Genomic DNA, 137809 nt, shown 5'->3' on the forward strand with positions numbered 1-137809 from the left:
GTGTGAGGGAGCCTGGTAGGGTTTGGAGCACAACCGGGGGTCCTCCTCACAACTAAGGATCACTTGTTGCCTGAGGGCAAGGTTTCTCAACTTCAGCACTGTGGACCTTTGGGGCTGGATAACCGTTTGTCCTGTGTGTGGCAGGTGTCGAGCAGCATCCCTGATGTCCACCACTGGATGCCAGTAGCAGCCCCCCAACTTGTAACCACCAAAATGTCTCCAGTTATCACAAATGTTCCTTGGGGGGGGGGGTGCAGAATCTTCCTGGTTGAGAACCACTGCCTCAGGGCCCAGATGTGGGCCCATGTGTCACCACATCTTCTGGCTTTTTAAGAGAAACCAGAAGTTTTCATGTAAAATCTCTGCTTTGGAAAATGCTGCCTTTTGTTTGAAGCCCTGAGAGAGGCAACATAACCCAGCTGTTAAGTTCGCTCTGACTTACAGCTGCCAGCCTATGGCCTTTCACTTCAGGGGGCCCCAGGCCCCAGCTCCTCTCCACAGAAGCGGGGAGGCTGGGGTGCAGGCAGAGCCAGCCCCTGACAGCTCCCCCCTCCCCTTGCAGCACCGTGGACGACAACCCTGACTTCGACAACCTGGACATCGTGGCCCGGGATGAAGAGGAGAGGTACTTCGACGAGGAGGAGCCCGAGGACGCACCCAGCCCAGAGCTGGACGGGGACTGATGGCTGCGGCGCCCGCCCCGTCCCCCGCCCCAACGAGGCTGCTGGTTACAGGCCAGGCCGGCTCAGTGACTTTCTCTAGGCGACAGCAGGGTGGCTGCCCTATACCACCAAGCCTCGCTAGGTCTGGTCCCATCTCCACGGCCCCCTCCCCCTTGCTCTCCATTTCCTTCTCCCCCTGAACCCTGGTGCCTCTCCCTCCTCTCTCCTCTCTCTCAGTCTTTTTCTCACCACCTTTCTGTCTCCTGCTTTCTGTGTCTCTCGCTCTTTCTCCACCTCCCTCTTTTTCCTTTCTGTCTTTCTCTTTCTCCCCCTCTCTCTGTGCCTCGGCCTCTGTCCCCACAACAGGGCCCAGGATGAACATCCTCCCCTTGACCTAGGCCAGTGGGGCCCTTTGTCGCTGGAGCTGGCCAGGTTGAACCCAGAGCGGAGCTCCGCCTCTCCCTCCCCAGCCCCGCCTCTGCTCTCCTGCCCCTCTGTGCTTGAGACTCAGTCTCACACTCGCACCTCCTTGCCTCTGTTATGTTCCATCTCCTTCGGCCTCCCTCCATCTTTTGCAGCCTCTGTGCTGGCTCTGACCCTCTCTGTCTCTCAGCCTTTATCTCTGGGTTTTAGTACCCCCCCGCAAGGCCCTGAGCATCCCCCATCCTGGCTGCTGTGGGCCACAGAGCCTGACTGCGGAGTAATCAGGCCTCGCTGTGGGCAGTGGGGAGACCTTGGGGGTGGCCACCAGCTCTCACCTCTCCCTCAGGACCCAGGTTTGGGAGAGGTGTGCAGGGGCAGCGTGGGATCGTGGGCCTGCCAGGTCGGGTATAGAGGGAGAGGAGGGACTTTCCCCTCCCAGCCCCACCAGCCCCCCTCTGCCCAGCCACAATTTTCCCTTCCTTCACTTCCTCCACCTCCCTCTCCTGTTTACACTTCCAAAATATGCACAGGCTGTTATCATGGGTCCTGAGTCATCACACACACACACACACAGCCGGCCCCAGCATCCCTGCCCCAAGCCGGCCCCACCGAGCCCCCTGCCGCCCTGGGCTAATGGGAGCCAGATGGCCGCCTGGTGACTCAGCCACTGGCCTGTGGGAACCCAGGCATCCCGCCTTCCCATGCCCCCATACCCAGCTCACGCTCCCCCAGTAGACATACGCAGGGAAGGGGCCAGCTGCTAGCGGGGGAGGACACAGGCCATGTGTTAGAGAGGTGGGGCCCGGGGACCCCTCACTCCTGTGAGCCAGGCCTGAAGGACCCTCAAAACTGCCTTCTCCAGCATGGGGCCCAGAGTGCCAGGGAGACCCCACGGACTCCTGGGGCCACAGCTTTTGACCCCCAGGCCTCGCCTCTGCCCTCTGGCTTAACTGGAATTAGAGCCAGACACAGAAAGTGAGAGCTAGACAAGAGGCCAAGGGATGTTCAGACAGACTATTAAATAAGGAAACTTCCGGTTACTGAGCAGTTCTGTCCTGTGCCAGGCCCCAGCAAGGTGCCCGATGCTGCACTGAATCCTCCACACAGCCCCGCGAACGAGGGGCTCAGCTCCATCCCGTATGTGGGTCACAGGAGGCCCAGAAAGGAGATGTCACGTACTCAAGGCCACGTGGCCATCAGAGATGGAAACTCGGGTGTAGAATCGTAAGTCCTGGAGACCACCTCCTGGCCTGCCTGTCCGCTCTCAGGGCCACACAGAGTAGACAGACGCAGACTTCTTCAGGGGTAACGACTGAAGGAGAGTTAGCTGTTGAGGATAACAGCAGCTAACACCTTTGGGGCCCTCCTGGCGCGCTAGGCACTGTCCTTCCTGTGCACAGATGGACAGCATCATCTAGTGTTTAGTACCTGAGTCACTGAACCATCACAGAGGTCCCATGCAGTATAAACTGTCAGTACTGATAGGGTGTCTCCCAGAGGAGGCCCAAGGCGAGCCAGCCAGCTAGACTCACAGTTGGGAGAGACGTTTGTCTCGGGTGCTTGTATTGCTGCCCTCAAGTTGTGAGAGGTCTTTCATAATACAGGCATCAGCCCTGGGTGATGGGCGCATTTTTCAGCGGTCTGTCATTTGATCATTAAATTTGTGATACACTGTGCCATACCTAAATTCGTTACATACATTTTCTAAGTGATGAGAGACGGCAATTGAGTCAGAATTAGGGTTAGTCAGATGGCAGAGAAGGAGCGTCTGTCTCAGAGACCGAGGTGGAGCCCAGAGGCACTCCCCCATCACAGCCTCAGACCCGCTGAGACCTGGAGGTGCCCAGAGAGGCGCCTGCCCCTCCACTCCTGGTTTTGGGGTTGGGGTGGGCGGAGAGGCTGAGTCAGGGAAGGGAGAGCCCCTCCGAGGGCATCCGGCCCCCCCCCCCGTGTCTCCTGTCTGTCCTGGCCAGGCTCTGCTGGCTGCCACCCCACCCCCCATGTCTGACACCTCTTTGCGTCCTGCCCCTCTCTCCTCATCCCCTCCAACCGCCTGCCTCGCTGTCCCTTCTCCCTGCTGCTGCTGTCTCCTTCCTCTGCCTCTCCCCTAGCTCCGTCTTCCCTTTCGGTCTGTCTCTGCAGCTCTGACTGTCATCGTCTCCCCATCACTTCTCATCTCCCCTCTCTCAGCCCCTTCTCTTCCCCCTCGTTGTGCCCGGGCCTCTGCCTCCTCTTCTGTCCTCTCCCTCCTTGTCATTCCCTCCCTCTCTGTCTCCGCGTCCCCGTGCCTTTCTGTCAGAGCCCCCCCCGCCCCCCGCCGCCTCGTCTTCACCCTCATTTTTTCCTACCCCTCTCTCCGCTGTCTCCTGGCCCACCGCCCTTGTCCCGTCTCTGCTGGTCTCTCTCCCAGATCCTGGGAAGCCCAGCGGGGGTGTCGGGGTCAGGGCTTCACTGGTGGCCCCTGGGAGCCCAGAATGAGGGGTCACCACCTCGCCCCCACCCAGAAAGGGGGCAGGGAGGCTGCGGCCTGTCTGGCCAGAAGGAAGTGACTGTGCTGTGGCCTGGTCACCCCCACCCCCAAGACCTGCCCGGCTGCTGCCGCCCCCGGGCTGGGGCCAAGTAAACACAGTCGCCGGCAGCCCAAGATATTTATACTGAGGTCCGGGCGTGGGTCCAGTGCCCACCACAGCCCCTGCCCTGCCCTGCCCGCCACGGCCAGCCCCGAGCCAACGTGGCACCAGCCGGCAAGGGGACGTGCCGCAGGCACAGCCTGCACTCAGCATGGAGGCCGCATCGCTCGGGATGCCAGCGGCTTCACTAGGGACACAGGATGCCCCCCATCCCTGGAAACACCAGCACAAATGCAGCCCCACACGTGCAGCTGCTTGTGAACATGAACACACCCCACTGAAAACTCGAGAGTGATAGAGCAAAATAGAGACCCACACGACTGCTCACACACTGAAGTCATCAGCCCACATGTGGGGACACAAAATGCAGACGCCACCTGCTCACAGACACCCCTAGAGGCTGCGAGCACCAGTCCCGGAGACGGACACACTGGGAGGAGGACAGCAAGCATGTGGGAGACACACAAACATGCTCGGAATACCAGCGACGCACACACTGATCACAAAACGTAACCCAGAAGCTACTCACCCACAGACACAAACACTGGGGACCGCCACACACAGGCAGTGAGACCATCCTGAGTAGGAAACACAGTGCACGCGCGCACACACAATACCTCCTGGAAACACACTTCTCAGACCCGTAAACATACACGGAAAACACCCACACTTCTCATCAAGCTTATGCTAATAATGTGCAAATTTACACCCAGAAAAGAAGAGCAAGTGTGCTGAGAAAAAATCCAGACACGTAACACACCCCAGGGATACAACCAACTCATACACGCAGACTAGCCGAGTCACACAGTGTCCGGACACGGAACCCAGAGTGCACACTGGCTTGTGCAGCAGAAACACAAAACACAGGTGCAGGCACAGCAAATGCAGCACGGTCTCACACACACACAGTTGAACCCGTGCTGGAGAGACACCAGATGAAAATCCCCCTTGGTCCATACCCAACACAGCCGTCAGGCACCCAGCCGTGTGTTAGAGACCCCTATGCTGGACACACAAAATTCACACCACAAAGCTTGCTGGGACACACACATACAAATTCGCATTAGAAACACGAAAGACACCAACGCGCTGGATGTCCAGAGATCTAGGGGGAAGGGGGCTTTCTCTCCCTCCCCCCACCTCACCCCTCCCTTTCTCCCTCTCACGCTGACCCCGTCCCAGGTCCCAGGCCTGTCTGAGGGAGGGGGCAGGAAGGCCTGAGCTGGCCTCCCCCGGCCCTGCTTCCTGCCCCTTGGGGGCAGGACGGGAAGCCGAGGCTCCAGCCGGAACCCAGGCTCCCCCCAACGACTTCCCTCGCCGCCCGGCCTGCCTGCAGAGGCGGGGGAGGGGAGCGGGGCGCCCCGAACCCCCGGGCCTGCCCCTGCGGCTGGCTGGGGGCCGGGCCCGCCCGGCCTTCCCGCGGGGCCAGGTGCCGGGAGGGGCGGGGCAGGAGCCGCCCCCGCGGCCGGGAAGGTGCTGAGCCCGCGGCTTTCCCCGTCCCCGCCGCCCGGGGCGTGGCCAGGGCTCGGCGACCGCGGGAGCGCGCGGCCCGGTGTGCGGCCCGGACTTGTCCTGGGCCGAGGCGCGAGCTGGGCGTGTGAGGGCCACGGCCCCGGGGGTGTGTCTGGGTGTGCGGGACTCTCCGTCTGGGACCTGGGGTGTGACAGTGCGTCTAAGTATGACGGGTCGGCTACCGTCCGTAGGGCCGTGTGGGACTCCCCAGGCCTGAGCGTGTGGGGCCAGCCGATGTCAGGCCGACTGGGCACGACCGCCTGGCGGTCTGCGAGATACTGACGTGTCAGATCTCCGTGTGTGGTATGTGTCTGGGTGGGACTGTGACGTGTCAGGCCCTGTGCGTGCACACGGTGCCTGTTTGTGACCGTGACCCCATGGAGGATGTTTGTATAACTGTCGGTGGGTCGGGGCCGGAGTCTCTGTTTCATTTCCTGACGGGGCTCTGATGCTGTGAGGAGTGTGTCTGTGCATGGCACGGCCTCTGCATCTGTGTCCGCAGTGTGGTGGTTGTGCCTAGGATCCTACAGGATGTATTTGTGTGATTCCATCTTGCTGCGTCCCTATGGAAGTCTCTGCTTATGTTGTGTCCCAGCCAAGTTCCAAGGCTGGGCTGTGTGCACGTGATGGGGCGGCTGGTGACAATGGAAGCACATCCTTGGATAGGGAACTCCTCCGGCCCCCACCTCACCCCCAGCCCTCTATGGCTCCCAGACCTGGGCCAGGAGGAGTGACCACATTTCTACCGCTGGGCTGGGCTGGGCAGGCCCCGGGGCCCACTCATCCAGACCTGGTGCCACTGACCCACCTGCAAAGGAAGCTCAGCACTCACACCATCCTCCCCCAGGGCAGTCACTGAGCAAAGCAGGTCAAGGCCCCGGACCTGAGAAGGGCCGGGGAGAGAGAGGGGGGAACTGAAACCAGGGAGGAAGAGGGGAAACTGAGAAGCCAGAGAAAGAGGAAGCGGGAGAGAGTTCATCAGCAAGACCCCAGCAGATGGGAAGAAACACAGCAGAGGGAGACCCACCCCAGCTCAGGGTGCTGTCATTTCTCTCCTGGACAACTGGTCTCCCTGCAGTCACCCTCACACCCATTCAGTCTACTCTCAACCATCAACCAGAGGGACCCTCTGAGCACTTAAGTCAAAGTGCTTCTGTTCCAAACCCTGTCATGGTGCCTTCCTCTCTCAGAGTACAAGTTCTCACAGGTCCCCACAGGCCTGATGTGGTCTGGAAGGCAGGACCAGTGCAGAAGTTGTGGGCATAAGCCCTCAACTCTAGCTGCCTGGGTTTGAATCCCAGCTGTGCCGTTTGCTAACTATGTGACCATAACAAATAAGTTAACCTCTCTGTGCCTCAGTATTCCCATCTGTGGAGTGGGGAGCAAATGATCTCCAAAGCAGGAGTTGGCAGACATTTTCTGTCAAGGGTCAGATAGTAAATATTTTTGACTTTGCACAGTTTCTACTCAACTCTGCCCCAGTAGCACTAAAACAGCCACAGACAGTACTGTACCAAGTGAGCATGGCTGTGCTCCAATAAAACTTTATTGACAGGGCTTCCCTGGTGGCGCGGTGGTTGAGAGTCCGCCTGCCGATGCAGGGGACACGGGTTCGTGCCCCGGTCTGGGAGGATCCCGCATGCCGTGGAGCGGCTGGGCCCATTAGCCACAGTCGCTGGGCCTGCGTGTCCGGAGCCTGTGCTCCACAACGGGAGAGGCCACAACGGTGAGAGGCCCGCTTACCGCAAAGGAAAAAAAAAAAAAAATTTATTTACAGAAACAGGCAGCAAGTCAGAATTTGCCTGCAGGCAATAGTTTGCCAACCCATGCTCTCTTGGGCTGTGGGGAGAATGCCGTGAGCTAGTAGCGCCATACCTGGAGTGGAGAATTGTTATTATTCTCTGGCCTGTGAGTGTTACTTTCTGACTCAGATCTTAACACCCTTCCTCTTGCCCCTCCCTTCCAAACGCACTGGCCTCTTTCCTGCCTGTGTAGCTCACCCCAAGTTCATCTTTACTTCCAGGCCTTTGCTTTTGTCTTCCTACCAAGAACACCCTCCCCCAGGCTGCCTTCTTGGCTTCCTTCAAGTCCCAAATGCCACCTCGTCCAAGAAGCCCTCCCTCCTCCCCAAAGCCATCTCTTACCCATCCTGCTTTCCTGTTTTCGCACAACTTTACTATGTCTGTCTCCTCCCCAGAAAGTAGGTTCCTGGTAGGCAGGAACTATTCCCTTAACCTCTCTGGGCTTCCATTTCCTTACATTTAAAGTGGGTGTTATCAGAGTCTATCTCAGAGCTTTGTTATGGTGGTTAAATGAGTTAATTAACATAAGGGTCCAAGGTGCTCAATAAATAAATCTAACCCTTGTTCACCAGGAGTAAGAAACATAACAAGCGCTAAGAAGTGTTTGTGTGAGGAGGGGCAAATGAATGATGGGCAGAGACAGGAGGAGGCAGATGTAAGTGTCAATGTAAGGAGATGCGGGGGGCATTGGGGGGGGAGGTCGGGGAACGTCGGAAGAGAAACCCTAGTTAGGCACCCAATGACACAGAGACCCAGTCCTCTCTCCACCTTTAATGGACCCCAGGTGGGCTTGGGCGCGGTGTCCTTAAATACAACCCTGATGAGGCGGGCGGGGGGCGGGGCCGGGCCTGCCGGGGTGGGCGGGACCTGCCGGGAGGGGCGGGGCCTCAGCTGCACTTGCAGGAGCGCACGATCATGTTGGACAGCTGCTCCACCTTGGGCTTGCGGCCCACGTAGTACACGATGGGCAGCGGCTCCAGCGCCTGCGGCACGCAGCACGGCGCCGCCGACGCGCCCGGGTTGTGCTGGTTGTACAGGGCCAGGACCTGCGGGGCGGGTGGGCGGGGTCAGGGTCGGGGGTCATGGGGAGGGTACCCCCACCCCGCCAGCCTCTCCCCATCTCCCTCTGTCTTATCTCATTCCGTTTCTTTCTGTTTCTCTGCCTCTCCCCAGTTTCCACTCTTGGCTTGTGTCTCATTGTCTTTCTCCTTCCATCTTCCTAATTCTCTATCCTCCTGCCTTTTTCTCTCTCATTGTGTCCCTCCGTTCCTCTCTTTCTCCTTCCATCTCCCGACCTCTTCCCAAGCCCAAGTTATGCATCTCCATGGGTCTCCCCGTATCTCTGTCTCCCTCTGCCTCGTGTCTCTAACTGCTCAGACCCTGCCTCTAGTTTCTCTCCCATCCCTTTGCCACCTCCCCGCCAATCTCCCTGTCTCCTCTCTTTCTGACTACTATCTCGCCAATTCATCTGGTTTTACCTCTTTTTCTCCCTCTCCTCCCTCGGTTCCTGCTACCCTCATCCCACCCCCAGCCAGGGCTCCAGACACACCTTGCTGTACTGCGTGTCCAGGCTCCAGATGTAGGGGCAGGGCCCCAGGCAGAAATTGGCGTGGTAGCCCTTGGGTTCGTGAATCCACTTCCAGCCCAGGTCCTTGCGGAAGTCAATGTAGAGCTGCCGAACGCAGCAGTTCTTTTCCGTAGAGCTGCAGGCCGGAGGGAGGGAGGAACCCGAGTCAGGAGAGCGGAGGGATGCCCCTCCTCCCCCGGCTGTGCATGTGTTTCACCCTGGTTGCCCGCCAGCACGGTCTCCATCCTGGTCTCCCTTGCAACCCCTGTGATGATAACAGCATTAACAGTAATAGTAATGATCATCACTAACACTGATAAAGCACTTCCTCTAGTCCAGCACTGCGCTAAGGGCATCCTCATAAACATCATCTCAGGCAATGCTCAAGCCTGTAAGAAGCCAAATGAACGTCCAGAGGGGGCTACACCAACCACAGCACATCCACACACTGGAACATAAAAAACACAATGCAGCTCCACGTGTACTGATATGTTCTACGTGTGCAACAAATGTTCACTGAGCTACTACCATGTGCTGGGCTGCGGTCTACTGGGGACGCAGTACAAACAAAACAGACAGAAATCCCTGCCTTATGGGGCCACATACTAGAGACTGTCTGTCGCTCCTCTGCTCTGAACAAGGCAAATGCCCAAGCCCTCGTCATGGACCACAAGGCGCTACCAGATCTGGCTGATCTCAACTCCCTCCCCACTCCCACTCTCACTCTCCTTCGGCCACATTACCATCCTCGCTGTTCCTGAGTCCCAGCTCAGGACATTTGCACTTGCTGTTCCCTCTGCCTGGCTTGCTATTCCCACAGATACCCACTCTGGCTCTGTTTCTTCACTCCGTTTGTATGTACGCTCAAATATCCCTCACTCAGGGACCCTTAACTCCTAGAACACTGCCTGGCATGCAGTAGGTGCTCAATAAGTATCAGTCAAACAAATGAATGTCGTCACCTCAGAGTCCTTCCTGGACCATCCTACCCAAAATACCAATCCAAATGTTTGTTAATTCCATACAGTGTAATAACAGCATTCAGTTATGTGAGAAAACATGAAAATGACTGCAGCTGAAATGGGGCAAATCTTAATACTTGTTGATACTGGATGAGAGTTCATGGGGGTTCCTTGTACCATCTTGGTTGCTTATGAATACCTTTAAAGTTTCCCCTAATAAAAAAAATTTCAATCAGAAGAGGAAAAATAAATCATCACAATGACTTCTTTCTTTCCCCTTCCTCAGATTTGTTTTCCTTCTTGCCACCTACTCTTTTATTAGATACTGATTTATTTATCTGTTCGTTTTCTGTCTTCCTCTGAGGACAGGACTTTTTGTCTATTTTGTCCCTAAATGTGTCCCTGCAACAGTGCCTGGCATATAGCAGGTGCTTAGCAAGTACTGGCTGTATAAAATAATTGATCAATATGTTAGGTCTTTTAAAAGCACATTGGAGGGACTTCCGTGGTGGTCCAGTGGTTAAGAATCCTCCTCCCAGTGCAGGGGACGTGGGTCCGATCCCTGGTCGGGGAAATAAGATCCCACATCCTGCGGGGCAACTAAGCCTGCACCCCGCAGCTACGGAGGCCACACACTCTAGAGCCTACTGAGGCGCCACAACTAGAGAGAAGCCAGCCCACGCGCCACAACGAAGAGCCCGCTCACTGCAACAAAGAGCCCGTGTGCCGCAACTAAAATCCAATGCAGCCAAAAAAAATAAATACTTTTTAAAAAACAAAACAAAATAAAAAATAAAAGCACATTGGAGAGTGGTGGTATGTAAGACTCTACTGCCCTGGACTCATGACCTCTGTCCCAGGCTCGGATGCAAAAGTCAGTCCTCCCCAGTCTGCGGCCCTGGCTCCTTCATGTCTGGAAGGAAATGGGGCATTTTCTGTGCTGGCCCCTGGGGCCATGGTTGGGATGGGCTGGGAACTTAACTAAAAAGCTTGACTCATGGGCAGCTGAGAACACTTTAAATTCCATGTTCATAACATATGAAAGAAACACTATGCAAAGTTACAGGTACAGCATGGTCCAAATTCTGTTTTGAATAGAAGGACTGGAGGGCAATATATTAAAATGCTGACAGTGACATTTCATAGGTGGCAATGTGATGGGGGATATCGTTCTGTATTTTCCAAATTCTCGATAGTGGGTATGTGTTACTTTTAGAATCAGAAAATAAAATTTAAAGAAAGAAAATGCAGTACCCCCCCAAAAAAAAGACTATACCATTTGGACAAAATAAAAAACATATACATGGCTATGTGTAAGTGTCTCATACAGAGACTCTCTGGGAGGAGACAGAAATACAATAAAAGCCTCCTCATAGAGGGGCTGGGGGCCGGAGCTGGAGGGTCTCTGAGTATCCTTTCTGGGTTTGATCCAAGTGCATGCATTTTCCTACTCAAGAATCAATAGAGGGAAAAAAAAAAAAAAATCAATAGCGGGAATTCCCTGGCAGTCCACTGGTTAAGACTCCATGATTCCACTGCAGGGGGCACAGGTTCGATCCCTGGTCAGGGAACTAAGATTCCGCATGTGTGTGGTGCGGCCAAAAAAAAATATCAATAGAGAATTCCCTACAAGGCAGGTCTTATTATTATTCCCATTTGCAGGATGAAGAAAAATTGAGCCTCAGAGAAAGGGGGATGTTGTCTGTTCACTTGTAGCCTACATGTGGTGGAGTTTGGGGCCAGGTTCACAGCTAACTCTGTGCAGCCCTGGAGTCTGTGGCCTCACCTGCCCAGTGCAACCATGTCAGCTTAAGCAGAGGGGGAAGAGGCAATGTGACAGGATCTCCCAGGGCAAGACAGGCCTCTCCCAAGAGCCACAGGACGTTGAGAAGGAAGTTAGGAAACTTAGATTCCTGTGAGTTCAGCCTGGCGCCTCCCCAGTCTGGCTGGGCCGCAGTTCCCTCATCTGTACAAAGATGCAAGGGATGTTGGATCAAATAAGACGTTGTTAAGGGCCCAGGAGGCGTCAGGAAATCCATGGATGGGCTGAGGGAGGGGCCTGAGCCCCCCAAACCATATGCACCTACGTGTGTATGTATAGGCATATTCTGGGGAAAAAAGGTTCCTGGCTTTCGACTTCTCAAGGGGTTCCCGGACTCACAAAAGGGGAAGAACCACTGTCCAGAATAATCTTTCATTTCTGGTCCAACTGTGCCAGGGTGCTGAGGTCCTAAGACTTGAAGTGTGTGATTCTATTATCCAACTCAACTGTTCTCCCTGTAGGGTCCCTGGAGCAGCAGCACCGCCTGGGAAATTGTGGGAAATGCAAATTCTCAGGCCCCACCCCAGACCCACTGAATCAGAAACTGGGGGTGGGGATGGGTGGGAGACAGCAGGCCACATTTAACAAGTCCTCCAGGTGACCCTGAGGTGCATGCCTGGGGCCTGCTGCTTTCCAGGTCCTGTGATACACGCAGTCCAGGCCCTTGCAACTCTGCCCTCCAGTCTACCAGGACCCAACAGGGCCTGACGAGTAAAAGAAACCCACTTGGGGGACTTGCCTGGCAGTCCAGTGGTTAAGACTCTGCACTTCCACTGCAGGGGGCAACAGTTTGATTCCCCAGTCACGGAACAACTCAGATCCCACATGCTGCGTGGCTCGGGCCAAAAAAGAAAAAAAAAAAAAAAAGACCCAAATATGGTCTATACGTGGCAATTATTTGATACATATTTTAATATTCTATTTTAAAGTCTACAGAACCATCTCTCTGTTTCCCCACTTTGTATTGTATTTGTTGAAGAAACTGGGTCAGGTTTCCCACGATCTAGATGTTGCTGACTGCACGACCACGGTGTTGTTTAACGTGTTTCTCTGTTCTCATATTTCTGGAAAACTGGATCTACCGCACTGATCAGCTTCAGGTTTGATGTTCTGGGAAGACTTCCTAAGTGACGTTGTGTCCCTCATGTGGCTGGCACTCTCTCACTGTGATAGTATAAGCTGCCGGCACTCAAGACCTCAATCCATTCATTCATCCACAGGATTGCTGGGCAGAGGGTGGGATCTGGTGGTGAAGGAGTTTGGGAGCAGAGCTGACTTTCCAGCAGGAGAACTGCATGTAACAAAGCCCAAAGGCACCATCAAAATATCAAGCAGGGGAGGGCCAAGGTCACATTATCACTCTAAACTCGCAACCTTCTAACTCTGAACTTCAACATTCTAGGACTACAGCTTTTCAGTTTTCTTAGACTGCAATACACCAGCCTCTCAAGATTCTAACACACCAACAGCTTTCCAGCTTTCTAGGATTCCCACATTCCAGCTCTCCAAGATCTTGGCATTCTTGAATTCCAATATTTCAAAACTGCATTCCAGGGCTTCCCTGGTGGCACAGTGGTTGGGAGTCCGCCTGCCGATGCAGGGGACACGGGTTCGTGCCCCGGTCCGGGAAGATCCCACATGCCGCGGAGCGGCTGGGCCCGTGAGCCATGGCCGCTGAGCCTGCGCGAACGGAGCCTGTGCTCCGCAACGGGAGAGGCCACAGCAGTGAGAGGCCCGCGTACGGCAAAACAAACAAACAAACAAACAAAAAAAACTGCATTCCAACATCCACAATTCTGAGCCCATCACTCAAGAGGTCCAAGCTGCCACTTTCTAAGATCACAGCCTTCCAAGATTCTCACAAGATTCCAGCCCTGAGTCCCAACATTCTAGGTTACCGAGACTCTGGCTTTCTCCAACTCCAACATTTGTGGATGCAAATATTTTAACACAGGATTCCACTATTCTGGGCCCAATAGTCAAGGACTCCAATCTGCCGATACGGGAGACTCTAGTCTGTCAATAGTATAGGAATCCAACATGGGCAATCTTCCAGTTCTGAATTCCCAAGTTCTAGGATCCCAACATCCCTTGAGTCCAACATTCTCAGATTTCAGTAATGAATACCGATTCTCACATCCTAGAATCCCCACATGCTCGAACCCCAACCTGCCAGCAGGACAGGAATCTAACGTGGCGACCTTCCAATAGTGAATTCTCACATTCTCCGTGTTCAACATTCTAATAGTCTCTGATTGCAACCCACCAGCAAGAGAGCCACCTGATCTCAGCATTCGAGGACTCCCAGTTCCCACATCCCAGCATCCTAGGCCTCGGACCTCATCCCCTGAACGCTCCAGGCTGAAGGAGGTGCCAGCCCAAGCATAGCACCAGCCAGGTGCCCAATTTGCGGTGCCTGCTCAGCAGACGGCAAGGAGGCCCCCAGCCCAGAAGGCGTCAGGGAAAGGCTGCAAGGTTCACCTGAAGCAGTAGTTGGTGTCCAGGGCTCGGCGGTGCCGGGGGCTGTGCAGGTGCTGGGCCCTCTCCAGCGGGGTGGCCATGAGGAGCAGGAAGGGCCGGTTCATGCCATGAATGGTGGCGAGGTCACCCCGGCGGCCGGAACTGAACCCTGCTTTGGTTTGGGAGTCAGGAGGTAGGGAGGGTGGGGGAGACATACACACACTCTCAGATGGATGAATGGGAGATGGTCAAGGGGAAGAAACACACACACACGCACACACACACACACACACACACACACACACACATCACTGGTGGGCATGGGGCCGGGCCGGGGAGGTGGGCCTCACCGTTAATGTCCACTTGGAGTGTGTTATCTTTGCTGTCACAGGAACAGTGGGCACTGAGGCGAAAGCCCTCTATTTCCTCTGTGGGAGTGGAGAGAGGGAAGCCAGTGTGAGGGGGCGGCTCACCCAGCCCCTGGGGGAGGAGAAAGGAAGTAGCAAACCCCCGGAGTGGGGGTGGGGGGACCTCCTTCCTGCCCCTTCCCCTGCCTGGCCTCTCACTGCACCCTCGTGCTCCAGTCCTTTGCCTTGCAGCCTCCTCCTCCTCCAGGTCTCAGCTCAAAGGCCACCTCCTCCTGGAAGCCCTCCAGGACACAGCCCCTCCCCCACTATGACAGCACTTCATTTTCTCCATAGCACTTACCCTGACGTTTGTATCTGGCTATTTATTCCCCTCTTTGTTCTCAGTGGCAAAGCAGGATACGTGGGGGCAGGGATCCTTGTTTTCTTGTTCCCCACTGGGCCTGGCCCACAGTCGTAAAAACAAACATCTCCTGAGTTCGCACTGGGTGCCAGACCCTGTTCTAAACACTTTTTGTGCGTTATTTCCTTTAATCCTCACCAAAGCTCCCCATTTTACAGATGAAGAAGCCAAGGCCCACGGAGAGGGGGTGACTTGCCCAAAGTGGGAAAAGGCAGGGCTGGGATGCAAGTGCCTGGGCTCTTGTCCCAGGGTCGGTGTGGAAGAAAGTTTTCTTGAATGAATGAGTGAATGCCTTTCTAAGCTCCCACTATGTGTTGGACCCTGTGCTGGGGGCTCTGGACTCAGCAATCAGCCCAGGACACTTGTCCCAGCGCTCACCTGCTCCCTAACCCCCATCTTTTCCTCTAGCCAAACCATCACTTATCTCATGGGTCTCAACACCATCATCCTCATCCAGGAAGCCCTCCTGGACCCCTCCAGATGGGTTTGGATGCCCACTCTCGGCTCCCACAGCACTTATGGCCTCCCCCATCCCGGCCCTGGTCATTGTGGCCATCACAATGGGAGTCAGGCGGGCTCCCTGCTAGGGCTTTGGCAAGATTTCCTAGGTGTCTAGAAGTGACTGTGGGCCCCATGAGGGCAGGCCTAGAAGTTGTCATGGTTACCACTGTGTCCCCCACACCACCCGCACAGGGCCAGGCACATAGCAGGAACCTACTGGCATCTACTGAGTGAAGGAATGAATGAGAGGGAGACTAGGAAGGGAGATGTGGGTACTGTGGACTCAGATCGGACAGGACAGACAGTCCTCTTCTGGACAGATCAGGTGTGTCAGGCTCTCCCTGGACTCGAGGGCTCTGCACAGCCTATCCCTCCGCCTTGAACACTCTTGCCCCTCCGTCTTTCCCAGGCTGGCTCCACTGATCCCTCAGACAACCGCTCTAATGTCCCCTCTTCCAGGAAGCCCTCCCTGATTTCCCAGGCTGGGTCAGGCACCTCCTCTGGGCTCCCCCTCCCAACCCTGCCCACTCTGGGACATTACTACCTGGTTTTCAGGTCTTTCCCCCAAATCCCTTAACCCGAGCAATGGATGATAAGCTTCATGAGGGCAAGTATGGTGCTGTTTTGGTTACTGTTGTGTCCCCAGCATCACCCAGCACAGGGCAGGTGCTCAGGAAATGGATTTACCATTAATCACTCAGGTTTGAGTGCCTGGAAGGAGGCCCAGGTCTGGGCTCTTTGGCACCAACATGGGGTGGGCGGTGCTAGGCAGGGGAGCCCCAGGACAAACAATGGGGTCAACCCCATTACAAAATAGGGGTTGGGGGGGACTTCCCTGGTGGTCCAATGGTTAACAGTCCGCGCTTCCACTGCAGGTTCGACCCCTGGTCGGGGAGCTAAGGTCCAACATGCCACGCAGTGCGGCCAGAAAACACAAAAAAAATAGGGGTGGGGCAGACAAGCAATCCTCACCTCCGTGGGTCAGCCACTGCCGCACAACTCCAGTGACGTCAAAGGACAGCCACTCCGGCGAGTCGCTGGGGGCCAGCAGCCGGTTGCTGAGGTAGCGCCAGGAATCATTGCTGTATTTCTGGGGGATAATGAATTGGGGGGAGAGACAGTGGGTAGATGCTGCCACACACCCCTCATGTACACTGCACCCCTGAGTCCATCTCCCCGAAAAGGGCTTCCACACAGTCCTGCAGACTGTCCCCTCCCAGACACCCAAACCGAGGGGCCCACAGGAGCCACCCACCCCACAGCAGCCCAGAGGGGAGAGAGAACCCCAGGCTGGGGGGGTCAAGGCACCTGGGCAGCTCATCCTCTATGCCTGACCCCGGCGTGGCCATGGAAAATTCCTCTCCCCTTTTGTCCTTGGTTTCCTCACTGATGAAATGCCAGGCGGCCCCTTTCAGCTTGGACAGTCCACGATGCCACGATTCTCCTACTGACATCGTAGGGGTCACTGACTATAGGCAGTTCTGCAAATTTGGCCCCCCAAATTCTGAGAGTCTATCACGTTCCTTCTTTTTTGAAAAAAATGTATTTATTTTTTATTTATTTATTTTTGGCTGCTTTGGGTCTTCGTTGCTACGCGCGGGCTTTCTCTAGTTGCGGCGAGCGGGGGCTACTCTTTGTTGCGGTGCATGGGCTTCTCATTGCGGTGGCCTCTCCTGTTGCGGAGCACGGGCTCTAGGCGCACGGGCTTCAGTAGTTGTGGCACATGGGCTCAGTAGTTGTGGCTCGCGGGCTCCAGAGTGCAGGTTCAGTAGTTGTGGCACGTGGGCTTAGTTGCTCCGCGGCATGTGGGATCTTCCCGGACCAGGGCTCGAACCCGTGTCCCCTGCGTTGGCAGGCAGATTCTTAACCACTGCGCCACCAGGGAAGTCCCGAGTTATCACTTTCTAGAAGTTATGTTAGAAGCCATTCCATAACGCCAGTGCTCAGTGGCACCCCAAGAATTACACATTCAATGAGCCTGAGACATTCCAGAGGACTCATGTTCTACAAACCCACGAGTCTGACATGCCACAAACCTAGACCTTGCAGACGCCTGACATCCATGTGGAATGATCCCCTGGGAGCTGGCAGGATAAAAACGAATTCTCTAGACTCCAAGAAGTTAACATCAGACAAAGTTCCCTTGTTTTGGTTTTTTTTTTTTTGCTGTACGCGGGCCTCTCACTGCTGTGGCCTGTCCCGCTGTGGAGCAGAGGCTCCGGACGCGCAGGCTCAGCGGCCATGGCTCACGGGCCCAGCCGCTCCGCGGCACACGGGATCCCCCCGGACCGGGGCACGAACCCGTGTCCCCCGCATCGGCAGGCAGACTCTCAACCACTGCACCACCAGGGAAGCCCAAAGTTCCCTTGTTGTAAGAGTCTAACACCTACTACTGAATCTAACGTTCCACATGACAGGGATTCTGGGTCACATAACCTTCAAGAGAATCCAGAACTCCTTGAGGCTCCAATCTTCCTGGAGACTCTTCTAGAAAAGAGCTAACCAAGAGAACTTTCTGTGATGATGGAAAAGTTCTTTATCTGTGGTGTCCAAAATAGTGGCTGCTAACCCCATGTGACTACAGGCCTCTTGAACTATGGTCAGTGAGACTGAGGAACTGAATTTTTTCTTTTATTTAATTTTGATCAACTTAAATGGCCATATGTGGCTAGTGGCTACTGTGTGGGGACAGAGCACTTTGAAAGTCTGCAACCTTTACAGAGATTCAAACTTTCAAAAGTCCTGAGTTCTTAGAATCCAACTCCTAAGATTCCGGCCTTCTAAACGTTTAACCTTCTAGGGCTCTAGGAGTCTGAAAGCTTCAGAGCCCTGTGATTCCACAGTCTGTGCCTTCAGGATCGGTCACTATGGACCCTGAAGCCACCAGCCTTCCAGCCGCCCCAGCCCAGGCCACCTCTGGGGCCCTCGCCCCCACCTGGTACAGCTCCACGTGCTGCTCCACTTTTAACTTGAGCCTCAGCAGGCGTAGCTCTGCCCGAGAGAGCAACACAGGTTCGGGCACCGCTTCCCGGAGCTCCGACGTGTTGAAGAGCATATACATGCTGTGTGGGCTACGCTTGATTTTCCCATAGATTTCTAGGCAGAAGGAGCCGAGAGGGGGGATGTCAGGGTTTGACAGGGGCAGGGGAGCTGGCGCACCCCAAGTCAAAGAGCCCTGGGTTGGAGTCTAACCCTGACACATTTTAGCTGTGTGACCTTAGGTGACTGGCTTCTCCTCTCTGGGTTTGTTTCCACCTCTTTAAACGGGATCTTATCCACCCTTCCCTCCCATCAACTGGGAAGTGCCCCCTCAGTACAAAGCTGGCACAGGGCTGGGCACTGCTCTACCTGCTTAGGCCTCCCCAGCACTTGGAGCCTCAAATGCAAGTTATGTCGCAGCACAGGGATCAAGGGCATTTGAACCGGACTGTGCCTCTACTGCCTTCTTTCTTGGGCAAGTCACAAGCCCTCTCGGAGCCTCAGTTTCCTATTCTTTGGGGAAAGATCAACCTGACATCAAGTTCTCTGCCTCCCAACCCAGGCTCTCCTAACTGAAGCGCGGGAACTTTGGGCAAGTGAATTCCTCTCTGTGTGCCAGATTCTCACCTGTAAGACAAGGACTGATTACAGGTTGTTAGTGTGAAATAAGCGAGATGATGCAGATAAAGTATGTCGCACAGAGTCTGCATACAATGCTTACTCTAATGTGTGTGTTCAACAACCCCATGAGGAAGATACTATTAGTATACCCGTTTTATAGATGGGAAAACTGAGGCAAAGAGATGAAACAATTTGCCCCAAGATCACGCAGCCAGGAAGCTGCAGAGTGGGGATTCAAACTCAGCCAGTCTGATTCCAGAGGCTGTGCTCTGAAGCCCTAGGTTATGCTGCCTCCCTGCTAATGTGACATTACTCTTGTTGTTGTTGTTATTATTATTATTGTTTCCTTCCCCAGCTGGTTAGAAAAGGCAAAGTTCATTCTAGGTAAGAATGGCTTCGGGGGCGGGGGAAGGGGAACAGAGAAAATTAGGAAGTTTTCTAGCCTAGGAAAAGGTGGGGGTTGGGAAAGAGCGGGGCAAGCCATGAACTCCTGGATCAACTGGGACAGCTGCTTTAGGCCTCTGCAGTGGGGGCATGGAAATGGTGGAGACATCCGATGAGAAAGGACAGAGGAAGCCCCTTCTGTGGGTCTCCTTCCCCTACTCCTCCCCTCTCTAGCCGGGCCAGCCCCTGCCCCGCACAAAAAAAGCCCTATCTTGGCCCAGGAGTTACTCAGCAGACCCCAAAGGAAGGGTAGAGTCCAGGCCTGGGAGACAGATAGGGAAGAAGAGAGATAGAAGGGGCAGGAACGGTCAGAGGGAGAGATGGAGAGTAGGGTATGGAGGAGAAAAAGCGAGAGAGAGGGAAGAGATGGGAGACAGACACACGGGGAAGAGAGACATAGGGTTTGGGAGCGAGATGGAGGCAGAAGAGGAATGAAGAGAGATTGAAGGTATCAATGTTGGAAAAATCTCTACAACCAAGCGCCGAGTTATCACTTTCTAGAAGTTAGGTATGAAGCTACGACGGAAAAGGTGAGACGGAGATGTGGGAGGGTAGGGGTGTCATTCGGCTGAAGCGGCAACTGGATACACAAATGGGCCAGAGACCCACAAGTCTAATGCCCAAGAGGGAAAGTGAAAGCAGGGGGGTCGCCCCCAAGCCTCTGGGCCACGCGGGACGCCTGGGTCTCCGCGGGCGCCGATGGGACGGGCCCAGCGTTAGTGCCGCCCTGAGCTGGGGGTGAAGGGGGCGGGAGGCGCCGCTGCCACCGCGAGGGTGGGGACCGGACCTGCCTCGTCTCGCCCCAGGCTCCGCGCGCGATCCCCGCCCCCCGAGGCACGGGAAGGAAAGGAAGGGAGGGAGGGCTAGGTGGCCGGACGCTGGGGTTTCCCCAGCCTCCTAGAGAGGAACTAGGAGTTTGGGGTCCAGGCTCTCAGCATTCAGCTCTGCTGGGGTTCTCCAGTCCCCTTCCGGAAGCGCAGGCTCCTCCCCCCGCGCGTGGCACACACGTGGGGCTTCCTCACCCCTACCAGCTCGGTTTTCTCACCCGGGTCTTGTAGAGTCGCACCCACCCACCTCTCCCTCTACGGCTCGACTCCTCACTCAGCCCTCTCCCTTCCATCCCGCGGCGTGGCGGAGGCTCGCTGCTCCCAGCATGGCACCGTCCATCTCTCCTCTGCCCGCTCCCAGGTCCATCTTTCCCACGCTTGTCTCTCCGCTCTGTATACCCCTTCCCACGACCCAGTATTCTAGGTTTCCTGGGGGCTCGCTTCCTCCGCTGGACTTCCTCCTCTCACGTCCGTCTGCGAAATAGAGCACCTCCCGGCGCATCCCCGGCATCGCCCTGGGGTCTCCGCTTCTCTCCCGCCAGTTTTCCCCACCCTATGACCTCGCGCCCCCTTTTGACCTCGCATTGATCACCCCCTCCCCGCCTCTCTCTCTAAGCCCTTCCCCAATCCCGCGTGTTCTTCGTGCCGTGTGCAAATGCGTCCACTCTCCACTTTCTGGAACCTCTGGGGTTCGCTTCACCTAGTTTTTCTGTCCTTCTTGAATCTTCCTGCCTCATGACCCCTGAGCTCTGGGTCAACTTTCCCCACTACCTCTCCTCTCCCCAATGCCGGGGTCCTCACTTCTCCCAAAGCGAGCTCCCTCTCTGCGGGACCCACCCACGACCCCCGCACTCTAGTGCTCCCTGCAAGGGGAAGTCTTTTTCTACACCCCCACCCCGTAACTGCTTCGCTTCTCTCCCTCTAAGGGACTCCCCCCGCCCACGATCTCGCATGTTCCTGTAGCCCTCCAAAAGCGGTCCACTCCGCTCACTATCTCCTCTTCAAGACCAGATACCTGGGGGGTAGGGAGCTCAGCCCTATCCTCTCTGAGACTCCCCCTCCCAAGTTCCCGGCGCCCCCGGGGGTCCTCTTCCCCCAGCCAGTTTCCTCTACCGGTAATTTCCTCCCCGTGACCCCTGCACTCCGGCGCCCCCTGGGGGCTCCCCTCCAGGGTTCCCCTGCCCCTCCGAGCTCACCGTTGCTGTTTTCCACCATTAGCACGCGGGTGACCTCCTTGGCGTAGTAGTCCGCCTCTGGCTCAGGCTCAGGTTCGGCACTTTCCCCGGCCACCCGGTCACGGGTACTGTTGTAAAGGGCCAGTACGGCCTCGGGCAGCGGACCGGGCGGCACCTCCCCCTGGCTCGGGGGGCTGGCGAGCCGAAGCTTGGACAGAATCTGGCCGCGGATGGCCTCGATGCGCTTTCGCTTCACCAGCTCCATGTCGATGGTCTTGCAGGTGGACAGTCCGGCGGCCGGCCGGCCAGGCGGCAGCACTAGTAGCCACAGCAGCGGCAGCAGCAGCGGCAGCAGCCGCAGCCCCGAGGGCGGCATGGGGGAGGCGGCGCCCCCGGCACAGCCGAGAGCGCGAGCCGGGCTGGGGTGGGAAGAGGGAGGCCCCGCCCCTACAGGGGCTGGGGGGGGTCTCCCGAGGAAAGGTAGGAGGGTCTGGGGAGGGAGGGAGTTGAGGCCCTCAGGGAGGACGGAGCGGAGCTGGAGGGGCGGCTCTGATGGGTGTGTTCTCGGTATCCCACGGCAAAAACCGAGATGAGCGAGATCTGGTACCAAAGGTGGGTGGTCTTGAATAGGAAAGCTGGGGCAGGTCTGAGATTAATCCCGTCTCCTGGATCCCGGAGGAGAAGGGTCCTTGGATGCGCGGGGCTCAAGAGAGAGGCTAGGAGTTGGGGGCCGTGCGGGAGGGTGCGACCGATGTCTGGGGTCGAGTCCTCGCGGGAGTCGGGTATGAGGCTCCTGAGGGCTGGTCCGGAATGGGGGCGCCCGGGGAACGCCGTGTGGGGGGAAGGAAGGGAGCAAGCGTCCGAGGCGGTGCAGGGCGGAGGTGCGGTCTGGGGTCCCCCAGTCCTGCCTCGCGGAGCAGCGCTGCGCGAAGGTCCCCGCGCCTTTGGCTCCCAGCAGCAGCGGAAAAGTCTCAAAACTTTTTTCCTCTTCTCCCAACCAGCTCGTCCCTCCTCCCGCTCCTCCTCCCCCTCCTCCCCGCAGTGGCGGCGGCGGCGGCGGCGGCGGCGGGGGCGGCGGCGGCGGCTCGTCTCAGACTCTGGGGCCTTGGGCTGCTCCTCGGCGGCTCCTTCCTCCGTTCCCGGCTGAGGCCGGCCCCGCGGGCGGCTTCGAGCCGGGGGGTGCCCCGGAGGGGGCGTCCCCCCTGCCCCCGGCCGGGGGCCTCGCTGTCTGGCGGATCCGCGGCGGGAGGAAGGGAGTGGGACGGCCTGGGGCGCGAAGGGCGGCGGCGGCGGCGAGCGGCTGGGGCGGCGGGGGGTTTTTGAAGCCGCCCCGGCCCCACCCAGGAAGCGCGCGGGGCGGGGGCGGCCCTCAGGGGGAGGGCATGGGGGGGCCGGTCCACAGTCCTCATCTCGCGTGGGCGGGCTCCGAGGGGGGTCCCTTAAGCCCTGGGGGGAGGGGGCGGGCACCCGGCTCCGCCCCACCAACAGGGTGCTGCCTCCTGGCGGCTGAGCGCTACCAAAGCGGGCGGCTGTGCTGCGTGTGGCTTTGAGGACTGTGCGAGGGTCACCGAGGGAATAAAGACCCGGCGGGGAGGGCTCAATCAGAGGATGGGGACGCAGGGTACAGGGAATCCGAGGACGACCACCCCGAGTGGAGAGTGGGAAGCTGGGGCAGTGGGGGAGAGGGTCAGCCAGAAGACAGGGAGCCAGTGGGGAGAGGGGCACAGAGAAGGGGGACCCCCAAGGAGTGGGGGCCATAAGAGCATCACCCAGAGTGTGGAGGGGGTCAGAGGTTGAGGCAGAGGACAGGGGAAGGGGGCCTGAGGAAGGAGGGTGACAGTGAGAGGATGGGGCACTGGACATCCAACAGATGGTCAGAAAAGCACTCACATCTGAAAGAACTGCTCTCCTTTACTGAGCCCTTCCATGTGCCAACAGCTTCTCTGCACCCAACCCCTGTGAGCCCACACATTTACTGCCCGCATTTTACAGATGGGGAAACTGGACCTGGGAGGGGCAGTCACTGGGCTTGAGATGCTAGTCAGGATAGAAGCCACACCAGTCTTGGCTGGGGTCAGGTCTGACAGTCTCCAGAGCCCATGCTTGACCCCTGTGCCATCCTGTCCCTCACCGGGTGTCCAGAGATATGGCTGGGGGCCAGCGGTCCATACAGGGTCCTTCAGCATTCGACGCCATAACGATCGAAGTGGCGCAGCAGCAGGCCCAGCTCAAGGTGCACGGTGCCACCGGCAGCAGTGTGCAGGCGATAGCGGTCAGCCCCACTGTAGATGGCATCTCCATGCAGCAGCTGAGGCCCGCCACCCACGAAGGCCCTTGCCAGCTGCTCCCGCCAGCTGCCTAGGGGCCGCCATGTGGGGCAGTCCAGCTGGTGGGTGCCTGGACTGCTGGGCACATGGCAAAAGCCGTAGCCTGCAAGCTGGCAGCGGCCGAAGCTGTCCTGGGACCATACCTGGAGATGGAGTCGGGGCCAACCTGCAGCATAGGAGGGAGGGATGCAAAGTGGGATGGGTACAGCCCAGCAGGAGCTCCTGAAAATCCCAGGCCCGTCCTTCCCCGCCAGGTTTCTGCCCCAGCCTCCTCTCTGGACTCCTACCCCCACAGAGCAGCCAAAGGGATCCTTCTGAATCCGTATTCCTCCCCTGCTCAAAACCCTTCAATGATTCCCCAGTACAATCAGTATAAAGTCCGACCTGAACATTCAAGGCCCTTTAGGTCTAGCATCTGTTGACTTCCCTCTCCGTGGCCTCTTCCTCTGTGTCCCCATCTCAGAGGAGCCCAGTCCCCAGGTGAGTATGTTGGGCCTTGTCCTCGATGCCTCCCTCCTTCCCTCCCCGTGGCCACACCCTGTCCTCTTTTCTGGCCTCAGGGCCTTCTTTCCTGCTCCCTCCAATCCAACTTTCACCTGGCAGCTGGAAGCATCTTTCTCTCCCTTCCATAGGTTTCCCAGTGTCCTCACTCAGAATATAATTCAGCTCCTCAGCCTGTAGGCAAAGCCCTTGGAGACCCAGCTCCATTTCACCCTCCTTTCTGAGTCCCTCCGTGCTAGGCCCTGTTCTAGAAGCTGGAGACACAGCAATGAACAGAGCAGACAAAAATTCCTGCCCTTGTGCAGCTGACGTCTTAAACAACGAACACAGTAAATACACAAATTATAGGGTACGTCAGATGGTGATAACTGCTCTGAAGAAAAACAAGCTGGGTACGGTGGGGGTAGGCATGCAGTTTTTGTTTTTGTTTTTTTAATATTTATTTATTTGGTTGCACTGGGTCTTAGTTGCAGCAGGCAGGCTCCTTAGTTGTGGCATGCGAACTCTTAGTTGCGGCATGCATGTGGGATCTAGTTCCCTGACCAGGGATCAAACCCGGGCCCCCTGCAGTGGGAGCGTGGAGTCTTAACCACTGGGCCACCAGGGAAGTCCTGGCATGCAGTTTTAGAAAGGGGGTGATCAAGCAAAACTTTCCTGAGAAGGTGACATCTGGGTGAATGCTTAAAGGAGGAGAGGGAGTGGGGGCTATGTGGATATCTAGGGAAGAACGCTCCCAGCAGAGGGAATAGCTAGTGCAAAAGCCCTGAGGTAGGAGCTGCCTGGTGGGGCTGATGTGGCTGGAGCAGAGTGAGATGGCGGAGAGGGGGAGGAGGTGACAGAATCAGATTAAGCAGGGCCTTGTGATCCATGGTAAGGTTTTGCCTTTTACCCTGAGATGGGGACCACAGAGGGTTCTGAGCATAGGAGGAATGTTACCTAACTTAGGTGTTCACAGGGGGACAGACTTACGGGGCTGAGGTGGGAATATCAGTAAAGAGGCTACTGTAATAGCCCAGTGAGAGGTGAGGGTGGACAGATCGAGGTGCTGGGAAGAGGGTAGGGGGAGTGGTGGGATTTAGGATTCATTTCAACGGTGGGGCTAATGGGATTTCCTGATGGACAAAATTGGGGCGGGTAGGAGAAAAGAGGAGGCAAGGATGATGCCCACATTCAGAGACTCGGGATCCTTAAGAGCTGAAAGGACTGTTGCCTGCCTCACTTTCCAATCCATCACCCACAGGCAGCCAGAGGGATCTCTTAAAAGCAAAACCTGACTTGTCAATCGCCTGCTCTGGCTCCCCAGTGCCTTCAGGATATGGCCTCAACTCTGCGGCCTGGCATTCAAGGCCTTGCAATGGCCTGTCCCCTGTCCACTGTCCCCTGCCACCTCACCCCCCGCAGTCCTCCTGCTCTCCGCGGGTCCTCCAAACGCCCCTGGCTCACTTTCCCCCTTGAGGCTTCCACACATGGTTTTCCGCCCAGAACCCTCTTTCACGTTTCTGTTTTAATAGCTCCTACTGTCCTTTCACAGCAAAGCTCAAACATCCCCCTCCTCCAGGAAGCCCTCCCTGAACCCCCCAGCAGGGTCAGGCACCTCCGCTGGCCTCCCATAGCCCTTCAAGATCCCCCATCCCAGTCCTGCCCACTCTGGGTTACCACTGTCTGAGGGCAGCTCTGTCTCTCCCAAGGGATGATGAACTGTGTGGGGACAGGGCTGGGGAGCTGTCTCAATCACTGATATCTCCCTGGCATCACCTGACACAGGGCAGGCACTCAGTAACTATTATTTATATGGTAGAAATATATGGCATATTTACCTAGGCTATTTCCTGGAATCCACCCCTCTTTTTTTTTTTTTTTTTTTTTGCGGTACGCGGGCCTCTCACTGTTGTGGCCTCTCCCGTTGCGGAGCACAGGCTCCGGACGCGCAGGCTCAGCGGCCATGGCTCACGGGCCCAGCCGCTCCGCAGCATGTGGGGTCTTCCCGGACCGGGGCACGAACCCGTGTCCCCCGCATCGGCAGGCGGACTCTCAACCACTGCGCCACCAGGGAAGCCCCACCCCTCTTTAATGACCCAAATGTTCTGCCAGAAGAGGTTTTCTGATACCCCTCCTCCCCCACGTATTCATCTCCCTTCTGAGCAGCTGAGGAGCCCTACCTGCAGAATAGCCACCAGCCCTCACCTCTCTCTCTCATAACCCCTCCCAGCTTCCTGCTGATTGAAGACTCTCTTGCTTTGTCTCTGTGAAAGCCACCTCCCTCTCCCCCTGGCTCTCCCCTTGACCTTGCCCCGTCCACCCCTGCCTCTGCCCCACTCCTAATGCACTCTAGAGCCGGCCTGGGGAGGCCTCAGCTCACCCTCTCCAGGGCCAAGCCTGGTCAGGAAAGGGACCCAAAGGGCATGGGGGCAGGAACAGCACTTGATGTTTCCAGTCCCCACAGCACTGAGTGCCTCTAACCCACCTCCCCTTAGTCTAGCCTGGGGCCCAGGCCGGGAACTCACCTTGTAGGCCTTTGGTGGCAAAGTGCAGGTCGATGGGATGGGACCAGTAGGCCATGTCCCCTATCTGGGGGGTGTCCACCTGTGTTTGGCCCTCCCGCACGCCTGACAGGAGCTTCCATGCTGCCCCTGCAGTGAGAGCCAGGACACGGATGAGGCAGGGCGGGGTGGGAGGCAGCCATCAGGAAGGGGATCCCACTGTGGCTATAGGACCCCATTTCTCCCTGGCATTGGGGAGTGGAGGGTTGCAAAGCATGGACCCTGGAGCCAAATGTCTGGGTACAAATCCTGGCACTATTTCTTCCTGCCCATGCAACCTTGGGCCAGTTACCTTTCTCTGCCTCCGTCTTCCCATCTGTAAGGTGGGTGTAATAATAATGCATTCCTCCCAGGCTTGTGAGAAGATTAAATGAGTTAATACACAGGAGGCACTGAGAACAGTGTCTGGGGCATAGTGAGTGCCGGATGAGTGCTGGGGATCATTTTACTAATATTCTCACCCCACGTTTAGAGGCCTAGTCCAAGGACTAAGATGGAGCTGAGGCGGTCCTTCACGTGCAGAAGCACAGAGCAAATCGTGAACGGTGTGTCGTAACAGCAATCCTACTGAGGGTGATAATAATAGCAAAAATGCACCGACTGCTTACTAAATGCCAGACGCTGCGCTAAGCGCTTTAGTAATGAATTCATTTAATCTACCCTCTGGGACTCTTAATCCCCACCCCACCCCCAGTTTACAGACTCTCCTCCACAGGAGGAGAGTCTACAAGGCCTTACATGGCCTGGCCTGTGCCCCCCCCACAACCCCTTCCTGAACTCATCTCCCATCACTTTCCCCATTCCTCACCACCCTCTAGCCTCAATGGTCCTATTTCTTTCCCCTCCTCAGGGCCTTTGCACTGGCTGTTCCCTCTGCCCAGAAAACTCTGCTCCTGGATGTCCCTATGCCTGGCTTTTTTTCATCCTTCAGGGATCAGCTCAAGTGCCACTTTCACAGAGGGGTTCTCCCTCACCCTCCTATCCCAAAACTAACCAGTCCCTCTCACATCATCTCTCATCTCATTTCTTCCTAGTACCTAGTACACTACCTGTAATCATTGCACTCACGTCTTTACCTGCTTATTTCTTTTCTGTCTCCTCTGCTGTGAGCCCCAAGAGAGCAGGGATGTTGTAAACTACTGGATCCCTAGAACCTCAAACCCAGATCTTGGTACACAGAAGGTGTTCAATAAATGTTTGTTTTGGACAAATAAATGATCCTAGGAGGTGGGGGCTAATACAATCCCCATTTTGCAGGTAAAGAAACCTTTACCTTTCATTCCATAAACCTTTACTGAACACCTACTCTGTGCCAAGCACTGTTCTCCATGCTGGGGCTATAGCAGGACCGCAGCAGACCAAGGTCCCATGGTGGAGCTGATTCAAATGGAGCTCTGCTTTCGTTTTTAGGTTTTCGTTTTTTTTTTTTTTTTTTGGCTGTGCCACGCCACATGTGGGATCTTGGTTCCCCGACCAGGGCTTGAACCCGTGTCCCCTGCAGGGGAAGCTCGGAGTCTTAACCACTGGACCGCCAGGGAAATCCCTCAAATGGAGCTCTGACTGACGGCAGAGACCAAGCCCTTTATCTGACCGCGCCTTGGCTCTCTATTGGATTAACTGCCCCCTACCCCGCTTCTCCCTGACCAAGAGCCCCCTGAAATAATAAAAATCATGTTGGTTACTGCTCCCTTGCGGGCCAGGTGAGGAAAGCACCAAGCCTTCAGTCAGGATCCTCACATACAAGACTTCCTAACACCCCCATGAAGGACAAATAGTCACACTTTACAGATAAGAAAACTGAGGCTGCGAGAGGGAACAGCACTTGCCAGGGTCACAGAGCAAGTGAGTGGAGGAGGGTACTGGAAACCAAGTCTGATTCCAGGCCTTGCTTCTTATTTGCTCAGCTGGAGGATCCCAATTTCCCAGGGAATCTCAACCACCAACCTACCCACCAGTGAAATCGCAAAGAACCCCAGGCCTGAAAAGATGATGATGGCAATGGCCACACTCATTTCTTGGGCATTTACCTGTGCTAGGCAACATACCTAGGGCTTTAGGAACAAGAGCCCATCCAATTTTTACACAAGCCAGGCAAACACTTACTGAGGACTTACAAGTCTAGGCCCTCTTCTAAGTGCTACTGATATTCATTTAGTCCTCACAGCAACCCCATGAGGTAGTGTTATTATTCCCATTTCATAGACAGGGAAATCGAGGCAAAGACAAGTGGCCAGGGTCACATAATTAATAAGCAAGAGCTGGTTTTGAAACCCAGGCAGTCTGTGCTCTTAACCTCAGCACTCTGCTGCCTCGGCTGCCATTAGCTTCATTTTCAGACAAGGAAACTGAGGCTCAGAGAGGCCAAGTCCAAAGGCTTCCAATCAATAGGCAAGGGAGTTCGTATTTGAGCCCAGACCTGGTGGCCACCTGGTGGCCTGTGGCCCTAGCCATCACACCACCCACCACACTATACTGCCTCTGATGGAGAGGCATGAAAATTGAGACCTCCAAGGTCCCTCCTGGGCCTGTGTGGATGGACTTGGATAACTGTCAGAACAGGGTTCCTACATTCTCACAGAGAAATATGAATACAGGAGGGTGGCCTCTCCTCTTCATTTCAAGATGGAAACTTCCATTTTACATTAAGAGCTCAATAAATGGAGATGGTTAAGCAAAGATGGGGGAGGCACCAGAGCAGCCCTAAGACAGTGAATGAAGTCCAAGCAGTGTCGTTACCGCTGTCAAGTGTTTTGAGGACAGGGAGTGTGTGCTGGGGTAGCTGGGTGGGTCCAGCCTATAGTCTCATATCCTTAGGGAATGTGTGTTGAGAGAGTGGGAGTCTGAGTCCCCAGAGATGGGATGGGAAGGGATAATAAGAAGGGAGCCTGAGACTCACATGAACAAAGCGTTGTCAGGGTTAGGAGTCCTGAGAGCCCGTGGAAGCTGAGGATCAGGGACTGAGGTCAGGGGATCAAGGAAAGTAGGTGGAGGCGTCTAGGCTGCGGGGTCTTGGTGGGGAAATGAACCATGCCCGGGAATACCTGTGTGGATGCCCCACTTGCAGAAGAGGCTACTTTCCGAGAAACCGGTGGCCCCCATGATCTGCCCAATCACGTGCACCTCAGCCATGGCCCTGGGGAAAATATAATCACAGCCTTATGAGAAAAGTGTACAATTATCTCCACCTAATAGATGGGAAAACTGAGGCCCACCAAGTAAGGAGCAGTACTTGGGATTCCAAGCTAGTTTCGTCAAACCACTGAGGCTGCGGTCTTAACCATGATACTAACTGCCTCTCCAGGAGAGCCGCAGAAAAATGAGGGGCGAGAAACGGACGCTCCAAGGAGCTGGCATCTAACTCTGCCTGCCTCTAAAGTAACCTTTTCATCCCGCTCATTGCAGCAGAAAGTCCCGCCCCAGGGGCACATGGCTCCGCCCACAACACAAAGCACCGCCTCCTCGGGTCAGATTTCCGCCCCCCCACCGCCATGAGGCGCATGCGTTCTAAGTGCAGGGCACCTTAGCTCCACCTCTGAGCCCGCGCATGCGTTATTCCTACCTCAGAGCGTCTAACGGTTAGGAGAGGCGAAAGCGGGGATTGGAGTTCATGGACCTGACCTGTCCCTCTCTCCGCAGGTGCTGACTTACCAGGCCTGGCTCGCGCCTCTCGCAGGACCTTCCCGGCAGCAAGATTGCTGAGACTCCAATCCCTCCGAAGCCGCGCCCGCCTCCCGGCTCCCTGGTTGTTGCTGGGGCAACGGCAGCCTCCTCCCCTGGCCTTGTCCCCGCCCTGCGGGTCGCTAATTGGCCCTAGCAATCTGTGGGGGCGGGGCTAACCTGTGATGGACACTTTCTCTCCCCCCTCTCCATTTTGGGAAAGGCGTCTCTCCAACCGCGAACCACGGTTCAGCCATTTGCGGCGTGGCCTTATGTGGCCGTCTTGAGCGTGGCTGAGGAAGTTTGTGCACCAGCTGTTTGTCCCAGATACTCTCATAACAGAATAAGCAAATCCATCGATGTTCCGTGCCCCCTAAAACTCTCTCTCAATCGGGGCCACAAGTCAGAGACTTGAGCCAGAGCCAGGGGGGAAATTTCCCTCACGTCCTTGTGTGCATCCCCCTGCCTCATAACTGGAAAAAAAAAACCCTCATTCAGAGAAGTTGGGGAGGGGGTTCCTTTTTAGAATTCCTCCAAGCTCCTCAAGAACTGATAAATTCAACTTCCTTCACTGTTAGTGCTGATTCTGAGCAAGCAGGGGGTGGGTTGGGGGAAGGGGTATGAGAAATGAGGAACTGAGACCTCTTTATCTGCAAAAAATCCTGTTTTTGAAGACTGGACTCTGTCAGTAACTTGTGACCTTGCACAGCTCTAGGTCTCAGTTATCGCATCCATGTAATGGACACAAGGGGAATGACTGAGTCAGAGGCACTCACACGTTGTGATTTTCTGAGCCGGTGCCTTCCGCACCGTAGTTCGTGCCTTATTCCTCCAGCCCAGACCGGGAGTCCAAAAGGAACTTATTCCTCTACTTTTTGCAAAATGGGGACTGCAAAAGTTAGAGTCATCAGCTGAAAATTATAGGGAGAGGGCAACGTTTCAGTAGGATGGTATTTATATAGATAAAATAATTCAATAGGTATACAATTCAATAATATTTCACTAATAGATATATTTGAAAGCTACCATTTATCGAGTGATTTCTCCGTGCCAGCAGCTGTAAACTGATTGTTTTGCATCCATGGTCTCCTTTAATCCTCACAAATATCCCACAGGGTGGGTAATTATCAGCCTTACTTAAGATGAAGAAATTAGGGCAAAATCGTTTGCCTTAAACCAAATTGATGGGCTTCCCTGGTGGCGCAGTGGTTAAGAATCCCCCTGCAGGGGACACGGGTTCAAGCCCTGGTCCAGGAATATCCCACATGCCGCGGAGCAGCTAAGCTCCTGCACCACAACTACTGAGCCTGCGCTCTAGAGCCCTTGAGCCACAACTACTGAAGCCCGCACGTGCCTAGAGCCTGAGCTCGGCAGCAAGAGAAGCCACCGGCGATGAGAAGCCGGCACGCCACAACGAAGAGTAGCCCCCGCTCGCCGCAATTAGAGAAAGCCCACGCGCAGCAACGAAGACCCAACGCAGCCAAAATTAAAATAAATAAAAAATAAATTTATTTTTAAAAAACCCAAATTGATTATAGCTCTGTCTCACTCCGTCCCCACACCTTATGTTCTTAACTTCCTGCTGTCCTGCCTCTCTTGGATACACATCTCCCAGTATCAAAGGAATATGGAGGTTATGGGTGTCATCCTCAACTCCATCACTTACCACGTCCAACCAGTCATCAAAGTCCCGTACATGGGACTTCCCTGGTGGTCTAGTGGATAAGACTCCGCGCTTCCACTTCAGCGGGCATGGAGTTTGATCCCTGGTTGGGGAACGAAGATCCTGCATACCACGTGGCATGGCCAAAAAACAAACAAAAGTCTCTCACAATGCTCCTTCTTAAATATTTTTTTCTTCAGTTGGTTTCTTTCCCACTGGTTGACATTAGTGATTAAGAAAATGCTTCCCAGTTCAACTACCTGGATTTAAGTCTTAGCTCTAGCTCTTCTGTGTGACCTTTAGCCTCTCTGTACCTTAGTTTCCTCATCTGTAACGTGAGAATGAGTGATGGTACCCACCTTGTTAGATTATTGTCAGGATTTAATGAATGTATGAAGCTGTTTTAAAATATGTCCACAGATTCTTTGACACTCCTTCTTTCACTAGGTGGAGCCTAATTTCCCTCCTCTTGAGTATAGGCTGCACTTTGTAACTTGCTTCTAACCAGCAGAATATGGTAGAAGTGTTGCTGTGTGACTTCTTAGACTAAGCCATAAAAGGCATTGAGGCTTCTTCATCCACCTCTCTATTGAATGGCTCACTTTGAGAGAGACCAGCCACCATTTGTGACAGCAGTGAAGCAGCCAGCGGAGAGACCCAAATGGAGAACAACCGAGGCCCCGTGCCAACAAATCAGCACCATGTGAGTGACCCATCTTGGAAGGACACCTTTCAGCCACATCAAATCTTCCAGTGACTGTTGCACCTGGCCAACATGCTGACTGTAGCTTCACGACACCCTAAGCGAGAACCAGCCAGGTAAGCCATCAACAGATTCCTAACCAACAGAAACTGTCTGATGGTAAATGTTTGTTTATTTATTTATTTATTTATTTAGGCTGTGTTGGGTCTTCTTTGCTGCGCGCGGGCTTTCTCTAGTTGCGGCGAGGGGTGGCTTCTCCTGTTGCGGAGCACGGGCTCTAGGGCGTGCAGGCTTCAGTAGCTGTGGCTCGCGGGCTCTACAGCACAGGCCTAGAGCGCAGGCTCAGTAGTTGTGGCACACAGGCTTAGTCACTCCGCGGCATGTGGGATCTTCCTGGACCAGGGATCGAACCCCTGTCCCCTGCATTGGTAGGAGGATTCTTAACCACTGCGCCACCCGGGAAGTCCCTGTTTGTTGTTTTAAGCCACTTAGTTTTGGGGGATAATTTGTTATGCAGAAATAATAACGAATACAAATGCCTAATGAAATTAGAGCAGGGCTTGGCACATAAGAGGCACTATAAATGTTTGTTATTATTGATGGTTTTTATTGTTTATGTTGTTGTTACTGAAATGGCATATTTTACATTTTTTTTACGAGAAGCACACTGAATATGTACTTTTTATTCTTTTTTTAAAAATTTATTGATCTTAATTATTTATTTTTGTCTGTGTTGGGTCTTCGTTGCTGCGCGCGGGCATTCTCTAGTTGCGGTGAGCGGGGACTACTCTTAGTTGCAGTGCGCGGGCCTCTCATTGTGGTGGCTTCTCTTGTTGCCAAGCACGGGCTCTAGACGCGCGGGCTTCAGTAGTTGTGGCTCACAGGCTCTAGAGCACAGGCTCAGTAGTTGTGGCGCACAGGATTAGTTGTTCCGCGGCATGTGGCATCTTCCCAGACCAGGGCTGGAAACCATGTCCCCTGCATTGGCAGGCGGATTCTTAACCACTGCGCCACCAGGGAAGTCCCTGTACTTTTTATTCTTAAAGTTTTTAAAATTGTGATAAAATACACATAACATAAAATTTACCATTTTCACCATCTTTACATGTACAATTCAGTGGCATTAAGTACGTTCACATAATTGTGCGACCAATCTCTAGAACTCCTTTCATCTTGCAAAACTGAAACTCTGTACCCATTAAACAAAAACTCCCCATCCCTCCCTTCCTCTAGCCCCTGGAAACCACCTATTTACTTTCTATTTCTATGAATTTGACTACTCTAGGTGCCCCATCTGAGTAGAATCATTATTTGTCCTTTTATTACCGGCTTATTTCGTTTAGAATAATTTAGCATAATGTCCTCAAGGATCATCCATGCTGTAGTGCATGTCAGAATTTCCTTTTTGGTTGTTTTTAAGTATATGACAATTATTTATTTATTTTGAAGTATGATTGACCTACAACACCATGTTAGTTCCAGGTGCACAGCATAATGATTCAGTATTTCTATACACTACAAAATGGTCATCAAAGAATTTCCTTCCTTTTTAAGGCTAAATAATATCCCATTTTATATATACACCCCATTTGCTTTATCCATTCATCTGTTGATGTACAGTTGGGTTGCTTCCACCTTTTGGCTATGGTGAATAACGCTGCTATGAACACGGGTGTACACATGTCTCTTCAAGACCATGCTTTCAGGACTTCCCTGGTGGCACAGTGGTTAAGAATCGCCCTGCCAATGCAGGGTACATGGGTTTGATCCCTGGTCTGGGAAGATCCCACATGCCGCAGAGTAACTAAGCCCATGCACCACAACTACTGAGCCTGCATTCTAGAGCCCGCATGCCACAACTACTGAAGCCCGCGTGCCACAACTACTGAAGCTGCATGCCACAACTACTGAAGCCTGCGCGCCTAGAGCCCATCTCAGCAACAAGAGAAGCCACCACAGTGAGAAGCACGCACACTGCAATGAAGAGTAACACCCCCTTCACCACAACTAGAGAAAGCCCACACACAGCAACGAAGACCCAACACAGCCAAAAATAAATAAATTTATTTTAAAATTTTATTAAATTTATTTTTTTTAAAAAAGACCCTGATTTCAGTTCTTTTGGGTATACACCCAGAAGTGGAATTGCTGAGTCATATGATAATTCTATTTTTAATTTTTTGAGGAAGTGCTGTACTGGTTAACAGAGTGACTGTTCATATTCTTTTACATCTTGCTTTTTTTTTTTTGGCGGCGCTGCACAGCTTGTGGGATCTTAGTTGCCTGACAGGGATTGAACCCAGGCCCTCGGCAGTGAAAGCGCTGAGTCCTAACCACTGGACCACCAGGGAATTCCCACATCTTGCATTTTTCACTCAGTGATACATCTTGGAAAGTTATCCATATCTTTAGATCTAACTCACTCTTTTTCAAAAATAAATGTTTTGAAGTGTACAGAAAAGTGCACAAATCATAAGTGAACAGCTGAATTAAATTTCATAAACTGAACACACCTGGTAACCAGAACTCAGTTCATGAAAACAACATGACCAGTCGCTCCAGGATGCCCTTCATGCCTGTTCCAGGATGCCCCCAAAGGAAACCACTAACTGGACTTCTAACAATATGGATTAATTTTGCCTGTTTTCGTACTTTATGTAAATGAAATCTCGCAATATGCATTGTTTTGTGTCTGCTGTCTTTTGCTCGGTGCTTTTTTTTTTTTTTTTTTTTTTTTTTTTGCGGTACGCGGGCCTCTCACTGTTGTGGCCTCTCCCGTTGCGGAGCACAGGCTCCGGACGCGCAGGCTCAGCGGCCATGGCTCACGGGCCCAGCCGCTCCGCGGCATGTGAGATCTTCCCGGACCGGGGCACGAACCTGTGTCCCCTGCATCGGCAGGCGGACTCTCAACCAGTGCGCCACCAGGGAATCCCTGCTCAGTGTTTTGTTTGTGAAATTCATCCCATGCTATTGCATGTGGCTGTAGCTCTTTCATTCTCATTGCTATATAGTTTCCTCTGTGTGAAGATGCTACACTTTATCCATCTGTTGATGGGAATTTGTTTTTTGGTGGACATATGTTCATATCTGATTGGACTGCAATTGCTGGGTCATAGGATACGTTCAGCTATAGTAGAAACTGCCCAACAGTTTGCCTAGTGGTTGGACCAATTTGGATGCCCACCAGCAGTGTATGAGAGTTTCCCCACTCTATATCCTCACCAACACTTCCTGGTGGTGTCTTCTTTCATTTAGCCATTCTGGTGGGTGTATACTGGTATCGCACTGTGATTTTAATTTGCATTTCCCTAATGATTAGTTGAGTAAATTTTTAAATGTTCCTCTCTCCCTTGGATTTCCTCTTTCTGTGAAATTTTGTTCAATTCTTTTGCTTGCTTTTCTGCATACATACACACACACACACACACATATATTATATTCGTAAATATAATTCATAATATTATATTAGTAAAATTCTCCTAAGAACAAGGGGATTCTCCTATATAACCATAATACCAATTTAACGTTTCCCCAAGTATCAGTTTGAGATTGATAGAAAATTATCATCTAATTTATAGTTTATGTTCAAATTTCTCCCATTGTCCCAATAACATACCTTGTCACCATCTGCTTTCCATCCGGGATCACACTTTGTTTAGTTGTCATGTTTCTTTCTTTTTTTTTTTTTTTTTTTTTGCGGTACGCGGGCCTCTCCCGTTGCGGAGCACAGGTTCCGGACGCGCAGGCTCAGCGGCCATGGCTCACGGGCCCAGCCGCTCCGCGGCATGTGAGATCTTCCCGGACCGGGGCACGAACCCGCGTCCCCTGCATCGGCAGGCCGACTCTCCACCACTGCGCCACCAGGGCAGCCCTGTCATGTTTCTTTAGTCACCTTTAATCTAGAACTGGCTGCCAGCTTTTAAATTTTTGTTATTGTTTTGGTTTTCATGACACTGACATTTTTAAAGTGTACAGACCAAGTACTTTATAGAGTGTCCCTCAGTTGGGCTTTGACCCATGTTTTCTCATGATTCAATTCGGATGATGCATTTTTGGCAGAAAAACATCACAGAAATGGTGTTGTGTCCTTTTCGGTGCATATCAGGAGGCACACGATGTTCATTTGTCCCGATACTGGTGATGTTAACTTCTATCACCTGGTTTTAGGTGGTGTCCGTTAATACTATTTTTTTTCCTTTGTAATTAATAATTAATCTGTGGGAGGATATACTTTGAGACTAAATAAATATCCTGTTTCTCATCAAACTTTCACTCAGTGGTTTAGGCTTCTGTTGATGATCCTGGCTGGAATTTTGTGTTTAATATTCCAGGACCATCACAAACCCCAAGAGGCCTGGGCCTCTAGTGACATCCTGGAAGGGGTGGGGAGACTGTACGAGGCTGATGGTGGCCAGAGAGATCTGTTGGAAGTGAATAAATCTCTACGGTGGACTAGGGGGTCGAAGGGACCCACATTGCTCAGGGATTTGGTAAAAAACTGAGGCTGGTGAGAATTCATGCCCTCACCCTACAAATATGTATCAAAGTCCTGCTTGGGGCCAGGCACTGTTCTAGGCCCTGAGGCACAGCAGTAAACAAAAGGGATCAAATCCCAGCCAAGCTGGAGCTGGCACTGGTGGGAGGATTCAAACCAGCAGAAATATGTAATATGTTTCATAGTGATAAGAGCGAGGTTAAGGAGATACAGAGTAACAAGTGTGTCTCTCCCCATTAAACAGTTCTGCCCCCTCTCCTTCTCATCTATGCTCCTGTGGGTCTCCCTGCCTGTTGTCTGCCAGAAACTCTGGCTGAGCCAAGGTCACTTCCAGACACCGTCTGTTCTCCCCAGGAGTGGGGCCTGTACCAGCTTCAGCGTCTGGACTCTTGGCACGGAGCCCCAGAGCACTGGAGCGAGGGAACGCTGGCCTGCCCCACATCAGGAAGGGAATCCTCCAGTTTGGCTGTCTGGGACTGGTGAGATGGAGGGCTTCCGAGAAAGAGAAGCCACTGCAAACTGGGTGGCCTCCCTGAAGGAGGTGGAGGACTGCTGGGCGAGAAGAGTTCCTTAATTAGACTGATGAAGACGGATGTAAACAATTATATTCCTAAACACCATCAAACACGTTCAGAGTGCCTAGTTTGGGGCAAATGTTGGACATCTGTTATGGCACCTAATCTAAGTGCTTTATATATGTTATCACAGCTAAGAGGCAGGGGGTATTTACGCTATTTCACAGATGAAGAAATTGGGGTTCAGAGAGGTGATGCCATTTTCCAGAGGTCACACAGCGAGTGCTTTGAAGAGCCTGTAAAGGAACTCAGGTCTGTGTGGGTCCAAACACTAACTCGTAACCACCGCCTGTACCACCTGCTAAGCAGCATGCCATCCCTGGCCCACTCCCAGCACCGCCCCTTTCCCTGGAAGCCCCCGCCGCACCTTCTGCCTCTGCTTTCTCCCCTCCACTTGGGCCGGCAAGAAATACAGCCCTGGGTTACAATCTGCGGGTCGGTCCTAGTACCAGTTGTTTACCTTGGCCAAGTGAGCACACATCTCTGAGCCTCAGTTTCCTTAACTGCCTAATAGGGATAGAAATAGAGCTACTGAGAGGAGTCCGTGCGTTGATGAACTTAGGGTATCTAACCCCCGCGCCGGGCGTAGTCTGCACTCAGTGACCCGGCGGCACGCTTTTAGGCAAGTTCTAACTCTCTGCGCCCGTTTCGTCCTGGCACGACAAGACAATCAATGATAGTGCCTCTTAGGTCGTTCTCGGGAATAAACGTGTACGTGTACATGTAAAGCACTAAGAACCGTGCCCACAGTTAGCCGGGGTTGCTGTTTTTACTGTTGGGGACGGGGGAGGGCAGTGGGGTGGAAGCAGGGCCAAGCCAGGAAGGCTCTGGAGAATCGGGGCGCCCCGTCCTCCGTCCTGCAGCGTTTGGGTCTGGGTTCGGGATGTCAGGGCCCGCTGACCTCGGAGACCTCCGCCTGCTCCTCCGCACCCGGGATGGCAAGGGCCAGCGCCGGGCGCTGACGTCGGCCTTCAAGGCCCCATTTCCCCCCCCACCCCCACCGCCCACCGCGGCCTCCTCTGAGGGCGGAGCCCGGGAGCCCACCGCCCCGCCCCTGCGCGCCGCGGGCCCGGGGCGCTGAGAGGGGCGCGCAGCGGAGCTCTCAGACCCCGTACCCCGAGGCCCAGACCCCTAGGAGCGCGGGGCTCACTGAGTTCCCCCACCCTGAGCGGCAGGATCGGGGAGGGTGTCGGTGCGGAGAGCCCAGGAGGTCCCGGCCTATAGCCGTGGGCTGTGAGAGGCGCAGCTGGGGGAGGGCACCGCTCTTCTCCCGGGTCCTGGCGCTGGGGACAGGGAGGCAAAACCTTGGCCAGGAAATCGGCTCAAGCCAGGTTTGGACTGAGGGCGGGAGACTTGGGGACCCCCGCAGGGGGATTGTGAGGGCGAGAATAGTCTCCGTGGTTGAGTTGTGTGGTGGGTTGGTGGTGTTATGGGGGAAGTGTGCAAAGGTGGATTCTGGTAAAACAGGAGGTTGTAGCGGAGCGGGTGAGTGTGGGCCATGGATGTGGGTGGAGAAAGAGAGGGGTGTGTGGCCCTGGGTGTTTGGGCAGATGTGCAAGGGAAGTGATGGGGACGGGGGAGAGTGTCCAGGCTGCATGTGTGGGAAGCCTGTACATATATGTGCATCTGGGGAGAATCTGATGCTGGGGGGATTAGTATGAATGTGCAAGGAGTTATTTGGGGTGAGTGAGTAAGACCTTTGGGAGCTCGTGTTGTTTGGGGCAAGTATGCAAACAGTCCCTTGGGATGTGAATGTGCACAGGTGGAGGTGGGGATTGGGCTTGCCCGGATGGGTATGTGTGGCAGGTATTGAGAGTGTGCAGGCTTGGGGGCACAGGCGGTGTGTGAACTAAGCATCATTGGGGATGGGTGTGGGGGAGAGGGATGAGAGTGTCAACCCAGGATGGGTGTGTAGTTCATGGGCCAAGTAAGTGTGTAAGGCATGGTTTGGAATAAATGTGCAACAGGTGTGTGGTTTTTGCCTGAGGAGAGAGAAGCCCTGGAACTGAATGTCCAGAGTCCTGAGTTCTCTTCACAACTTGGACCAACCTCTGTTACTCTCTGGGCCTCGGTTTTACTATCAGTAAAATGGGTCTGAGGATGGTTCAGCTACCTAGTCTCTGCCTGGAGTCTCTCCAAAGCCAGGAGTCAGGGGAAGGATAAAAGTGAGACTTTTACAACTTGTCTTTTTCTTTCCCCTACTCCCAGGAGGCCCCTCTGGGAGCCTCTCCCGAGCCATGGACAACCCCAGTCTTCCAGATCTCCAACAGCCTCTGCTGGTGGGTGTAGGCGGTGAGCCCCCTGTCCAGAAGCCTGGCGAGCCTGAGCCAGGGCCTCCCTTTCAAGAGACAGCCTTTGCAGAATCACTGAGGGATTGGCAGTTCCTGCCACCATCTCTTCCTTCTGTGAGTGCTGTACTGGGGGAGCCAGGGCTCCCCGACCTTGAGGTAGGAGCAGGACCACTAAGGTAGGCTCCTTAGTGGGAGCTGGGGGAGGGGGCTGGAGGTGAATCCAGCTGTGGCCAACATCCGGCAGGCTGCTGGCCAACTCCAGCTGCCAGCTGCTGGCCGGGAGTCTCACTTCGCAACTGCGTTTGGCCTTCCTGGGTTTCCAGGTGTGGTTTTTCCTGTTCTCCATCCCCCCTGGCTTCTTTACCTTTTTCTCTCCAGATTCATCTCTCATCTTTGTTCCCTTTGTGTCTGTTTGTCTTCCCTCTGATTTCTGACCCCCCTGTTCTCTATCAGTCCATGTCTTTCCAAAGCCGATGCATCTCTGTGCCTCTGTTTGCCCTGGTCTCTCTCTCTCTCTCTCTCTCTTCCAATTAATGTCATTTTTTATAATTTCTTATTCCTTGTGCATATTGTCAAGCTTGTCTTTTATCTGCTAAACATGGTTTTCCAGTTGCTATTGCCACATAAGAAATCACCCCAAAGCTTAGTAGCTTAAAACAACAACAATCATTATCATGGCTCATGGTTTCCATGGGTTGGGAACTTGGGAAGGACTTGGCTGGTTCTGCCTCAGGGTCTTTCATGAGGTTGCGGTCAGCCAGTGGCTAGAGCTGGAACAGTCGGTCTGAAGCAGCTGGGGTCTGGTTGACTAAACTCTCTCTTAACGTAGTCTCGGGGCTTCTGCAGGAGTCTCCCCATGTGGGCTGGTTTGGGCTTACAGCATGGCGCCTTCAGGGCAGCCAAGACTCATGTGCCTCCAGCCTCCGGCAGGAGTGTTTCAGCAAAGCAGAAGCTGCCTCACCTTTTCTGACTTACGCTTGCAAGTCGCGTTGCATTACTTCCACCACATTCTATCAATTACAAATGAATCATAGCCTTCCCAGACTCAAGGAAAGTGGACACAGACCTCACCCCTATTGAGATTATCAGTCACACAGTAAGAAGAGCATGTGGGAGGGGAGAGATGGATGTGGCCATTTTGGGAAACACGGTCTGCCCCACTGTGGCAGTAAGCTTCACTTTGACATGGTTTGTGTCAAAGAATCCCATTATTTGAAGACCTTGAGGGCCTTATTACCTCGCTCTCCTCCGTGGTTCCTGTCTGCCTGGTTATCTTTGCATGCTGGTCACTGTATTTGAAAAATTGTTTTGAGGCCTAGAATGAAAGTACCTTCCTCAGGAGAGGATTTGGTTTGCTTTTGTCAGCTGTCTGGGGGTACTACCAGTGAAAGATCATTTTTAATCTAGTTCAAGGTCTGAATGAAAGGTTAATTTTTCATTCAGGGATTGGTAAATGGGATTGGTAAATGCCTGCAGGGCGGAAGGGGCCTTCTCTGTTCATTTGACCTCTCTGTTAAATTAACCTTGATTTTCACTTCAGTTTTGGCTTTACAGTAACTCCTTAAAGTCTTGTGAGCTATTTGATGCAAGATTTAAAAATATATATTTTTAATCTAGAACCTGTAGTTTCAGCAGGCAGGTTTGTCCTAGTAATTTAGGCCACCAGAGCTGGCTCCCCTAATCACCATCTTTTTGCAGGTTCCAGTCTCCATTGGTTTCTGTCTCCACTTCAGCGGTTTTTAACTCAGAGCTTATAAGCAGCTGTAGTATCCATGAGTGGACCTGTGAGCTTGAAAGTGAACTCAAAGCTTTTGAGTGTGGGTGAGGCTTTTCTCTGGAGACAGGGTCCAGAGCTTCCCGTCAGAGGGATCCAGGATGTGGGCAAGTGAAGGGCCTACCTCTTGGAACATTTTTCTCTCTTGGTGTCTTTGGGGGCATGGGGAGTGGAGCAGTGGGGCAAGGAGGATGGGTGGAGATGACCACTTAGGCTGTCTCCTGCCCATAGGATGTGTCATCCAGTGACAGTGACTCGGACTGGGATGGGGGCGGCCTTCTCTCCCCACTCCTGCCCCACGACCACCTTGGCTTGGCTGTCTTTTCCATGCTGTGCTTTTTCTGGCCCGTGGGCATTGCCGCCTTCTGCCTGGCCCAGAAGGTCAGTCTGTGGGTGGAGCTGGGAGGGGGTTGGATAGAGAAGAGAAAAATGCATTCGAAAGAAAAGAAAAAAAGAGGAGGCATACTTGGGGGGAAAAAAAAAGTGATGGAGAAAGGATTTACATAGAAACATTCAGGGGTAAAATGAGGCATTTTTCACAGACGGCAGCCCAGAGTGGTGGTTAAGAACCTGAGCTCCAATCCTAGGCCTGCCACCCTCTGGTAAGGTTGTGGGCAAGCCACTTAAACTCCTGGTGCCTCATTTTCCTCAACTGTAAAATGGGAACGAATAATTCCTGCCTCAGGGTCATTGTGAGGCTCAGCGAGTTAGAACTGTGGCATATAGTAATATATGCATATTTTTATTAATCACCCAGTATCCCCAGTGCCCAACTGTGCCTGACCCACAGTAGCTGCTCCCTGTGTTTTTGGAACATATGAATGAATACATGGGTGTGTTGGGTGGGGGAGGGTCGGGCTGTGGGAAGCAGGGTGGGATGAGGGGATACCTGAGTCACCGCTGCCCAACGCCTCCACAGACCAACGAGGCTTGGGCCAAGGGGGACGGCCAGGGGGCAGGGGCCGCCTCCCGCCGCGCCTTCCTGCTGGGGGTCCTGGCCGTCGGGCTGGGCGTGTGCATGTACGCGGCCGCCCTGGTGACCCTGGCCGCCTACCTCGCCTCCCGGGACGCGCCCTAGTTGCCCCTGCGGTCCCCACTGTGAACCCAGGGGCCGGCCTCCCAGCGCGTCCGCGGTCGGAGTGGAGAATCCAGGTGGATGAGGCGGCGGCGGCAGCAGCGTCCAAAAATGGGGAGTGAGTCGGTTCTCCCCCTCCCCCGCACCACCCTTCCTGGAGGCCGCAAACAGCGATTAAACACCAGACACTCCTGCCGCCAAACCTGTGTCTGTCTGTGTGGGAAGGCGTAAGGGACGGGCCGCAGTGACAGGGTGCCCCCCGGGGTGCTTCCGGACACCTCGGAGCCAGAGAAGAGGGAATCCGAGGAAGCTCGGCGGGCTTCCAAATTGCAGAATATTCTCTTCACAACGTGGGTGATAGGTAGAGAATTAGAGAAAGCCAGGTTCCAAGGCCTTCCTCCTCCAAGTTCACTGTGTAACCTCTGCCCACGTACCTTCTGAGCCTCACGTTTCATCTGCAAAATGGGACTAATCTCTCCCACACCTGGAGCAGTTCTGAAGACTAAATGAGTCATACTGTGTAAACAGCAGCCCCCCCCAGAGCTCCTTCGCCAGCAAATGGCAGAATCCAACTCAGACTGCCTTACACAACAAAAGGGAAGCTGAGGGAGAACTGAAGGCCTCAGATAAAATAGTCTGCTCTCCCCATCTCTTGGCTTCACTGCACAGGCTCCGCCTCGTGGGGGAGGAGAATGGAGCAGGCAGCTCTGGTACCCCAAAGGTCCTCTTCCCCAGGCACCCTCTCAGTGGCCCACCCGGGCTAGGAGGCAGCCCCATCACATAGCCTGAGATTGGGAGGGATGGGGCCTTCAGGCCTCAAAGGGCTGGCACTCTGGCAGGCAAAACAGCCCTGTTCTGAGCTTATCAGAGGTACATTAAATGGAGCCTGATATTACCAAGTAATAAACTGAGAGTGGTTTAGTTTTTTCATTCCACTTAATGCCATTTAATCGTGCTTCTTAGAAGAAAACACTATTCCGTTTGTGCTCTCCTGCACGTCTTCACGGAGTGTAATTTCAAGGTAAAGATATTTATGCATTTCCTTCTTGTTTACTGGGGATGAAAATGACACCTGCTCAAAGGGGCAATTGTGGGCACCGTGTGGGCCAGTTTAAGCATGTGAAGTGTGCAGCACAGGGCCCCCAGATGTGTCATAAAACCCTACACGTCAGTGGCAGACAGGACCTGGCAGCCACGTGGCCCACCTGTGGGGACGTTATGCCTTGCTGGATGCTAGCGTGATCTTGGCTCCTGACCCCTGAATGGGAGGGTGGGGATCAGTCAAATCAGAACTGAAAATACACCCATTTCCAAAAGCCCCTCAGGGGGTGCCATCACCCCCGAGAGAGAACCAAGAGGCCTTGGCCATTTCCTTTCACAGACAGGGACCCGAGGTCCAGAATGCGCTGGCACCTCCAGTGTTTGTCTGCACAGTGAGGGCTCTGGGTCTGGACCTTTTTTTTTTGCCCGCACCAAGTGGCACGCGGGATCCCCAACTAGGGATCGAAGCCGTGTGCCCTGCAGTGGACGCGTGGAGTCTTAACTGCTGGACGGCCAGGGAAGTCCCTGGGTCTGGACTCTTGAGTGGGGCCCGTGCTCCACCACTTAACTAGCTGGTGACCTCTGGCAGTTAACTGGCTTCTGAGCTTGTTCCCTTATTTTTTTCTTTCTTTTTTTTGTGGTACACGGGCCTCTCACTGCCGTGGCCTCCCCCGCCGCAGAGCACAGGCTCCGGATATGCAGGCTCAGCGGCCGTGCCTCACGGGCCTAGTTGCTCCGCGGCATGTGGGATCTTCCCGGACCGGGGCACGAACCCGCGCCCCCTGCATCGTCAGGCAGACCCCCAACCACTGCGCCACCAGGGAAGCCCTCTTTCTTGAATTTTATTTTTATTTTTGGCTGCGTTGGGTCTTCGTTACTACACGCAGGCTCTCTCTGGTTGCGGCGAGCGGGGGCTACTCTTGTGGAGCACGGGCTCTAGGTACGTGGGCTCAGTAGTTGTGGCTCGAGGGCTCTAGAGCACAGGTTCAGTAGTTGTGGTGCACGGGCTTAAGTGCTCCTTGGCATGTGGGATCTTCCCGGACCAGGGCTCGAATCCGTGTCCCCTGCACTGGCAGGCAGATCCATAACCACTGCGCCACCAGGGAAGTCCCTTGTTTCCTTACCTTAAAACAGACTGTAACAACAGCCGCACCTCACAGGGTTGTCGTGTGGGTAAAGGCAGCATTCAGAGCCAGATTCCCCTCCGAGGCCCACGAAGGCCACTGCCTCCCTGACCATCTCCTTACTCTCCTTAGTCCTCTGCTCCAGCCACCCTGGCCACCTCGCTGGTCCTTGAACCTCTGCCCGTCTCTGCCAGGGGGTCCTCCCCCAACATGTCCACGAGTCCCTGAGTTCGTCCCTGGCCTCTTCCTGGGCTTCCCTCAGATGTTCCCCTCTCCATGGAGGTGTCCTCGACTGATGTATTAAATCTGCCCTCCCCCGACTCACCTAAACCCATCTCCCCTGTTTTTAAATAGCATCCATCATCCAAAAAACACCAATTTTATTTGTCCATCACATCACTGCTCCTCGAACCTGGGACGTGGGCCTCATTCACTGCTGAGGCCTCAACACCCAGCAGTCCCACTTCACCGGGCTGTTAGAATGAGTAGAGTCAGTCCATAAATGCACCATCCTACTAGTGTTTTCCTGGGGTGGGGTGGAGTCTGTGCCCCCCGGGCCCAGGGGCTGGCTATAGCCACTTTCTCAGCAGGGCCGGGCTACCAGTTTATTTGATGCTGGAGGTGGTGGGAGGGGCAGCTTGCCCCAGCGTGCCTCAGCTCTTGGAGTAACGCCTCTGCAGAGATTCCCGGTAGAAGCGGAAGACGTGCTGGGAGGCAGCCTGGGCTGCAGCCAGGCACTGCTGGAGCTGGGAAGGGAGAGGGGCTTAGTGCTGCGGGCCCAGGCCTGCACCCACACGGCCTGTCAGGCCGCACCTCCCAGTTCACCGGGAGCCCCGCCCCCCAAGGGGAGGCAGGTGGAGCGGGATGGAGCGGGATTTACTCTCAGTGCATTTCCTTCTTCCCCACTTCATGGGCTCCTTCAAGGGGAAGAGGGCTCAGGGGTCAGGTTCCAGCAGCTCCAGGCCCTCAGACCAAAGGCATCAGGCATCCTGACCCCTGGACGTGACCCCAACCTTGTTGAGCTCCGGGGCCAGATTGGAATTTTAGAGCCACAGGCCCTGTGACTCCAAATAGTCTTAAAAGCCATGGAACCTGAGACCCCAAATCTTTATGGCCTTGTATACCTGGGTTCACAGGAGGGCCAGGTGGGAAATATTCTTGGAGACCATTTGGCCCAACAGGTGCCAAACTCTGTTTTTCAGACACCCCGAGTTCCGGGGTGCACAGCTCTGAGCTGGAAGCTGGGAGGCCTCAAGGCGCCCCCATCTCTTGATTTCAACCTGTGCCCCTCTTCTCATAAATTGGTCCTCCCTTTAAAATTCCCACAAAGGTTTCTGTGGCTACAAAGTTTGAAAACTCCTATTTACAGAAGGGATGCAAGGACGAGGCCCTCCTTAAGCTTCCTAGGATTGGGACAGGACCTCATGTCAGGTGGGTGGGAAGGATCTGGCATTCACCCCCAATTGCACACTGGTACCTCAGCATCAGAGTAGAGCCCCTTAGTGGTGGACATCAGCAGCTTCCGTTCCACGCTGTCAAGTGCAAAGGTCAGGACTGCCCGGGCCTCCTAGGGATGAGGGGTACAAGGTGGGGGACCTGGGACTCTCTCCTCAGACACAATCTTAGCTGGTCCCAAAGAGGGGGCTTGCTTTTCAGTCAAGTATCAAGTGTATTTTTTTTCTTTTTGGGCTACCTACCACCCCTTCCCTGCTTCCTTGAGTAATCGCGACCCATGCCAAATTCCACCACATGGTTCTGACAGGGGCTTCAGAGCACAGTATCCTGCGCCTCAAGGGCAGCAGCCACAGTGCTGGTCATTCCCTGGTGCCTCCCATCTCCCTGCAGTGCTCTGTACCCCTGGGGCTGGAAGCCAGCAAACTGTATTTCCCAGATTCCCCTGCCAGTTAGGTTCTACCAGGAATCTGGTGGGAGACTGGGAGGGAGGAGAGAGCATCTTGGTCCTCATTGCAGCAGGAGTTTGGGGTATATCACCTGCCACAGGAGGCATGGAGATGGGGTGGGTTCTGGACTTCAGCAGCCAGGGCAAAGCCAGCCCATCTCTGTGCATCTAGATCTGACCGCATCAGTGTCTCCACCAGTACAGAGCAGGAGCGGGCTTCCGGCTTCTAATCTCTGGGTGTCCTCTCTTCTTCCCTTTTCCTCCTTCAGCTCTTCCAATATGGTTATAACTAGTTCCTTGCATTAAATTCCGTCTGAAATCCCCCCAGGGGTTTCTGCTTTCCCGACTGGATGTGACTGTTACAGTCCTGAGCAGATAACTGGGAATAACCAGAACCCTAGCACACTGTGACCTTGAGCCAATGAAGAAAAAACTCTTTCCTCCTTTGCTTTTGTTTTTGAACCTCTTAAAATCAGTTCCCTTTTTGCTTCAGCAGGTTAGAGTCGGGTTTCTAGCACTTGCCCAGATGAACAGGGCAGAGCTTACCAGCTGAAACTGAGGTGGTACAAGCCAACTGTTTTGGAGAAGTGAGGCCTAGAGGAGGAGAGGAAGAGTGTCTGTCCAAGGCCTTTTACCACCCTGCCCTTCATACCTACCTTTTCTTGCTTGGCTGTGGGGTCCAGCAGGAGGGTCCCATCAGAGTCCAGAGCACAGGTGACCCCACAGAAGAGGGCCCGCATGGGCACACCTGCGTCCACCAGTGCCATGCAGGCGGCATTCAGGCAACAGGCCAGGAGCTGAGTGCCACAGGCAGTGGTTAAGAGTTTCTTTTTTTTCTTCCTTTTTTTTGGCCGCACTGTGAAGCTTGTGGGATCTTAGTTCCCCAATCAGGGATTAAACCCAGGCCCTCAGCAGTGAGAGAGCAGAGTCCTAACCACTGGACCGCCAGGAAATTCCCAGTTTAAGAGTTCCTACTGGAGGGCTGGTCAGCAGAACATATCCATGCCTCCATTCACCCTGCCAGTGCCTGTAGCAGACATCACTAATTGATCACAGAAAGGCAGAGTAGTTCTGGGATCACGTATCCTTGGGTTCCAGATCTGAATTTGCCACCTCTAAGCTGTGTGACCTTGAGCAAGTTATGTATTCCCTCTGAGCCTCAATCAGGGATCATAATGATATTCAACAGATATGCACCTTCAGGGAAACGGAGGACAGAAGCCTTCCAAGATCACACAAGTAGGCAGTGGCAGAGCCAGGCCTGGAGCTGGGGTATCTAGAGCATGCAGTGCTACCAGGCGATAGATGGGCAGGGTGACAGAGGGAGGGGTCGGTGTCCTCAGGGAGCCCACAGTCCAGGGGAGAGGTGTGGCCCTGGCATAGTGCAAGGTGAGCACAGGCCTGAGTCAGACAGGTGGCCCCACCTCAGTTTCCTCAAGTCTTTCCTCCCCAGGGCCCAGTTTCACAATCAATCAGTCCCACCTCTGCCACTGACCCTCCATTGCCTCCCCTCTGTGAAATGGGTTCGCAACAGTCCTCCTTTTCCCTCATCTGTGAAGTGTCTGCCCAACGCAGGGCCATGCACCTGCAAAGCCATCTAGAAATGCCTGTTTCTGGTCCTTGGCCTCTACCTTTCTCTACCTCTACCCAAACCACAGCGATCTTTCAAGGCTGAGCTGCTGAACCTAAGGTTCTACCTGCTCAGGGCTCCCCCGGTGTTGAGCCTCAAATCCAAGCTCAGGGTCAGAGTTGAGGTCACTGGCACAGGCTTTGGATTCTGGAGGACTTCCTGGAGGAGGTGGCCTAGGGGAAAGGATACAGAGCCAGCATCGCTGACGACCTGCAGCACCACGGTTATGGAGGTGCGGGGGTGCAGAGCTCCCAGCACCACTGCTTCACACGTGTTTCTGATCAGCCGCTCCCGGCTCTTCTCCGCTACGCCTGGGGAAATCAGGGGTGGGGTGGGGTTGTCAGGCTCTTCCCTTCCATCTGGCTCACCTTCCTCCATATGCCCCACCCAAGCCCTCTGGAAAAGGGCCTGCAGTCCCAGTCTGGGCTGCTGGAAGACCCTGAATGGATAACAGAGGAGTCCCAGTGGGAAGGAGGCAGGGCCTGACTGCCACCCACCAGACCCCTGCCACTTCCAGCACCCACCAAAGGAGCCTCCCGGGGAAGAGAACCTCTGAGCTCCCATGTCCAGTGCTGCTGTCCACTCCCATCCCAGTGGGCCCAGCCCTGGGGAGTGAGGGGGACAGAGTAAAAGAGTGGAAAAACAGGTTAATGGAAAGGAGGAGAGATGGAGCCAGGAAAGAGGAGGGGAAAGTGAAGATGGAGAGAGACAGGGAGAAAGAGAGAAAAGTGACAGAAACAGGGACTCAGAAGCAGAGAGTTGGAGAAAGAGACAGAAATAGCTGAGGGCAGGGGACTTCCCTGGTGGTCCGGTGGGTAAGATTCCGCACACCCAAAGCAGGGGGCCCAGGTTCGATCCCTGGTTGGGGAACTAGATCCTGCATGCATGCCGCAACTAAGAGCCCGTATGACGCAACTAAGACCCGGCACAGCCAAAATAAATAAATATCAAAAAAAAAAAAAAAAAAAAAAAAAAGGAAAGAAATAGCTGAGGGGTGATGAGAGGGAGGGGGGGAGTGGAGACCAGGAAAAGCAGTGAGGGAGACACCGGGTGAGAGGCCCAATTACCAGGCAGACCGATCTTCGGCCTCAGGTTCACCTCCAGTGTGGCCTTGTTGAAGATCTCTTTGCTGACTTTCACCTCTGCTGGCCCGTACACGCCTGCCAGGACGGAGGTATCTCCTGGGGAGACAGCATGGGAGGCCTCACCCAAATCTTCCCTGCCTCTGGGGCCCAACGCCTGGCACTTAACATTGTGGGCCCTGAGCCAGGTGGCCAGGGTTGCCCACATCACCCTCACTGTGGCTCACCATTTGTTGGCAGTGATTCTTTGAGCACTTGCTTCATTTCTCTGCCTCCACTTCCTCATCTGTAAAATGGGGATAACCACAGTACCTCCCTCACAGCTGTGAGGATTACATGAGATAAAAAGAAAACCACTTACGACTGTGCCTATAAGTGCTGAGTGCCCAAAAGACTTTAGCTATTACTATAAACTTTAATGGGAAGTTCTTCCTGAGAGCTAAACTTTCTCCCTCTTACTGCTGCTGGTCCCAACTTCTCCATCCAAAGCTTCCCTTAGCCCAGCTCTCTTCCCTCAGGCTCACATCCCCAAACTGTGCAGCAGTCAGGACACCTGAGAAAGAGATAAATATCTGGGGGTGGGGCCTGACGCCTGCTTATTTCCTCCAGGCTCTGTAACCTCAGCCGATTTTGCTCACTTCTCTGGGCCTTAGTTTCACCATCTGCAGAATGAGGACACTGGACGTCAGCAGCAGCTTGCAAACTTTCCTGACCCTAACTCCCAATAAGAAATACGTTTTAGAGCAGGACCTAAAACTCACCCAAATCTGTGTGCATGTAAATGGAACAAAAGCCTCACAAAAAAACTCTTACCGTTATTGCTTTGATATACTCTGATATCTTCTACTCTATTCCAGTTAAAAATAACCACGAATGACGCAGTGGTTCTCAACCCTGGCTGCACAACGGACTCACTGCGTAGCTTTAAAAGATACTGATGCCCAGGTCCCTCCCCCAGAGAGCCTAATTCCATTGCTGGGGGTTGGGGCTCAGGCACCAGCAGCCTCAGAGCGCCACAGGCCATTCTACTGTGTAGCTGGGCCTGCAACCTGCAGTGGGAAGAAACGGAGCTCCAGCAAAGCTTCAAAACACTGGGCTGCAGTCAGACTCACCACAGCAATTAATTCAAAAATGTAGGCCAGCCTTAGTTGGGAGTGGGTAGGTTCTGAGGCTTTGCATTTTTAACCTCATCAGAGATTCTGAGGCCAGAAGCATGTGGGACACACTTTTGAAGGTCTGCAAAGGACCCTGCTCCAGGGTCCTGGGCTTTGGGGTTTTATAACACAAAAGGGACTCAGTATTTCTTAAGCGCTAAGGAACTCCAGGCATCTTCATTTAGCAAGAGAGCTAAGCCCTGGGGAGGTCCCGGGTAGAGGCCTTTTTTTCCCTGGGGTTGGCGGGGAGGAGCTGCCACACAATGGAGGGGATTCTCCAGGCTCCAGGAGAATGCACCCGAAGGGGGAAATTATCCAAGCAGAACAAGAGCCACACTGGGGCCTTCCTTCCTGTTACTCCAGTGAGCACAAGAGTCCCTCCCCTCTGGACCCCACATCCATCTAACTCCTGCCCCATTTATCTGATTCTCTTACAGCAAAGCTCCTGAAGAGCTGTCTCCACTCACTGACTCTTTCTTTTCCTCCTTGACCCCATCCCTCCACCAGAACAGCTCTTGACTGCGCCACCAATGACATACGTCCAAGTTGTCAACCCACAGGTCTAGCCCATCCTCACGTGATGTAGCCTCTCAGTAGGACTAATGCAGTTGGTTGGCCCTTACAGCTCAAACACGTTCTTCTCTGGGCTCCAGGTCACCGCCCTCTCTTGGTTTTCTTCCTACCTTACTATCTTCTCCTTCTCAGTGTCTTTTCCTAGCTCTGCACAAGCTAGAAGACCCAGGGCTTAGTCCTGGGACCGCTTCTCTTCTCCATCTATACTAATTTTCTTGGTGATCCCATCCAATCGGTAGCTTGAAATACCATTTACCAATCGGTAGCTTGAAATACTATTTATAGCCGAAGGATTCCAAATTCCAGACTTGTATGTACTACTGCCCAGTCCACACTGCCACGGGGATGTCTACTATGCATTGTAAATTTAATGTTCCAAACTGAACTCATCTTCTCCTAGCACAGCTGATCTGGGAAAAAAACTTTCGCGTTATCCCTGACTCCTTTTTTTCATATCCCCAAACCAACCCATCTGCAAAATCTGTCAGTTTTCCCTTCAGAATCTCACCCCCTGCACTGCTTCCACTCTGGTCTGAGCCACCCTTACCTCCCCCTTTCCCCCTCTAACCTCAACAGTGCAGCCAGAGAGATTCTGTTAATATATATTCAGATCATGTCACATGGCTCCATTCTCAATCGCTAGGCCTTACGTGACGGGCAGGCCTCCTTACCTCCTTCCCGCCTCCTGTTTCTGCTGTAGCCACACTTGTTCCCTGACTATTCCTCACCAAGCAAGTTTTGGCCTCAGAGGTTCCCAATGCTTGGTAAGTTTTCCTCTTGATCTCTTTAGGGTTTGCTCTCTTACCTTTAGGTTTTTATTCAGAAGGTACCATCTCAGTGAGGCCTTTCCTTACCATCCTAATTAAGACTGCAACCCTTTCTGGCACACCCTAATCCTCTTCCCTACTATATTTTTCTCCACAGCATGTTACTATATATTTTACTTACTTATCTTTTGTCTGTCTCTTTGACTAGAACGTAAACTCCATTAGGGCTGGGATTTAAAAAAAATTTTTATCCATGTATTCTCAGTGCTAGCAAAAATACGTGTGTTCAATGACGGAATGAATGAAAGCAGGTTCTGTACCTGGGTCTGAGGTAATGCCCTAAGGCAGGGCCTGAAGCATTTATGGGGGTGATCCTTAGGCCTGTCTCCAGAGGAATATTTCCCGGGGTCAGGGAGGTGAGTCTAGTCTGAGAATTATTTAGCTAGGGGAAGGGGATATTTACCTAATAGGTAAGACCTGCCCCAATCTTAGGGATATAGAAAGAGTTGTGTATCCCAGTCAAAGGGATATTTACCCAATGGGTGGGGGTGGGGCTGGGGACATCACCCTCAATCTGATAAGTATCTACTTCGGTAGAAGATCTGCCACGGGTCCAGGGAGTTATTAAACCGCTAGTGGTGATCTGCCAGTCTACCGGGTATTTATGCGAACAAAGGGGTTTGCCTCACCCCGGGATGTATGGACGCAGGGTGCGTGTGTGGGAGGCGGCGGAGGAACCTAGTCAAGGGAGACACCCGGGTAAGGAGATTTCCCCTATGCTGGAGTATTCGTTCTTAAGAGGAGGTCTGCCCCTCCCTCATTCTGAGTACTTACCAAAGTGGAAATACCTTCTCCCGGCTAGTCTGGAGGGAGAGGTATATGTATGCAGTAGTATCCACCCCGGCAAGAAATGCACCAGTCCAGGAGGAATATTTACCAGCTAGCACAGTACATTGTAACCGCGCCCTAAAACGAATACGACCTGGGTGAGTTCCTACCTTGCAGGAAAGAGGCCGAGCCATCGGGCCGGGACAACAAATTCTGTTCGCAGGCAAAGTTCCGGAGACTACAACCGGGACCCCGAGGGCCGGACTCTATTCCAGACTCAGCGCGGATCTTAGTCTCAGTCTGCATCACTCCCTCCATCGCCCCGGAGCCCACGTGCAGCCGGGATTGTCGCTTCCGCGCAGAAGCGCGGGCTTGCTTACAGACTGCGTACCTAGTGCGCACGCGCCGACCCGGGGCGGGGGCGGGGGTGGTCTCCAGGATCAGCTCCCGCACGTGGCTCCGCGTTTACTAACAATTTGGTCCCTCCCACTCCCCCCTCGAAAGTCCAGGAAAGCCATTGGACAGAAGAGAGGGAAGGCCTTGACACGTCCTACCCGAGGTCCCCGGGCCCTGAAACCCTGAGGCTCTGGTCAGGTTGCCCTCTTCTTTGCCTGTTACAGGAACAACTGCGATGAGGCGGTCAGAGTAATTTTGGGGAAGCTAGATTGTTTTATCCATCCACATATGTGCCCTAGAGACCGCAGGACTAGTAGCAGGTGGTTTCTTGACAGGGTAATGCTGGCATTTGCGTCAGGCTTATGAAGTGGCAGCCCCAAGCTCGCCTTTCAGGGGCGGATCGGCGAGGGATTGTTAGCCAAGATGGCGGTGGCGGCTGCTGCGGCGAGGGTTTGGGGATCAAGTCGAGGCTTGGGCCGGGTTGGCCTTCTTCTGCGGCGGTCAGGGGCTCGTGGGCTGGCTAGATCAGTGAGTACCTGGGACAACGGGGAGTTTTCTCCAAGGAGGTATAGGGATGTTTACGCTGTCTTCAGAGTGTGGGGGTCCCTCTAGGGAGTGGAGGAAGGGCTTTTACAGAAGGGGCAAGGGCTGGGAGAACCACTTGGAGAGGACACCCAAGGGAAGAACTTCCAGTTCCTTAGGAGGAGAAAAGCCAGGCAGCTCCTTTGTAACCCTGAAGGAGAGAGACAACTTGGAGAGAGCGAGGGAGCTTCTTATTAGTTGCCGCCGTTCCCCAGGGGAGGCCGCTTGGAGGACGCGGAGGGGGGGGAGGTGTGACCTTTCCTCTCGGTGGTTGGAGAAAACTGCCTTTGTAAGGGACAGACTTTCTTCTCGGTAAAGACTCCCCCGCTTCAAGGAGGAGAAAAGAGAGATCAGGTTTCCCACCAGGGGCTTTTATGGTGCCCTTTGCTCCAACTCTGATTTTAAAGTGAATTGCGTAAAAATGTCGTTTGATCCTGTGCCCCCGATAGAATGCCTTGTCGGTTTTGATGACTGTACAGAGAAGATGATCAATAAATATTTGTTGAATTAATGAGGGAGTGGGAGCGGGGGCGGGGGGAGAGAGGTCCAGACAGAGCACTTAGCCCACATTTCTTAGAAACACTTGAGAAATGCCTTGTTTCTTGTCAAAAGTGTTAGGTTGATGCTGCTAATTGCTAGCTCACACAGCAGAAATCTAGTTAGAAGCCGCTACTTAGGAGAGAGGCCGGGGGCTGAGAAAAGCAGTGAACTAAGATTTCGCACATAAGAGAGTCGTGGTTAAGAAGATGGGCTCAGGAGCTAGACCATGTGGCACCATGTCCCTAATCTGCCACGTTCCAGCTCGGTAGCTTTGGGCAAGGGACTGCTCCTCTCTGGACCTAATTTCCCTCTCTGTAAAATGCTAACAATGGCCACATCTTAGGGTTGTGTAAATTAAATGTGTAAAGTGCTAAGAACAGGACCTCGTATATGACGAGTGCAATCGGAATGTTGGCCGCTGTTGAAAGTGAGGGTGGAGGGAAGGGACAGAAACTGGCCTCGGAGATGGGGGAAGAAGAAAGGAGGTGACCTTGGGAGGGTCTGGGTTGGTGAGGGCCTTGGCGGGAAATCTATCAAGATCTTGTGGGGTTGGGCCTGACCGTCTGAAGCCCAAACCATTGGGAAGGGAAGATAGAATCTGTGGGAAGAAGCTCTAGCTAGGGAGAGAAATGGGGGCAAGAAGATGGGCTGGGAGTGAGGTGTGGGGACACCTGGGAGGGGAGTTGAAGCAGGTAATTTCCAAAGGGCTGCTGGAGCAAGATGGAGGTGGGAGAGTCCCTGCCTTTGGGCTGTTCTCGGTCAGTTTTGTTTTGTTTTGTTTTGTTTTTGAGCAGATTCCCCACCGCTGAGCTCCCTAGAGCCCATTGGTTGGGCCTGCGCGGTGGGGGTGGGCTGGACTGGGGCAGGAGTAGGGAAGGGTCATTCATGACTGATTAAATCGGCTTCCTTCCTGGCTCAGTCTCCTTGCTGCCCTTCACGCTTACTTCCCCTCCTTTTTTTTTTGGCGGGTTGGGTTGGGAGCAGGAGGTCTTTCAGAGTCTCTACGTTTTGCGTTTATATTTTTAGAGTCCCTGTTTTTTCTTCTCCACTTTTAAGTATATCACTTGTTTTTTTCTTTTCTTTTCTTTTTTTTTTTTTTTTTGGCCCGCGGGCCTTTCACTTTTTTGGCTTTTCCCTGTTGGGACACAGGCTCCGGACGCGCAGGCTCAGTGGCCGTGGCTCACGGGCCCAGCCGCTCCACGGCATGTGGGATCTTCCCGGATCGGGGCACGAACCCGTGTCCCCTGCATCAGCAGGCGGACTCTCAACCACTGCGCCACCAGAGAAGCCCCTCACTTGTTTTTTTCTTAAGATTTAAAAAGGAAATTTTTTTTTTTTTTGAGGGGAGGGAAGGAGTAGTAGCATTTAGTCAAAGATTTTGAGCCTGATCTGGTCAATAGGACTTTCTGTAATGATAGGAGTGTTCTAAATCTATGTTGTCCAGTACAGTAGCCACTAGCCACACGTGGCTGCTGAGCACCGGAAATGTGGCTTAGCGTGACAGAGGAATTGCAGTTCTCATTTAATTTTTTTAAATAAAATTATTTATTTATTTATGGCTGCGTTGGGCTTTTTCTAATTGCGTTCAGCGGGGGGCTACTCTTTATTGCAGTGCACGGGCTTCTCATTGTCGTGGCTTCTCTTGTTGCGGAGCAGGGCTCTAGGCTCACAGGCTTCAGTAGTTGTGGCACGCGGGCTCAGTAGTTGTGGCGCACAGGCTTAGTTGCTCCGCGGCATGTGGGATCTTCCTGGACCAGGGCTCGAACCCGTGTCCTCTGCATTGGCAGGCGGATTCTTAACCACTGCGCCACCAGGGAAGTCCTTGGCTAGTCTTAATGAAGCACTTTATCATTTATAGTGCCAACTGACACCATTATTGTATTTTTTTTATTTTTTTCATTATTGTATTTAATACTGCCATACTGCAAGGTATGTACTGGTAGTTTTCTTCTATTACAGGGGAGGAGACTGAAGCTCAGAGAGGTGAGGTCTGAACTTGGAGCTCCGGTCTCCAAAGCCTAGTCTCCTTCCACAGTAGCAGGCTGCCAGGAGGAGAAGGGGTAGGGCTTCGGTTCAGGCCTTGCAGCACCCTGCTTAGCCCATACATGGTGTGTATCATCAGACTGCCTGGGGCTGGTGGGAAGAGGGGGTGGGAAGAGCCGACCTCAGCCCCCACCATGCCCTCCCTTCGCTGCCCTTCAGCCCCACTGGCCGTTTTCCCCTTTCCTTGGATGAGCTCCTCCCACCCGGAGGCCTTTGTAGGGATATGGTCCTTCAGGTGTCAGGCTGAGAGTTCACTTCCTCAGAGAAGCTTTCCTGACCCCATGACTGGTCTCAATGTGTAAAACAGGGACAATAGCAGTACCTCCCTCAGAGAGATACGCTGAGGGTGAAAGGAAACAGCTGTTAGGAAGCACTTACACGTACATCCATGTGCTCGGTAAGGGCTCTAGAAATGGCGGCTGCTGCTTTCCCCCAGGAACAGTGAACCTGTCGCGGCCTTGACTGATGCAGGGAAAGGATGCTTCCCATCTTCAGTGGCTGGGGAGCTTAGTGCTGCTGAAGCTGCCGGGTCCCTGAGGCCAGAGAAAGCCTGATGCATGTCCACGCTTCCCTGGCCTCCCCAGCCGGATCCCCCTGGAAGGGGAGGCCACTGATGAAGTCACCGACACTCCCGAGCTGGAAGTAAAGCCAGGGTCAGCTTTGCACTCTTTGAGGCAGAGCGCCTCAGACTCCAGAGAGAGAGCAGGCTTGGCTGGCCTCAGCTGTCCTAGCTTCCGAGGACTCGGTTACCTGGCACCATCCACACAGCCTTCCCGGGCTGGACCCTGCTCTTCTCTCCAGCTGCCCTGTAGTGGGCAGGCTGCCTGGCTTCAGATGCTGACATCACCGCGCATGATCTCCCTGGGTCACGGCCAAGTCACCTAACCCCTCTGAGCCTCGGGGCCACCTGTGTGGTACGGAGGTGTGGTCATGGCGCCTGCTTCACCTGGGTACCGTGCAGGTTCAGTGAGTCACAGGCACCATACAGCAGGTGCCTGGTGCGGCGCCGAGGCACGTAGTTAACTGCTGTGGTTAACGTGCTACAGCCAGGTGGTCTCCAGGGTGCCAGGATCTCTCCTCTTGCCTCGGAGCCTTTGTCCTTCCCAAGGACTGACGTGTTTTCCCCCCAGCCTCTGCCTGGCTCACCCCTGCTCGTCCCTCAGGCCTCGGCTTCGCTCCGCCTTCTCCAGGAAGCTTTTCCTCCTGCATGCGATGCAGCTAGTGAAAGGCTTCCTCCTCGAGCTACGGCAGGTGCTTTATACCCGCCTCACCACCAGCCAGTGAAATAGAAACTCTTATTTCCACAAGGGGACGCGGGTTCAGGGAGACAGTCTCCTACCCAAGGTGACGTGGCTGGAAAGGGACAGAGCCAGGATTCAAACACAGGCCGCTTGGCTCTCCAGCCCTCATCCTACCCTGCCTGTGTGTTAACTAACCTCTCTGCGATCCTGCCTCCTCCGACATCGCCCCTCTTGACTATGACTTGTGTGTTCAGTGTCTGTCATCCGTCTCTCCCCATTGTCCCCAGCCCTCAGTTCAGGGCCTGACTTGGAGCAAATATTCAATGATTACTTGTTTGACAGCTACGGTCATCAAGTACACTTGTTAGCTAGTCATAGTTATCGAGTGTTTGTTACGTGTCAGGCACTGGGCTGAGCACTGTACACACAGGGGCTCTTTAAATCCTCAGGACCGGGCTTCCCTGGCAGCCCAGTGGTTGAGAATCCGTCTGCCAATGCAGGGGACGTGGGTTCGAGCCCTGGTCCGGGAAGATCCCACGTGCCGCGGAGCAACTAAGCCCGTGTGCCACAACTACTGAGCCTGCACTCTAGAGCCCGCGAGCCACAACTACTGAGCCCTCATGCCAAAACTACTGAAGCCTGCGCGCCTAGAGCCCGTGCTCCGCAGCAAGAGAAGCCACCGCAATGAGAAGCCTGCGCACCGCAACGAGTGGCCCCGTTGGCCACAACTAGAGAAAGACCACGCACAGCAACGAAATAAATAAATGCAGCCAAAAATAAATAAATAAATTTTTTAAAAAAAGCACTGTAAAAAAAAAAATCAGGACCATCTGTGAGATAGATGCTCATACCGCCCTTGGTTTACACATGAGGAAAATGATGCTCCAGGAGCTGTACTTACACTCCCGAAGGCAGCAGTCAGCTCAGAGTCCCTGCCCTTAACTGTGGCCCCGTAGGGAGTGGCTCGAGGAGGGGCCACCCCAGTACGTGTGGGGCAGACCTTGGCCTTCCAGAACAGGCATCTGTGTCCTGTGTGGTAGGAGAGAGCATGGCTTCAAGGCTTTGTGTAAATCTGTGCAGCTTCTGCCATTGTAGGTCACTGCCACCAGGACAAACCCACTCCCCCACCAAAAAGAAGGGAAAATGGGTGGAGACACATATTTCCTCTGCAGGCATTTTACCACCCACTCCCATCATAGAGCATTTCCTCAGGGCCAGGCACTGTGCCGATCCCTTTGGTAGCTCAAGGAATCAACACAGTAACCATGGGGTAGGTACCACCTTCATCTCTACAGGCCCAGGAAGAGTGGGCACGGCCAAAGCCCAACTCCAGGGTACAGGGGGCATCAGTGTACCCTGACTGTAGCCCTCCAGCCTCTGGAGGCAGACAGTCCTGCCCTGACACCAGGGTTTGTTCGGAGCCCCATGACCCTGTCCTCCTGGCCCCTGGCCTCCCGTCCTAGAGCCCCTCCCCAGATGGCATCTCTCGTGTCTCAGCCTCTCTCTGGAGTGTCTGCTGGGGCTGCGGCCTGGAATTACAATACAGTCTTGAGATGCAGTCAGCCCTTCTCCCCAGCTCCTCTCTTCCCCATCTTCCCAGGGTGCCAGTCAGTTTCCTTTTTCCCATTTCCTGACCCTAGATTTTGGTTTTTTTCCTCTTTTACCAATTTTTGAGCATGTAACGTGTCCCGTGCCTTTGCTGAACCCTTCGTGTGCCTTAGGAACTTTTTGCAGCAGCCCTCTGCAGCCTTTTCGCAGATAAGGAAATTTAGAGACATGGTGTTTTGCAGAGGGCTGTGCAGTGAGCTGCGAAATTGGAACCTAGGTCATCCAGGTCAGTCTGATTCTAACTAAGCCAGTGAACTTAACCGCTCATTCATCCGTTCGGTCAGTAATTGGCTGTTGAAGTGTGTGTTCTGTAAACCAATATGGACATGCTTCTTGCCTCCCTGGAGCTTGTGATGTGTGTGGGAGATACACATGAGAGGAATGGATCCTCTAGGTGAGTGGAAGGGTCCGGCCGCGTGAGAGCTCAGAAGGCGGAAGCACGGTCTGCAAGAGTTGGGCCGCTGCTGTGCTGTTGTCAGGCCTGGGCCCGCCCTGCCGTTGGGAGTATAATTTCCTTTATATCCTCACAATCACAAATGCAGATAAATGCACACAGGTACACATTCCCCTGCTGGAACCTGGGAAGGCCTCTTTGCCGCAATTAAAGGAGGGAGGGCGGGAAAGGAGGGAGGGCGGGGAACACATTTGAGCACCCATGTGTGAGCTCCAGCTCACGACAAGCCCAGACATTCTTCTTTGGCACCTATTGGAAGTGAAGCCACAGTTACTGAGCTGAGAGGAACCTGGCGACCGGTGGAAAGTAAAGATGCAGATGTGTGCCAAGTGGGCCAGCAGTGGCAGCTGGGGTTCGGGGCCTGGGTTTAGGGGTCTGGGTGTCAGCCCTGCCCAGGTTGGAAGCCCAGTCCTGACTTATCTGTTTTAGCCCTGGGGCCTGGTGCAGGGCGGTTATGTTACCTGCCTGAACCTGGGTTTCCTCGTCTGAAGGGCAGCAGTACATACTCTGCCTCACGGATGTGCTCTGAGGACTCGGTGAGGGTTCTGCGCGCGGACCTCAGCCTGGTGCCCGGCAGAGGCTTACTCCAGGGGCACTGTTGCAGTGCTCAGCCTAGTTCAGGGCGTTCTAGCTCAAGTGCTGAGAAATGGAATTCGTTCCCCTCCTGGTGCACGTGTAGGCTTCTCCCGGGCTTTCCGCAACAGGCCTCCTCTCAGCCGGGGGGGCCGGGGTGTGATGCTTCCCATGAGACTCCTTCCCAGGTCCACAAGGGGCATGCCATTGCTCACCTTTTGCCTTTTGTGTGTCCCGTTACCCCAGCTTCGAATGCTCTTTCCCTGACCCCTAGATATCCTTCAGGTCCCAGCTCTCATATCACTTCCTCAGGAGAACCTTACCCTCTTTCCACTCTGCTCTCACCCCATGGCTTCTCCTGGGAGAATACGCGTCACCCTCATCCGCTCGGCGTTACTTGTTGAACCCCTGTCTTCCTTGCTGGGCTGCAGGGACAGGTGTCTTGCCTCGCTTACGTCCCCAGAACCCAGCACAGGCCGTGGAACGAAGCAGGTGCTCAAATATTTGTTGAATGAGTCAGTCTGGGCTCCTGAACTGGAGTGGAGAGGGTGGTAAAGTGTGTGGAGCAGTTTGCCAGGTGGTGGGGAAAGAGGCCTTCTGGTACAGAGAAGAGAGCAAGAGATGTGGTGGTAGAAACGATAATCGGCATCTTTTTGAGCCTTTACTATACGTACAAGTACTCTGCTCGCCGTTTTATACACGTGATTTTGTTTGAGCCGCGCAATGTTTCCATGCGGTGTTCCCCATTTTACAGGTTGAGAAAGGGGAGACTTGAAGAGGGGAAGTCCCGTTCCCATGGTCACTCAGCAAGGGATTTGAACTTGGCAGGCTGACTCTTAAGGGCTCACAGACATAAGCTCTAAGCTGGGTGGCCTCCTTGTGGGTAGAGGGGTCAGTAAAGAGCCCTTCTGGCTGACTGGAGGTCGCTGTGCAGCGGTGTGTGTGTGTCTGTGGTAGCCGTGGGAGATGGAGAGGACGGGGTAGCGGCGGTCAGCCCTGGGGAGGCCTTGAATGCCAGGGTGAGGAGTTTGGGCCTCTGATAATAATAGCTACTGGTTCTTGAGCTGCCTGCCACTCTATTAGATTATTTAACCTTTACAGCAACCCTGTGTGATAGATATTATGATTTTTCACCCCAATTTTACAGCTGAGAGCTGAGACACAAAGCAGTTGTAGGAGCTTGCCCAACGTGTGACACACTGGGAAGGTGGCCGAGCCGGGATTCAGACCCTGTGCATCGGGCCCCAGAGTCCACCGTGGCTGTGGTGGCTTAATCACCAGGCCGTGCTGCCTGCCGCTGCGGGGTTGAGCCTGCAGAGCCTCTGCTGCTCCTGACATGGATGTCTGCTCCCCCCTCTCCCCCGCCTTCTCTCCGCAGCATCCCCAGAGGCAGCAGCAGCACTTCTCGTCCCTGGATGACAAGCCCCAGTTCCCAGGGGCCTCGGCGGAGTTTATAGACAAGCTCGAGTTCATCCAGCCCAATGTCATCTCTGGGATCCCCATCTACCGCGTCATGGACCGGCAGGGCCAGATCATCAACCCCAGCGAGGATCCCCACGTGAGAGGCCGCTTCCCCCCGACCCCGTGCCTCCATGCCCAGGCCCCTTGCCCGTCTCCTCCCCTCTGGTCCCAACTGGCCCACCTATGCCTGTGCCTCCATCTGCAGCTGCCCCAGGAGAAGGTGCTCAGGTTCTACAAGACCATGACGCTGCTCAACACCATGGACCGCATCCTCTATGAGTCCCAGAGACAGGTGCATGGGCACGGGCTGGGGAGAGGGGCATGGGATTACCTGAGGTCCCCCTACCTGTGTTTGGGCCAAAAGACAGCTCCCAAGGAGGCGGGAGTGCAGTGGAGAGCCTTGTCTTGAGGTCCCTAGAGTTCGTGGGGCTCTGCTGGGGCTCTGGAGGAAGAGAGTGGGAGGGTCCTGCCCAAGGGCAGAAGGGTGGACCAGATCACGGAAAGCCTGCTGTACGCCGGGCTGGGGGCTTAGCTGTGCTGGGAGAGGGCAGGCAGGAGAAGACTGGACTCCCCTTCCTGTCAGGCGCTCGCAGTCCTGAGAAACAGGGTGGCTCTCGGTGCTTCCGGGAGTGCCCGTGTCCGCTGTGCTGCGGTGGGACACTCAGCTGTGTTAGCATCAGCTGACAGAGACCCAGTCAAAGCAGTGTCAGCGAAGAGGGAATTGGGTGACTCGACTAACTGCAGGTCCATAAGGCCCTGTTTCAGGCACAGCTGGACCCAGGGGGCTCAAAACATGTTTTCAGACGTGTTTCTCTCTCTGAGTGTCTTTTCGGCTCTCCTTTGCCTTGGCTTCCTTCATTCTCAAGCTGCGGTGGTCTCTGGAAGCTCCAGATTCACGGAGAGGTGGCAGAGAAAGAGTTCAGGGTACGGGCTCTGGAGCTAGACTGCAGTTCGAGTCCACATTCTGTCACTCTCTAGCTCTGTGGCCCTGGAAAAGTTGCTTAACCTTTCAGTGCTTCAGTTTTCTCGTCTCTAGCTACTTTATGGGGTTGCTGTGAGGATTGATGGTGGCCTGTGTAGTGGCCTTAGGAACAGTGAGACTGGCATTTGTCATGGATACCAATCTTGCAATTATTATCCTTTCTGTTTAGCAGTGGAAAGAGAATGTCTGGTCCCTAATGTTCCAGCAGAAGGCCCAGAGCTGATGCTTACTGGCCAGGCTTTGGTCACAGAACCCCCCTGGAGCCAGCCCATGTGATTGACCGGCCAAGCCGGGGCCACGTGCCCATCCCCAGGAACCAAGGGCGCAGAGGCCTGGAGTCCATCCCTCCCAGGCTGCGGAGACGGAGAGCAGGAGCATGGGGTTCCTGTTAGGAAAGTGGGAAGAATGCTGGGCAGGCTCGTCCTCAGGAGTGGGGATGGGCTTGGCAGTCTGCACTTGTATCAGGCCCCCAGGTGACCCCACTGTGACCCCACTGTGCACTGAAAGCACGAGGCCCACTGAGAACAGTTCCGAGCAGATCAGGCGGGCAGCCAGCTCCCTGGTTCTCTTGCTCACAGGAGCACTATGTGTGGGTTCTCCACCTGCCCAGAAACTTCCCTTGGCTCCTACCGTCCACAGGATCAAGACCTGCCCTTCCTGTCCACCCCGTCTCCCATTCACTGTGGCCTGGGCCATCTGCTCCCCTCTGCATGGCCTCAGTACCAGGCCACCCCTCCCACCCTCTCTCACATGGCTGGGCTCCTTCCTGACCCCTGGGTTGTCTGCGCAGACGGGGGCTTTGGAACCTGGCAGACGTGGGTCCAGTCAGAAATGTGACTTTAGGCAGGTGATTTTTCTTGTCTTTGCCCCGGTTTCTTTAGTGTATTAAAACATAGAAATAATGAGAGAACCCACCCCACCCCACCCGACCAGGTGAGACCTGGCATGTAAAGCCCCTCGCCCGTTGGCTGACACAGGGAACCCCCAGTAAGATCAGCTCAGCCATCAGGTTTCAGCCTTCCTTAGCTAGGGTTATCCCAGCAGCCCCCCATCCCAACAGAAATAAAAGCAGTAGTTTAAACAGATTAATAGGTTTTTTCTTTTGAATGAAAGAAATGTGAAAATAGGTGGTCGGGGCTGGTATGGTGGCACCACAATGTCATTGGATACCCAGCACTGGCCTCTAGCCTCCAGGGCCCCTCATAAACCAAATGGCTGCTGGAGCCCCCTCTGTCATGTCTCGTTCCAGGCAGGAGGTAGAAGGAAGGTGGAAGGTCAAACATGGCACCGCCCAGCTATCTCCCCACACCCACATTTATAGAACTTTCCAGGCAGTCCCACCAAAAAACATCACACGTTTCATCGGTCACTCCCAGCTGCAAGGGAGACTGGGAAAGTAGTCTTTTAGTCCGGGCAGGTGCTGTCTGTGGTGGAATGAGATCTGTTAGCAAAAAGGAAGAGGGATCTGCCCCTAGCCCAGGTCCTGCTTCCTCAGGGGGCCCCCCCTCAGGCTCCTCGCCACACCAACCTCGACGGCCCTGCCAGGCCCTCAGCACCCAGCATCCGCCCCACCCATTGCTTTCAATTGGCTCCCCACTTGGAAGAAAGTGTTGTTCATCTGTGGTTCCCCCCCTGCGACAGGAGGCCCCTGTGGAACACATGAGGCCTGGGTGCAGGGCATCCTGCAGCTGCTGACCCGGTTGGCTCCATTTTTACCTTACATACAGTCCTGCTTACCTCCATCTCTGTGCCAGGGCTCCCGGATCTCCAGCCAGACTTCACCTCTTAGCCCCCGATCTGCTTGGCTTCTCACCCTGGGTGTCCCTCACCAAATTCAGCCCATCCAGGCTTGAGCTCAGCACCTTCCTCCCGGACCTGCTCCTCTTCCGCCCTTAGGCCATTTCTCAGTGACGGTACAGCCGTCCACCCATTTGCCCAAACTGGAGACCTAGTGGTATTCCCTGTCCCCTCCCACCCCCTCACTATCCCTTTCCCCTTTCATTCACTCTGCCCTTAGGTATTTAGTTAGAAATCCATTCTGCTGCTCAGTACCACCGCCAGGAACCCAGACTTCTTTTCTGCTTCACCATCGTGGGCGACTTGGCTTTCGGCCCGTGCTTCTTGCCTCACGTTCACAAGATGGCTGCCACAGGTCCCGGCTTCCTGGCTGTGTGCAAGCCTGGAGGGAAGGCGTGGCAGCAGCTGCAGTGACCTCTTCCATCAGGAAAGCAAAAGCAGAATTCCGCTTAATTCTCTGCCTAGAGCTTGTGTCCTGTGGCCGCTTCTGACTGTAAGGGAGGCTGGGAACATACTTTTCCAGGCTCTGGGATTAGGGGGCTCAGGAGAAGGGAGTTGCCCTGGGCACCGGTGTAGCGAACCAACGGGGGCTGCCGCTCCCTGCACCGCTCACTCTGCTTCTCAAGACTCTCGGTCATCCTCTCCCTGCCGCCTGCCACCACCAGGCCAGGCCGCGCCCCCTCCCACCTGGCGCTTGGCACTCGTTCCTGTCTCCTCCATCCGTTCCCACGTGGTAGCCTGAGAGACATTTTTAAAACATCTCTCCCCTGAGAACTGTTGGCGGGTTACCGTCGTCCTCAGGGTAAAGTCGTTCCCTGCCTCTCTCTCCCTCCTCGTCGTTCTCCACCCCTCCCACTTTGTGTCCCAGCCCTTCTGACCTCATGGCCTTTCTTGTTCTCTCTGCCTGGAAACCTCCACCCTCCCTACCTTTGCTCGGCATAGGCATTGCTCCTCGATGCCCCTCCACAGTGGGGCGGGTACCCCTTCAGCCCCCATCACGCAGCCCCCTCACCCTGGCTGTAACCAACCTGGCGGTTCCTCTGTGAAGGCAGGAACGCCAGCATGGCCTGGCCCAGAGCCGGCCTCCAGGAAGCACCTGTCGAATCACAGAGTAGTCGGAAGTCGGTCAGTGCTCGGACGTTTCTCTGGCATTGCCCAGTCTAACTGAACCTGCCCTCTGGGCCCTCCTCCACCCCCAGGGCCGGATATCCTTCTACATGACCAACTATGGTGAGGAGGGGACGCACGTGGGGAGTGCAGCAGCCCTGGACAGCACGGACCTGGTGTTTGGCCAGTACCGGGAGGCAGGTACGTCTGCCCGTGGCCCGGCCCTGTGGAGCAGGTGCCAGGGACCTGGGTCTGTGGTCCCCATCGAGACTAGTCAGGCCCAGTCCCTCCTGCTATGAAGGCGAGGCCCACATCAGTTACCAATGTGCTCTTCTAGGAGCGGCACCTTGCCAGAGAGGCCTAAGGGTGCTTCCCCTCCGCGGAGGCCTGGCAGTATTGTAGTTAAGAGCCTGTGCTCCTGACCATTCCATGCCCTGCTGGTGACCAGTTGTTCGATTTTGGGCAAGTCACTTCCGTTCTCTGAGCCTCAGTTTTCTCATCTTTGAAATAGAGGTTATGATGGGATGGCAAGCCCTTGTGCTGTGGGGCTGCCGCGAGCCTGCAGTGAGGTCAGGCCGAGAGGGCCTCTTTCCAGGTGCCAGTATCCTTCAGATGGGTGGGCGTGTTCCAGCCTGGGAGTAGCTAACTTCTGAGTGAATGAGGGAGAGGCTGGAAGGAGCAATGACTAGGAATAAAGAAAACGGATGAGTGTTAAGGAGAGACTGGGGGTGCAGGAGTGAGCCCGGGGAGCTGAGGGTGGGGGTCCACAGCAGTTGTTGGTATGGGGCCCAGCGGGGGAGCCAGGTCTGACCCTTCCTCTCGGGTGCCGCACGACCTTGGGCAGGTTGCTTGACTGCTCCTCGCCTCAGCGTCCTCATCTACAGTGGGAGACGGTGGACCCCCCCGAGCCGGTTGTTGAGGGGTTTCAGAGGGCAGATGACGTAAAGCCCTCAGCACGGGGCCTGGCGTGGGGTAAGCGCTCCCGGGACCAGCACAGCCTTCCAGTCTGCTCTCAGACCATCTACTGTCTCAGCTGCACCAGACCCCCCACCCCGCATGCTCCAGGGCTCCAGATGCCCTGTGATACTGTCCGTGGTTCTGCGTCATTAGGTTTGCCTGGGCACTGGGCCGTGAGCCAGGCCCCTGCCATGTTTGCTAAGCGCTTCCCACTGTTTCTGCTGAGGGGATCTCTCTGGGGAGGGCTCCAAGCAGGGCCTGGAGCGAGGGTCCTGGAGTTACGGGCGGCCGCTGGGCTCTGCACATGGGGGCTGTTTGGGCCCCAGCCGCCTCTGCAGGAGTGAGCCGTCCTGCGCCAAGGGTCATGGAAGGCCCTGCATCCAGACAGCTGCCGAGGCGCCTGTGCGGGGCAAGGAGGAAAGGCAGGCCCCGCTTGTCCCAGTCCTGACTGGGCAGCTACTCCCCATGTGACTCTGTGTCTCCTGTGAAGTGGGGAGAACAAGGGCACTGAGAACGGTAGCGCTCACTGAGCTGTCCTCAGTGCTGGAAACCCTGGAGCCTGTGTCGGTTCCCCTCACAGCAGAGTGGAGGCCCCTGCCCACCTCCCACTGGAGCGGCCGCAAGGGACCCCCACCAGCCCCACCAGCTGTGTGAGCCAGCTGGTGCGAAGCTCGCGTCAGAGAGGTGCGGCCTTGTGGCGCCTTTGATGACGAGGTGGGCATCCGCCGGGGTTTTGTTTGAAGAAAGGATTTTACTGCCATGAGCAGGTTTGAACATTTCCTCTCTAGTCCACAGCTCGTGAGCACGGCCCATACTTCTTTTTGGTTCATATGATGATTTTTTTTTAAGTAGATGAATTAGTGGAAACTCTTAAAAATCAGGTAGCTTCCCCTCCTCTCCCCTAGCGCCCCCCCCAAAAAAAAAGCACACTGGATTGCTCCTTTTGAAAAGCTGGACCATCTGGCCTCTCTGAGCAGAGGTTAGTTGGTTTGAACAGCAGCCGCCGTCTTGAGGCAGGCCTGTGCTTTCTGCTCTGCCCGCCTGCTTCCTGCACCCGCCTGGCCCCTATAAGCATCCGAACGCGCCTTCCCTGCTGTAGGACAGTCAGCAGAACGGGTCCCGGGCAGGAAGGGCCTGGCCCAGGGGCCCGCACAGGGTTGGCCTGTCCCGCACACCACCCGCCACGGTAACCCTGCCTTCTCCTGCACCAGGCGTGCTCATGTACCGGAACTACCCCCTGGAACTGTTCATGGCCCAGTGCTACGGCAACGTGAGCGACCTGGGCAAGGGGCGCCAGATGCCCGTCCACTACGGCTGCAGGGAGCGCCATTTCGTCACCATCTCCTCTCCACTGGCCACGCAGATCCCTCAGGGTGAGGATGCACGCCCTGGGCCCCCGCACACACAGTCTGACGTCGTAACCCTGCTCGGGCCCTAGCCTCCTCCATCCCTTCCGGGGGCTTCCTGGTGGCGCCACGGTCCTAGCGCCGGTCTGGGCTCTAGACTTACACGACCCCTCTTGTCTGGGACCCTCGCAGGAGGGCTCTAGTGGCGTCTTCGCCCCATTCGGCAGGTTTGAGCACAATCACACTGTCAGTTTCTCACGCTTGTGCCCAGCCCGTGTCCCTTCACCGGCACAGCCAGCTGCGTGGGACTGAGCGTGTGCCAGCTTCCTTACTAAAGGTCACCCGGCAGGTAGCAAGAAGAGTAGGCACTCAAATCGTGGACCATGTGGCTCCAGACCCTGGGTTCTCCACCCCGGCCCTGCCTGCCTCTGTCCCGAGTGACTCCCCTAAAGCTTACTCTGCAAGTCCACAATGCTTAGCGCAGTTGGTGTGGCTTCTGTTAAAGGGGACGGACTGCTTGTGAAGCAGACCCGCCAGGGGCAGGGCTGTGGCCGTACGGTGCAAAAACAGGGATGTGGACAGCCCCCACCCCCCCGCGCTGTGGAGCCTGCACTCGGTCGAGGGCCAGCGACACACGAACTGATGTGCACAGGGCTTAGAGGGCCTGGCGCGCCAGAGGGCCCCGGGCACGTTCGCCCGGCGTGTTCTATTTGGGAACAGGAGCGGTTTGTGTCTGAGGTGGGAGGCGGACAGGGCAGCTTTCTGGGAAGAGGTAGCATTTTCACTGATTTCCATTTCGTAGGCTTTCCATAAGGTGGGGCCTGGCCCTCATCTTCCATTTGGGTGACCAGTTAAGTCACTCAGCTGGCCAGTGTACGGAGTCCATGCTGTGTGCTGGGTGCCATTCTAGGTGCATTGAACAGAGGCAGCAAAAACCTCAGCCTTCCTGGTGCTGACACTGGTGGGAGAGACGGACAATAAACAGGATGAAGTAACACATGGAGTATGTCAGGGGTGATAAGGCCCACAGGGAAAAGTAAAGCTGAGAGGGAGTGGTTCTTGATGGGGGAAGGTGGGGACAGGTGTCGTCAGGTGACAGTACAGACCAGAAGGTGAGAGAGGGAGCCACTCGGGATGTGGAGGCGGGTGCCTGCTCGGTGACGTGTCTGAGGTGCCAGGAGGAGCCAGTGGGGCAGGTGTGGAGGGAGGGGTGCGCACAGGTGGGGCCTCAGGCTGTCGACTTTTGAAGACACTTTGACCCAGAGTGGACCCGAGCTGGGGGAGGGGGAGGAGTCTGCTGCAGAACCACCTGCCGGCTCGGCTGCTGCCCTGAGGGTAACAGCTTGGGTGGGAGGAGCAGGGGGCTGGGGAGGAGGCTGCTCGGGCCAGAGGTGGGGCTGGGACCACCAGGGAGAGGTTAGGGAATGGGGAGAAGGGGTCGGATTCTGGCTCCGTTTTGAAGGCCGAGCGGGCATGGGGGCGTGACAGAAAGTCAGGAGTCAAAGATGCTGAAGTTCGTGGCCTGAGCAGTTGGAAGGATGGAAGGATGGAGCTGCCGTCAGCCGAGGGGAGGCGACTGTGGGCGGGGCAGCTTCTGGGGGAGGGGGAGGGGCGGCTCAGGTGTTTTCTTTCCCCTCAGAGCCTGGCAACAGCTAGCCTGAGGGCCGGAGCCCCGGGTTGGGGTGCGAGGGTGTGGACGCGGGGAGGGTATGAGTGCAGGGAGACGCGTGTCTCTGCTCCTGCAGCGGTGGGGGCAGCCTACGCGGCCAAGCGGGCCAACGCCAACAGGGTCGTCATCTGTTACTTCGGAGAGGGCGCGGCCAGTGAGGGGGACGCCCACGCCGGCTTCAACTTCGCCGCCACCCTCGAGTGCCCCGTCATCTTCTTCTGCCGGAACAACGGCTATGCCATCTCCACGCCCACCTCGGAGCAGTACCGCGGGGACGGCATCGGTACGGGCCCTGCGCCCTCTCCTTCCTCCCCTCTCTCCCCACTCCCTGCTCCTGTCTCACCTGAGCCCTGGGGCCTGACCTGCCTCCCTGTCCCTACAGCGGCTCGAGGCCCCGGATACGGCATCCTGTCCATCCGCGTGGATGGCAATGATGTGTTTGCTGTGTACAACGCCACCAAGGAGGCCCGGCGGCGGGCCGTGGCGGAGAACCAGCCCTTCCTCATTGAGGCCATGACCTACAGGTGGCTGCCGTCCCCCCACCACCACCCTGTCGGCCCCCAGCCCCAACCACTGCCGTCCTCAGCACCTCCCCCACGTTGATCACCGTCCCCGCGGTACAACCCCACTGCCCTGCACCGTGTAGCCCCTTCCGGCCTTTATTCCATTTCCCCCCTTCTCCCCTAGTCCACCCGTTCCTTCCTGACCTTCACCTGAGGGGCGCCAGCCTGACCCTGGGTCCCCCTCCCGCTGGTAGGATCGGGCACCACAGCACCAGCGACGACAGCTCAGCGTACCGCTCAGTGGATGAGGTCAATTACTGGGACAAGCAGGACCACCCCATCTCCCGGCTGAGGCACTACCTGCAGAGCTGTGGCTGGTGGGACGATGAGCAGGAGAAGGCCTGGAGGAAGCAGTCCCGCAAGAAGGTGAGGAAGGGCCACCCTCCGTTGGAAACCACCCCAGGGGTCGTGTTCCGGGATGGTGTGTCACGGAGAACCCTGGAAGGATGGGGAGGCTGGGGGTTGGGGGCCATTGAATTGGCAGTCTCGGGGATAACCCTGGTGATGTCTCTAATGTCATGATGCCAGGACACGTGCACCTCAGCCGTGTTCTGCCCTCAGCTCCTTCGCCTCTGAAGAGGGATACTGGGGTACCCACCTCAGGAGCTTGTCTGAGGGTTTGCATCTGATCCAGATGGGGTGTAAGTGTCTGCCAGGGTCTGTGCACTGCCCTCCTCGGGGCCCTGGTCGTCAGACACCAGAAGCACTGCGGCCCAGTGGGCAGGGCAGACCCTGGTGTCGGGCAGCATGTGCTTCCTGGCTCTGCCCCTGACCACGTCATCGTGGGCACGTCCCTTCTCTTTGTGCCTCGGTTTCCTCACCTCTGAGCTGCCTGCTTCTCGGGGCTGCTGAGAGGCTGAACCGATTCCACACTCTTAGTGTAGTGCCTGGTTCTGCTAAGGGTAGAGATGCTGGGATTTGGGACATCAGTTGTCACCACTATTTTTTTTTCTTTTTAATTTATTAAATTTATTTATTTTGGGCTGCCCTGGGTCTTCGTTGCTGCGTGCGGTCTTCCTCTAGTTGCAGCGAGCGGGAGCTACTCTTCGTTGCGGTGCGCGGGGTTCTCATTGTGGTGGCTTCTCTTTGTTGCGGAGCAGGGGCTCTAGGCGCGTGGGCTTCAGTAGTTGTGGCGCGCGGGCTCTAGAGCGCAGGCTCAGTAGTCGTGGCGCACGGGCTTAGCTGCTCCGCGGCATGTGGGATCTTCCCGGACCAGGCCTCGAACCCTTGTCCCCCGCATTGGCAGGCGGATTTTTAATCACTGTGCCACCAGGGAAGCCCGTCACCACTATTTCTGTTGTCCACGTGGGAACTTGAGGCTCAGGGGGCTTAACCCCTTGCCAGGATCCCACAGGTAGGAAGCAGGTTCCTGGGTGAGAGGTCGGCTGCCTGCCCACTGCCACTTGTCCCCCAGGTGATGGAGGCCTTTGAGCAGGCCGAGCGGAAGCTGAAGCCCAGCCCCAGCCTGCTCTTCTCAGATGTGTATCAGGAGATGCCTGCCCAGCTCCGCAAGCAGCAGGAGTCTTTGGCCCGTCACCTCCAGACCTATGGGGAACACTACCCCCTGGATCACTTCGAGAAGTGAGGCTACTTGGCCCATCCCCACCTACGTCAACTCTGCCTCTGAGGGCAGAGGTGACGGGCAGGATGCTACCCCCTTCCCCTGACAGCTCCCTGCAGCACACTCGGGCCAGGGCAGCACTTGGGGCGGCTCCTGCCTCTCCATGCTGTTAACATTGGTAGGGCCTTGGTCAGCCTCTTCTTCGCCTTTAGTTACAGGGTCTTCTCCCAGGGGCTGGGCAAGGGCACCTCCAGGACTGGAAGCCTCTCAGGGCTGGGGGTGGACGTGGCAGGTCAGCCTGTGGAACTTACTCAGAGTGAGAGGTGGTCAGCAGGTAGTGAATAAACTATGCCTCTGCATTTGGCTTCATGCTACCTCTGGTTTCTGTTTCCTGGAGTTTGGGATGTGGGAGGAGAGGCCAGCATGACTGGTTTGGGACCACCCCTGCTTCTCCAGTTGAGATAAATAAGGCCAAGGCTGTTGAGCTATCTTCTTCCTCCAGAAACTTTTGCAAGCTGGAAGGTCAGCTTCAGCAAACAGGATGGGGGTGGGGTCCTCCGGAGATGGCCTCTTGTCTCCCATAGAACGGGTCAAAGCTGGTGTCCAGCAAGGTGACCAAGAGGCCATCGGAGCCGGCCTTGCCCAGTAAGGGTGGGGAGAGCATCTGGTGTGAAGGTCAGGGTGCAGCTGAGCTTTGCTCTGTAAACTGCCTCAAGGCCCCGTAGACAGAGACGACGACTCCAGGCCTCAGAAACTGAAAGACGGAAACAGTCTGTCGCCTCTTGGGGAGGCCCAGGGAGGGCTCAGGCAGCCTCCATTCCAGGACCTCCTTCCTCGCACCGAGGCCTAGAAAGAGAGGCTGAGCAAGGGGCTGGCGCCAAGGCCCAGGCCAGGTCTGCCCTCCCCGCCCCTCCCCACCTCCGAGTCTCAGCACTGGAGCTGAGGGTCCCGCAGCTGTTTCCAGAGCCGGACGCTGTCCTGGGGGCTGAGGGGCCGCACCAGCAGCAGGTCACGGAAAGCACAGGGGTCAGCAGTGCGGCCTGCCGGCCAGGCCGTGAAGAAGCCTTTGTGGGTCCTGGGGGCCAGGCCCAGGGCTTGGAAGCACAGGCCGGTGTAGACATCATCGAAGGGGAAGGGGGCCACGCGGGCTGCCGCCCGCAGCAGCCAGGGTGCCAAGCGGCCCGCGATGATGTAGCCGCCCCCACTTGCGTAGGCTGGGTAGCCGCCTTCAAAGAAGGACCCAGGCACGTAGAAGGGTCCTCCAGGCTTCCGGAGGGGCTTGGCCTGGGTGAAGACCTCACCCAGGTAGAGGCCACGGGCCGTGCTGGGCGGCAGGGCCCGCAGGTGGTCCAGAAGGGCGGGGACGCGCACGAAGGCGTCATCCTGGGCTTGCAGGATGAAGCTCACGCTGGGGCAGTGGCGGCCCAGCCAGGCCAGCAGCAGGAGGTCCTTGAGCGTCTGGTTGAAGGGGGCGTCAAGGAAGTCCCAGAGCAGCAGGTCGCTGTAGCGGCGGCTCTCCCAGGCCACCAGGGAGCCTAGGTCAGGCCTCCCCTCGCCCGCCGGGGACCCCAGCAGGAAGAGCAGCCGGACCCCGGGAGCCGGCCTGCCCCACGTCTCCCTCACGGCCTGTCGTTCCGCAAAGCGCCCTGGTTCCGACTTGACGGCCAACAGCAGGTAGGGGACGTCGGGGTCCTCGCAGCTGGCCACCTGGCCGCCGCCACCCCTGGGCAGCCACCGTGGGAAGCTCCGGCAGGCTGCCGACAGCAGGAAGTGGCGGAGGTCCTCAGGGTAGGAGGCGAAGTCGGGGATCTCGGCCGCAGCAGCAGCTCCCCAAGCGCGGCAGCCCCCCACCTCAGTGCTGTCCCCACCGGGCAGGGTCCCCAGCCGCCACTGCTGCTGGTTCCAGTAGGCCGAGGGCAGCGGGTCAGTCTGGCCCAGACGGGCCGAGAGGTTGGCCGGCAGGGTGGGCTCGGGGCTGGCTGGCGTGGGGCCTGGTGGGGTGCTGCGGGGTCCCGGGTAGGCCTTCCCCAGCCGGGGCTCGGACGTCCACTCGATGTACACTTTGAGGCCCAAGAGTGTGAGCAGTGCTGACAGGCAGAGAAGGCACTTGGGACAGCGCATGACCCGGCCCAGGAAAGGGCAGCTGCGGGAGCTGCAAAAGAGCCACAGAGGCCTTTTGGGGTGCAGGGGCGGGCCCTCGGGCCCTGCCGAGCCCTCCAAGGCTTCTCGTAGTCTCAGACCCTAAACCAGCCCTCCACCAACGACCCTGTACGAATCCCTATTCTACTCGCATTCCAGCACCCTGTTCTTTCCACTCAGCCCAGCTCCTTCTACTTTCGTAGAAACCCGGGAGGCTACCTATTCCCCATCCGCACCCCAGAGATCAGGGACTCCACCATTCCAACCTCCTTCTCCCCCCACTTCATCCCCCTAACCAGGAGTCAGTATCACCGGGGTCACCTCCTCGCCCGACAGTCCCCACCCCAGGCACGGCTCCCTCCCCTTTACCTCTGGGTCCGGCTCTGGCCAGCTCCAGCGCCCTGGGCCTTGGGCCGGCCCTCTGCCCTCGTCCGGCAGCGCTGGTGTCTCCAGCACTGTTGTTCTCCAGCCCAGCCCAGCCCAGCCCAGCAGGTCTGCGGGAGGCTGGGAGGGCCCCAGGGGCCGGGAGGGACCGGGGCGGGGCTGAGGGAGGGGGAGGGGGAGGGGGGAGGACAGGAGGCAGACCTGAGGGATGGGGCTGTGGCGTGTTGGGGCTGGTTTTCTGGTGAGACAGCGGGAGAGGTGCAGGGGTGGCTGCAGAGACCGGGAGCTGACAGGCTGGGGAGGGCAGAACCAGGGGGCCTGGGAGAGAGTCCGAGGGAGGGTGAGGCCGAGGGGCTGGGAAGTGTCAGAATGGCCCAAGGGCAGGCAGAGTCCTAAAGTGGCCTGGCTGGAGGCCAGGGGCAGGGCCTGGCCGGGGGAGGAGGGTGTGTGTGTGTGTGTGTGTGACTGTGCTGAAAAGGGCATGGGTGACCTTGCCAGAGGTGGGGGTGTGTGGCCCGGAGTCAGGGTGGGGATGGGGAAGGGGGCTGGTGGGGAGGAGGGGATACAGGCAGAGACCGACATTGCAGAGAAAGAAGAGACAGCCAGGGAGACCCCGGGGGCAGGCAGGGAGGAGAGACAGGCGGCAGAGATTCAGGAAGGCCCAGAGGAGAGAGCTGCAAGAAGAGAGAGATGGGACGGGAAGGTGGAGACAGCTGGCGAGAGATAAGGGAAGCCCTTGTGGGGGAGGGTGGAGAGATGTGCAGGGGCAGGTGGAGGGACGACGGGGTGGGAGCAGAGAGCAGGGAGTCTGCCAACCGAGCCAGAGCCAGGCAGAGGCAGCCAGACCCAGAGAGGAGCCGGGGAGGAGCAGATGGAAGGGGGGGGAAGGGGGGGGCCAAGCCAGAGGGCAGTGAAGGGGGGGCATCAGGAGCCCTGGAGCCACGCTGACCCCCGTGCCTCCTCCGTCCTTCCCTGGTCCCACACGCAGGCCCTGGCTCTGCCACGCCCTGAGGCCCTGGCTCTGCCACGCCCTGAGGCCCTGGCCCTGCCTACAGCGGCATGGTGATTCCAGGGACACTCCCATCCGGCCCCCCCCCCCCCCCCGGGACTGCCGGTGTTTCCGTCGCAGCCCTCCGGGGGCGTCTGCTGTTTGGACTGCATCAGCTGTCTGGGGTGGCAGGCAGGGGGGGCCGCCTCATACCAGAGCTCCTGGAGCCTGGGCTGGGACGCAGGGCCCCCCAGTGAGCCCGGCCTGACCCCCTTCACCCCCACCCGGGTTGGGAACTGCCCAGATCACCTCAGGAACCCTGTCCTGGCCAGGGCAGCAGCAGCCGATCATCTGTCTAGCTGATTCCCTCTCCCCAGGATTGAATAATGGAGCCCATGGGACCAGATGGAGGAAGAGGGTATGGAGAAGGTGGGAATACTGATGGAATAAAAGCCAGAGTGGGCTGGGGCCGGGCCCTGAGAAACCTTGGAAGGGGTCTCCAAGCCCTCTTCCCCCCAGGCCGGGGTGGGGCGGTCCAGGCCCCCCGACTCTTGGCTCATCTAGCTTCGCCCGGGGCGCGGAGGTGTCTCCACCGGGGGCCGAGCTGCCGCGTGCACCAGTCTGCAGATGCTCCCGTCGGGAGAAACCGCTCAGCAGCTGGAGCAGGGAAAGTCGAATGTCGAGAATGACTGAAGAGGTGCCCTCTTGTGGAACGTGGTTGGGTGGGTGTGCGGGTTGAAAGCGGAGGACCCCACCTTCCTGTCTCCCCCAGCCTTTGAATCTCCCTCTCCAGATTATGCCAGGGTGGTTCTGGCTTCTCGCCTTAGTAACCACAGGTCACTGTTGAGTCCAAATGCCGGCCAGCCAACTAAGCAAGCTGTCGGGACCACGCCAGCTGCACTGGCTAACTTCTTATACCCAGCAGCTCTAGCAAGTGCCCTCCTAGCGGTGAACTTGGCCCCATGCAGTGTAAGACCCACTCTCACTGGCCTAGCACCCTGAGAACCCACTCGTGTGCAGCTTCCCCAGGGTTGCCTCTACCTCTGTTTGCAAGTCTTGCCCTTCAGTGTAAGAGCTGTTCCCTTCTGGGTCGTAGTGAGCACCTGTCCTCTGGAGCGTGCTGAGACTTGACCCTTGGCATCTGTGGGTCTAGTGGCAGCAGGGAATGCTTGTGAGCAGGATGGCTGGTCGTCTCCTCACACTGGTAAGGGAGGCTCCCAGTAACTTGGGAGTTCGAGATCATCTTTCCTTTGGGTGCAACCAGATGACCCGATTCCAGGTTTCTGGATCCCACTGTTTACCAGTCAGTGCCCTCACTTTCGTATGAGAAACTTGTCAAGACTGGGAATTCAACTGTCATAACTCAGCAACTCGAAAACCCAAATGTTGTGTTGTATTTTCAGCAGTATCTACAAGTAAGAATTCTGGGGGGCGGTGGGGGACTGCCATGGGAGCTTTCCAATTCTGAAGGGGTGACTTGAGCTGGGCACTCCAGGCAATCTGCCTAGCCGTATCTTTAGAACTGTCATTACTGCCACAGCATCAAGTGCAGCGGCCATAGGGCCTCCCAGGGCACAAGGCTTCAGTTGGCACCTCCTCACGACCCCGGGCAATAGCGTTTTCGTGATGCGGTTGCATGCCTTAGATTTTTGGGTTTTTTAAAAAAAATTTTTATTTTATTTTATATTATAGTTGATTAACAATGTTGTGTTAGTTTCAGGTGTACAGCAAAGTGATTCATATACATGTATCTACGCTTTTTCAAATTCTTTTCCCATTTAGGTTATTACAGAATATGGAGCACAGTTCCCTGTGTTATACATTAGGTCTTTGTTGGTTATCTATTTTTTATTTTTTAAATGTTTTTGGCCACACTACGCGGCTTGTGGGGTCTTAGTTCCCCAACCAGGGATTGAACCTGCGCCCTCAGCAGCGGAAGCACGGGAGTCCTAACCACTGGACCACCAGGGAATTCCCTATCTATTGATATTTTAAATATAGCAGTGTGTACATGTCAATCTCAAACTCCCAGTCCATCCCTCCCCCGCACCCTTCCTCCCTGGTAATAACCTTAAGCTTGGTTCTCTAAGTGAGTCTGTTCCTGTTTTTTAAATTCATTTGTATCATTTTTTTTTTTTTTAGATTCTGTATATAAGTGATATCATACGATGTTTTTCTCTGTCTGACTTACTTCACTTAGTATGATAATCTCCAGGTCCATCCATGTTGCTGCAAATGGCATTATTTCATTCTTTTTAATGGCTAATATTCCATTGTATATATGTACATCTTCTTTATCCATTCATCTGTCGATGGACGTTTAGCCCATGGATTTCTAATGTCTCCTTTCCCACTGCCGAGGAGCTTAGCAATGCACTCAAGCCAAAGGCGGGATGAAACCAACCCCCAAATCCCATCTTTGTGTGTTTATCTCTGGGAACACTCCAAATGCCAGTGCTCTATCAGTTTGGATCCAGTCTGGAGAGAAGAAAAACCATACGGTAATTTGAACAGGGAAAAGTTTAATACAGAGAATTAATGACTTTCACAGCAAAGTGAAATAAGGAGGGAGATTCATTGGTAAGGTGCCTTGGAATTTACTGGAAATCCACCTTCAGGGGTGTGGTGGAGAGGCATTCACAGGGAGGTGCGTCAGTGGAGGTTCTATAGAACTGCCAGGTCAGGGGTGGTGGGTGCCGGGGAAGCTGTTGACCACCTGACGCTTCAGGAAGCAGGTACACGGGCAGTCATGTGCTGCAGGGCCGCTGAGCTGGCACTCCTGAGCGCCGCCAGAAAGCAAAGCCTTGCCTCTCTCAAGGAACGTCTCTGGAGCGCCCTCTACTGGCAAACCTTATCAGGCCACTTAGCAAAGGAAAAATATTTCAAAGGCCCAGATCAATTTTCAGAGCAAACAAGCAAGCTGAATTTGGAGCTGAGTCAGTAACTCAATAAGCGAGAACACTGTGGGACTTGGGATGCTCCCAGCATTTAGTGGGTGTGGCCCAGGGATGCTTCAGCCTGCAGTGAGCTTAAGTCGTCCCACACAGGGAAGAACCATCCCTATAAAATGCCCATAGCACCTTCTGTATCAGTCAGGTCCTGGCAGGAAACAGTAGCACACTCAAGTGAGATAATCCTCCAAGAGTCTTCTGAGAAAAGTCAAGAAGTTTCTCTGACAAAAGTCAAGAGAAGTTTCTTGACACAGAGGTGGGCGCGCTGTGGGAACACCACAAGGGAGAGTGCAACTCCCTGAGGCTACTTGAAGGCAGAAGCCCTTACCTCCCCCAGGCCTGAAGAGGCAGGAGAAGGGGGCTCCTGGAACTGGGAAGGAGAGAATGGTGTGGAAAGGGCTGCCTGACAGGCTGCCAGGAGCTGCGAGCTTCCCCCCAGGGTGCAGCCAGCCAGAGCACCCCCACGGTAGGGGACAAGCCACCTCACTCCCCTTGCCTCTGACCTGCCAGTGCCTCTGATCCTAGCCCCACCCCCCGAGGTGAGTGAACCCAACTGGAAGCTAGAAGAAGGGTGAGCTGTTAACCTCTCAGCACAGCCCGGCTGAGACCCAGCTCCACACGGACGGGGCCGAAGGCTAGGCAGGGATGGGGCTGCTGGCTGTGTCGCAGGACTGCTCCTCTGGCCCCAGCTTGAGGCTCTGGGCCCAGTCAGCCCCCAGAACCTCACAGTTGGGCAGCATCTCCTCCACCAAGATCTGAGTGAGGCCCGGGTTGGACACGGCAGGAAGGTGAGAGATGTCCAGTCTGCGGAGGTTCCTGAGGAGGCAAGGTTGGGGCGTGAGGACACGCATGAGGATGGCGTCTGTGGCAGCGGGTGTATGGGGGCGTACCCACCCCCACGTTAACCCCTAGCTTTCTAATAAAAATCTTTGTTCAACTACGTGAGACCCACCATGTTCATTACAAACGGACACCGCTGGCTCCTACTGTTCTCCAACAGTGTAAATTTCTTGGGGTCTCATTAAAACAAAAAGAAAGGCAGGCTAGGAGTCCTCCCATCCTCCTAGAGGCTCCCTGTGCCACTCATCTGTGCTGACCCACCACAAACACTCTAGGTCCACCGTGGAGGCAGGGATGTGGGAAGTGCCCAAGAGCGCCCCTCCCTGGCTGGGGACCCAGCCTGAGCTGAGGTCTCACTGGAGGTGGTGGAGGCAGGCGAGGCCCCGTTCAGAGATGCGGGGGCAGCCGGCCAGCGAGAGCTCTCGTAGCGAGTTGGCTAGCTGGTGGAGGCGGCTGAGACACCAGTCATCCACGTGGGGACAGCACTGCAGCGACAGGGACTGGAGCTCCTTCAGGGCCACTGCAGGGGCAGAGGGCAGACGGCGCTGAGGGTCCTTCTGGAGCCCACCACGAAAGGGAAAGCGCAGAGCCTTGCCCATCTCCACCCCTCCCCGCCACACCCTACTCACAGAGGTTGTCCAGGCCTTGGTAGTTGATGGCACAGCCGCTGGCGTCAACAGCTTCTATAGGTACCTCCCGGAGCTTCCAGAGCTCCCCAGAGAGACCACGCCCATTTGTCCGCATCCACTCCTTGTCCTGAAACCTGGAAGGGGAGAGAGGGAGTGTCAGTAGGGTCCCCCAGGCCACCAACCTCTTGAGAACACTCCCAGCCCCGTGATAAGAGAACATGGCACACTCACTACACACCAGGCCCTGTACTAAGGGCTTTACGTGTCTGGTCTCACTGGATCCCCTGACAACCCCATCAAAGATGGAACATCTGGCCAATTTTACATACCTGGAAGTTGAGGGTCGAAGAGATTACTGAGAACAGAGAAAAGAGCTATACGACAAGAATCCTTGTAGATGGGCAAAAGCTGAGGTGTTTTCAGACAGGTACATCATTTCTAAGGAAGGTGCTGGAGGAAGTGCTCAAACCAAGTGAAAATTTTACTTGGAACCAAGATGAGGGACAGATGAAGCCTACATGAATTGTTTTCAAAAAAGGAAAGTAAAGGGGAAAAACAAAGGGAGGAGGAGGAAGGCAAGAAAAAGGAGGGGAAAGGAGGAAGGAAAAGACGCACTAACGCCGACTGAGCCACGTGCTAAGCCAGCCTGTGACCTGTGACAAGTGTCCAGATTGCAAAATATCTTTGAATCTTTACAGCGCACCTTGTAGGTTAGACACAACTACCATCCCATTTTACAGATGTCAGGAACAAGTCCCCAGCCACACAGCCAGGAGGGGGCAGAGACCAGGACACGCACGGAAACCTGTCTGACTGACTGAAGAGCCCGGGGCTTAGAGAGCCGCTCTCCCGCCTCCCCCAACCCCATTCTGACACCTTTGCCATCATACTTGACTGCGCCTCCCTGCTTCAGGATGAAATAGGCACCTGCGACGTAGGGGCCATATTGCTCCTTGATGTAGGTGAAGGACCTGCCAGGAGAACAGTAGCCGAGGGTGAGCCTTGGGAACACCACACCCCTCGCCAGGCCCCAGTGCAGCTGAGAGGGTCAGATTCTACAGCACAGGACTGAGACTGGCAAGCAGGAAAGACTGCAAATATTTACTGAGGGCCTGTGAAGTGCTGGGCACCGGGGGACAGCGGTAATCAAAAGGCAGGTAAGTGTCCCTGCCCTTGTGAAGTTATTTCACCGGGGAAACAGGTAACCGGGAAGTAAAAACAAATTGCAGAGTGTCAATTCTGTAATGAAATTAACACCAAGGGACAGACCAGGAGTGGCTTGGGTCAGGGGTAGGGATAGAGGAGGCTAATTTAATTTGGGTGTTAAGAAATGCTGCTCGGAAGAGGTGACACTTGAGCAGAGATTTGAGTGTGGGAAGGAATGCAGAGGCCAAGGTAAGAATCTGCCAGGCTAAGGGAACAGCTAGTGCAAAGGCTCAGGGCTTGAATTACGATGGTTGAACGAATAGCAATAAGGACACCGAGCTAGCGGGGGTGAGGGGTGTCCCTGGTAGGGGTCTCAGAGCTCAGTAGGGGCCAGGTTTTCGGCCTTTAGAGTTTGGCTTTTATTCTAGTTGCGGTTGGAAACCATTTGAGGGGTTTTTTTTTAAGATTTTTTTTTTTTGATGTGGACCATTTTTAAAGTCTTTATTGTATTTGTTATAATAATGCTTCTGTTTTATGTTTTGGTCTTTTGGCCACGAGACATGAGGGATCTTAGCTCCACGACCAGGGACTGAACCTGCACCCCCTGTATTGGAAGGCAAAGTCTTAACCACTGAACTGCCACGGAAGGCCCCATTTGAGGGTTTTAAACAAAGTAGTAATGTTATCTGTTTCCCTTTCTTAAGAGTCCTCTGGCTGCTGTGTAGACTATAATAGGGGGCAAAAGGTGACCAGTTAGGAGATGACTGCAGTAATCGAACCATAAAATGAAAGGGCTCAGACCAGGCTATAAACAGCGAGGAGGTGACCGACCACCGGTCAAATTTGGGATATTCCGGTATTTTATTGATGGACTGGATGTGGAAGGAAGGGATGCAAAGAGAGGAATCAGGGATTCCTTAGAATGTGGTCTGAACAACTGGGTAAGCAATGGTGCCGTTGACTGGGATGGAGAAGGCTTGGGGGTGAGAAGACTTTTTACGGGGGAAACCAAGGGTTAGTCATGTTAGGTCTGAAGTGCCAGCTAGACCTCCAAGAAGAGATGGGCATTGGGTTGCGTCTGTGAGCCGGAGGGCTTGGGAAGTGTGTGGGCTGGAGACGAAGATGCAAGTGGGCAAGGCTGGCACTGGAAGCCCCAGGGCTGCCAGGAGTGGCAAGGGCAGGGTGGGCACTGACTGGGGAGGCCTGAACAGCAGGGTCGTGCAGGCCAGGGGTTCTCACCGATTTTTCTGGAGCACCTTCAACACCTGCTTCTGGAGCAGGTACTCCCTCACAGCCTCCACATCATAGAAGTGGTCAGCCAGGAACTGGAGCAGCGTCCTCCCCTTCCTCTGACTGCCCTCCGGGTCCACTGACCTGCTCAGGCCACGGATGCCGCTGGTACCCCTGTTCCATACTGGAGCCACCAGGCGAAGGGACTGGGGAGGAGGAGAGGGGAGGAGAGGCTGAGCCTGGAGCCTCCTGTGAGACACACAGCCAGGTCCCCCTGCTTTTGCTCCCAAATCTCCCCTCCTCAGTGCTTCCCTGCTCACTTAATTCTTCTTTTAGAACTTCCAATTCTTTCAGATCCATAAAATTTCCCCATGTTTCCCCCAAGTTCCTCCCCTTAATCAACCTTAAATTCTCTTTGATTTGGCCAAAAGGTCTTGGTTTTCCTAAATTCTCCCAATTTCCCCCTAAGCCCTCACTTTCTCTCAAAACCTCTATTATCTGAACTCTTAATGTCCCACAAATTCTCCCCTTAATTTTATCCAAATCCCACCAGACTTCCTGAATAACGCATTCCTTTCCCCCAAATATAATCTTAATTTCTCTTCAAACCACCCTTAGTTTATCTCTTAAAGCTCCCTAACTCTTCCTTCAATTTCCCCTCCAAAGTTTTCTCTTAGTCTGCCTCAATATCTTTTTGCTTTAACCAAGTTCTCCCGATAATTTTGTCCAAATCCTTACTTTCCCTTAAAATTCCTCTTAAGTTCCCAACCTCTTACTTTAAGTTTTCCTAGGCCCATTCCTTGATTTTGCCCAATTCCTTCTAAATTCTCTCCACAATATGGCAAATCCTCCCCTTAATTTCCCCTAGGTCCTTCCCTTAGAATTCCCAAATTCACCTCTTGGATCCTGCCCCCACCCCCCATCAACCCTTTGATTTTCCATCAAAATTTCTAACTCTCCCATGAGTTTCCCTCACCTTTGGTTCCGTACCCTTGCACCTCAAATCCCAGTTTCTCTGCCAATCCCTCCCAAACCCTCAACCTTTGCAGGTCCCACTCTCGCCAGCCCCTCGGCTCCAGGAGCTCGCAGTCGGATCCCTCCCTCTGATTGGCTGGGCGCGCTTTCTCGGACCGCACGCGCTGCTTCCCCATTGGTTGCCACTGGTTTCTCTCCTCTGCGGCCTGTGAGCCTCACCGATCCTTCCCGCCCCCCGACGGCTACACGTCTCCGCGCCCAGCTCGAGGCCTAGCGGGAGAGGCCCCCTGCTCCCCCTCGCTACTTGGTCCTTGGGTGCCGACAGAGGCCCTGAAAGCAGAGCGGACACTAATTGGGGGCCTCCAGAAGCTCCGTTCACTTACCGCCCCGGGGGCCGCCATCTCGCTAGGATTACGTAACCGGAAGGGGCTGGTCTTTTCTTACGTAACCCACCCGGTTCAGGGTTGGGCGTCTTCTCTTATGGCCACGCCCCCTCCATTTTTCCAGCCCTCCTCCTAAAGGAGCACACACTTATTACTCTTATCGGGTTTAGGGATCGCTTAGAGCTCCCTCTGCCATGGGCCTTAAAATGGGACTCGGCAGCCTTTCCCTAGGAGAGCGTGGGCAGTTCTTCCTGTCGGAATACCATCCTTCCCTCCGACTGCACTCTTAGTCCGCCTGAGGTTCCCTGTTCTTCTACCTCTAACTTGCTACCTCCTTAGAACAGGGAATGATGCGTTGAGAAACTGTCCGCCTCTTCTTTAAAGCAGGGTCAGGGAAGGGAAGCGTCCAGTAGATGGTGAGGTTAGACCTCAGGATAAAGGATAGAGGTGAGATCTCAAGACTAGTATTGTGATGTGTTGGCAATTTCAGTTTGGAATTCCAGGCTACATCTTAATGTGAAAATTCAATATGAAGTCTTGTGGATAGAATTACTCATTCATTCCTTCTACAAATATTTACTGAGTCCTACCACGTGGCAGGCACTGTTGCAGTAGTGAGGTTGCCATGGGACCAAGACTCTTTCTCAGGGAGTCGACATTCCAGGCAGGAAGAGGCTAGATAAGAAACACATGAATAAGCAAGATAATTTCAGACAGCGTTTGATAAGAGGCAAATAAAAACAGGCAATATAACAGGGAGTGACTGGGGCACAGGGCCATCAGCAAAGACCTCTGTGAAGTGGTGACATTTAAGTGGAGGTGAAGGATAACAAGGAAACAGCCATTCAAAGATCTGGGGGAGGGCTTCCCTGGTGGCGCAGTGGTTGAGAGTCCGCCTGCCGATTCAGGGGACACGGGTTCGTGCCCCGGTCCGGGAGGATCCCACGTACCACCAAGCAGCTGGGCCCGTGAGCCATGGACGCTGGGCCTGCGCGTCCGGAGTCTGTGCTCCGCAGCGGGAGAGGCTGCAGTAGTGAGAGGCCCGCGTACCACAAAAACAAAAACAAAAATCTGGGGGAAAAGTGTTTCAGGCAGAGAGGTACAGCCAGTGCAAAGGCCCAGAGGTGGGCCCAGCTTGCAGAGAGAGAGGTGGGAGACTGGGTCAGAGAGGTTAGCAAGAAACTGCTTTATTCCATTCGCCGGGGCATGCCACGATCTGATTTACATTTTGTAAAGATCATTTCTGCCAGGTGGAGAACAGACCTTAGAGAGCAAGGGGGGAAGAACGGAGCCAGCAAAGAGGCTACTGCAATCGTCCAGACAAGAGATGAATGGGGGGCAGCAGCAGGGACTGGGCAGTGGAAGTGCTAAGTGCTCAGATTATGAGTCTTTTTTTTTTTTTTTTTTTTTACGGTACGCGGGCCTCTCACTGACGCGGCCTCTCCCGTTGCGGAGCACAGGCTCCGAACGCGCAGGCTCAGCGGCCATGGCTTACGGACCCAGCTGCTCCGCGGCATGTGGGATCTTCACGGACCGGGGCACAAACCCATGTCCCCTGCATCGGCAGGCAGACTCTCAACCACTGCGCCACCAGGGAAGCCCCTATGAGTCTGTTTTGAAGACAGAGCCAATAGTTCGAGAAACTAAAAGGATAGCGATGCCATTTTTGGAGAGGGGGAAACTGGGAAAGTAGCAGGTATGGAAGGGTAGGTGTGGTAGGCTGAATAGTTCCCCCGCCCCCCAAATGTCCACATCCTGACTCCTGGAACTCGTGAATATGTTACATTGTATGGTAAAGGGAAGATGTGATTAAGAATCTTGAGATGGGGAGATTATCCTGGATAATCCCGACAGGCCCAATGTAATCACAAGAGTTCTATTTCTTTTTCTTTATAAATGTATTTATATTTATTTATTTATTTTTGGCTGCGTTGGGGCTTCGTTGCTGCACGCGGGCTTTCTCTAGTTGCAGCGAGCAGGGGCTACTCTTCGTTGCGGTGCACAAGCTTCTCATTGCAGTGGTTTCTCTTTGTTGAGAAGCACAGGCTCTAGGCGCGCGGGCTTCAGTAGTTGTGGCTCGCGGGTTTAGTTGCTTCGTGGCATGTAGGATCTTCCCAGACCAAGGCTCGAACCAATGTCCCCTACATTGGCAGGCGGATTCTTAACCACTGCACCACCAGGGAAGTCCCAAGGGTTCTATTTTACTTTTTTTTTTTTTTTTTTGGCCATGCTGCACAGCATGTGGGAATCTTAGTTTCCCGACCAGGGATCGAACCTGTGACCCCTGAAGTGGAAGTGCAGAGTCTTAACCAGTGGACTGCCAGGGAAGTCCCACAAGAGTCCTATTTATTTATATATTTATTTATTTTAAAATATTTATTTATTTATTTGTCTGCGCCAGGTCTTAGCTGCAGCATTCAGGATCTTTAGTTACGACGTGCGAACTCTTAGTTGCCCAACCTGGGATCGAACCCCGGGCCCTCTGCGCTGGGAGTGCAGGGTCTTAGCCACTGGACCTCCAGGGAAGTCCCAGAGTCCTATTTAGATGGAGGCAGGAAAGTCAGTAAGTAGAGGACGTGATGACAGGTGCAAGAGGTTGGAACGATGCAGGGAAGGGCGTATGAGCCAATGAATGCAGGTGGCTTCTGGAAACTGGGAAAGGCTAGGAAATGGATTCTCCCCCACAGCCTCCAGAAGGAACCCAGACCTGTGGACACACTTTAGACTTCTGACCTCTAGAACTGTAAGATAATAAGTCTGTGTGGTTTTAAGCCACTAAGTTTGTGGTCACTTGTTACAACAGCAATAGGAAACTAATACAGTGGGGTAGATCCCAGCTGAGAGCTCTGTTTTGACCACATTCACCCTGAGATGCCTGAGACGTCCAGCAGGAGATGCTGAGTAGTGGTCTGGAGGTCAGGACTGGAGTCAGAGACTTGGGAGACTTGGGAGCCATTGGCGTATAGGTGGAATTTTAACACCCCTGCAAGAGGGGTTCTAGCGGAGGGAGGCCCGCAGTGCCTCCCCACCTTCTCCATGACGGGGCCCAAGCTGCTAGTGATAATGTCTCTGGGCAAGTCTAGGGTCGGCAGAACTGGCTGCTCAGCTGTGGGCCAACAGCCTGGACACCGAGGCACCCTGGCCAAGGGATTGTTTTCTCGGAAGCCACTCCTGGCTCCTCAGGCACATTGTCTGGGAAGCCCTGGGAGGGCCCGAGTGGAGAAGACTGGCAAGGACCAAGCCAGGGAAAGCCAGAGATCAAGCGGAGAAGAGGGCTGCAGGGGAGGCTGGGGAGGAGGAGTGGGTGGGACCCAGGAGGGGGCGGGACGAGGTGAGGCCGGGCATCCACACACTGGGGAGGGGTCAGGCCTGAGAAGAGGCCGGGAGAGGTGGAGTTTGACCTCCGCCAGAGGGGCTGAGGTTGGATCCTTGTGAGCAGAGTTAAGGTTAGACTTTGATGAAAACAAAACAAAAACACACGAAGCTGCTGATTCTCAGTGGAGAATGGACTTTGGGTGGCCCGAGGGGGTGGGGCTGGCCCTCTCCTACCCGCCACTGCCCTTTACTCCCCCCACCCAGCCCCCGGCTCCCCAGGGGACTGGGTCACTCTGGACCTTGCTACTTCCTGCTCCTGGCTGCCACTGCTCAGAGACTATGGAGCTGTGGAAGCAGCTGAGGCAGGCTGGACTGGTGCCCCCAGGGCTGGGCCCACCCCCGCGGGCCCTGAGGGTGGTGCCCCCAGTGAAGAGGGTGGATCAGACCCTCATGTTCCCAGGGGCTGACACTGGAGGTGCCAGGGAGAGTCTGCTGTGGCTCTGGAAGGAGCTGGTGAGTGAGGGGTTTGGAGGGGTAAGAGATGGGGTGGGGGGAGTGGATAAATGAATAGGAATGAATGTAAGTAAAAAGGGCCAGAGACTGAAAGACAGAAAGTCAGAGACAGGAATAGAGAAATAGAGGCAGAGGCAGAGGCAGACACAGACACACCCAGAGAACGATGGACACAGACAGAGACACAGAAAGACACAAAGAGTGAGAGACAGGACTAGAGAGAGGCAGAGACAGAGAGATCCCGAAAGAGACGAGAGATGGAAAGCAGAGATTGAGAGCCGCAACGAGGACAGACTCATTAAATCTGAAAGACAGAGAGGTGGAGACAGTCCAAGGCAGGGGCAGAGAAATAGAGACAGACAGAAAGACAGGGATATGGAAGGACAGAGACAGACAGAGACAGCCAAGGAGAGACAGAGAGATGGAGACAGATCACAAGAGAGGGAGACCCAATAAGAGAGACAAAGAGACTAAGGCTCAAGACACAGAGAAAGAACGAGAGAAATGGAGACAGCGAGGGACAATGAAATGGAGAGACCAAGACAAAGGGAGACAGGGCAGAGATCAGAGACAGAAGCAGGATGGCAGAGTCCAGGGACACAGTGAGGATCCCACCTGCGGTGCTGTGGGCCAGGACTGTTAAAGAGAAAGTAATTTATGACACCTGTTAAAGATGGCAAGGCTCTAGGTATGAAGACTGCTGTGATGGGGACTTTGCAGTAGAGGAGAGAGATTGGGCTCAGCTCTGAATACAGCATGGGCAAGGGGGAATTTACGGCCAAGGAGCAGGAGAGGGGTCAGGGGGTAGAAAATTCCAAGGAGGAAACATCAGGGGTATAGGGGGGATTCTGGCTCAACCTGTCTAGCAGGATTCTTGCTGAAGGCAGGTCAGGGTGAGCCGCCATCACCTGGGGGAGGGTGGAGGGTGAGGAACCCGATCAAATAAGGAGGGGGGGGATTCTTGCTAAAACTGGATTTTACAAAGAAGTGCTGATGGGCCTAGGAAAAGGTTCAGGATCCTGAGTAAAGTTTGGTCAGGCAAAGAATCTTTTCTGGGACTTGAGCTGAGACCTGCTCCCACGCAGGTTTCATGGCAGAGGCACACTAACCCCTTGCCCTCTGGGGTGGGATGCCCATGACTCCCCCTTCCCACCCGCAGGTGAACCTCCGCCTAGTGGATGTCCAGCTGCTGGGCCAGCTATGCAGCCTGGGCTTGGAGATGGGGGCACTTCAGGAGGAACTGATCACCTTCCTGGAAGAGGAGGAGGACAGAGAGCTGGAAGGGAAGCAGGAGGGGGCCTGCGGTCCAGCCCCAGGTCACCGCCTCCCCGACTTTGAAATGACTATCTGAGGCCCTGCTGCTGTGCTTTTGGACCCATGAATAGTATGCAAATTTATGCCAAGAAGATGGGGAGATTTGCAGGTCAAATCAACCTGCAAACGTCGATTTGGCATTGGCACGTGCTCCTTGAGCAAGTGCTTTCTCTGAAAATGTCGGAGATTAGATTGAGGGGTGGGCCCCTGAGCTGCGGGCATGTTTGCAGGGGATGTGGGAGGCTTGCAGAGAAACTCTAGGTGTATTTGCAGATGTGCTGCAGGTGTGTTGCAGGGGAGGCGTGGGTCTTTGCAAATATGATGGAGATGCGTGCAGATGGCTATTAAGTGCTTGAAAAGTGGCTAGGTCTGACTGAGGTGTGCTGTACGTGTAAAATACACGCTGAATTTCCAAGTTGGGTGTGATAAAAAGAATAGACAACATTTCAATAATCGTAAAAATTAATTACATTTTGAAATGATAATATTTGAAATGATAATATTCTGGGATAAATAAAAATGTGACTAAAGCTAATTTCACCTGTTTGTAAACTCTTACTGTGGTAAAATACATATAACATAAAAGTTACCATTTTGACTATTTTTAAGTGTACAATTCAGTAGTGTGACACACGTTGTTGTGTGAATGTGTTTTCATCTTGCAAAACGGAAACTGTACCCCTTAAACAACAAGTCCCCGTTCCCCCTCCCCCAGCCCCTGGCAACCACCCTTCTACTTTGTGTCTCTATGAATTTGCCTACTCTAGGGACTTCATGTAAGTGGAATCACATAGTATTTGTCTTTTCGTGACTGGCCTATGTCACTTAGCATAATGTCCTCAGGGTTCATCCATGTTGCAGTGTGTATCAGAATTTCCTTCCTTTTTAAGCCTGAATAATATTCCATACATGTGGTATGTACAACCACATTTTGTTTGTCGATGGGCACTTGGGTTGTTTCTACCTTTTTTGGCTGTGGTGAAATACATTGCTCTGAACAAGGGTGTACAAATATCTGTCCAGGTCTCTGCTTTCAATTCTTTTGGGTATGTACCCCAGAAGTGGAATTCCTGGATTGTATGGTAAGTCTCTGTGTAATTATTTGAGGAAGTGCCATACTGTTGGCTGTACCATTTGTCATTCCCACCAACAGTGCACAAGAGTTCCAACTTTCCACCTCCTCGCCAACACGTTATTTTCTTTTTTTTTTCTTTTTCCTTTTTTCATGATAGCCATCCTAATGTCTGTGAGGTGACACCTCATTGTGTTTTTGATTTGCATTTCCCTAATGACTAATGATGTTGAGCATCTTTTCCTGTGCTTATTCATCTATTTCTTTTTACATCTTAAAATATGACTGCTAGAAAGCTTAAAGTTACATAAGTAGCTCCCACTGTATTTCTCTTGCACTGCACTATTTCAGACGTTTGAAAAAGGAATGTGGGTGTCAGCAGATGAGTGGCGAGGTTTCCTCGATATTCCCAGACGCGTTGCAATTGTGTTACAGCGCCACCTTCAGGAGACAGGCAGATAGAAGCAGGGCTGCAAATATAACTCCTGCCCAGGTCCACATTTGTAGAAAAGATGCCCAAGACAGCAGGTGGAGCGCTCCAGCCTGAGGAGAGACAGCTCTTCTGGGAAGACAGTTGGACATTCTTCATAAAACCATTACTCCCAGTGAGGAAAAATACACGCTTGCGTTTCTTCGATTCTTCAAAACAATTGTCTGGTTGGGAGTGAGGATATTCCCAGAGAAGTGAGATGCTGGCAGGTGCTGAATTCCTGTCCGTGGGGATTTCTGTCTTCAGAAAAACCTGCTTCTACTCTAGAGCCCGCGAGCCACAACTACTGAAGCCCGCGCGCCTAGAACAAGAGAAGCCACTTCAGTGAGAAGCCCGCACACTGCAACGAAGACCCAACACAGACAAAAATAAATAAATAAAATAAAAATTAAAAATACTCTGCTTCTTTTTGTGCACTGGAGTCACCCAAGACTCGAGGGGTTTGGGGGTTTGGGCTCCATCCTCAAACTGGTCCTCCTTTGCCTACCTTAGCCAGGTATGCAGCCGCTGGGAGTTCTCCTGTAGGGCGTGGTGCTGGGGAGAATGCTGGAAGTCAGACCCCAATACCCAGGGAAGGGGAAAGATAAAGCAGAGCCCCCTCTCCGACACTGGGCACTCTAGAAAGAGGCTGGGGGCAGTCCTGGTCTCTTGGCAGCTACATCGAGTCCGTGGGGGTCACCAGGGCTGGGGAGGTGGGGCTCCATGGCCACAGGGTCTGGGCCATGCTTCACAAATGCCAAGGTACTCTGCCTCTTGGGGAGAAAGAGACCGGGAGGGAGGGAGGCACAGACGGGAGACTGGAGGGGGCGACTTGGGAGGGAATGCTTACTGTTCAAGAACGGCATGGTGGGTGGCCCCTGATGTCTGGGTGGGAGTTGCTCTGGGCCATGCCCTGGGCCACAGAGGTGACATCTATGGGGGAATCACCTCAGTCAAACACTCAGGGAAGCTTGGGTGAATGTGGTCAGCTCCCCCTCCCCAGTACTGTCCTTCTCAATGCCAACTTACTGAGCTACATCCAGTAATGATCAAGTCAGCACCAAGTCTGCCCTCTGGAGCTCCCAGCCCAGCAAGGTGGGGGGACCCCTTAACACACAGAGACAGCTAAGATGATCAGGGCCGGGATGGGGGAGCACGGACTCCCCCATCTGCCAACATCTCACTTCTCTGGGAATATCCTCACTCCCAAATAGAAAGTGTTTTGAAGAAGAATTGCAAAAATGTAAGTGTACATTTTTCCTCACCGGGGAGCATGGAGCAGGAGGGGAGAGGATTCAGATAAGGCAAGAGGCCCAGCCTGAAACATCAGGAAAGTGTTCTTGGAAAAGAACCTAAGGAATAAGTAAATATGAGCCAAGCAGAGAAAGAGAATGGGAAAAGAGTAACAAGAAGGAAAATTGCACATGCAAAAGTCCTAGAAGGTCTAGTGATCTAGCTTCTTGCTACTCAAAGTGCGGTCCATGGACCAGCAGGATGAGCATTGCTGCAGCTATCTACTGCTGCATAAAAAACAACCCCCAAACTCAGTTATTTTAAGCAATGGCAGCATGTATTTTGCACATGAATCTGCAGTCTGCGGGGATAATGTATGACGGGGACTTCCGTGGTGGTCCAGTGGGTAAGACTCTGTGCTCCCAATGCAAGGGACCCTGGTTCGATCCCTGGTCGGCGAACTAGATCTCGCATGCATGCCACAATTAAGAAGTCTGCGTGCCGCAATTAAAAAAAAAAAAGATCCCACATGCCACGAGGAAGATCCCACATGCTGCAACTAAGACCTGGTGCAGCCAAAATAAATAATTAATTTTAAAAATTAATATACAAAGGGCAAGAATATACAAAGGGGAAAAGACAGTCTCTTCAGTAAATGGGAAAACTGGACAACTCATGTAAATGAATAAAATTAGGACATTTTCTAACACTATACACAAAAGTAAACTCAAAATGGATTAAAGACCTAAGTGTAAGATCTGAAGTCAAAAACACCTAGAAGAAAACATAGGCAGAACACTTTTTGATATAAATCACAGCAATAATTTTTTTTGGATTTGTCTCCTAAGGCAAAGGCAAGGATGAATGGGTAAGCAACATGTCATGTATCCATACAATTGTACATTATTCAGCCATTAAAAGGAATGAAGGACTGATACACACCACATTATGGATGAACCTTGAAAACATTATGCTACACTAAGGAAGCCAGATACAAGGCCACATATGGTATGATTTCATTTATACAAAATATCCAAAAGAGGCAACTCCATAGAGAAAGTAGCTTAGTGGCTGCCAGGGGCGGAGAGGAGGGGAGAATGAGGAATGTTGCTTAATGGGCACAAGGTTTTATTTTGAGATGATGAAAATGTTCTGGAGTTAGTTACAGTGATGGTTGTCCAACATGAATACACTATAACCACTGAATTCTATACTTTAAAAGGGTGAATTTTATCTTATTTATTTTTTTATAATTTTTTTTTTTTGACCATGCCACGTGGCATGTGGGATCTTATTTCTCTGACCAGGGATCCAACCTGCAACCCCTGCATTAGACGAGCGGAATCTTAACCACTGGACGGCCAGGGAAGTCTAAAAGGGTGAATTTTATGATGTGTGAATTATATTTCAAAAAGCTACAGTGTTGGTCAGTAGAGGACCCTGGTGGGCTAGGATGGGGCTGGACCAGGCAGGGCTGTGGGGAGGGGAGGAGAACCCCGGGGGGAGGGAGGCTCAGGAGACCGATGGGCAGGGCTGGGGTGGGGAGGAGTTTAATCCTCGGGACTGGGGGACTGGGACACAGAGGAGGGTGATTCTGGGGGGAGATCACATTTGTGGTTCTGTTGCATCTTGAATGCGTGTATGCGAGGCGTGCAAAGGCCCATCTCGTGTGTGCACTCACGTGGACATGTTAATGCCACTGCCTCTTGGCCTTTATGGCCAGGCCAACCCCTCCCCCAGGCTGTATCCCTTCTCAGAGTTCCCTCCCCCTACCTGCCCTCCACTCATCCCTCTCTCTGCCCCTCAATCTTCCTCTAGCTCTGTGCTGTCCAATATGGCATTCAACCGCTACGTGTGACTTCTGAGCACTTGAAATGTGGCTGGTGTGAACTGAGAGGTGCTGTTAAGTGTCAAATACCCGCCAGACTTCGAAGGCTTAGTATGAAACAAAGATTTGAAAGTACTCGCTATTTTTGTTGTGGATTACATGTCAAAATGAGTGTGTTTTAGATACATTGGGTTAGATAAGCTATACTATTGAAATAATTTTCACCTCTTTTTCAATATGGCTATTAAAAAATGAAAAATTACATACCTGGCTTGTACTGTATTTCTATTGGACGCACACCTGCTGTGGCACGCTGTGTCCACCAGATGGCGCCAAATACAGGCTGCCGCAGCTTCTCTAGAAACGGAAGAAACTGGGCGGAGCTGGCGTGGTACCCACCTGTGAAGCCCTTTGAAGTAGGACCTTATTAAGGACATTGAAATATGCTCTTCCCACACAGGAGGCCACTGTGAGGGGAGAACCCCCAAGATCTGATGAACAGGAGATAGACAGTATGGTAGGCTGAATGATTACCCACTAAGACATCACTGTTGTAATCCCTGGAACCTGTGAATGTTACCTTACAAAGACGGGACTTTGCTGATGTGATTCCATTAAAGATATTGATGGGAAGGTTATGGTGGATTATCCAGGTGAGCCCTAACCCACCTTGGCCTCTCTACTCTCCAGAATCACTGGAGCTTTGGACCTCCACCCCCATCTCAAAGGCCCCAAGAGTAACTGCCCGAGGCTGAAGCAGGCTGATTGGAAACAGGAAATGAACCCTCAGACCACCTGCACTTTGTACTTATCGAGCCCAGAGCTTCCCCTTCAAGGCAGGAGGTTCTCAAAAGCCCCAGGGTTCTTAACCCCAAATTTCTCCCTCAAAAAACTTTAATTATCGTAAAAAGCACAGAGCATTAAGTTTACCATCATAACCCTTAACCAGTATACAGTTCAGTGGTTGTTATATGTAGGCTGTTAGTTGTGCAACAGATCTCTGGCACGTTTTTATCAGCAGAACTGAAATTCTACACTTTAACAACTCCTCATTTTTTCCCTCCCCACCCTAGCCACAGGCAACCACTGTCTTTTTCTGTTTCTATGTATTTGACTACTTCAGATATCTCATATACGGGGGAGCACACAGTGTCTGTCTTTTTGTGACTGACTTATTTCACTTAGCATAAAGTCCAGAAGTACCCTCTTTTCTAAGGCTGAATAATACTCCATTGTATGTATAGACCACATTTTCTTTTTCCATTCCTCTGTCTGTGGACATTTGGGTTGCATCCATCCCTTGGCTATTGTAAAGAATGCTGCAGTGAATATGGATGTGCAAATATCTCTTCAAAATCCTGCTTTCAATTCTTCGGGATATAAACCAGAAGTGAGTTTGCTGGATCATATGGTAAATCTATTTCTTGCTTTTGAAAGAAACTCCATATACTGTTTTCCACAGCAGATTCACTATTTTATGCTTCCACCAACAGTGCTCAAAGTTTCCAATTTCTTCACATTCCTGCCAACGCAGGTTATTTTCTGCATGCCTGTCTGTGTGTGTGTGTGCATGCATGCATTTTATAGTGGCCATCATGATATGGCCACTATAAAATGAATGTGAGGTAATATCCTACTGTTATTTTGATTTACATTCCTCTAATGATCAGTGATGTTGAGTATCTTTTCATAAGCTGGTTGGCCACTTGTATATCCTCTTTGGAGAAATGTCTATTCAAGTGTTTTGACCATGTTTTGATCAGGTAATTTGGGTTTTTTTAGTGTTGTTGTTGTTGAATTGTAGGGTTTCTTTATATATTCTAGGCATTAACCCCTTAACAGATATATGATTTTCTTTTCTAATAAATTTATTTTATTTATTTATTTATGGCTGCATTGGGTCTTCGTTGCTGCACACGGGCTTTCTCTAGTTGCGGCGAGCAGGGGCTACTCTTTGTTGCGGTGCATGGGCTTCTCATTGTGGTGGCTTCTCTTGTTGTGGAGCACAGGCTCCAGGCGCGAGGTCTTCAGTGGTTGTGGCGCACAGGCTTAGTTGCTCCGCAGCGTGTGGGATCTTCCCAGACCAGGGATCGAACCCGTGTCCCCTGCATTGGCAGGCGGATTCTTTTTTTTTTTTTTTTGCGGTACGCGGGCCTCTCACTGCTGTGGCCTCTTCCGTTGCGGAGCACAGGCTCCGGACGCGCAGGCTCAGTGGCCATGGCTCACGGGCCCAGCCGCTCCGCGGCACGTGGGATCTTCCCGGACCGGGGCACGAACCCGTGTCCCCTGCATCGGCAGGCGGACTCTCAACCACTGCACCACCAGGGCAAGCCCTGTTTTTTGTTTTGTTTTGTTTTGTTTTACTGTTAATATTTCTCCCAGACTTCTTCCCCAAAGTAACCTTTGACCTTTTATCAGGGGGGATTGATGGACACAGGCTCTGAACTGACACTAATTGCAGGTGACCCAAAATGTCACCGTAGCCCACCAGTCAGAGCAGGACCGTATGGAAATCAGACAAGCAATGGAGTTTTAGCTCCAGTCCATCTCACAAGGGCCCACTGGGTCCCTGAACTCATCTTGTGGTTATTTCCCCAGTTTTGAAATGCATAATTGGAGTAGATATATTCAGCAACTGGAAGAATCCCCACATTGGTTCCCTGACCTGTGGAGTGAGGGGGATAGGCCAAATGGAAGCCACTAGAACTGCCTCGACCTAGGAAAATAAATCAAAAGCAATACCACATTCCTGGAGGGACTGCAGGGATTGGTGCCATCGAGGAACTGACGAATGTAGGGGAGGTGTGATATTGTGCTTTGTGATAAGAAGCAGACATTTGGTCTTCATCCCCATTTCTGACACAGAGCTCCTTAAAACCCTTGGAATTTCCTAAGTGCTTAGAGCAGAAGGTGTCTTTTGTTATGTTAATGAGGACTCTACTGGACTGCATCTAAAGATGAGGGCTGGTGGCTAGTGGACCCAAAGGAGTGATTAGAGGGTCGGAACTTTCCGTCCCATCCTGCCACTGGACAGCCACATGCAAAAGAGTAAAACTGGATGACTATCTTACACCATAAAGCAAAATTAACTCAGAATGGATGAAAGGCTTGAATGTAAGACCTGAAACCATAAAAATCCTAGAAGATAAACATAAGCAGTAAGTTCCTTGACATTGCTCTTGGTGATGAGTTTTCGGATTTGACACCACAAGCAAAGGCAAGAAAAGCAAAAATCAACAAGTAGGACTACATCAAACTAAAAGGCTTCTGCGCAGTATAGGAAACAAACCATCAACAAAATGAAAAGGCAACCTACTGAATGAGAGATAAGATTTGCAGATCATATATCTGATAAGGGGTAAATACCCCAAATGTTTAAAGAACTGATACAACTCAATATCACATAACCAAACGATCTGATTAAAAAATGGGCGGAGGATCTGAGTAAGCATTTTTCCAAAGAAGACATACAGATGGCCAACAGGTACAGGAAACAGTGCTCAACACCACTAATCATCAGGGAAATGCAGATCAAAACCGCATGAGATATTACCTCACAGCTGTTAGAATGGCTGTTATCCAAAAGACAAGAAATAACGAGTGTTGGTGAGGGTGTGGAGAAAAGGAAACCCTTGTGCACTGTTGGTGGGAACGTAAATTGGTGCAGCCACTAGGGAAGACAGAATGGAGGTTACTCAAAAAGTTAAAAATAGAACTACCATATGACCTAGCAATTCCACTTCTGGGAATTTATCTGAAGAAAATGAAAACACTAACTTGAAAAGATTTATGAACCCTCATGTTATTGCAGCATTATTTACATTAGTCAAGATATGAAACGAACCTAAGTGTCCATCGACGGGTGAATGGATGAAGATAATGTGGTGTACATATATATAATGGAATATTATTCAGCCATTAAAAACATGAAATCTTGCCATTTACTACAAACATGTATGGACCTTGAGGAGATTATGTTAAGTGAAATGTCAGAGAAAGACGAATGCTGTATAATCTCACTTATATGTGGAATTTAAAACAAATCAAAAAACCTCAAGCTCAAAAACAGAGGACAGATTGGTGGTTGCCAGAGATGAGGAGTGGGGTGTGTGTGAAATGGGTGAATGGAGTCAAAAGGTATATATTCGGGTTTGGGCTTCCCTGGTGGCGCAGTGGTTGAGAGTCCGCCTGCCGATGCAGGGGACACGGGTTCGTGCCCCGGTCTGGGAGGATCCCACATGCCACGGAGCGGCTGGGCCCGTGAGCCATGGCCGCTGAGCCTGCGCGTCTGGAGCCTGTGCTCCGCAACAGTGAGAGGCCCACGTACCGCAAAAAATAAAAATAAAATAAAAAATAAAAATAAAAAAGGTATATATTCCAGTTTAAAATAAATAAACCATGGGGATGTAATGTACAGCAGGGTGACTATAGTTAGTAATACTGTATTACATATTTGAAAGTTGTTAAGAGAGTAGATCTTAAAAGTTCTCATCACAGGAATAAGATTCTGTAACTATGTATGGTGACAGATGTTAACTAGACCTCTTATGCTGATCATTTTGCAGTATATACAAATATTGAATCATTACGTTGTACACTTGAAAGTAATATATGTCAATTATACCTCAATTTAAAATAATTTAAATTTTTTAAAAATAAAGCACTCACTAAAAAAAGGACAGGGTTCAGAGAGCTTCCAGACTGGTGAACACATGGAGATTTGGGGAGAGTGGAACACTCAGAGAGCATGGAAGCTCTGTGCCTTTCCCCCCATACTTTGTCCTATGCATCTCTTCCATCTGGCTGTTCCTGAATTACATCTTTTAATAATAATCCCATAATCTGGTAAGTAAAATATTTTTCTGAGTTCTGCGAGCCGCTCTAGCAAATTAATCAAACCCAAGGAGAGGGCTGTTGGACACTCCCATCTGTAGCCTCTCTGTCAGAAGCACAGGTGACAACCTGGACTTGTGATTGGCATCTGAAGCGGGAGGGGAAGGCTTGGCAATCTTGTGAGGAAAAAGCCCACACAGTGGAACTGGTGACCAGAATCATGAGGAGGTGATTTCCACCATATCCTCTTTCAACTCCATTTGGCCTGTGCAGAAGACAGATGGGTCAAGGAGAAGGCACAGTGGATTGTTATACGCTTGTCCTATCTCAGGGGTTTATCACCTCTCCAGCCCTGAGTCATAATTTAGTCCACAGGGATCATGGTAGCCTTCTCCTTTCACAAGACATCACTCTGGTCCTTGATGACATTATGCTGATTGGACTAAGAGAGCAAGAAGTAGCAACGACTCTAGGCCTAGTTTACAGACAGTTCTACTTGATATGCAGGCACCACGTGAAAGGGGAAATTGCAGCACTATAGCCCCTTTCTGAAACTTCCCTGAAGGTCAGAGTGAAGGGAAATTGTCTCGGTGGGCAGAGCTTCAGGCAGTGCACCTGATTGTTCATTTTGCTTGGAAGGAGAAGTGGCCAGACGTGTGATTATATACTGATTCATGGGCTATGGCCAATGGTTTGGCTGGATGGTCAGGGATTTGGTAAGAACATGATTGGAAAATTGGTGACAAGGAGGTCTGGGGAAGAAATATGTGGATAAATCTCTCTGAATACTCACCATTCACTTCGGCAGAAGAAGATTTAAATAATCAAGTGGATAGAATGACCCATTCTGTGGACACCAGTCAGCCTCTTTCCCCAGTCACCCCTGCCTTCACCTGGTGGGCTTATGAACAAAGTGGCCATGGCGGCAGGGATGGAGGTTATACATGGGCTCAGCAACACAGACTTCCAGTCACCAAGGCCAACCTGGCTACAAGCCACTGCTGAGGGCCCAATCCGTCAGCTCAGAGACCAACTGGGCTTCTGATAGGGCACCATTCCACAGGGTGATCAGCCAGCTACCTGGTGGCAGGTTGATCATAGTGAAGCACCTCTGTTACGAAAGGACAGCATTTTGTTCTTACTGGAATAGGCAGTTACTCTGGATACAGATTTGCCTTCCCTGCAAGCAAAAGCTTCTGCCAAAGCTACCATTCATGGACTCACAGAATGCCTTATCGTCCAGCATGGTTCTCCACACAGCATTGCTTCTGATCACAGCAAATGAAATGCGGCAGTGGGCCCGTGCTCATGGAATTCACTAGTCTTACCATCCTGACACAACTGGCTTCACAGAAGAGTAGAGTGGTCTTTCGGAAACACAATTTCAGCACCAGCTAGGTGGCAATACCTTGCAGGGCCAGGGGAAGGTACTCCAGGAGGCTGGATATGCTCAGAATCAGAGTCCACTATGTGGTGCTGTTCTCCCACAGCCAGGATTCTCAGGTCCGGGAATCAAGAGGTGGAAATGGAAGCGATGCCACTCACTTACCTCTAATGATCCACTAGCAAAATTTACACTTCCTGTTCCCGTGACTTTATGTTCTGCTGGCCTAGAGGTCTTAGTTCCAAAGGGAGGAATGCTTCCACCGGGAGACACAAAAATGATTCCACTGACACATCAGGGTTCCTGGCTTTCAAGCTGTCCAAAAAGTGTAGAACCTGGAGAGTACCAATCTCAGCTTCAACCCCCTTTCCTCACAGGGATCAGGGGTCAGAAAAAATGAGAGAGACTAGTGAGGCCCAGAGATTGTGAGGGGGCAGAGATCACAGAGATAGCTGCCTAGAACGGAAGCAGGTGAGGTCACTGGCTGAGGCTGTCCACAGAGTCCCAGGGAGAAGGTGGTACAGGAGAGAAACCCCAGGAATGGGGGAGGGAGAAGCAGAGGATCACAGGCGCTGCGGGAGCTACCCTGAGGCCCTGGGTGGGACTGTGTGTGTGAAGCCACCTCAAGACCAGGGCCCTCTCCATTCATAGCCTATGTGTACAGAGAGCGCCAACGACAACACTGGATAAAAGTGGACTTAACACTTGAGAGTTCAGCCATGGGCATAGGGCACACGTGAGGCCCAGCTCTTGATGAACAAGAGGGAACCAGCTCCCTTCTCACCTGACCCAGGCCCCAGGAACGAGAGGGGAAGTTGACTGTCCATCCTTTCCCCCTCTGCTCCCCTGACACAGACCTTCCCCTCCTGACAAGCCTGGTTCCCTGCTCCTGCCTCTTCTTCCCATAGACCCATCACCTAGTGCTCCAGCCACATTCACTACTGTCTCCCAGGGATGCACACAGTATAACCTACTGGAGACAAACACAAACTCATCTACATTCCTGGAAATCTGAGCTTGGTGACATCTCATTAAGGAACGGGGCTGGAGTTCCTGCAGCAACAGAAACTGTGACTCACAGAGCTGGAACATGATGCAGCATTAACGTGATATGTAACCCATGTAAAAAGTTCATGGTGTTGAATAAACATGCAGAGCAGCGTGGCACGGTAACTGCTGCACTTCCCTCCTTGTCCACCAGAGAGCGGCAGAGTTACTCCACAGGCTAGAGCCTCCCCAAGGGCTACAGACCTCCCTCAGCCCAGCAGAATAGGACCCTCACCAGTGTCACCTTAGGCCACAGTTCTCCAAGCTCCCCACAATGGACAGCTCCTCCATCCAGCCAGGAGTTGGCCCACTTCACACCTTTAGGAACTACTATTCCTTCAGGTCATCAGTGGGTGTCCCAGGAAGCTGTGGCCCAGCTAGACCCCCATGGAGAGAGAAGGAGCGTCCCTCTCACCAGACATCACTCACTTTGCACCCTTTCCAGCCCCTCAATCCTTTCCTGGAGCCTTCTGGCAGGAACAGAAGGAAACCTTCTCAGAGCATTTGAGAACATTGGAAAGACCCTCCGTGTCACAAAGGGAAATAATATCTTGGTTTGGGGACCTCTAGGTGTCTGTGTGGTGCTGACAGACCTTGCTACTGAAACTGTGCTCCACAGCCAATATGATCAGCATCACCTGAGAGCTAGTTCGATGCAGACTCTCAGGTCCACCCCACACCTGCTGAGGCAGACTCTGTGCTTTAATAGGATCTGCAGACCCTCTGTGTGCACAAGAGAGGGGAAGAGTCTACCCCAGCCTACATTATGGGGTCTCAGCCTGGCTGGGCATACATGTTACCTGGGCAGCTGCTGAAACAGCATTTCTAAGGTGTCATCTGTGCATTCACAGTCTTTATAAAGTTCCACAGTGATTCCAATGCACAGTGTGGGTGACATTCCTGTGACAAGGGTATGAGATGTAGCCGCAGGGCTCCTGCTCTAAAGGGAAAACCCAGAAGGGGAAGGGGAGGCTATGGGGGAGAGGCTGACTGTGCACCCCAACTGCAAACTGTGGGGAATGCCCAGGACATTGAGCCCCAGGGTTGTGCTCCCCCCAACCAATGGCAAATTGTGTGTGTGTGTTTCTAGGCTGAGGAGTCAAGCTGAAAAAGGCAGAAAGAGCAGCGGTTCACAGGGAAATGAATTGTAAACAGAAAGGGAAGATGGAGGAAGAAGAAGGCAGGCAGAAATGAGAGAGGAGGGAGAGGGAGGGCCCTGGGCAGAGACCCCGCCCCTGGCCCACGTGACCCAGCGAAGTGCTCCTGCCCCAGGAGGAGGCCCAGCACAGAGGGAGGAAGCACAGCAGAGCTCACACATCAGACAGCAGTGCTCGTGAGCGTTTCGGGAGCTGAAGCTCTTCTCATAGAGCGAGGGACACAGCAGACAGCAGACACCATGGAGCCCCCCTTAGCCCATGCCCGCAGAGGGTGCATCCCCTGGAACGGGCTCCTGCTGGCAGGTGAGAGGGGACAATTTTCAGGGTGTGGGCAGGGGTGGGAGAACAGAGACAGGCTGAGGTCTCTGGGGGAGACAGGGCTCTGAGAGTGGACAGAGGGCTTCTGTTTGGACCTGAGGGAAGAGGACATGGGAGCAGGGGAGGGTGGGGGGAGGGACTGAGCAACAGGAAAATCTCAATGAACTGGAATTGGTGAGGGGCAGGAAAACCTCAATTACTGTACATTTTCCAAATTATTCATCACTGAGCAGTAATTTTTCAAAACTGGTGACAATAACAATTTATGTCAGGGTGTCAATCCAGAAAAAAACGCAACCAGGAAGCTAAACACTGTCCTTACCCACCACCCTTAGAAACTGACAAATAAACACCAGGCGGTGGAGGCCCTGGGAACACTCATTCCCTCCTCACCTGGTATTTGGAGCCTGGTCCAGGCCCTGGGTTACAACCAGGATCAGACAAGTCTCTGCCGTCCCAGAGCTCACACTCTATGGGGAGGAAGACAGACAAGCAAAGAGATCTAGAATGTGCTGTCAGGTGCTGAGAAGTGTCATGAAGGAAACGGAGCAGGGAAAGGTCAGAAAGTGAAGACGGAGGGTCTTCGGAGCAGGTGTCAGGGAGGGCAGCTCCCAACAGGCCCCTGAGTGTGAACAAGCGTGTGAGGGCAGCAAGGGAGTGAGCCAGGAAGACACCTGGGGAAACAGAGGAAATAACAAGCTCAGAGGGGCTGAAGTAATGGGGGTCATGCTGCTGACCCTGAGCCAGTAGCAAACACACATGCACACACAGACACAGACACACACACACACACGCACTACAAAAACACACACCAAGGCTGAGGGATGAAGAGCCCTGCTCAGGACCCAGGGCCCCATTTTTCCATCCCAACACATAGGTCAGAATATTAATTTCTCTCTCTTCCCTCCTAGTCCCACTCATAACCTTCTGGAAGCTGCTCACCACTGTGAAACCCACTATTGAATCGGTGCCCATCAATGCTGCAGAAGGCACGGATGTGCTTCTACTTGTCCACAGTGTGACAGGGGATCTTCTAGGCTACAGCTGGTACAGAGGAGAAAGGGTAGAGAACAACCAAATAATTGCATCACATAGAATAGACGATAGTACAAGCACCACTGGGCTTGCACACAGCGGTCGAGAGACAATATACCCCAATGGGTCCCTGCTGTTCCAGAATGTCACCCAGCACGACACAGGATACTACACCCTGTTCATGATAAAGAATGATTTACAGACTGAAAGCCTAGCTGCACAGCTCCGCGTATACCGTGAGTGATTCCTCTCTGACCTCTGGGTGTGGGGTGGGGTGAATTCTATTCCCACACAGAGGACTGACAGGCCTGGACTGTGTCTCCATCCCCCTCTGTATCACATCCCAGGTTGGGGTTTGAACATTTAGTGCAGGACACACACACAGTGGAGACAAACTTCAAAGGATCAGAATTCTTTCGCAGAATCCGGACCCTGAAGACATTCTGTGCAGGAAGAAGGACCAGGCTGATGGGAGCAACACAGCAGAGGAAGATCAGCCGCAGTTCAACCCCCTGGGCCCCTCCCTGTGCCCATGACGCTGAGGAAGACCCTGTAGGATTCAGTATGGGCCTGGCCTGAGGGCCCCCTGGGACCCCCACAGAGAAGCTCAGCCCCGGGAAGCCCCTGCCCAGCTCCTCAGCTCCCGCCTCCAACAACCCCGGAGAACATTTGCCACTGTTGGGCTTTATCCTCCTGGACGGGGTTGACTGGGAGCAGTGACTTCCCAGCTGCCTGACTCCCAAGGCTTCAGAGCTGGTCACCAGCCAGGGCTCAGCCCCAAGAGCCACATTTGGGCAGGGGTGGAGTCTGGGCCTTCACCTGAGACTCAGCATGGAGAGCAAGACAGGTTATTAGCCGACCACCTGGGGGACTAAGGAGACTCCAGAGGAAGGTCAGCATCCTTAGGGAGGAACAGAGGACAGAAGATGCTCCTGGCAGCTCCTTGACCACCGGGCACAGCCCAGGGAGCCCTCTCCTGTGGATGCAACTAATAATAGATGCAGTTTTTATGGTCAGTTCCTCTATGCTCAGCTTTAGGTCAGTTAATTATTAATGATTTAAGGTTAATACACAGGCAACATGGCAATCCTGAGACAATTTACCATTTTTTCTATTTTAATGAGGAGAAACTGAGTTAAAGGGGATTACACTCACTGAATCAGGGTCACACAGACCATGACTGGCTGGCTAATCAGAGTCATGCCAAGATAACAGCCCTGTCCTCTCCTCCATCCCGGGGGCCTTGTTGTGCATCTTTGGACCCAGAAGCCAGCTGTTGGTTCAGATCCTTTCTTCTTGGGCATCCCCAGCTCAGAGGGAGACTCTGGCATGGAAAGTGAAAGGAAATGGAAAATGAATCCTGTTTACTCTAGAACTAAATGACCTGCAACAATGATCATAGTCAGTGACAGGAATGTCCAGGCCTTCCCTCTTCAGGTAGCCAATGCACAAGCTCCTTGCACTGGATGAGAAATCATTTATTTATTTGTTTCCTAATGTGCTGGGTGTCACTCCCACTGGAATAACATGGGAAGGACTCGGTTTCCTCACTCTCCAACCTACACCTGCAAGCAGCATAGGGCCCAACAGGTAAACTCTCAATCTTTCTTTGATGAAGGAAGGATGGAAGGTATAAGAATGAGTGAATGACCTATAATCTCTTCAGGCACTGGAATCTGGATGCAGAATCCTAGGAGGTACTGGCCACACCTACTGCCTGTCTCTCCAGGGATGGGACCCATGTTCCATCCTCTGACCACCCGCCCCTAAAGCACGTTGGGAGCCAGGTCTCACGGTGACTGTGGGGCTGCTCGGCCATGGGAGGGTTTTCCAGAGGTCCTGCCTCTGGGCAGCAGTGGGGCTCTTGGATCTTTGACGGCACTTGTAACCCCCACTTTGAAGTCACTTGTAAATGGACATTTTTTGCTCTCTCTGCTGCTTCCATGTCTTTCATCTTCCTCCTCCTTCTTTCCAGTCGGGACTGGCCCTGCTCTGCACAGCTCCCCTACCCTTAAGCCTTCCACAGATACTCCCGCAAATGGCTGACTGCCCTGTTCCCGTCCTGCTAACACCTGTGGCCAGACCCACCCTCCCGGGCAATAGTAAAGGACACAGAAATCAGTGGGAGCAGCAGCCTCTGTGAGGCTCCAACACGAGCCAGTTTCCCCAGGTCACCAGGAGAATGAGCTCCCACTTTGCCCTGGTCCAGGGCTCTTTCCCTCCATGATGCCAACAAGTGGAACACACCACATAACAGGTGGTGAATCTAAGCCCTACATGACTCAACCAGGAAGTCAAAGGCAGAAAGACAGGTCTGCAGTCCCCAGTGGCTCACTTCACCTCTTTGATTTGTGACTCACATTCTTGTCCTTCTGTGAGCCTCCCGTTCCTCTCAGTGGTTCCCAAGACCTTCCCAGGGTGGGGCTGACAGACCCTGTGCCATCTGACTGCTTTACTGACTGTTTCATTGCCCGTGTGTCCTCATGATGGCACCTGTATCATAGGGCTCTCCGACGATGAGGTGCCCAAGCCACTGTCCTTTCACTTAGACTTGGCCCAACTCAGACAAATTTGATCCAGCTCTAGCTGTGTTTCCTGAGGTAGAAATAAAAGAAAAGAAAACATGCCACACGCCAGTGGTGGGCCTCCTCCCCATTTGCCTGACTGTCCACAGAAATTGGTGACAGGGACCTCTTCTCCTAAAGTTATTAACATAACACAGAACGTTTCTACTAATTTAAATCATTCCTCTCTTTATAAAACAGACTCAGACCTCTCCCCCATCAATTCTGTCCAAGACTAAGGGCAGAGACGTTGGTTCTGCTGCCAAAGCCAGCCAGCATGTCCCCCTCACTCTTTTTTTTTTTTTTTTTTAATATTTATTTATTTATTTATTTTGGCTGGGTCTTAGCTGCGGCACGCAGGATCTTTAAGTTGTGGCAGGCGGGCTTCTTAGTTGCGGCATGCGAACTCTTAGTTGGGGCATACATGCAGGATCTAGTTCCCCGACCAGGGATCGAAGCCGGGTCCTCTGCATTGGGAGCGCAGAGTCTTACCCACTGGACCACCAGGGAAGTCCCTCCCCCTCACTCTTTTCTAATCATTCTTTGGACTCGCCTAGGCTTTATGGGGTCACTGTCTTGTCAATCACCTTTAACACCTGGGCAGAACTGCCCCACCTCATGGCCCTGCAGCCTGAATACTGGACTGACCACCAGACTTGCTCTGGGTCATCCCATGTGTTATTTCTGCTCAAACACCCAGTTCCAGGCCATGTTGCCCAGTCTTCTTGGGGTTTAAGGACTATGGGATGGCCCATCATTACCTATCTCTAGGGAACCTTGGAAATCGAGAACTCAGTGAAAACACATCTCCACCAGGCAATGTAGGTCTGTGCAGCTTGAAGGGTCTCAAGACCTGCATGTTCCAGGTGAACACCCCAAGGTCAGTCAGGTAGTCACCTGGTCAGTAAAATACTAAATGAGGGGGCTTCCCTGGTGGCACAGTGGTTGAGAGTCCGCCTGCCGATGCAGGGTACATGGGTTCGTGCCCCGGTCCAGGAAGATCCCACATGCCGCGGAGCGGCTGGGCCCGTGAGCCATGGCCGCTGAGCCTGCGCGTCCGGAGCCTGTGTTCCGCAACAGGAGAGACCGCAACAGGAGAGACCACAACAGTGAGGGGCCCGCGTACCACAAAAACAAACAAACAAACAAACAAAAAACTAAATGAGAGAGCAAGGGGTCTCTGATTTCCAGGCCTATGTTACTGCTATCAAACCTTGATACATGACAGACACTTGAGAAAGTCTGTGCTTTCTCTCAGACATAGAGCAGGTGGCCTTATACTCTCTGAGTTCAGATGTTCATGCATTTGTCTTGTGATACAAAGACCTGCCTTATTCTTTAAGGACTCAGTTTGGCTCAAAGGTGAGAAATGCCAACTCTGATTGAAGATGCTATTGGAGGAATCAAGGTATAAAAGGGGCAATGTTCTCTCTGTTGTCTTCACAGCGGTGTTGCCCACCCCAGTCATCACCAGCAACAACTCCAGCCCCATGGAGCAGGACACTGTAGTGTTAACATGTGGGCCTGAGACGCAGAACACCTCCCACAAGTGGTGGGTCAACAATCAGAGCCTCCCCAACAGCACCAGGCTGGAACTGTCTGAGGACAACAGGACTCTCACTTTATTCCATGTCACGAGGAATGACACAGGACCCTATATGTGTGAAACTCGGAACCCCGTGAGTGTCAGCCGCAGTGACCCATTCACCCTGAATGTCATCTGTGAGTAGCCTCTGTTCCTATGTGCCCCAGGCAGCCTGACTGAATCTCCACTGCTGGAGGCCAGACCACACCCATCCCTCTCAGGTCCAGGTACATGGACTCTCACCTCTGGATATCAGGTTGGCCATGACTTCCTGTCCCAGGCAAATCTGGGCAGGCCCAGCCTTGAGCCAAGTCTAGGAGGCAACAGCGGCTGACACGGGTCTCTCACTGTTTTGCGGTACACGGGCCTCTCACTGCTGTGGCCTCTCCTGTTGCGGAGCACAGGCTCCAGACGCGCAGGCTCAGCGGCCATGGCTCATGGGCCCAGTCGCTCCACAGCATGTGGGATATTCCTGGACTGGGGCACGAACCCGCGTCCCCTGCATCTGCAGGCGGACTCTCAACCACTGCGCCACCAGGGAAGCCCCGTAATACCACACTTTTGATTACTGTAGCTTTGTAACAAATTTTGAAATCAGGAAATGCGAGTCCTCCAACTCTGTTCTTCTTTTTCCAGGTTTTTTTGGCTTTTAGGGGTCTCCTGAAATGCCATATGAATTTTAGGGCTGATTTTCTATTTCAGCAAAAAAAAAAAAAAAAGTCATTGGGGAATTTTGATAGGGATTGCGATGAATCTTAGATCACTTTGGGTAGTACTGTCATCTTAACCATGTTAAGTCTTCCAATCCATGGACATGGAATGTCTTTCCATTTATTTATGTCTTCTTTAATTTCTTTCAGCAGTGTTTATTTATAGTTTCTCAGTGTATAAGTCTTTCACCTCCCTGGTTAATTCCTGAATATTTCATTATTTTTGATAGTATTGTAAATAAAATTTTCTTAATTTCCTTTTTGAATGTTTCATTGTTTGTGTATAGAAACAACTGATTTTTTTAATAGTATTTATTTATTTATTTTTGTTTTTGGCTGCATTGGGCCTTCGTTGCTGTGCATGGGCTTTCTCTAGTTGCGGCGAGCAGGGGCTAGTCTTCATTGTGGTGCACGGGCTTCTCATTGCGGTGGCTTCTCTTGTTGCGGAGCACGGGCTCTATGTGCGTGGGCTTCAGTAGTTGTGGCACGCAGGCTCAATAGTTGTGGCACGCAGGCTCAGTAGTTGTGGCTTGCGGGCTCTAAAGCACAGGATGAGTAGTTGTGGCGCATGGGCTTAGTTGCTCTGCAGCATGTGGGATCTTCCCGGACCAGGGATTGAACCCATGTCCCCTGCATTGGCAGAAGGATTCTTAACTACTGCGCCACCAGGGAAGTCCTGATTTTTACATGTTGATTTAGTATTCTCCAGCTTTGATTAATTTGTTTATTAGTTCTAACAGTTTTCTTGGGGATCTTTATGGTTTTCTACATATAAGGTCATGTTATCTGCAAACAGAGATAATTTTACTCTTCTTTTCCAATTTGGATGTCCTTTATTTCTTTTTCTTGCCTAATTGCTCTGGTTAATACAACCAATACTATTTTGAATAGAAGTGGAAAAAACAGGCATTGTTGTCTTGTTCCTGACCTTAGAGGAAGAACTTTCAGTCTTTCACCATTCAGGATGATGTTAGCTGTGGGTTTTTTATATATGTCCTTTATTATGTTGAGGTGGTTTCCTTCTTTTCCTAGTTTGAGTGTTTTCATCATGAAAGGTTAGTGGATTTTTGTCAAGTGTTTTTTATTGGTTTAACCTCCTTACTTTATGTCTATTCATAGTCTCTATTTCTTTGTGATTTCATCTTGGCAGCTTTCATGTTTCTAGGAATTTGTCCATTTTGTAGAAGTTATCCAATTTGTTGCCAAATGATTATTCATAGTACTCATATTTTGTAGAATTGGTAGTAATGTTCCCACATTCATTTCTGATTTTAGTAATTTGAATCTTCTTTTCTTAGTCAACCTAGTTAAAGATTTGTCAATTTTGTTAATATTTTTGAAGAACCAAATATTGGTTTTATTGATTCTCTCTACTGTTTTTCCATTCTCTAATTTATTTATCTCCATTCTAATTGCTATTGTTTCCTTCATTCTACTAGCTTTGGTATGTTTTTTTTTTCCCTTGTTTTGTTTTTCGTGTCCCTCAAGTTGTAAATTTAGGTTGCTGACTTGAGATCTACTTTTTTAATGTAAGCATTTACAATTATAAATTCTTGCACAGGATTCTTGACTTCTCTGAGCCTCAGATTCCTCAGCTGAAAATTGCAGTAAAAGTACCTGCTTCATGGTTTTGTTTCAGATTTAATGTAATATTCAATTAAACCCACAGCAAAATACACACAAAGGAAAATTTTTCCAAAAATGTTAGCTGCTATAATTACTACTATTATCAGTAGGTTATGTGAAATCGGGTACTCCGATTCAAGAATTACCTAACTCTAGATCCACCTCTTATTAGCCATATGACTTTGGGTTTTTCACTACTGGAAGCCTCAGATTTTCCATCTGTAAAATGGAAATAATGTCTATCTGACAGGGTTATTATATGAATTAAATGAGATATATGGGAAATATTATATATAGCACAGAATCTGGCACATAGTAAGTACATCATAACAATAGCTAACATTAGCATTAATTTTCAGTTTTGAGTTGAATGGTGAGGGAAACTGAAATAAAAAAGAACAAGAGGGCTTCCCTGGTGGCGCAGTGGTTGAGAGTCCGCCTGCCGATGCAGGGGACGTGGGTTCGTGCCCCGGTCTGGGAGGATCCCACATGCCGCGGAGCAGCTAGGCCTGTGAGTCATGGCCTCTGAGCCTGTGCACCTGGAGCCTGTGCTCTGCAGCGGGAGAGGCCACAACGGCGAGAGGCCCACGTACCACAAAAAAAAAAAACAAAAACAAAGAGGCAAAGGGTATTATATATTTGGGGAAGGAAGGCATAACACAAAAGACCCATAGGAACATGTTACTGAGTAAATATGGAAGAGAGAAAAAAAGGAGTTGAGTGCAAAGTTTCACATCTAGTATGTTAGTTTTCATCCTGTGAGATGCAGCCCAGATGGGATTAGACATACAAGACATTCATTGGGAAAAATGCCTGTGAAGGAAAGTGGGGCAGGAGTGGGAAGAGCCTGGGAGGGTCCTCAGACCATGATGCATATTGGATCCCTGGGAAGGAGAAAGGGAAGGAGGAAGTTTTAGGCTGCAGTGCAGTTCTAAGAGAGTGTCTGTAATTCTGGTGAGGAGTCCTTGAACTAAAGTCACCCAGCACAAAAAATTCATTTCTCGCAGAACTGGGATTGATTTCATATTCCTGCTGGGAACCTGTGTGAGGGGTGGTCTCTGTGCAGAGGGGCAGTGAATTCAGAGGGCCTTCCATCAATAAATCCCCACCAAGACACCTAACAGGCACATATTCAAGGTGGCCACACGTGGGCCACACCCAGAGAAAGATGTAATCATGAAAAGATGGGAAGCTATAACATAGAAAAATAACCATCAGTGCTTCTTCCATTTCCAAAGCCTTCAAAAATATCTGAGTGCAGAAGGGCCACACTGGAATTGAGGCATGTCCAACCACCAACCTAGAAATACAGTCAGAGAGAAAAAAATTACAAAAATATAGTCGGCTAGTCACCTCACAGCAACCTTCCACAGAAATTTTATTCCTTGAAGGAACAAGTCGAGACTATTTCATATTGAGAGTTATTTCCCAGAGTACCCCCCACTGTAAAATAATGTCACCTTCATTGACTCTTCGTTTTTCTTTCGATGACAGTTGATTCAACACAAGGAGGTTCTTCTGGCCTCTCAGGTGGTGCTATTGCCGGCATTGTGATTGGAGTCCTGGCTGGCGTAGCTCTGATTGCACCCCTGGTGGATTTCCTGTATATGAGATAGACTGAAGGGTATGATGCCTTTCCTCTTGTTCTGCTTTCTCTGAGGCTAATCGTCATGCTCGGGAGAGGGAAGGAGACTTCATCTCTGTCTCTGGACCTGGATCTGCTCCTCATGCTTCCTAAAATCTTTCTTCTTGGCATTAATTCCTGTGGGTCTCTTCTTCCCTGGTCTTCACGCTTCCTGTGCCCTACTCTGTCTTGGACATAGTTATTCCCATCCCCACCTGGTTTACAGGGGGCAGAACGAATTATGTTCCTCTGTCCCCAGTCAGGCAAGCCAAGGTCCAAGAAGGAAAACTAATGAGGAAATGAAAGAAGCAGGAGGAAGGGGGTCCTGCGCTCTGTCGACAACAGTAGCAGGAGGAGGGAGGGACAGGACAGGAAGAGAACCTAAGAAAAGCAGAAACAACCAAAGGCCTCCTGGGCAATAAATAAAGTGACAAAGAAACAGCATCTACCTACAAAAGGGGAAAGGTGTCAGGGTAGAAATAAGCTCAGAAGCAGTTGGCATGAATGGCCCTAAATGTGAACAGCCAGTAAGCAGGAGAGGAGTAAACACCAGAAGGGATGATGGGTAGATTGAAGGAGGAGGTCCTCAGAGGAAACAGGGCCAACCAAGGTATAAAGGAACACTGAGGAGCCCCAAGGAGTCATGCTGACAGGGTCCTTCCTAATTCAAGGAGCAAAGGTCCTGTGCCTGGGAATAGCAGTCACGGTGTCTGATATTTATTTAGGGCAAGTGACCAGCGCGATCTCACAGAGCACAAATCCTCAGACCACAACCAGAGTAAGTAAACCTGCTCACCTAGTGAGAGCTTGTATGTCCTACTATATACCCTGCCCTACCAGGGAATCCCGGATTTCCAAGTGAATCCCTACCTTCTGAATTATTAGAGGGGATCTCAGTTTCCCAAGCTTAAACTGGCATAGGTCCTCACACCCTTCCTAGCCATGTAAGATTCCCCTGAGACACAGCTGGGGAAGAGACACTCACCCCTCCTAGGCCAGGCAAGCCAAGCAGGCCATGAGATGGACATGTTTCCAGGAGCCTTTTCCTCATCCTACCTCCTTCCCCCTCCTGCCTCTATTACGGATGCGGGCATCTCCTTTGGTGAGACTTTCCCTGCCTTTGGTGCTCTGGGTACTGTGGGCCTCAATGCCCCTCCTTGCCGCTGGAGCCTGCTGCTGAGACACACACCTGGGCAAAACTGGCCTTGTGAACTGGAAGAAATCTTCAGAAGTGCACTGAGGCCTCTCCCCACCCCTCCTTGGTCTCATGCCCTGGGGTCTGGACCACAGACTGAGGGAAGCGAATTCCTTAAGTCTTAATCATGGGCCACCCCCCCCCCCACCCCACCCTCTCACCACCTGCCACCTCCTTCAGCTAGAAGCACAACAGCTTAGGGACACCACGTTCTGAGGCAATAAGTTAGTTCTGCATTTTCATGGGTTGATAACTCTCCTTTGTTTCCCTAGGTCAGGGCCACTCTGACAATTCACCTAACAAGGTAAGCACAGCCAGTTTCACTGGCTCCTTTTCTCATGGAAATATCTCTGTGTAGAATGGGTTATTCTTGAAGATACAAAAGTGAGATCAAGTTTGGGTCAAAGTTCCTCACTTCAGCAACAGACAAAGAAATATTACCCCCACCAGTCTACCTCATTGCAAGATGTGAACTTGAATCCTGGCTGGGACCTTGGGCTGGTAACTTAACCTCTTTGATTCCCGGCTTTTTCACGTGTAAAATGGACATGCTGCCTCCTTCAAAGAGAAGTTCAAGGAATTAAATGACATAACAAAGGTAAAGCACCTGACACAATGCCCAGCTCAAGGAAGGCACTAGATCATTCTCCCTCTTCTGCCTCCAATCTGACCCTGCTCTTACTATCAAACGATAATTTCCAATCTAATAGATCTGAGGTCTTAGTTCCTTTACTTTCTGATAATTGTACTGAATTTTTCTCATCTTAACCTTCAATAGAATATACATTTATATTGAAAAGTGCTTCAATCATAAGTATATCTTAACAATGTTTAAGTTTCTACATACCTATGTAAACAGCACCCAGATCATTTGAAAAATCAACCCCCCAACACACACACACAAAACGCTCCAGTTACTTCCCTCCAAAGAGTAATGACTATCCTTATTTCCAGTGTATTAGGTTAGTTTTACCTGATTATGCACTTATATAAATGAAAAATACAGTGTATACATGTGTCTGGCTTCTTTGATTCAAAATTGTTTTGTGAGATTCATTCATATTGTTGTGTGCCTTTGTCGTTTATTTATTCTCATTGTTGTATCATCATATTCCATTGTAGCATTCCATAATCTATCTCTTCTAATGAACATTCAATAGGATGTTAGTAAGCAGAGAAAATGGGTAATAAAAGTACTTCTCTGAACTAAAAGTTTCAAAGTGGTGAAAGCATGTGGTGCTGAATCACACTGGACAAGGTGAGGGCCTGGCCTACGACACTGATTTAATTGACTGCTGTTCATTCCTTTCAGATTGACGAAGTTGCATATTCTGCCCTGAACTTCAATGCCCAGGAATCAAAGAAACCAACTTCAGCCTCCCATCCCTAACAGCCACAGAAACAGTTTATTCAGAAGTGAAAAATAAGTAATGCAACCAGTCCTGCTCACTGCACTTATTCCAAGCTTCTCGTCCCCATCCCTAGGAGATCCCTTTGCCCTCCGGGGAAAATGTGAATAGTGTCTTTCCCCCCCTTTCATCCCTAATGAGGCTCCTCCAGGCTGCCTGGTCACAGTCCCTTCCTTCAGTGTCAGTAGATGAAAAGGTACATCCAGGAGGAGGTCTGTAGGAAACCCAACCTTCCTTGTCATTGAACTTTGGCAAAGCAGACCTTGGGAGAGAGTTGCCAGAACCTCCACGCCTCCCCATTTCCTGACCTAAACTGGTTTTAAACTTGCTCATTCCTTCCCACCCCAGTCCTTTCATATTGGAGTTTAACTTGAATTTGCCATAACCTGGAAAATTATGTCCTTGATCCACTGAAATGCATGTGCCAGAAAAGGAAAGGAAAAGGAAAAACTTCTCCTGCTCTCTGAAGCCCGGTGTGAACCCACCATTCACAGGAAAACACATACATAACCAATTCTGAACTGGGAAATTCTATACCTTTGTCCACTTTCAGGGTTGTCTACCTGCAGGACCAGGGCTAAACAACTTACTACTTAGCTAGAATACCACCTAAACCTTTGAAAGCCTGTCTTCAGAGAACCTACTAGAAGCAACTAGAAAACAACTTCTCAAAGTCCATAAGTGAATCCTAATGGAAATTGCAAAAAATGCACATACTGTTTTAATAACTTTATGGGCTTCATTAAAGGCAATGCTCCGAGATGGAGGGATTATCGCTTTAGAGGACAATCAGCTCTTAACAGACAATCTGCTGGGATTTGGGAAAGGAATCAGAAAGCTACCCTGCAGAGATTATTTAAATAATGGTTAAAGAATATACAATTTGGGGTATTGGGTTTTTTCCTTCCTTCTGAGACATTCGCCATTTAAATTTTTGTAATTGTTTGTTTATGTGAAAGGGGTTATGTTTACTTAATTTGCTGTGTAAGCCAATCTGACTGCCTTAGGTGAAAGAAGCCACCAAAACCCCTCAAGTCCCTCTGGCCAGGAGCTCCTCAAGCTTTTTATGTCAGGGGCTCCACATAGAAAATAAGAAGCAGCAGTTTTCTACGTTCATGGCCAGAAAGGGATCTCGCTCAGTTTCTAGGCACCTCAGACCAACCATCAGCACCATTCTATTCCGCGTTTCTGCCTGTGCATGTTCCATCTGCCCCACTCACCTTCTCAGGAAACCTTGGCCTCTGCTAAGATGTGTTTGGTTCTTGAGAAGCAGGAGCACCTGAAGGGGACACGACCACCCAGGCAGCTGGCCTCGTTTACAACCTAGAAAGCTGCACTGGTGCTGATGCTCCTTAGGACACAAGGGGAGGATTATAGTTCAGCTCTGGGCTTCGTGAAAGCCTCTGAAATTTGTTTTCTCCCATGGGGTCTATGAGACCCAATGTGTCAGCATAAAAAGGACGGGCAGGAGAAGGAGAGGCACGTCTACTTCCCACCCAGCCTCCTTCTGCATGGATGGAACCTCCTTGAGGCTGTTGAGAGAAAGGTTTTATTCCATATTCATTACTTGATCTAATGTTGTGTGGAACTGGCCCCCTCAAAGAGGGTTGGTTGGGAGTTCTCTGTACTCAGGTACCTCTTTCAGGGTTTTTTAACCCTGACACAGACTGTATATACCTCTCCTCATCCACACTATTCTGTGTAATTTAATTTTGCCTGGCTAAGGCCGCTTCTGAATTATTTGTAAAATTTGCTCTATATTTATAATAAAAATTATACATCAGGCATCAACATGCTGCCTCACAGTTGGTACTATTTTCTACAATGTTTTCTTTACAGGCAGAAGAAACAGGAATTGCTTAATAGGGAGTCAGCGTGAGCCTATTTCTAAGTCCACATGGTATCTGAACTAGCGATCAGAGAATTCGCTCAATTCATTTGCACACCTGCTAACAAAGTGAGTCTATCTGGAGCAACAAGCCACAGCTCCAACCTGCCTGGGAGAAACTGCCTGTCTTCCTCTGGGACAGAAGATGATTTCATGAGTAGAAGATCTCCTGGCCTCTTTACTAGGGACAAATCACACTTCCCACGCAGATGGCTCCAGTGAATCAGATGCAGCGATACAGCTTTCACTCCAACAGTCTCCACGGCTTCAGGGGTATAGAAATCTCTCTAGCACCCTCCCTCCTCCTTGTACCCTGTTCCTTTTTTTCTGCCCCTCAGAGGGTCAGAGCTCTTCTAACCTGGGTAACCTTCATTCCTTAATTAGCCTGTTATCTCATTTCCTTCACTTCCAAGCAATTGAAACGTGTGCTGTCTTTCTCCTTCCTCATGCCCTGGTTTCTCCTGGCCCTCTGCAGTGCTGGCTCCCTTCCCAAGACCACCGGAAGCAGCAGAAAATCGGCACCCATCTCTTGGCCAATTCAAAGGTACTTTCACTGTCCTCACATTGTTCACTTTTACCACATCTGAGACCACACACAACTTCTTCCTTCTGGACACTCTCCTCCTACCAGCCCCGCCTGTGCATTGCACCCCGACCTCAGATTTCCTACTCAGACCTGCTTGTCTCGCTCCACACCACCCTCTTTCCACAGCTTCCATGACCTCTCTGCAGGGGGCTCCTTCATCTATATCTCTAGCCCGTCTACTTCCCAGAACTCATGACACTCACATCCAAATACCTTCTGAAATTGCTCCCCATCTGAACTGGCTTTCCCCCACAGGTCACTCATTCCTCTCAGTGACGCCACTGCTTCCTCGGCTCTTGCTCTTTTGTTTTCTAGATTCAATACATCGTCGAAGCCTGTTGATTCCTTGTTTAACATCTCTCAGTTATGTCATTCTCTCCATTCCCATACACCTAAATAACCCAGGCCCTCAACACCTCTGCTGGAAATACTGCTTCCAGTACTGAAGTTAGCAGAGTTAGCATCCCCCCACAACTAGGGCGCCTGCCGGCCCCTGGTGGGGAACTCTGACCCCCAAGCAGACGGGAGGAACCCCAGAGTGAACCGGTAGGATGTAGGGGGACCGAGGGGGGAGGAGAAGTGAAGGCCAGACAAGATCGGCACCCCTGAGGCCGGGGAGATCAGGAGAGGCAGGTAGGAGGGACTCTCCGGGAAGAGCGGGAGAGGAGCGGAGGCCGTTTGCCCCGCTCACTTGGGCCCTGGGGAGCCTGCTGAGTTCGCAGGCGTATCCCCTGCCCTCCAGACCCCTCTCCAGGCCACGTGGGTCCTTGGGGGCATAGGAGGGAGACGGGGGACATCAGGAGAGGCAGGCAGGAGGGGCCCTCTGGGAGGAGCAGGAGAGGAGCCGAGGGTGATTGCCCCACCCACTCAAGCCCAGGAAGCCTGCTGGGCTCCCAGGTGAGGTCCCCCACCCTCTGATACCAGGGGTGGGGGGCACGCCTGGGCCCCTTCCGTTCTGTTAAGACTAAGCCCCACCCCCCACAGCCCCCAGGGCCTTTTCCAGCCCTATGGGTCCTAAGCATAGGCCCCGCCCACTGCCCAAACCTCACCCTTGCTTAGGTCCCGCCCTCCACAGCCAAGGCCTTTTCCCCCTTTGTTTTTTCTTTTTTTCTTTTCCCTCCTCCTCCTCTTTTTTTACTATTGTGGTACTGTTGCACCTTCTGGTTCATCTATATTTCTACATTTTTATATTCTTTCTAACATATCTGTTATTTTCCTAGTCTAATTTTATTTTGTACTTTGCTATTGTTCTCTCTCTCTCTTTTTTTTTTTTTGCCAACCCCACCCCACCCCGTGGCTTGCAGGATCTTGGTTCACAAGCTGGGGGTCGGGCTGAAGCTCCTGTGGTGGGAGCTCCCTGTCAGAAGCCCTGGACTAACAGAGAACTTCAGAGCCCAGGGAATATTCATCAGAGTGAGGTTTCATGGAGGTCCTCATCTCAGCACCAAGACCCAGCTCTCCCCAACAGCCTACAAACTCCAGTGTTGGAAGCCTCAGGCCAAGCAACCAGTAAGACAAGAACACAACCCCACTCATTAAAAAAAAAGAGACGGCAAAAAAATACGTCACAGATGAAGGAGCAAGGTAAAAACCTACAAGACCAAATAAATGAAGAGGAAATAGGCAATCTACCTGTAAAAGAATTCAGAGTAATGATAATAAAGATGATCCAGAATGTCGGAAATAGAATGGAAGCATGGATTGAGAAAATACAAGAAATGTTTAACAAAGATTTAGAAGAACTAAAGAACAAACAGAGATGAACAACACAATAACTGAAATGAAAAATACACTAGAAGGAATAAATAACAGAATAACGGAGGCAGAAGAACGAATAAGTGAGCTGGAAGACAAAATGGTGGAAATAACTGCCAAGGAGCAGAATAAAGAAAAAAGAATGAAAAGAATTGAAGACAATCTCAGAGACCTCTGGGACAACACTAAATGCACCAACATTCAAATTATAGGGGTCCCAGACAAAGAAGAGTAAAAGAAAGGGTCTGAGAAAATATTTGAAGAGATTATAGTGGAAAAGTTCCCTAACATGGGAAAGGTAATAGTCACCCAAGTCCAGGAAGCACAGAGAGTCCCATATAGGATAAACCCTAGGAGAAACACACCAAGATACATATTAATCAAACTAACAAAAATTAAATTCAAAGAAAAAATATTCAAAGCAGCAAGGAAAAAACAAAAAATAACATACAAAGGAATCCCCATAAGGTTATCAGCTGATTTTTCAGTGGAAACTCTGCAGGTCAGAAGGGAGTGGCAGGATATACTTAAAGTGATGAAAGAGAAAAACCTACAACCAAGGTTACTCTACCCAGCAAGGATCTCATTCAGATTTGATGGAGAAGTCAAAAGCTTTTCAGACAAACAAAAGCTAAGAGAATTCAGCACCACCAAACCAGCTTTACAACAAATGCTAAAGAAACTTCTCTAAGCAGGAAACACAAGAGAAGAAAAAGACCCACAAAAACAAACCCAAAACAATTAAGAAAATGGTAATAGGAACATACATACTGATAATAACCTTGAATATAAATGGATTAAATGCCCCAAGCAAAAGGCACAGACTGGCTGAATGTATACAAAAACATGACCATTTATATGCTGTCTACAAGAGACCCACTTCAGACCTAGGGACACATACAGACTGAAAGTGAAGGGATGGAAAAAGATATTCCATGCAAATGGAAATCAAAAGAAAGCTGGAGTAGCAATACTCGTATCAGATAAAATAGACTTTAAAATAAAGAATGTTACAAGAGACAAGGAGGGACACTACATAATGATCAAAGGATCAATCCAAGAAGAAGATATAACAATTATAAATGTTTATGCACCCAACATAGGAGCACCTCAATACATAAGGCAAATGCTAACAACCATGAAAGGAGAAATAGACAGTAACACAATAATAGTAGGGGACTTTAACACCCCACTTACACCAATGGACAGATCATCCAAACAGAAAATAAATAAGGAAACACAAGCCTTAAATGACACATTAGAACAGATGGACTTAATTGATATTTATAGGGCATTCCACCCAAAAGTGGCAGAATACACTTTCTTCTCAAGTGCACATGGAACATTCTCCAGGATAGATCATATCTTGGGTCACAAATCAAGGCTCGGAAAATTTAAGAAAATTGAAATCATGTCAAGCATCTTTTCCGACCACAACCCTATGAGATTGGAAATCAATTACAGGAAAAAAACTGTAAAAAACACAAATACATGGAGGCTAAACAGTGCACTACTAAATAACCAAGAGATCACTGAAGAAATCAAAGAAGAAATTAAAAAATACATAGAAACAAATGACAACAAAAACACGACGACCCAAAACCTATGGGATGCAGCAAAAGCAGTTCTATGAGGGAAGTTTATAGCAACTCAATCTCACGTCAAGAAACAAGAAAATCTCAAATAAAATATCTAACCCTACACTTAAAACAATTAGAGAAAGAACAACATAAATGAAATAGAAATAAATGAAATAGAAATGAAGAAAACTATAGCAAAGATCAATAAAACTAAAAGCTGGTTCTTTGAGAAGATAAACAAAATTGATAAACCCTTAGCCAGACTCATCAATGGGAGAGGATGCAAATCAATAAAATTAGAAATGAAAAAGGAGAGATCACAAATGACACTGCAGAAATATAAAGGATTATAAGAGACCACTACAAACAACTATATGCCAATAAAATGGACAACCATGAAGAAATGGAAAAATTCTTGGAAAGGTACAATTTTCCAAGCCTGAACCAGGAAGAATTAGAAAATATAAACAGACCTATCACAAGTAATGAAATTGAAGCCGTAATTTAAAATCTTCCAAAAAACAAAAGTTCAGGACCAGATGGCTTCACAGGTGAATTCTATCAAACATTTAGAGAAGAGCTAACACTGATCCTTCTCAAACTCTTCCAAAAAATTGCAGAGGGAGAAATACTCCCAAATTCATTCTACGAAGCCACCATCATCCTGATACCAAAAACAGAAAACGATATCACAATAAAAGAAACTTATAGACCAATATCACTGATGAACATATACTGAACAAATACTAGCAAACAGAATCCAACAGCACATTAAAGGATCATACACCATGATCAAGTGAGATTTAACCCAGGGATGCAAGGATTCTTCAATATATGCAAATAAATCAATGTGATACACCACATTAACAAATTAAGGAATAAAAACCATATGATCATCTCAATACATGCAGAAAAGCTTTTGACAAAATTCAACACTGATTTATGATAAAAACTCTCCAGAAAGTGGGCACAGAGGGAACCTACCTCAACATAATAAAGGCCATATATGACAAACCCACAGCAAGCATCATACTCAGTGGTGAAAAACTGATCCACTAGGAACAGGAACAAGACAAGGATGTCCACTCTCACCACTCTTATTCAACATAGTTTTGGAAGTCCTAGCCACGGCAATCAGAGAAGAAAAAGAAATAAAAGGAATACAAATTGGAAAAGAAGAAGTAAAACTGTCACTGTTTGCTGATGACAGGATACTATACATAGAAAATCCTAAAGATGCCACCAGAAAACTACTAGAACTAATCAGTGAATTTGGTAAGGTTGCAGGATACAAAATTAATGCACAGAAATCTCTGGCATTCCTATACACCAACAATGAAAAATCAGAAAGAGAAATTAAGGAAACACTCCCATTTACCATTGCAACAAAAAGAATAAAATACCTAGGAATAAACCTGCCTAGGGAAGCAAAAGACTTGTACTCAGAAAACTATAAAACACTGATAAAAGAAATCAAAGATGACATAAACAGATGGAGAAATATACCATGTTCTTAGATTGGAAGAATCGATATTGTGAAAATGACTATACTGCCCAATGCAATCTACAGAATCAGTGCAATTCCTATCAAACTACCAATGGCATTCTTCACAGAATTAGAACAAAAAATCTTACAATTCGTATGGAAACACAAAAGACCCCAAATAGCCAAAGCAATCTTGAGAAAGAAAAATGGAGTTGGAGGAATCAGGCTCCCTGACTTCAAACTATACCACAAAGGCACAGTAATCAAGACAGTATGGTACTGATACAAAAACAGAAATACAGATCAATGGTACAGGATAGAATGCCCAGAGATAAACCCACACACATATGGGCACCTAATTTACGACAAAGGAGGCAAGAACATACAATAGAGAAAAGACAGCCTCTTCAATAAGTGGTGCTGGGAAAACTGGACAGCTACATGTCAAAAAATGAAATTAGAACACTACCTAACACCATACACAGAAATAAACTCCAGATGGATTAAAGCCTTAAACGTAAGACCAGACATTATAAAACTTTTAGAGGAAAACATAAGAAAAACACTCTTTGACATAAAACACAGCAAGATCTTTTTTGATCCATCTCCTAGAGTAACAGAAATAAAAACAAAAATAAACAAATGGGACTTAAACTTAAAAGCTTTTGCAGAGCAAAGGAAACTATAAATAAGACAAAAAGACAACCTTCAGAATGGGAGAAAATCTTTGCAAATGAAACAACAGACAAAGGATTAATCTTCAAAATATACAAACAGCTCATGGAGCTCAATTTAAAAAAAAAAAAAAAATCCAGACAAAAAATGAGCAGAAGACCTAAATAGACATTTCACCAAGGAAGACATATAGATGGCCAAGAAGCACATGAAAAGATGCTCAACATCACTAATTATTAGAGAAATGAAAAGCAAAACTACAATGAGGTATCACCTCACACCAGTCAGAATGGCCATTATCAAAAAAGCTAGAAAATAATAAATGCTGGAAAGGGTGTGGTGAAAAGGGAACCTTCCTACACGTTGGTGGGAATGTAAATTGATACAACCACTATGGAAAACAGCATGGAGGTTCCTTAAAAAACTAAAAATAGAACTACCATATGACCCAGCAATCCCACTACTGGACATACACCCTGAGAAAACCATAATTCAAAAAGAGTCATGCACCACAATGTTCACTGCAGCACTATTTACAATAGCCAGGACATGGAACCAACCTAAATGTCCATCGACAGATGAATGGATAAAGATGTGGCACATATATACAATGGAGTATTACTCAGCCATAAAAAGAAACTAAATTGAGTTATTTGTAGTGAGGTGGATGGACCTAGAGTCTGTCATACAGAGTGAAGTAAGTCAGAAAGAGAAAAACAAATACCGTATGCTAACGCCTATATACGGAATCCAAAAAGAAGAAACAAGAAAAACAAATAACATATACTAACGCATATATACGGAATCCAAAAAAGAAAAAAATGCCCCGCAACTAGGTTCATCAATCAACTGAATAAAGAGGTAGACATAGAGAATGGACTTGATGCCATGGGGTGGGAGGGTGAAGCTGGGGCGAAGTGAGAGTAGCATCGATGTATGTACACTACCGAATGTAAAATAGTTGCCTGGTGGGAAGCAGCAGCATAGCAGAGGGAGATTGGCTCGGTGCTTTGCGATGACCTAGAGGGGTGGGATAGGGAGGATGGGAGGGAGGCTCAAGAGGGAGGGGATATGGGGACATATATATGCATATGGCTGATTCCCTTTGTTGTGCAACAGAAACTAACATGGTATTGTGAAGCAATTATACTCCAAAAAAGATGTATTAAAAATAAAAATAAATAAATAAATGAAAGACTGATGTTACCAAGTGTTGTTGAGGATGGGAAACAACAGGTATTCTTACAGACTGCTGGTAGAAACATAAAATGGCACAACCACTCGGGAAAGAGTTTGGCATTGTCTTATACATTTAAATGTACTTATACAGTCCAGCAATGCAACACCCAGGTATTTACCCAAGAGAAATGAAAATAGATAACCACACAAAGAGTTATACACGAACATTCATAGCAGCATTATTCATAATAGCCAAAAAGTGGAAACAACTCAAATATCCATCAACGTGTGCATGGATAAGCAGACTGGTATATCCATACAACGGAATATTAAATGGGAATTTTAAAAAAGGGGAGGGGGCACAAACGACTACTAATATAAGATGGATGCATTTCTAAAACATTCTGCTATGCAAAAGAAGCCAGACACAAAGGAGCACATGCTCTATGATGTCATCTTAATGAAGTTTAAAAATAAGCAATAGTAATTAATGGTGTTAGAATTCACCGTAGTGGGGTAGAATTAACTATAAAGGTGCACACAAGAGCTTTTTGGGCTGATGGAAAGATTCTACATCTCATTTCAGGCGGTGATCACATGGGTGTGTACAGTTACCAAAAATCAAACTGTACACTTAAGATCTGTGTGCTTTTTAATGGATTTTAATTTTATCTGAATTTTTTAAAATAAAATAAACAAAGGAGCAGCTAATTCAACCTATCAGGTAAAAAGCACCTGTATTCCTTTTCTACTTTTGCAAAACAAATTACCACAAATTTAGTGGCTTAAAACAACACCCATTTTTTTAGCTTGCAGAATTCAGTTCCTTGAAGTTTTAAGACCGAGGTCCTCACTGTCCTGATACAAACACTCTCAGCTACTACAGGACCTTCTCAGGTCCTAGGCATGAGGCCCCCTCTATCTCAGTGATGGAGAACATCCCTTAAATCCAATCCCTCTTACACTTCTAATCTCTCTGATTTCCCCTCTGAGACCAGCTGGATGAAACTGCTCACTTTTGAAGGGTCCCTGTGATTACACTAAGCCCACTTAGATCATCTCTTTCTGTTAAACTTAAAGTCAACTGATTAGTGACCCACTTACATCTGCAAAATCCCTTTTGCCACATAAGGTAACACAATCACGTGCATGATTACTCATCGTATATTCACAGTCCAGGGATTAGGAGTAAATCTTGGGGTACCATCCTAGAATGCTGCCTACCACAGAACCATATGAAAGTTGTTCATGCTCTCAGGGAGCTCCTTCAGGGTCCCTGTTCTGAAGAAATGGCAAAAAAGCCAAACGGGGTCGGTCCAAACTCAATTTGATATTACAAGAGACTAAAGACAAAAAACAGAGACAAGAAAGCAATGGCCCATTTCCTGCTAGCCTGTAAATCTAAGTCACAGGTGCATTCATTGCCCTCAAACCTTTAGTAATGTTCACAGGCACTGATAGTAGCTAGCACCGAAGTTAACCCCTAACTAAAGTTATCAGAAACCAAAAGCCATTCCAATAAACCAACCAAAAGTTACAGTAACGCTGCATTAACTCAACCAGGACATTTTATAAACTTCCGATGATTCATTTATTCAACATCACTTATTGAGGATGTACTATATGTCAAGCACTAAGCCACCTGCTGAGAACACATGATGATTATAAAATAAAGCCCTTGGGGCTTCCCTGGTGGCGCAGTGGTTGAGAGTCCGCCTGCCGAGGCAGGGGACACGGGTTCGTGCCCCGGTCTGGGAAGATCCCACATGCCGCGGAGCGGCTGGGCCCGTGAGCCATGGCCGCTGAGCCTGCGCGTCCGGAGCCTGTGCTCTGCAACGGGAGAGGCCACAACAGTGAGAGGCCCGCGTACCGCAATAAAAAAAAAAAAAAATTGAATAAATAAAGCCCTTATTTGGATTGTTTTTCAAAAACTGTAAAAAAAGGAGACAAAAAAGAAAAGAAGTAACAAAAAATGGGAAGGGAAGGAAAGGGGAAAATTCTGAGGTAATTGCAGAAATTCAAATACTGAAAATTTTATGGTACTGAGGAAGTACTACTTTTTAGTGTGACAATGGTACTGTGATGATGTTTTTCAAAAAGCCCTTATATTTTAGTAACACAACTGAAATATTTACAGACGATATGATTTGATATCTGGGATTTGCTTCAAAACAATCCAGATTTGGAGAAGGGAGTATAGATGCAACAAGATTGGTCATGAAGGGGACTTCCCTGGTGGTCCAGTGACTAAGATTCTGCGCTCCCAATGCAGGGGGCCTGGGTTCGATCCCTGGTCAGGGAACTAGATCCTACATGCTGCAACTAAGAGTTCACACACCGCAACTAAAGATCCCACATGCTGCAATGAAGATCCCACATGTGGCATTGAAGATCCCACATGCCTCAACTAAGACCCTACGCAGCCAAATAAATAAATAAATATTTTTTTAAAAAGACTGGCCATGAAATGATAATTGCTGAAGCTGCGTGATGAGTACACATAGATTCATTGTATTATTAGCTTTACTTTTGCAACTATTTGAAATTTTCAAGACAAAAAATCCTTGCTCTCCAGAAGCTTATAACACAAAAGTCAGATATTCCAACAAATGGACTGCTACGTAGTTTAACAAAATATACACAAATTGCTAGTCCAGCTCTGGGTACAGTGACTGTCCTGGAATAGGCAGAAGGAGTCAGACAAGATGTCAAATGAGTGGCTCCCTTGACCAGAGTCTACAAGGAACAGTCTTCCAGGCAGAAGGGCAGGCGAGCGGGTACAAAGGCATGCAGATGTGAAGCCACAGAGCTTCCGCACACTCTTCGGATGACTTACTAGAGGCCATGTTACTTAAGAGCACATGTTCTAGAGCCAGACCAGCTGTGGTGGAGTGCCTGCTCCTGAGTCCCTACTGTGAGACCTCAGGCAAGCTGTCTGTCATGTCTCTGTGCCTCAGATTATTCACCTATAAAATGCAGATTATAACAATACCTACTTCACAGGGCTGTTGTCAGGAGTCAATGCGTTAATCCATGTGCAAAGAGTTAAGAAAAAAATGGGTGAAGAATAAACATTAGCTGTTAGTGATGGAAGCGGTACCCCAGCCCACAATACCACACATCTTGAAAATCTCATCTAATTTCTATTTGTTACTTATCTTCTTTGATTAGACTGTATATTTGAAAATTAGGGACTATGTCTATTGATCTCTACAGCCCAGAACATAGCCTAAGGTCATGGCCATAACAGGCACCAATCAGTCAACTCTTCTTTCAGGCAGCAGGGGTGGGACCACCCAAGGGCTCTGTCTAGGCCCCTACTTATTCTTCTATGGATTAGACCCTGAATTCTTACAGTTCTTTGGCTTCCTTTCACTTCCCTTCCTTGTTTGCACCTTGTCCCTTACTCTGCTCCAGAGATGTTCATTCACTAATGGTGCTCTCTGGTCCACTCCCTGGCAGGTGATCCAACGCTTCCTTTATCTCTCTCCCCACTGCTATATTATCTAAACAGACACTGCAACACTTATTCTGCAACTCATAAAGGGTGAAAGGAGGATGAATTTATAGACCATTGGCCTCACACCTATCTGTGAGAAGTAGACACCTCTGGAAAAGAGAAAAGCAAGTAAGATGGTAGCCAGAACATAAGGCCTTCAAACATAGCCCCACTACTGAAGAGAACCCAGAGACACATTAGTAATAATCAGCTAACAGCTCACTAGTGTTTGGGGGTACTCAGGAACTTCTGGGGAGGAGAGAGAGGCACAATGGGCCGGGAGTCCAGTTTTATGTTAATTTCTGCTGTGCAGAATAACTTCTTTCTCCCCCACTAGTAGACATCCTCAATTACCCTCCAAAGCAGAGACTTAGAGAGGGAGACCCAGAGTCTGAGAACTCAGAAGACACAAGACATACAGACTCTAAAGATGAAGCAGAGACTTAGAGAGGGAGACCCAGAGTCTGAGAACTCAGAAGACACAAGACATACAGACTCTAAAGATGAAGTATGAAGCTCAGATGCAGGTCTCTCTTGGATCGCAACTGTCTGTACAAAGTGCCCTCTGCCCTGAGCAGCAATCTGGGGCTGGAACATGATCCTGGTCTCCCCAAGAGTGGGAAGTGCTGGTAGAACATTAACAGCTATCTGAGCCCAGAAGGAAATGGAGCCCTCTGAAGGGCCTCTCCCTACATATTCTCGCCAAGTTAACCTCTGAGAGCTGGGCAATTCATAGGCCATGTCCCAGCCCTAGGATTTGATGGTTCTTTTCTTTTATAACGTTTGGGGAGGGATCACAGAGCAGAAATGGGACATTGGAAAGGACAGACTAAAAAGAACTGGTTAAGCATGCTTTGTTTAAAGGTCAAAGTCTTGTGAACCGTGCCAACCTCCCTTCCCTGCCTGGGCTCTCTATGACGATGAGTCTTGCCCTGTGCTTTGAGCCCCACTGAACCCAGAACTCTTCTTGCTTGAGGACTAGAGAAGTCAAGGAAAAGGGGAACTGGGAACAGGAAGACAAATGAAAAAAGCAGAGTGGCAGGACTCTTAAAATACTCAGTGTGATTATAAGGAAATGAAACTGGTCTTCTTGTAGGGCTCAGACTAGTTTTGAGAGCAGCTCTACATAAGTGACTAAAATATTTTGAGTAATGACAGAACTTTTGGAATAAAAAGGTAGCCAACTAGGACAACTACTTTTAAGGTGCCCATACTTATTTGGATATGATATACTTGTAAAAGGAATCCTATAACTCACTTGAGTCTCATAACTTTGTCTTAACATAGGACTGAAGAACAATTTGATACAACGAGGAGTTTAAGGAGAAAGGGAAGATTAGGGGGAAAACGAGTGTAAATGGTGGCAGAGATTTGTAGATAAGAAAAAAGAAGACCCAAAGGAAAGAGTAATACAAAGGGAACGATAAATTCCAGAGGTGGAAGCACTGTGTTAATTATGACCAAAATCAGCTAATAGGCCCCCTTCCCCAGCTGAAGCTTTTCTGGGTAACGCTGTCACCCAGCTCTGTGTGGTCCAGGATGAAGTGAAGTAGGAGTGGAAATGGGCAGAAACAGACATTAAAGTCTCCCAATTCCATTTAAACCCAAGAAGGGCTTTATTACCCTACACTGGAGTGTTAGACTTTGTGCATTTTATGGTTAGTTTACATTAGACAGAGAAATTTGTTTACATCAACTCTTCAATGATAAAGAATTGATAAAGAATCAACCACGGGACACAGAGGCAACCTAGTCCCAGGGCAGAGTCTGTGTGGGGTGGTGGTGGCCATTGTTGGCGCTTACTCAAATAGTCCCTCAGAAGCAGCCAGATCTCTGAGGGCAGCTACTCCACCACAGCTCACCCTGATACATGCTGAGATCCCACATAGGCCCCACCTGCCTTGCAGCATGGTTCTACAACACACCAGGGGTAGCAGAGGCTGGGGACAGTGACCAGCTGTGAGGGACAAAGGGGACTTGCAACCAAAGCTATGTCAGAGCAGAACCACAGGCGCCTGCACAGGCAGCGCATTGGACCTCTGTCTGCGGCCAATGCGAGCCAAGAGCCCGCAAGAGCCCCACTTACTTTGGCCCTCCCCTGCTCTGGGGCAGGGGTCTAAGTATGGGGAGTGACAAACATACACTTAAAGGGAACAGAGCCAGTTCAGGCCAACCCTCACAGCTTCTTCTCCAGCAACTTGGTATCAGACCCCACCTCCAATAGGGCAGTGATGGCCACTGAACAGAGGGGAAGTCCCACCAGACACCCGGCTCCAGCTCTAGCCCCTCCATCTCCAGCCCCACACCCTACCAAGGTTATAGATACCAGCACACTCAGAGGCAAGACATGACTTATGTCCATGTCAAATCCAGTTTTCCCACCAAAGGCACTGGGTACATGGAGTCTATAGAGGGATGCTCCCACACAAGAACACCATTTCAAGACCACAGTAGGTACCTATTTCACCTAAACTCATAGAGGTAGAGAAAGTTAAGCAAAATGAAAAGGCAGAGGAACTACTCTCAATTGAGAGAATAAGGGAAAAACCCTGAAAAACTAAATAAATCAGAAAGAAACAATTTATCAGATAAAGAATTCAAAGAATTGGTAATAAAAATGTTAACTGAGGGGGCTTCCCTGGTGGCGCAGTGGTTGAGAGTCCACCTGCCGATGCAGGGGACACGGGTTCGTGCCCCCTGTCCAGGAAGATCCCACATGCCGCGGAGCGGCTGGGCCCGTGAGCCATGGCCGCTGAGCCTGCGCGTCCAGAGCCTGTGCTCCGCAACGGGAGAGGCCACAACAGTGAGAGGACTGCGTACCGCAAAAAAAAAAACAAAAACGCTGGTAGCTGGCTTCCCTGGTGACGCAGTGGTTAAGAATCCGCCTGCCAATGCAGGGGACATGGGTTCTATCCCTGGTCCAGGAAGATCTCACATGCCACAGAGCTACTAAGCCCTTGCACCACAAATACTGAGCCTGCACTCCGGAGCCCGCGAGCCACAACTACTGAGCCCGTGTGCCACAACTACTGAAGCCCTCGCACCTAGAGCCCCTGCTCCGCAACAGGAGAGGCCACTGCAATGAGAGGCCGGTGCACCGCAGCAAAGAGTCGTCCCTGCTCACCGCAACTGGAGACAGACCGCACGCAGCAACGAAGACCCAATGCAGCCAAAAATAAATTAAATTTTTAAAAAAACAACAACAAAAAAACCTCTGGTAGCTCCTCACTCATGAGAGTACAAACTCCTTGGCTGTTCCTCATCCAGACTTTCACTGTTTCTTACAACCCTACCCCTCCTGCCACCAAAAAGGGCCCCAAATAAGACCAGGCCAAAAACACCCACCCCGTTCACTCTATCCTAAAAAACCAGCAACTGGTTACATGATACCTGTGAGTGGGTCCCCTCTCATACAGGCATTAGTCAAATTTATTTTATCTGATGGTAGATCCTTGGGGCCCCAAAGGGATGATACAGATTTCAATGAGGAAGAAGAAAGAAAATGCATGGGAGGGCGTTCAAGCTGTAGGGCTTGAGTTCACCTAGTCAAATCTCCTCATTTTGCAGCAGGCAAAGGTAAGGCCTAGAAGAGTAAATCTACCAATTCAAGGTCAGAGCTTAGTCACCAGCCCCAGGGCGCAGGTTCCCTGGCCCACAATTCTGCTTCTTCTGCCAACAGGCCTAGAAATCTCTCCCAAGCACAACTGTCTGGGATCCCCACAACCCTCCCCATTCCCTGGATGCAAATCAGGACCCCCTACCACACCACACAAGCCTGCAGATTCTAAGATGACCTGGAAGAAACAGAACAGGAAAGTTCAAACTGTGACACCAGTTCAGGGTGGAACTCCTGGAGACAAACACAAGGGCCTTTGACTATAGGGAAAAAATAGGCCTATTGTTTTCATGGGCAGAACCAAACCACAGCAGGATCAGGGAAACCAGTTCTATGCCCAGAGATCAGGACTTGGCCCGAAAATATCAGACTGGAGAAGCGGGAAACGAGAAAGAAACACTTACTTTAAGAAAATGAGGGCATTACAACAGTTCCTACCCCTGGTTTTTGTTTTTTAGTGTTTTGCTTTTCTTTTCTCACATAGGCCTCTGAGTCTCCTAGGGTCTAGGAGGGCCAGGAAAAGGAGTGGTTCCCGGGAAGGCAGAGGGCTCAGGATGAGATTTGATGGCTCCATTATGACACTGTTAACAGAGAAGAAAGCTACTCCATCATCTCCCTAATTACAAGTAAAAGAAAAACAAAAAATAAAAAACTAACTCTATCTCTCAACAAAGGAAACTCACCCTCCTGCAAAATACAGGGGACTCATTTGGAAACTGCCCACCTGCCCACCTCAGTAGTGCAAGAAACAGGAGGAGGGAAACACAGAAAAGCCTGAGCCTTAAACAACAACTATTTCATGAGCACATCCTCCGCAGCCACCAAGTCTGAAGCTACTTGATATGATTTCAAATTGCCAGAATGTCTTGTTTCGCACCCTAAGCCATCTCTGACCATATTCCTTGATGCCTAGAGATTCATTCCTTTGGGTCTGATCCTTTGAAGTGATTGAACATTTAGACTGAAGAACAAAGTCTCGTGCTCAGCCCCGGACAAAGTCTATCATTCCTCCCGTCCTGCCCTGGCACAAGCTGTTCCTCTACGTGTAACATCCTTCGTTCTCCTGCCTTTGGCCTCAGCAAACTCGAATGGCACGCTCCCTCAGAGAGCGGGAAGGGGCTCCACAGGCAGAGGAGTAGTGGTTCCCCCGCCATGCTCCCACGGCTCGTCGAATGTACCCCTATTTATAACATCACAAAGTAATGATATTTAATTTTTTATTTTTGAAAATTAAGATACAGTATGAAAAGATAAAGTGTCACCCATATTCCATTTTCTACCCATAATCTAGACTTAATCATTGTTTAACAATTTGGCATATTTCTTCCAGTCTCCTTCTCTGGGTGGCAAACTGTAACCTCCTGGAATGCAATGACGATATACTCTTTCCCCTGTTCCTACAGTTCTGGAGATTAGAAGTCCAAAATGAGTGTCACTGGACTAAAATCAAGGTGTTGGCAGGATGGCATTCCTTCTGGAGAGCCAAGGAGTGAATCCACTCCCTTACCTGATTCAGTTTCTAGAAGCCACCCACATTCCTTGCTGCTCAGCCCCCTTCATCTGCAAAGCCAGTGATGGCTGGTGGAGTCTTTCTCACTCTGCATCATTCTGACCCTAACTCTCCTGCCTCCCTCTGTCACTTATGAGGATTCCTGTGATGACATCAGGTCCACCTGGATAATCCAGAATACTCTCCCCATCTCAAGATCCTGAACTTCATCACATCTGCAAAGTCCCTTCTCCCAAATAAAGTAACATTCACAGGTTCCAGGAATTAGGATGCGGACATTTGGGGAGGACCATTATCTGCCTAAACTTTACCCACACCCAAAACTTGCTTTGCCTTCCTCCTCTTTCAGTTTCTTCTTTTTTCTTAAATTTAATTAAAAAAATTTTTTTTCAGTTATACATATACATGTACCTATTCTTTTTCAAATTCTTTCCCCAATTAGGTTGTTACATAATACTGAGCAGAGTTCCCTGTGCTATACAGTTTGTACTTGTTGGTTATCCATTTTATTATTTTTTCTTCTTTTAATTTATTTATTTGGTTGCACTGTGTCTTAGCTGCTGCAGGCAGGTTCCTTAGTTGTGGCTCGCATGCTCCTTAGTTATGGCTCTCTGGCTCCTTACTTGTGGCATATGTGCTCCTTAGTTGCGGCTCGCTGGCTCCTTAGTTGTGGCACATGGGTTCCTTAGTTGTGGCAGCCGGGCTCCTTAGTTGAGGCTCACAGGCTCCTTAGTTGTAGCATGCGAACTCTTAGTTGTGGCATGCGAGATCTAGTTCCCTGACAGGGGATCAAACCCGGTCCCCCTGCATTGGGAGCTCGGAGTCTTAATCACTGCACCACCAGGGAAATCCCTGGTTATCCATTTTAAATACAGCAGTGTATATATGACAATCCAAACTCCCTAACTATACCCCCCCCCACCCTTCCCCCCTGGTAACCATAAGATCATTCTCTAAGCCCGTGAGTCTGTGTCTGTTTTGTAAATAAGTTCATTTATATCAATATTTTAGATTCCTCATATAAGTGATATCATATGATATTTCTTTCTCTGTCTGACTTACTTCACTCAATATGACAATCTCTAGGTCCATCCATGTTGCTGTAAATGGCATTATTTCATTCTTTTTAATGGCTGAGTAATATTCCATTGTATAAATGTACCATATCTTCTTTATCCCTTCTTCTGTCGATGGACATATAGGTTGCTTCCATGTCTTGGCTATTGTAAACAACACTGTAATGAACATTGGGGTGCACGTGTCCTTTTGGACCATATTTTTCTCCAGGTATATGCCCAGGAGTGGGATTGCAGGATCATATGGTAGCTCTATTTTTAGTTTCTTAAGGAACCTCCATACTGTTCTCCACAGTGGCCGCACCAATTTACATTCCCACCAACAGTATAGGAGGGTTCCCTTCTCTCCACACCCTCTCCAGCATTTGGATTTTTTGATGATAGCCATTCTGACTGGTGCGAGGTGATATCTCATTGTAGTTTTGATTTGCATTTCTCTCATAATTAGCAATGTTGAACATCTTTTCATGTGCCTCTTGGCCATCTGTATATCTTCTTTGGAGAAATGTCTGTTTAGGTCTTCTGCCCATTTTTTGCTTGGGTTCTTTGTTTTGACGATATTAAGTTGCATGAGCTGTTTGTAAATTTTGGAGATTAATCCCTTGTCAGTCACATCATTTGCAAATATTTTCTCCCATTCTGTGGGTTGTCTTTTCATTTTGTTTATGGTTTCCTTTGCTGTGCAAAAAGCTTTTGAGTTTAACTAGGTCCCATTTGTTTATTTTGTTTTCATTTCCATTATTCTGGGAGACAGATCAAAAAAGATATTGCTGCAATTTATGTCAGAGCGTGTTCTGCCTATATTCTCCTCTAGGAGTTTTATAGTGACCAGTCTCAAATTTAGGTCGTTAATTCATTTTGAGTTTATTTTTGTGTATGGTGTTAAAGAATGTCCTAATTTCATTTTTTTTACATGTAGCTGTCCAGTTTTCCCAGCACCATTTATTGAAGAGACTGCCTTTCCTCCATTATATAATGTTGCCTTCTTTGTCACAAATTAATTCACCATAGGTGTGTGGTTTATTTCTGGGCTTTCTATCCTGTTCCATTGATCTATATTTCTATTTTTGTGCAGTACCATAATGTTTTTATTTTTTAAGATTTTTTTTTTGATGTGGACCATTTTTAAAGTCTTTTATTGAATTTTCTACAATATTGCTTCTGTTCTATGCCTTGGTTTTTTGGCCACAAGGTCAGGTGAGATCCTAGTTCCCGGACCAGGGGTCGAACCCGCACCCCGTGCATTGGAAGGTGAAGTCCTAACCACTGGACCGCCAGGGAGGTCCCAGTACCATACTGTTTTGATGACTATAGGTTTGTAGTATAGTCTGAAGTCAGGAGTCTGATTCCTCCAGCTCCATTTTTCTTCCTCAAGTTTGCTTTGGCTATTCAGGGTCTTTTGTGTCTCCATACAAATTTTAAGATTTTTTGTTCTAGTTCTGTGAAAAATGCCATTGGTGATTTGATAAGGGTTGCATTGAATCTGTAGATTGCCTTGGGTAGTATAGTCATTTTGATTCTTCCAATCCAAGAACATGGTATATGTTTCCATCTGTTTGTACCATCTTCAATTTGAAAAAGGAGAAGTTACAACTGACACCATAGAAATGCAAAGGATCATAAGAGACTACTACAAGCAACTGTATGCCAATAAAATGGACAATCTGGATAAAATGGACAAATTCTTAGAGAGGTACAATCTCCCAAGACTGAACCAGGAAGAAATAGAAAATACAAACAGACCAATAACAAGTACTGAAATTGAAACTGTGATTAAAAAACTCCCAACAAACAAAAGTCCAGGACCAGATGGCTTCACAGGTAAATTCTATCAAACATTTAGAGAAGATCTAACACCTATCCTTCTGAAACTGTTCCCAAAAATTGCAGAGGAAGGAAAACTCCCAAACTCATTCTACAAGGCCACCATCACACTGATACCAAAACCAGACAAAGATACCACAAAAAAAGAAAATTACAGGCCAGTACCACTGATAAACATAAATGCAAAAATCTTCAACAAAATACTAGTAATCCAAATCCAACAATACATGAAAAGGATCGTACACCATGATCAAGCGGGATTTATCCCAGGGATGCAAGGATTTTTCAATATCCGCAAATCAATCCATGTGACACATCAACAAATTGAAGGATAAAAACCATATGATCATCTCAATAGACTCAAAAAAAGCTTTTGACAAAATTGAACACCCATGTATGATAAAAACTCTCCAGAAAGTGGGCATAGAGGGAACATACCTCAACATAATAAAGGCCACATATGACAAGCCTACAGCTAACATCATACCCGGCGGTGAAAAGCTAAAAACATTTCCTCTAAGATCAGGAACAAGATAAGGATGCCCACTCTCACCACTTTTATTCCACATAGTTTTGGAAGTCCTCGCTATGGTAATCAGAGAAAAAAAAGAAATAAAAGGAATCTAAATTGGAAAAGAAGTTAAACTGTCACTGTTTGCAGGTGACATGATACTATACATAGAAAATCCTAAAAATGCTACCAGAAAACTACTAGAGCTCATCACTGAATTTGGTAAAGTTGCAGTTTACAAAATTAATACACAGAAATCTGTTCCATCTCTATACACTAACAATGAAAGATCAGAAAAAAATTCAAGAAACAATCCCATTTACCATTGCATCAAAAAGAATAAAATACCTAGGAATAAACATACCTAAAGAGACAAAAGACTTGTACTCCAAAAACTATAAGACGCTGATGAAAGAAATAACTTTTCTTCTGATGCAGAGGCAGGAGCACAAGCTTCGAGGTGAAACACACTAGCTCTGTCATTAACTGGCTGGATGACCCTGGACCAGTCACTTCACCTCCCTTAGCCTCTTCTTCCTCACCTGTAACACAAGGGTAACTCTTACTGCATTAGGAAATGACAGTAAAAGAGTAGGTGAGATATCTAAGGCATTAAACACTGAGCCTGGTACGTGATGAGCCCTCAGTAAACATTCCTTTCAACCCGTGCCTTTCTCCAGCCCATTTTCTCTCACCCTCGTCCATTTTCTCCTTCGTCTCCTTTCACTTCAGTGACGCAGTCTAAGCTAAAATGGTCATACACCCATTTCCTGTGATTCTGCTTCGCTGCTTCTTTGGATGGAATCTGATATCACTCAAGATAGCTTACTATATTTATACGGAGAGATCTGTTTTTTAAAAAGTCCTTTTACGTTCACATGAAGCTTTTATATACGTCCTTGTAACTTACACCTGCCAGTCCTAATTCTGCTCTGTTAATTTATACATACATTTCTTTATTTTATCCTTTTTCAGTCTTTCCCTTACACCTTATGAATAAGGATGGTACACAGACAAAAGTAATGCCTGGCCACAACAGGGAATTCCTTAAACAAATGAGTTCATTTTGCAAGACATCCCCTGAAGCCTGTTTCTAGGCTTGGCTTTCAGCGAAACCATTTAACTCTAGGACACATTTCCAGACCCCCAGGGACAATAACTGTGACCCAAGCCATACACCCTCTGGGTATTCCTGACATTGCTCTAAGACATTTTCCAGAACGTTGTTTATGAGTTACCGCTACCTAATCCTTCCATTCCTGGAAGGTAAACCTCCCTCTGTCATTTCTTTTCCAGCTGGCCTGCCAGGACCCTGGCTAGAAGATGCCTCCCCCCCAGATAACCAGGGTGGCATCTTTGCCTGTTCCCATAATTATTATAGCTCACACTCACTCACACTCACCATGTGCCAGGTACTGGCACCTAAGGACTTTATATGTAGGTACAGTCTTCACTAAAAACCTCTGCTTTTACAGATTAAAAAAACTGAGAAAGAGAAGTTAATATTTACCCAGCATCATACAACCCCATAATTTAACTTCATCTCTCACTCAATTAAATATCAATTATTTAATCTGGGCAAAGGACACTCTAAGATTTCTGAGGTCTCCTGAATGAAATCCACCTTTCAGAATGATTTTGCCCCCTCTGTTTTCAGGATGCAACAAACACAGCATTTTGTTTTCTGTCTTGCCCTTGACTTACACATCTGTTCCCTAACATTACACTCACAATTACACATCCCTTCATAAGAGCTAGCTTTTATGAATTTCAATCTCCTTGGGAAAGAAACAGGCTCAGGTTCCTAGTCCCCATGAAAAGTCATTTTTATTGAATTGTCAGCTATTTGTGTTAGGAAACTGTTGACCGAAACCATTGACTGAGACCCCCTGCCCCAGGCTTGCTTGCCTGAGTTGTCTCACAACAGGAGGTCCTGATAAGGAACATGGTGCTGCCTCTGAAAACTCATGGTGAGAATTCGGGAGGGGCCAAAAGAGGGAGGAGGTGACCAACCTCCCAGAGTCCTTCTGGCTGGAAACCATCTTGGCTGAGAGATGCGTGAGCCACCAGGAAGGACCCTGAGTCAGACTATGGGCCAAGCAAGATGATTGACCACAGACAACCTGGAAACTAACCCCATTAGCATAAAACCCGAGACTGCAAGCCACGTGGCAGAGCAGCTCTCCTGGGTTCCCTTACCCTGCTGCTCTCCGCCCAGGTGCCCCTTCCCAGTAAAGTCTCTTGCTTTATCAGCACGTGTGTCTCCTCAGACAATTCATTTCTGAGTGTTAGACAAGAGCCCACTCTCAGGCTGTGGAAGGGGTCCCCCTTCCTGCAACACTTGCACAGCCATTCTCTGGCCATATAAGGGGTGCACTAAGAAAACAATGTGTAATGAGAAGGAAAAAGAGGACGGAGAGTCCCTGGAATGATCACAAAGGAGAAGAGACTCCAAATGCAGAAGCAGTCATAAAACACACCCAGTCTGTGGCTTTTGAACAATGGCAGCCCCACCTGCCTCTTTTCAGTGCCTGCTGGCCTCTGAATTCCTCCTCAGCCCCACTTCCTGGCCCTGACTTCTTGGACCCGAAGTAGGGCCCTGGGACCTGGGGCCGAACCACAGCACCCAACACTGAGCTGTGTGGGTAGAGGGAGCAGAAAAGGTGAAAGTATTCAACTCACAGGGGACCTGACACCTGTGTACACATCACTTGGCAAGGAATGGATTAGTGAAGGGTTGCTATGCAGGACTCATGGTTCAGGGAGTCTTACCAAGGAATCTACTTCCTCAGTGCTGTCCTGCTGAGAGCAAAGGTGGGTGTGGGAGGCATCAGAGCTTTCTCCCAATGTTTCTAACCCATTCTCCACCTGACCCCACCCCGTTGGGTTACATTCCTCTATCCTAGGTCACTTATTTCTGAGTTGGCTTCCAGGGGAAAAAATCTCAGTTGAATTGCTTGAAGACTCACGCACTCAATTCAGTTCAAGTGTGT

General features: G+C 51.3%; 10 protein-coding genes across 19 annotated transcripts in view; 5 read left to right on the top strand and 5 right to left on the bottom strand.

The window, feature by feature from the left end:
• Nucleotides 1-2759, top strand: part of CCDC97 (coiled-coil domain containing 97) — an 11375-nt gene extending 8616 nt beyond the window's left edge. For 2 of the 5 annotated variants that reach the window (XM_029238536.1, XM_029238515.1), the window contains exon 5: nucleotides 563-2759. In XM_029238536.1, the coding sequence (XP_029094369.1) occupies nucleotides 563-683 (121 nt within the window). In that variant the 3' untranslated portion in view covers nucleotides 684-2759. The other 3 variants (XM_029238528.1, XM_029238505.1, XR_003795970.1) reach the window with 2 other exon arrangements.
• Nucleotides 2760-5199: 2440 nt separating this feature from the next.
• Nucleotides 5200-22405, bottom strand: TGFB1 (transforming growth factor beta 1). Of its 2 annotated transcripts, none has more exons than XM_029238547.1 (7): nucleotides 21177-21973; nucleotides 18045-18205; nucleotides 16082-16199; nucleotides 14191-14268; nucleotides 13862-14012; nucleotides 8579-8732; nucleotides 5200-8075 (listed from the first exon to the last, which is right to left on the bottom strand). In XM_029238547.1, the coding sequence occupies exons 1-7, from the start codon at nucleotides 21529-21531 to the stop codon at nucleotides 7917-7919; spliced, it is 1176 nt and encodes a 391-aa protein (XP_029094380.1). In that variant the 5' UTR covers nucleotides 21532-21973; the 3' UTR covers nucleotides 5200-7916. The 2 variants fall into 2 exon arrangements, with proteins under 2 accessions (XP_029094380.1, XP_029094386.1); XM_029238553.1 differs by having other exon boundaries at nucleotides 7559-8075; nucleotides 13862-14009; nucleotides 21177-22405.
• A 644-nt stretch (nucleotides 22406-23049) lies between these two features.
• B9D2 (B9 domain containing 2) lies at nucleotides 23050-30301 on the bottom strand. Its single transcript, XM_029206945.1, has 4 exons — nucleotides 30172-30301; nucleotides 29565-29656; nucleotides 26488-26613; nucleotides 23050-23648 (listed from the first exon to the last, which is right to left on the bottom strand). The coding sequence occupies exons 2-4, from the start codon at nucleotides 29650-29652 to the stop codon at nucleotides 23335-23337; spliced, it is 528 nt and encodes a 175-aa protein (XP_029062778.1). The 5' UTR covers nucleotides 29653-29656; nucleotides 30172-30301; the 3' UTR covers nucleotides 23050-23334.
• A 9215-nt stretch (nucleotides 30302-39516) lies between these two features.
• Nucleotides 39517-43039, top strand: TMEM91 (transmembrane protein 91). 2 transcript variants are annotated; one of them, XM_029243368.1, is made up of 3 exons: nucleotides 39517-40063; nucleotides 41913-42062; nucleotides 42790-43039. In XM_029243368.1, exons 1-3 carry the CDS (start codon nucleotides 39854-39856, stop codon nucleotides 42985-42987), a joined length of 558 nt encoding a protein of 185 aa, XP_029099201.1. In that variant the 5' UTR covers nucleotides 39517-39853; the 3' UTR covers nucleotides 42988-43039. The 2 variants fall into 2 exon arrangements, with proteins under 2 accessions (XP_029099201.1, XP_029099210.1); XM_029243377.1 differs by lacking the exon at nucleotides 42790-43039 and adding an exon at nucleotides 42601-42759.
• Nucleotides 43040-44827: 1788 nt separating this feature from the next.
• On the bottom strand, nucleotides 44828-53328 carry EXOSC5 (exosome component 5). 3 transcript variants are annotated; one of them, XM_029243344.1, is made up of 6 exons: nucleotides 49761-52980; nucleotides 49519-49632; nucleotides 48519-48624; nucleotides 47478-47618; nucleotides 46399-46488; nucleotides 44828-45667 (listed from the first exon to the last, which is right to left on the bottom strand). In XM_029243344.1, exons 1-6 carry the CDS (start codon nucleotides 49817-49819, stop codon nucleotides 45575-45577), a joined length of 603 nt encoding a protein of 200 aa, XP_029099177.1. In that variant the 5' UTR covers nucleotides 49820-52980; the 3' UTR covers nucleotides 44828-45574. The 3 variants fall into 3 exon arrangements, with proteins under 3 accessions (XP_029099177.1, XP_029099171.1, XP_029099186.1); XM_029243338.1 differs by lacking the exons at nucleotides 48519-48624; nucleotides 49761-52980 and adding exons at nucleotides 48641-48762; nucleotides 53026-53328 and having other exon boundaries at nucleotides 44829-45667; XM_029243353.1 differs by lacking the exon at nucleotides 48519-48624 and adding an exon at nucleotides 48641-48762 and having other exon boundaries at nucleotides 44829-45667.
• Nucleotides 53329-53649: 321 nt separating this feature from the next.
• Nucleotides 53650-72099, top strand: BCKDHA (branched chain keto acid dehydrogenase E1 subunit alpha). Its single transcript, XM_029243323.1, has 9 exons — nucleotides 53650-53779; nucleotides 61671-61850; nucleotides 61959-62045; nucleotides 65732-65840; nucleotides 67808-67969; nucleotides 69688-69894; nucleotides 69994-70135; nucleotides 70369-70540; nucleotides 71589-72099. The coding sequence occupies exons 1-9, from the start codon at nucleotides 53675-53677 to the stop codon at nucleotides 71757-71759; spliced, it is 1335 nt and encodes a 444-aa protein (XP_029099156.1). The 5' UTR covers nucleotides 53650-53674; the 3' UTR covers nucleotides 71760-72099.
• Nucleotides 72100-72317: 218 nt separating this feature from the next.
• B3GNT8 (UDP-GlcNAc:betaGal beta-1,3-N-acetylglucosaminyltransferase 8) lies at nucleotides 72318-74338 on the bottom strand. Its single transcript, XM_029243329.1, has 2 exons — nucleotides 74244-74338; nucleotides 72318-73887 (listed from the first exon to the last, which is right to left on the bottom strand). Exon 2 carries the CDS (start codon nucleotides 73854-73856, stop codon nucleotides 72663-72665), a length of 1194 nt encoding a protein of 397 aa, XP_029099162.1. The 5' UTR covers nucleotides 73857-73887; nucleotides 74244-74338; the 3' UTR covers nucleotides 72318-72662.
• A 3157-nt stretch (nucleotides 74339-77495) lies between these two features.
• DMAC2 (distal membrane arm assembly complex 2) lies at nucleotides 77496-83423 on the bottom strand. Of its 2 annotated transcripts, XM_029213476.1 has the most exons (6): nucleotides 83401-83423; nucleotides 82052-82248; nucleotides 80557-80637; nucleotides 79667-79800; nucleotides 79395-79557; nucleotides 77496-79013 (listed from the first exon to the last, which is right to left on the bottom strand). In XM_029213476.1, exons 1-6 carry the CDS (start codon nucleotides 83416-83418, stop codon nucleotides 78833-78835), a joined length of 774 nt encoding a protein of 257 aa, XP_029069309.1. In that variant the 5' UTR covers nucleotides 83419-83423; the 3' UTR covers nucleotides 77496-78832. The 2 variants fall into 2 exon arrangements, with proteins under 2 accessions (XP_029069309.1, XP_029069310.1); XM_029213477.1 differs by lacking the exon at nucleotides 80557-80637.
• A 3631-nt stretch (nucleotides 83424-87054) lies between these two features.
• Nucleotides 87055-89095, top strand: ERICH4 (glutamate rich 4). The gene is made up of 2 exons (XM_029212910.1): nucleotides 87055-87228; nucleotides 88388-89095. The coding sequence occupies exons 1-2, from the start codon at nucleotides 87055-87057 to the stop codon at nucleotides 88577-88579; spliced, it is 366 nt and encodes a 121-aa protein (XP_029068743.1). The 3' UTR covers nucleotides 88580-89095.
• A 12618-nt stretch (nucleotides 89096-101713) lies between these two features.
• LOC114888629 (carcinoembryonic antigen-related cell adhesion molecule 7-like) lies at nucleotides 101714-115412 on the top strand. The gene is given in 8 exon segments (XM_029210851.1): nucleotides 101714-101868; nucleotides 102795-103154; nucleotides 106929-107204; nucleotides 110898-111027; nucleotides 111753-111805; nucleotides 112495-112526; nucleotides 113535-113598; nucleotides 113601-115412. Coding segments are annotated over 8 exon segments (1032 nt in total). The 5' UTR covers nucleotides 101714-101804; the 3' UTR covers nucleotides 113654-115412.
• The last annotated feature ends 22397 nt before the right edge of the window (nucleotides 115413-137809 follow it).

This window comes from Monodon monoceros, unplaced genomic scaffold, assembly GCF_005190385.1.
Source record: "Monodon monoceros isolate NGI ecotype Baffin Bay Population unplaced genomic scaffold, NGI_Narwhal_1 Super_Scaffold_10, whole genome shotgun sequence".
Lineage (NCBI taxonomy): Eukaryota > Metazoa > Chordata > Mammalia > Artiodactyla > Monodontidae > Monodon > Monodon monoceros.

What these genes read in the sequence shown, in the direction of transcription:
- TGFB1 (XM_029238547.1), bottom strand. Translation starts at nt 21,531, where the DNA reads ATGCCGCCCTCGGGGCTGCGGCTGCTGCCGCTGCTGCTGCCGCTGCTG. An exon ending in AGCACGTGGAGCTGTACCAG is followed by an intron (nt 16,200 to 18,044) that starts GTGGGGGCGAGG and finishes ATTATCCCCCAG; the next exon opens with AAATACAGCAATGATTCCTG. An exon ending in GACACCAACTACTGCTTCAG is followed by an intron (nt 8,733 to 13,861) that starts GTGAACCTTGCA and finishes TCCGGCCTGCAG; the next exon opens with CTCTACGGAAAAGAACTGCT.
- B9D2 (XM_029206945.1), bottom strand. Translation starts at nt 29,652, where the DNA reads ATGGCTGAGGTGCACGTGATTGGGCAGATCATGGGGGCCACCGGTTTC. An exon ending in CAAGTGGGGCATCCACACAG is followed by an intron (nt 26,614 to 29,564) that starts GTATTCCCGGGC and finishes CTCTCACTGCAG; the next exon opens with GGGCAGCATGGAAGCTCCTG. An exon ending in TGCCACCAAAGGCCTACAAG is followed by an intron (nt 23,649 to 26,487) that starts GTGAGTTCCCGG and finishes CCTATGCTGCAG; the next exon opens with GTTGGCCCCGACTCCATCTC.
- TMEM91 (XM_029243368.1), top strand. Translation starts at nt 39,854, where the DNA reads ATGGACAACCCCAGTCTTCCAGATCTCCAACAGCCTCTGCTGGTGGGT. An exon ending in CAGGGCTCCCCGACCTTGAG is followed by an intron (nt 40,064 to 41,912) that starts GTAGGAGCAGGA and finishes TCCTGCCCATAG; the next exon opens with GATGTGTCATCCAGTGACAG. An exon ending in CCTTCTGCCTGGCCCAGAAG is followed by an intron (nt 42,063 to 42,789) that starts GTCAGTCTGTGG and finishes CTGTGAACCCAG; the next exon opens with GGGCCGGCCTCCCAGCGCGT.
- EXOSC5 (XM_029243338.1), bottom strand. Translation starts at nt 53,173, where the DNA reads ATGGAGGGAGTGATGCAGACTGAGACTAAGATCCGCGCTGAGTCTGGA. An exon ending in CTCGGCCTCTTTCCTGCAAG is followed by an intron (nt 49,633 to 53,025) that starts GTAGGAACTCAC and finishes CTGTCTCCCCAG; the next exon opens with GAGATACCTCCGTCCTGGCA. An exon ending in GGCTCTACTCTGATGCTGAG is followed by an intron (nt 45,668 to 46,398) that starts GTACCAGTGTGC and finishes CTCCCTTCCCAG; the next exon opens with CTCCAGCAGTGCCTGGCTGC.
- BCKDHA (XM_029243323.1), top strand. Translation starts at nt 53,675, where the DNA reads ATGGCGGTGGCGGCTGCTGCGGCGAGGGTTTGGGGATCAAGTCGAGGC. An exon ending in CTCGTGGGCTGGCTAGATCA is followed by an intron (nt 53,780 to 61,670) that starts GTGAGTACCTGG and finishes TTCTCTCCGCAG; the next exon opens with CATCCCCAGAGGCAGCAGCA. An exon ending in TGGCCAGTACCGGGAGGCAG is followed by an intron (nt 65,841 to 67,807) that starts GTACGTCTGCCC and finishes CTCCTGCACCAG; the next exon opens with GCGTGCTCATGTACCGGAAC.
- B3GNT8 (XM_029243329.1), bottom strand. Translation starts at nt 73,856, where the DNA reads ATGCGCTGTCCCAAGTGCCTTCTCTGCCTGTCAGCACTGCTCACACTC.
- DMAC2 (XM_029213476.1), bottom strand. An exon ending in AAGGTGCTCCAGAAAAATCG is followed by an intron (nt 80,638 to 82,051) that starts GTGAGAACCCCT and finishes TTCTCCTGGCAG; the next exon opens with GTCCTTCACCTACATCAAGG. An exon ending in AAGCAGGGAGGCGCAGTCAA is followed by an intron (nt 79,801 to 80,556) that starts GTATGATGGCAA and finishes CTCCCCTTCCAG; the next exon opens with GTTTCAGGACAAGGAGTGGA.
- ERICH4 (XM_029212910.1), top strand. Translation starts at nt 87,055, where the DNA reads ATGGAGCTGTGGAAGCAGCTGAGGCAGGCTGGACTGGTGCCCCCAGGG. An exon ending in TGTGGCTCTGGAAGGAGCTG is followed by an intron (nt 87,229 to 88,387) that starts GTGAGTGAGGGG and finishes TCCCACCCGCAG; the next exon opens with GTGAACCTCCGCCTAGTGGA.